The sequence below is a fragment of the Microcaecilia unicolor genome, chromosome 10 (assembly GCF_901765095.1).
Source record: "Microcaecilia unicolor chromosome 10, aMicUni1.1, whole genome shotgun sequence".
In the NCBI taxonomy this organism is placed as follows: domain Eukaryota; kingdom Metazoa; phylum Chordata; class Amphibia; order Gymnophiona; family Siphonopidae; genus Microcaecilia; species Microcaecilia unicolor.
In genome coordinates, this window is record NC_044040.1 from 166666911 (window position 1) to 166792755 (window position 125845).

Genomic DNA, 125845 nt, shown 5'->3' on the forward strand with positions numbered 1-125845 from the left:
ACATATCATGTAACCCTTTCCAAGCCTTAGTAGAATGAAATTTATGGCTCATTTGTGGTCCAGAGATGATCAAGCACCAAACTAAAATCTCCTCCAGAGTATAACCCTCTTTCCATCAGAAACTCAGAGATTTTAAGAAAAAAAATCCTGATTGTCTCAATTTGGTGCATAAATATTTAGAAGTATTAGTAGAAATTCATCAATTTTAAGAGTGGCCTTGATCTATCTTCCACATCTGCTACTTATTTTAACAGAATTAAGACACCATCATTATTGGCCACAGTCGGGGAAAATATTGGAGGGAGAGATCATCTCATCCTTATTTTAATACGCTAACACAGTTAGGTGCGTCTTCTGAAATAAAATTAAATCAGGGACAAACCTAGAGACATAAGTAAGAATGTTTTTCCTCTAGATAGGGTTATGAAATTCCTCAACATTAAGGGATAATCATTTTAAATAAGAAGCCATACGTATACCATGATCAAGAAATAGAAAAACAGAACTGGCATAAATCCACCTATATGAGCAAGAATCATTTATAAAATTTAAATTCAACATAAGAATATCATCATCAGGGTTTACAGTCGCACACCACAGTGCCAACCCATAACATGAACCAATCATAATTACCCATCCCCCAGGATGAAGCGCCTAGTGGATAGTAGCCAACTGAGAACCCAGGCAAATCCCATCAAAGAATAAAATATGAAAACAACTGTTCACCCATGAAACAATTCTATAGATTGTGTCTGAAAATGTAAAGGAGGGACAGTTATATCTGAAGGGATATTAAAGGTAAAAGAATAGAACATAAAGCTATCCCCTAATGCAATAACAGTATACAGGTGCTAGCAGAACTGCCATGATAAAGAAAACAGCACACAATTAAACATAGATATAGGACAACTCTAAGGATACTTGCAAAAAAAAAAAAAAAAAAAAAAATTTACATCGATACACACAGCACATCGTACTATAAGAAACGGTCATCAACCAGCAAGGCCGGTAATCTCACAAGATTTCATGTGGCTTCCATATGTTCAGGGCAGGATTGATCCAGAAAAGCCAAAGAGTTTTATTGTTAAAAAGTAACTCGAAGACTGGCTGGGTACATCATGCTGCCATCTACCACTGATCTGCTGCATGCGATCATGGAAGGCCAGCAGTTGAGATCTTTGTCGTGCTGTAGTTTTACTCAAATCCGTGAGAAATATTGTATGGCCTTCATTTCACTGGTGCTCTGACTTTTGCCTTCAGCATAATAAACAATTTGCACGTATCTCAACAACTTCAGAAGAAAAGCTTGGAGGAACTTTATCTGGGCCTTCCATTGAGATGGCAATCTATACACCCACTCTATTTCAAAAAATCTCTCAAACTTTAGATCCAACAACATAGGTATCAGTGATGCCAGAAATCCAATCCTATTCATGCATATTCATTACAGATATCATGAAAAACCTGACTAGATAGGTGTGTCCCAAAGGGCTAGGTTGAGAACCCCTGCTCTAGAGAGCAAAACTTTCAAGAATGAAATGCTATTAATACACACTATAGAAAAGGGAAGAGAACATATAGTTTTAAAGTAACCAATAAATTGAAAACCAAGCTGGAAAGATAACAAAACTTGAAAAAGATAAAGGCATTCATTTTTATCAAAAGCTGTATGTGTCCAATAAGAAAACAGCCTCAGCATCTGCTGTTGATTTAAGGTAATGAAGAATATTTATTAGATGAAGGCCATTACCTGCCCCCAACTGACCATGGATAAAACCTGTTTTGGTCAGGATGTATAAAACTTGGAAATTTTATTTTCCAGTCTCCTATATAAAATTCACATTTTTGTAGCCAAACGTAATGAAATAGGGTGAAAATGAGAGCACATGGTGAGAATCTTCGTTTGGGATAATGTTATTGCTTCATAAAACGATGGCGGGAGCTTATCTTTTAACGATCTTTAATTTCAAACTTCCAGGATGATTAGAGCTGTTAAAAATTTCAATGTCTTTCCTGAGGATTTACCAGATTTATGGATCTGAAAGTGCTTGGTAGCCCTCAAAGTAAAAGATTTATTAAATGCTGTTATGGATACAACATCCAAATGAGGACTGTCAATGGAGGACAACCATCTGGACTGTCCTTCTGCATTTGAAGGAAGATAGGAGGAATATATTCTATGGGCCCTATATTCAAAGCAATTTAGCTGACCATGTTAAATTGCTTGGTTGGGGCTAGCCACTAATATTCAGCGGCACTTAACTGGCTAAGCGACACTGTATCGCAGTTAGCGCCAAACAAAAAGCCAGCTAATGTTGGAGCACTCCGGGGATGGAGTCAGTACTTAGCCACTTAAGTGCTGATATTCAGTCCTTAAGCAGCCAGGTTTACCGCATAAATGGGACCACATAAGAGTGTCCTATTTTTATGCGGTAACCCATGGTCGCTTTAGTGATGAATATCGACTTAAGCAGCTGTTTTAGCTGGCTTAAAAATAACTGGGCATTCAAAGCTGAAGCCTGCAGTAGGTTACAGCTTTAATGCTAACTTCCATCGTAAGATTATCCTTCAATGTGTGTTCTGAACTTTTCCAGGAACAGAGTTTGTGCTGTAGGAGTCATGCTTTGTTCTGTATTATTTAAGTTGCTGAGGGTTATGCAAGACCTTTCTCTTCTTAGGATGCATTTCCTTCCATGGTATCCACAGGCCTTCTTGGTGAAAAGAAATCTTTCTGACCCAAAAGGCGTTGTAGGACCACCATACATTGAATTGAAGAGACGTAGTAGCACCAAATAGGAAAAACACCATCTGTATTTGATCTGGTTACAGTGTAACTAGAATTAAAAAGGCTGAAGTTTCTTTGCTTCTATAAAACAATTACAGAGAGGTCAGGGTTTATCTTAATAAAATTCCCTCTATACTTAAAAGCATGTTTTTTGCATATAAATACCAATAAATCTTCTTTGTCTTGGAAATTATAAGAGCATACTACAATTGGTTGAGTTTCTTTAATGGTCTGTGTTTTTGCGATCAGCAATGTGTGTTCCTAGCTTTAAGGATGAAAACTAGGTTCTTTCCCGGTAGCTATGTACATCCCAAACAACCTTATACACATCTTCTGAACTACAGAGCTCAGGAAGACCAAATATACATAAATTTGATCTCCACTGGCCATTTTCCCAAGTCTCCTTGATTAGTCTTTAATAGTTGAACTTTGCACTCTAGCAATTTCATTTTAGAATAGAAGTGAGCAGTGCTGTCAATTTGTTCACTCATGTCAATCTCCAGTTGCTCCACTTAGTCAAAGACTTCCACTCAAAGAAAACTGGATACTGCGTTAGTTCAAAGCATAAGAGTTTGCATATTTTTCACTAATGCTGTCAGGTCTCATTTGACAGTAGGTTTATCAGGTGACAAGGAAGGAACTGCAGAGTCCATAGCATATCTTTAGAAGTGTGAGCTCATTCCTTAGGTGTTCTACTGTACTTTGCAAGTGCAATGGCTTAAGGCAGCTTTATCCATCCTTCCAGAGGGATCCCAAATTTCCAATACAGATTGTCATTTTAACAAGCCAATATTAAGAGAAACGTAACCAGATCAGACATACGGCTCCTGCAGACTGTCCAAACCATACAGAATCTGTTGGTAGGTCTCATAGTTCCAACACACAAAGCCATCATACTCACAAGGTCACTGGGGGGGGGGGGGGAGTACTGATGGCTCTGTCCAAAAATGAAGATAAAACCAGGCAAATGTCCCAGACCAAGCCTGATAAATGTGGAGTGCACGGATTGTGGAGGAGCTCATTCAGACCTCTGAGATAAGGGCGAGGCAGAGCATGTAAGGGCAGAACAAGAGGTCTACATAGCTACACACTATGAGCTGTGTGGCATTGGGTGGGGAGGGGCTCATACAAGTTAGCGGCACCTGCAATAGAAAGTCGTGCTGAACTGGCTCCTAGAAATAAAGGCAAGTTAGCGATAAGTAAAATTCTGCTACAGGCTCACATAATGAGATATATGATAAAGGTCAGAAATGGAGCACAAGGATCAAGCAGCCATCTGTTTTCTACTGGATTCATGCGCATTTAGCCCAGAAAAGTAGGTTCCATTATTTCTGGCTGAATGCCTATTTAAAACTTAAAAACGGTCTCCAGAGCCCATTACACAAGTCAGAAACATATCTTTAAGCCCATTCACCTCCAATAGGAATCATGAAGCAAAATTTTCAAACACAGCCTTGAGCTACAAACTGTATGCTTTCATTAAATTATACTTTATTGGGTTGAGGGAATCATTCCTGCTGCATGGCAGAATCAGAAGAGTCCAAAGATCGTCTTTTTATTTATTTATTTTTTTTTTGGGGGGGGGGGGGAGAGGGGGGGTTGGGGGTGGTGGTGTTCAAAAACATGAGGGGTAATTTTACAACAGGTCACCTAGGTTGTGAGGTCAAGTAGGCACCTGCTTTATATAAAGCCACGTGGAAGGGCATTTTTGATAGGACATCTAAATCCGGCTTTGGACATTTTGCTGAAAATGTCCAACAATCAAGTAGTGAAAATGACCATTTTCAAACTAGAAAAACGTCTATCTTTTTTCTTTGAAAATGACCATTTCCTAGATGCTGTTGTGCTTAGTATGTCTATCTTTTTGGATCATTAAAAAACACACACACACACCACCATCCAAGTGCAAAACTAAAATACAGCTGCTTAAATATACTGCAGCTGTAGAGTTGGGATAAATGCATGTGGCTGAAACACAAAGATGGGCATTTTCTATCTATATATGTACTTTGTGACTCTGCCCACAATCTGCATAAGCTCATCCCCTGAACACACATACACTTGTGTCACATACAATTACGCAACTACTTGGATACCTTGGGTAACTCTATATGTGCATAAAAGGCCTTCTATAAAGGCATATGCACAGAAAAGTAAAAATAATCTTTATAAAAAATTACCCATAAAAGAATTCACACCTTCATAGCAATGGAATAAAACTGAGTTACTTTAACTGCCATTGAAATACCTAAAACCATATTGCTATTATTGCCACTTTAATTCCACAGTTATTGACATAATTCAAAAGTAGAACAATGTAAACAATTATTAGACCTTCAATCAAGTTATTACAAAGAGTTTGGGTACTAGTAGAAGAAATTCGAGATTTCGCATACTATTGGTAGATTATTTTTTTCTAAATATTTATCTGCTGTTAATTCCTTTGTTTAAATACAAACTGCATCCTACTCAAGTGCTACACAATTGAAATGTTTTAGCAACCCATCCTACTAGGTACCTCCCTCTATGGTGGCTTTAAGAATGCATGCCTTGGTCTACGGTCCTCTTTGTAGTATCTGCATCAGCAGCAGATAGAGAGGAAAGAAAAGTTTTTCATATAATTAAAAAAAACCTTTTTTTTCCGAACTGTGGTCTCGATTTAAGCGATTAACCCAATAAGGACAGTTGAAATAGAGCTGGGAGGGGGAGGAGGGGGGGGGGGGGGGAAATGTGGGAGGAAAATGAATACGTTTACATTGTTGTATTGTAATGATGCTTAATAAAATATTCAAACATTTAAAAAAAAAAAAAAAAACCCTTTTTAAAAAGCATTTTAGATGCAAAGCTAACTGCTTCCCTTGAGTACTATTATGCAGATTAATTCTTTGCTTACTGATTAATACCATAATTAGATTCTTGAACTTTTAATCCTGCATCTCTCTCCCCAACAGAACAGCAGAGCTTGCTGTTTCAGAAAGCCTAGCTCATAATTAGGAACACTGTACCCTCTAAGCTGAGAAGGAGTCCTCCAATTGCATTGCTGCCAATGGAGGGCAATGCTTCAATATTGTGTTTTCAAGGGCTAGGGACAGGCAGGATCCCTGGAGTCCTGAAAAGCTTGCCTGTCCCTCACTATTGAAAACACGATAGTGAAACAGCACCCCCTCCACACACACACACATACACACACACACTGGCAGGACCGTAGGTAGAGGACTTCTGCTCAGCTTAAAAGAAATAGTGGTTAGGAGGGCAAAATCTGACACAATACCTCACAAGGAGCTGCTCAGTTCAAAACTAATGGAGCCATTAACATCTTTTCTTCAGACAGGAAGAGCATACTTCATTCACATCTCCTCTCAACATGAATATGTAATTACTGCATTACTGCTGACCACAAAGGAACACTCTTTAGAAGATAATACCAACAAAACGGCACATTTGTATCCCAACCAAGCTTTGTTAGTCAAAATATATGTTCATTTTTCCCAAGTGAATGTCAGCTACACTGAGTAATCATCACTGCTAAAAGAACATGATGGCCTTGTTTTGCTAATTTTCAATTCTTGCACTGGGATGAAAGCATTTCCATTCAGGTATCACTTAAAACCAATACAGAACTGATAACAAAATAAAAAAAAACAGATATGACAATTTTGCTTCTTCGGTACCGTTTTGTTTTAAAAAATTGTGTCAACATGGGGTTCACTAGTGGTACTTAACGGAAAAAAAATGTACCCGATCAGTCCAACAGCTGCCTCCACCTTTCACTCTAGCTATAAAGAGGAAAATGAGAGGTCAAAAGATTTCAGATAAGGGACAGAGTCACAAGTGCATGTTCTGGTACAAAATAGCCACTGGGGTCCACCAAGTTAAGGTTCTATGCCAAAACGCTTTTTACTTTGGATACACTCTTGGTGACAGCAAACTAGGCAAAACGCTTTATGGGATGAAGCAGCATATTTGAAAATGCTTTCTTGCTGGGGGCCGACGACTACAAATGAGAACAACAAAAAAGCAGGGTTGCATAGACAGCACTGCAGAAATGCTGCATGGTGCTTATGTGTAACTAGTAAAAAAGCCCCGTTTCTGATGCAAATGAAACGGGGGCTAGCAATGTTTTCTTCTGTGTGCATGTGGGAGTGTGTGTGTCCCTGCCCTCTGGCCTCTCTCCCCTCCCCCCTCTGAGTCCTTCACTGTTACAGAGCCAGCGATTTGATTTCGTGCTCTGCTGTTTTCCTTCACTGACTGTGTTACAGAGAGGGCGGGGCAGACACTCATAGGGAAACCGGATATCTCGCCCCCTTCACACTTCCGGCTGGAGGCTTCATAGAACGTTGGTTTTGCCTTTTATATAGAGAGATGATATACCAATGTATTAGGCACTGCTTTCAGTATACAGAACAGCTATTTGTTACTTTACAAAAGGTTCACAGATTTACTGCTAAGCCAAACAAAGACAATAGCTTCAGACTTTTTCATTAACTGCTCCAGAAGTTATAAAGGTTTCTTAAAAAGAAACATGGTCTCTTGTAAACAAGGCATCAGCTACAGAAATTTTACTGAACTACACAGTAATACAGTCCATCAAGAACAAGTCTGTAAAGCTTAGTCTACTAATATAAACAAGTCCACGCTATGGAAGGGGAAATTAGGACTTACCTGCTATTTGCTTTCCTTTAATCCCTTTAAACTGACTGATACGTTATGCACTCCTATTAGCAGATGGAGACTGAGAACACACCAAATTTCAAGTAATCCTTAAGTGGGCTATGCAGTCCCTTGAAAGACAGTCTATGAATAGAAAAGCAGAAAACCCCTCGAATGAGAAAAAAAATAGAAAAGAAAAACCATCTCAAACAAATGGTCCACTCCAATTTCCATGTCCTTAGTCCAAGGCCCAGGACTCCTGAGCTGCTGCTGCCAATAACTGGTCTTGTTTTGGGCTGAGTTGGTATTTCTATCAGAGATGAGCAAATGCTACACTCTCTGGGTCTGTTTCAGGTTTGTTTGTTTTTTTAATAAATTGGTGTAAAATATATATATATTTTTAAACCTCTATTTACCAGCCTCCTCCAACAACGTGGAATGCAGAAAACAGGAGAAACAATATTCCCTACAACCATCTTCGCAGTCCTGAAGAAATAATCCCGAGAGCAAAACAAACAGCAGTCAGAGTACAGATTACCATGCAGTTAGGGCGGGCTCTCTGCTGGTCCAGAGGGACTAAAGGAAAGCAAATTAGCAGGTAAGTCCTAGTTTCCTCTTCCATAGTGTCCCTCTAGACCAGCACACATGGGACATACCAAGACAGTGAACACCAAGGGTGGGATCCCAGTAGACCAGACTCCAAAAACTCGTGCCCTAAAGCCCACATCTTGGACGAGCCTACACATCTAATCTGTAATGACGCACAAAGGACTGCAAGTGACTAAACGGCCACTTTACATGTATGAAGAGGTGAGACCAAGGCGTGCACGGCCCAAAACTGTTGCCTGCGCCCTAGTAGAATGAGCCTTCAAGAACAGCAGCACCACTTGACCCCAGTGTAAATGAGTTGATGCCACAGCTTCCTTAATTCACCTGGCAATCATCACTTTGGGGGCTGCCTCACCTTTCCTGGTGCCACAAGGACAAAGTCATTCTGACTGAAGAGACTCTTGCAGCACCCTCCAAACAATGAAGACGACATTGTTCCTCCAGCCTGGCATGCTTACATAGAACCAGACACACAGACTAACATGAAACGCCGATATGACCTTAGAGAAAAAGGAAGGAACCAAATAGAGCTCCACTTTATCCTTAAAGAACAGGAATGGTTCCCTATACAATCCTATGCACTGAAGTCAAAGCCACCAGAAAAACAATCTTCAACACAAAATCTTTGAAGGTAGAAGCAGACAAGGGATCGAAGGGTGCAGAAATGGACATCGACAGAACCAGATTAAGATCTGGGATCAGGAGGGGTAAGGGTAGGGGTAGAGCTGGATGAACAGCTTCACCCCCCCCCCCCCCCCAAGGAAGCGCACCACATCCGAATGAGTTGCCAGCAACTTCCCAGCAAGACACCCTCAAAAAACAGCCAAGGGCCACTACCTGCAATCTCAAAGACGACAAAGATTGGCCCTTAAGACTGCCCTGCAAAAAAATCCAAGATCTGAGGCAGCAAAACTCTGAAGGAACTAATGCGATGCTCCTGATACCAATCCTCAAACACACACCCGTTCATAGGCAAAGGAGGCAAACCACTTTTGGAATGCAAGAGGGTCGGGAAATGACCCGAGATGAATACCCTTTCTTCCTCAAGCACACCTGTTCAAGAGCCAAGCCATAATACAAAACTGAGCTGGATCCTCCAGGAAGACCAGCACCTGAGACAGAAGGTCCTCCATACTGGCAGATGGAGTGGCACCCCCATCAGGAGCCTCACGAGGTCTCCATATCATGGTCTCCGAGGCCTGTCCAGTGCTCCCAGAACGACCAGTTCTCTGTGTCTATCCACTGGCTGATCCTGCTTATCAGTGGCCACAGAGAAAAGATGTATAGGAGACATGACAGGGGCCAAGCCTGGACCAGGCCATCCAGATCCTCCGTGCGACTGTCTTCCTGCTGAAGAATTGAGGTACCTTGGCATTGCGAGAGGTCACCAAATATATTATCAGAGGACCCCACATGTGCCAATGAAAGCAAAGGCTTTCCCGGCTCAGGTGGTACCACTCCCCTGGATCCAGGAGATTTCTGCTGCGATAATCCACTTGAACGTTGCTGACACCCAATACATGAGCTGCAGACAGGTCCAATAGATGGCTTTCCACTCAGGCTACAAGAAGGGCTTCTTCCTGAGCCACCCTGCTGGCTGCTGTAGCATTGTTGGACAGTACTCGCACTGCCTTCCTGTGAATGTGGTCCTGAAAGGAGAGCAGCACCAGTCAAATCACCCTGGTTTCCAACACAATGATCAACTAGCTGGCCTCCTTGGTCAACCAACAGCCCTGTACCACTCAACCAGCGTAATGGGCTCCTCAGCCCAGGAGACTGGCGTCTGTTGTCAGCAACATCCATAAAGGGGAGGTCCAGACTCACTCTCCCTGACGACTCTGCACTAACCACCAGCTCAGACTGAATCTCACCAAGCCTTGCAGGGGCAGCCTGACCTCCAAACCCTGGGACTGAGGGAACCAGTGACAAAGAGGAGCCACTTGAAGAGGCTATACATGTGCACCCTGTCAAAGCGACACTGCCATGGATCCTAGAACTTGCAGATAGATATCTCTGAGCCCCTGACGCCGGGATGGTAGAAGAGAGCTCACCTGGTCTTGAAGCTTCTGAATTAGAGTTTCCGGCTGGAAAACCCTGTTCAGCCAGGTATCGAAGCACACCCCTAGATATTCCAAGCTCTGCAACAGCTCCAAATGACTTGTCCAGGTTGACCACCCAACTCAAATCCTGCAGAACTTGCACTACCCTGGATGTGACACTGACACTCTCTTGGAACAATTTCACCCAAATGAGCCAGTCATCCAGCTAAGGGCAGAACAAGATGCCTTCCTTTCGGAGAGTGGCTTCCACAACTATCCTCACTTTCAAGGCTGTGCGGGGGAGCTGTGGCAAGGCCAAAAGGGAGTGCACAGAAATGATGCTGCTGTCCCAAAACAGCGAATTGCAGAAAACACTGTTGAGCCTGACAAATGGGAACATACAGATAGACTTCCATGAGATCTAGGGAAGTGAGAGATCATTCTGGCTGGACTGCACAATGACTGATCGCAGGATCTCCATGTGGAGGGAGGGTACCCACAGGGCACGTTTTACCCCCTTCAAGGCCAGGATGGGATAGAAGGAGCCCTCCTTCTTGGGTACTACAAAGTAAATGGAATATTGTCCCGAGCCCAAATCGTTTGTCGAAACCATGCCCTCAGAGAAACAAGCCGCTGAAGGCTCCCGAACATCCTTCACTTTCTACCAGACTCGACAAGAGGATTCCAAAAACAAGTCTGACATGGGGCGAGCAAACTCCAAGGCATAGCCATTTCAAAACAATTTGGTCCCACCTCCGATAAAATCTTTTAATCTTGCTCCTACCAGCACCGGAGGTTGGACCCAGACACACTCATTGAGAAGTCTGACCATGGGCAGCAGCCGAGATACCAGAATCTCGGCCTCCTTGGTGACCCCCTCACCCCAAAAGGGCTGTACCCTCTGAAAGAAATGGCTGCGTTGCGTTGAGAACCGCCTCCTCTACCAGGCCAATAGCTGTGAGCCTTCCATAACCTGCTTTTCGACGAGGAACTTCTACCCCCCCCCCCAACCTTAGGCCTGTTTTCTAGAAGATGTGGAACCTTAGTCTCTTCCAAGCTTTTGACCAGCTTCTCCTGATCCTCTCCAAATAAGAGTGCCCTGAAAGGGAAATTTGTTAGGCTTAAACTTGAAGGCCATGTCTGTAGACCAGCCCCACAACCACAAGGAATGCCTTGCCGCCATGCTGACAGCCATGGAGTTAACCAAAGAATGAAGGCGATCATAAAGGGCATCCGACTAGGCGCTCCCATCTCGATCTTGGCAGCTTCCTGAGACCAGTCATCCGCCTCCCTGTCCAGGACATTCTCCACCCAATGAAAACATCCTGAGAAGGGTGGTCCTGGTGATCCTTCAGAATTGTGCCATCGTCCACTGGGACTGTATTCTTTGTTACTGCAGAGATGACTATATTAACGGGGGGGGGGGGGGGGGGGGGGGGCACACAAAGGCTCCCTTTCCTGATATGAGAATGGGATCAAGGCAGACCATGGACTGGACAAGATGGAAAGGGGCATCCGGCACACTCTACCGAGTCCGGGTAAAATATCTAGTATCCTGGGGTGCATAGGGAAGGACTTGGAGGACTTACAGATGCCCTTCAAAAGCGGATCCACTGTCCCAGGAGTGTCCTCAAATTTCAGCATCACAGAGACCTGGGAAGTGAGCTCCTGGAGCTCTTCCCTATGGAAAATCCAGACAACTGAAAGTCCTCACCTGGGGGCAGATCTTCCATCCATGCATTCTCTACCAGGCCTGGATCCTAATCTAGAGCAACATCCAAGGCCCAGTACTGATCCTCCTCTCAATGGTAAAAGCCAACATCTACCAGGATCCTCCTCCCAATCCACACAATGGCGTTTGGAGGGAAGAAAAGGACAAGGCCCCTGATTTGCCCCACAAGGCTACTGCCCCGCATCAGCGCCCTCTCTGCAAAGGCAAAACATCCTATACATGGACGCAAGAACTATACACTGCAGACAGACCCTCAGGCACTCAAGGCTGCTTGTCTACCTCACAGCAGAGAAGAGAAACCAAGGCACAAACTCAAGGTAATACACCAGGGGACCACAGAGAGGGGGAAGGATCTTGGCCACTCAAGTTTAACACCACCAGGGCTGAAGAGACCCCCACAGGCCTCAACCCCCAGTCCAGCATGAAGGAAACACATAATTTCTCTCTCTATGAGAAAGGTTCTTTAAATATATCAAAGACTCCAAAAAGGAATCCAAAATCCCAGAGTCCCTCCAGGGCTTACCACTGCTACCATCTGCTGAGAACAGACTGACTTTCATGGGACCGCACAGCCCACTTATAGGATTACTTGAAACAGTGTGTTCTCAGTCTCCACCTGCTGGTACGCTTACATAACTCATCTGTGCTGATCTAGAGGGATGCTATGGAATTAATATTAAGAGTGGTTTATATCAACCAAATACTCCTTGGGGAGGGCCGAGAGACATAAGCAGAACTGTTGTAGCAATGTACAGTATATTGCATGGGAAGGGAACTTTCTATGAATCATCTTTCTGCATTTCAAGAACTTATCTACACCTTCATATCTCAAACAGAATTTGCTTAAATCATCCTGACAACAAACCTATAAAAATGTTATTTACATTGCCTGGCTGCTGAGCAAGACTAAGGCTACTTTGTATGTACTGCGAAAATTCAATCTCTAGGAACAGTAAACCTCAAGTGGAAAAAAAATTATATACATAGTGCTATAGTTTATTTTCAGAACTTTTACCACTAAAAATCTTAACTTTGGTTGCCCTTGAACAGACTATTAAAAAAAAATAAAAGGTTATAAACACAACATTGTAAACGAGGTTACTGAAGGTCCCAAGTATTGCAATACCATGCTGCTGTTAAACTATGTGTTAGTCTAACAAATTTTAAGCTTGTATTTCAGTACTAAGGCTAAGCCGAACATGTTCTTCAAAATGGAATTGCTTGAAAAGGTTTAAAAAAAAAATCTGTCCTGAGAAGGGTATGATCAGATAGCTCAGACTTTCACCAGGAACTTCATTATCTCCCTTTGGAGTGCTGTACATAAGGTGCATTAATCACTTCTGGCAAACCCCCCCCCCCCCCCCCAAACAAACCAAAAACAAACAAAAAAAAAACATCAACGTGGTGAGAATCCAGTTGCAATACTACAGCCGATGACTGGTGTCATGTCCCATATCTGAAAGGAATGAGAGAAAAAAAAAATTAAGGATATACCATGTCAAAAAGTGTTAACATAGCACACACTGGAGGTCTAACTAACTAACTCCTAGTTTCACTGTCTTTTACTTCAAAACCTGCCAGAAATACAAGGTGCACAGGCATCTTAATGACTACTTGCCCCCATATATATGCTAAAGAGGGACCTTGAAAAAAAACAGACACCTCTCCATCGATATCTATCATGTCAATTCTGCAACTAAGTTGTGGCACTGCTTCAAGACAAAATTACTATATTCTATAAATTTTGCCCAGCAGCTCTCCCAGAGACGTTTTTCATGCTTTCACCGGTTTATATTTCCCCAAACCTCTCCATGTATCCCTCAATTAGTTTTCCTAGGACCTTGGGCAGTAGGGCATGTGAAGACATTTTGCATCTGCCCTGCTTGCCACCAAGCTGCTGCAGTTCTGGACATCAGCATTTGAAAACATTTCTGCCTGCAGTTCTATTCTCAATCCCTGTGAAAAGCACACATTTCCTAAATTGCCCATCACTATAGGCAGCACAGGAAGTGTTTACACTTGATCATGCAGCTATTGCCTGCTATAGGCCCACAATGGAGAGCTCTATGGCAACAAAAATGTGATTCATTAACATAGCACTCCCAATCTGCATAAGGCAGCGTTTTAAAAAATTGCATGTGCTCAGGTCACCTTTACCTATGGGTAAAGGGGGCAGCAGCTCCAGGTCCAGCTTAACATTTGACCCATCCACTCCAATCCCCCCCCCCCAGTTTAGCTGCTTCCTGAGGGGGAAATACATAACACCACTGAGCTGCCATCAGTTCATAGAGCTGATAGCTCTGGTCCTGCCCCTTCTGACATGACTATCTGTTTGAGGGCAGGACAGGCAGAGAGCCATCAACTGATGGTGGCTCCGCTCCCTTCCACTGTTTTTACCTCCCTCCGGGAAGCAGTTTAACTGGGAGGAGGATAAGCTGCACTAGATCAGTCTCCATGTTAAGCTGGGATTCTAAACAAACTGTCGAACTGTAACACTAGTGTATAAAGTCCTAGGATTCTCTGGATGTCAATAACCTACAGATGAGTGTTAGCCATAGCATTGCAAAGGGACAGGAATACTAAACCAAGGCAGCTGAGGGACCCTCTTGTTGTTGTTGTTTTTTTTTTTTTAAAGTATGCAATAACCCAAAACAGATTGTGCCTTAAAGCAGCACACACATACAGGGAACATTGTGAAACAAGGCTGGAGGAACTGTGCCTTTAACAACTTGGAAAGGCATCAAATCTTCACATGTACCCTCTTAAACTATAGCTTACTACTTGTAGAAATGTCTTGCCAGGGGCTCACAGACTTTTCTTTCAAGATAAAGATTAACAATTGACTCCAAATTCAGCTCTCTTGGTTGTAATTTTTTTATGAAGCTCAGAGTTCCTAATAATCTGCAAACTGCATGAAGGATTTTGACACAATCATATTCTACTGTTAAACAAAAATGCCAAAATGCTCTTCAAGCATTTTACTACCATTGCTAAGAACACACTGCCCAACAGCCATCATAGATGTTAAGATGCAACAGAGTGCAATATTTAATACACACAACACTTTATATTGTTTAATTTTAGGAAAACTTTCAAACAAGATAAACCCTTGATATATTGACTACTCTCTCAGAAGCGCCAGGATTTTCTTTTCCAGGATTTGAAGACTGGCTGGGTTAAAAACTGCAGGCATTATCCCAACCAGCTTATAAATTTTGAAATTACATACAGTACTGCCATCTGAGACTATGGGGGTGCGGGGTTGGAAGAAAAAGAGTAGCAGCAACAGCAGCAGCATTTCAAGCTGAATTTGTTCAGTTTGTGTCATAGACCACTAGATAGTGTTTTGTCTCCTATTCCTGCTACCCCAAAGAGACAGGCTTTCAGTAAGCTAGCCACCTTACCACCTTCAATACCATAGATTGCAAAACACAAGAGGCATCAATATCTTGAATGACCTACCCCCCGCCCCCCCAAAAGAAATCACTCCTATTATAATTGAAAAACCTGACTAAGAAGGCCCAGTAAAAAGGTCTACTTGTGAACACAAAGCATAGAATAGAAAAACAGAAAAGCCTACATAGAACTGAAGATCTTGACCATCACCCTCAAAGAAAGACAGATTCTATTGCAGTGAAAATACTGGTAAAAGTAACAAATGCATTTTCTTTCGTACTCTGCTAAATACAAAATTTAAAAAGATGTACCTTTAAAAAAAAAAAAAAAAAAAAAGCGAACATCCATGAGCAGCATGCCCCCCTCTCCTCTCCATCCCATATGCTCTATTTTCCCCTTTTCCCTACCCCCTCACCAATCTTTTTCCAGCCCTCCCTCCTTGCACCCACACTCAATTCACCCTTTTTACAGCCCCCTCCCACCCATGACTTCATCCATCCACCTCCCCTCCAGCCCCGAGTCAGGGTGTCCTCCCTGAACGTACCTCAATGCACCCTAACGGCATCTTCAGGGCAGGAAAGATCCACACTTTTTCCTGCCCGCAGCCGCTGATCCACTCGCTGCTGCGGCTTCTTTAAAATGGCTGCTGAGACTTCCATGGAAGTCTGGCAAGGTTGCTGCTTGAAGTCTCAGCAGCCACTTTGATGAAGTGGCGGCAGCGAGTAAATCAGTGGCAGTGGGCAGGAAAAAATGGGAGATCTGTCCTACCCCAAAGAGATCATTAGACCAAGGTTTCATTGAGGTACATTCGGGGAGGACATCTTGAGGCTTGGGGGGGGGGGGGGGGGGGGGGGGGGGCTTGCCTACACTTCTGGAGGACCTAGATCAATCCCTGCAGTAACTGCGGTATTCCCGCTATCCTCATTGCCGTAAAGCTCTCTACAGTGAGCTCAAATAAAAAAAAACAAAAAAAAAACTATGTTCTCTCTTCAAGGTACCCATTTGCTGTGTAGTAAGATGCTGCCCTCCCTGCAGCTGGAAGCACCAAATCACCAAGTTGGGGGGGGGGGGGGGGGGGGAGAAGGGGAACAGGAACAAAAAAAAAAAGAGCAAACCCTTGTACCTTCACAACACGATCACTGCCACAGGTCACCATCAGCCCTCTGGAAACATCCATGCACATGGAAGAGATATTGTGCTTTCCTTCATGAAAGGTTGCCAAGGAACTGCGGCTGCAGGGGAAATATTTAACAAAGCCCTTCCATCAAATCATTAAAATCCAGCTGCTGATATTAAAGCAATAAAGGAGCCAAACATTAGCCTCAGTCTAAGAACAAAAGCAGCTGTCAGGAAGATGATAAATTAAGTCTCACAACCACACTATCTATCCAAGTGACATTCTGTGGTCAGGAAGCTGTGATAAGGCCATGTGCTATTTCATTTTATGAGAATGACACAGGCTGGATTAGCTCCCTAGCACCAAATATAATATACTAGCAGAGACATGCAAAACATTTACAGACAAATTAAATCTACTTTAACAATGCTTTTGTAAATACCAAAATGTCTAATGATCCTTTCACTAAAATCTATTATTATTATTGACAGGTGTTACTGCAAGATGCTGTAAAAACTGGATGAACCTAGTTTTCAAAATCAAAACTGCAAAAGAAGATTCAAATTGGTGAGCTACTTCAGTTCCAGTTTAGATTCTGCCCTTCACAACCCCTTCCCTTAAAAAAAAAAAAAAAAAAAAAATCCTTCCAACCCCCACCTCTGGTGCCCAGCCCCTCTTTTACATGCACATTTAGTGGATCTCATCTCACTTTCTAGTGTCATTCCTTAGCTTCTCCTTTTTCACCCCCTAGGCTTCACAGCATATTCCACTCAGGGGCGTATCTGGAATCCGGCGGTAGGGGGGGCCAGAGCCAGAGAGGGGGGGCACATTTTTGCCTCCCCCCCCCCGCCGCCGCCGCCTCTCTCCACCCCCTCCCCGCCGTCAACCCTCCCCCGCTGCTTACTTTTGCTGGCGGGGTCCGACCCGCAATCTCCATATTTCGGCTTCCTCCGTGGCCATGTGCTTCCAGGAAGTAACGCTGCAGCGCTGATTCGTTGAATCTAGTTCGGCGTCTGACGAAGGTGAAGGTGAAGGTGTCCCCCTTCACCTGTAAGGGCTATGGTAGTGGTGTACAGTTGTGGGTAGTGGGTTTGAGGGGGGGGTTGGGGGGCTCAGCAGACAAGGTAAGGGAGCTATGTACCTGGGAGCAATTTCTGAAGTCCACTGCAGTGCCTCCTAGGGTGCCCGGTTGGTGTCCTGGCATGTCAGGGAGACCAGTGCACTATGAATGCTGGCTCCTCCCACGACCAAAGGGCTTGCATTTGGTCGTTTCTGAGATGGGCGTCCTTGGTTTCCATTATCGCCGAAAATCAGAAACGACCAAGTCTAGGGACGACCATCTCTAAGAACAACTTAAATTTCAGGATTTGGGGTTCCCGACCGTATTATCGAAACGAAAGATGGACGTGCATCTTGTTTCGATAATACGGGTTTCCCGCCCCTCCACCGGGACGTTTTGCGAGGATGTGGGAGCCCCTTTCGATTATGCCCCTCCAAGTGATCCAAGTTTGGCCATTGTCGTGGACAGGATGCTGGGCTCGATGGACCTTTGGTCTTTTCCCAGTGTGGCATTACTTATGTACCCCCTCTATCATAGGGGATGCCGTTCGCTATATAGATAAAATAGGACATTCCAAGAAGGAATATATAAGCATTCCATGTGATTGCACTTAAGGCAGGCACCCTCCTCCCATAATCTCAGGTGGTATCAGGCTACTACTCTCACCCTCTTGTACATTTCAACCTCTTCTTCCACCTCTGTCTCACTGCTTTTCTTCCTTCTAAGTCCACTCCATCCTTCTATTCACTCCTCTACCTCTTGGAGTAGCAGTCATTTATCTATGCCCTGATAAGTCCCTTTCTTCCCCTCTCTGACTGACTCTGGTCTTTCCTTCTTTCTTGAACCTTCATCCCTTTCCTTATTCTTGCTAACAAATGCAAAACACAGAGATAAATATTTTTCAAATAGCTGCAACTAACACTGTGCAAAACTACAAAATCTCTGACAACTATTGCTCAATTTCTTATTTATTGTAAATTATACATCAACAATAATAATCTGTTACACCCATAAACAACTCGCACATCATACATACCATTACCACTACTCATACTCCCCCAACACAACACATGCATTCAATCAACAATATCCACACAAATCTACATTTGCCCCCTTAATTCAAACTTTTAAGATACTGAATGGCGCAGATTGCAAAAACAGGGAGATCACATATCTCCAATCAGCAAGATTACATAATTCTTTCACCATGTTGACACATCAGAAAACTAAATAACTCTTAACAGTGTTCACACATATACGTAGACCAAGTCCTTGCCAATATGCTATACAAGCAGCAGAGGTGTATATTTCTCATACACACAATGGTTGGTTTAAATTATATGGGAAGACAGATTGTAATTCATCTCAGCGTGTCTATGGTGTGCGCTTCCTAGTGGGTTATGGTACTTGGGCCAAACCATACATAAAATTAAATTAAGGATTGTGTAGTATTTGAGCAACCTACAATTGCAACGGGTGGAGGCTCCCTTGGTGGCACATTGGTTGGAAGAATGGCATGAGGTACACAAGTTAATTGTCCTGCAATAGGTAGTGGCCCCCAGAGGTGGCAATATATCTTTAATGCTATTGCGCAAAGAACAGCGCATGATTTTCAAGTGGAATACTGTGGACCCTATGGGGCTTAACAGGGAAATTGATTGAATTAGCGTTTAGGGAGTGACATGTTTAAAGAGTGATTTCCAGAGGCACCCCATGCGCATGTGCGGGCGTTTGTCCGTTTTGGAACTCCGCCATCTTGTATGTGTATGACAGGCATCCCAGGTGATCCAGAGTGGCCGTTAAGGTTTAGTTGTACGGTTGTTTGTATTTTTAGTAATTTTTGTTTTGTGATGTATGAGAACACGAGTGGTAATAGGGTATTGTGATGCTTTACTGTTATGTTGTAGATGGTGACCCCTGATGGCGCTTTGATAGCGAAACACAGACTGTGTAGGGTATGATTGGCCAAACACATGCAGTTAACTTTATTATCTGGAAGGAATTATAGCGGAACATGAAACTAAAGTAATACTGAGACATGGTATCGAGCAATCACAGTGGAAGAATCACATTGATTTGAATATATTTGTTGTTGACAACAGTGGGAGACAAACGGAGACTTGGAACTGTTTAAAGTGATTTACACAACCGGAGTGGATTGTGTCATCATATTGGAATGCTAAATAACAGGAGCAACGGATAACATTCATCATCCCTGTCTCATCAGCTCATCTCTCTCTATCTCTGCACATATCCAACAGAATGCTAAAACCTTTCGTTCTCTCTCTATAATATCACCAAAATTCATCCCTTCTTTTCTGAGCATACTACCAAAACCCTTATCCACACTCATCACCTCTCACTTAGACTACTGCAACTTGCTTCTCGTAGGTCTCCCAATAAGCCACCTCTCTCCCTTTCAATCTGTTCAAAATTCTGCTGCATGGCTTATATTCCACCAGTCTGACTATGCTCGTATTAGCCTTCTCGAGTCACTTTATTGGCTCCCTATACATTTCCGCATACAGTTGAAACTCCTCTTATTGACTCAAGTGCATTCACTCTGCAGCTCCTCAGTACCTCTCCACTCTTAACTCTCGCTACACTCCTCCCCAGGAACTCCATTCATTGGGTAAATCTCTCTTTACCCTTCTCCTCCACCACCAACTCCAAACTCTGTTCCTTTTATCTTGCTGCACCGTATGCCCGGAATAGACTTCCTGAGTCAGTACGTCAAGCTCCATTTCTGGCCGTCTTCAAATCTAAGCTAAAAGCCCACCTTTTTGAGGCTGTTTTTAACTCCTAACCCCTATTCACTTGTTCAGTACCCATGTCTGTTTTATCAGTTCCGCCTTAAGTAGTTCCTTATTTGTCCTGTTTGTCTGTTCTGATTAGATTGTAAGCTTTATTGAGCAAATTGTCTCCATGTTCAAGACAACAGTCACTTATATGTCTTTATAAAACAGGCGACCAGAACTATCCTCAAATAGTGCAAAAATGCTTTTGCACCAACTTACAGCTGCTCCAAGGCAGTTGTAAAAATGTGTGCACATATATACACAGTGTAAAGAAAAAAAAATAGAGGACCACCAACATAATGTAAAACCAAATGTACTATTAAAAAATTATTACTATTACTGACATGTTACTGCAAGATGCTGTAAAAACTGGAGGATCTCCGTTTTCAAAATGACATAATTCAGGAAGTGACCATTAAGATCCATTTTAGCAAAATGGTATTTAGTGAAGATAAAGCTGCAATTAAATTTTAGCAACAAAATAAGGTATATGGCGCAAAGTGTTTGCTAAGGAAGTATCCTAAAGGTCATCCTAAATATTGGAACAATTGCAGAGTATTTTCAAATTATGTAAGGGGTCACGCTTTTTTTTCTCAGACACTGTGTACATTGCAACTCTGCTCAAACTAGAACCCCAGAACACCAATGTGCAAGGCTTGATGAGCAACTTCAGCTAAAGCAAACGCCACATGGATCTCACAACTAGACACTGTATATGCAAATGGGGTTTCCTTCTGTGCTGGCATTACACATTAATTGCACAGAGTGCACAGAAGTAAACCTAAATAGTAAATCTGTTTTTTTTTGTGTGAGACAAGAGAAGAAATTCAGGACTTCGCTCTTACAGATACTCACAATTCTTCTGTTCAACTCCATCCCAAAGAGTGCAATCACCCAACTGGGAGTAATCCCACAGGGTGAGTGGATGCCTCTATTATGCTACATGTCAGTGTTGAAGAATCCAGACAGGCAATCTTTGGAGGCCTGTGTGGCATAATCTAAGCCAGAGAAGAGAATGCATACATGGCTGTTTTGAACACCTCCTTGCTCTTGAAGCCACATGTTAAGAAATGCATTGATGTTTTCACATTTTTGCTCAATACAGCTTCATGCTTGGCTGCTCAGAGCATTTGCCTAAACTTGGGTAAGTCTCTCAGTTTCTGGCCCTGTCCTTTGGTCAAGCTGCGAAAGAGGTTGAAGCAATTGGTTTGACTAGTCACCAGCGATTTCAATTTCAGCGATGATAAGCTAGACTTTTGCTCACTAAAAATAGAATTAAAACACCTAATTTTCTGGCCTGAATCACTCTGCCACAGCCTGAATCATTGTTGTCTGGTATTTTCGAAAGACTGTCCAAATCAGAATTGGGACATCCTGCTCATAATGTCCAAAAAACCCCCCGTCCATCTCACAGTCTTTCTGAACAGGAGAAACGGGATTTCTGGTTTGAAAATACGTCAGGACGACATTCTTGCACTGAAAATGTCCAAAATAAACAGCCATTTTCCAAAATGAAACACCACCAAAAAAAAAACAAGCACAAAAACATCTGGCTGGCATCATTTTTATAAGAATGGCCATACAGATATTCCTGCAGAGCAGAGGAACAGACTAATGGTCAGTGCAGTGGATCTTAAACAGAACCCAGGTACAAATTTCACCTTAATTTGTGTAGCGCCTACCAGAAACAGATTAAAAAAAAAACAAAAAAAAAAAAACATACTGTACCTAAACGAACACCATTACAATAGCCAACACGTTTACAGGTGTCTTATAAATTCAGGTACAGTAGGTATGTTCCAGGAGGGCTCATACATTTGTACAGAAATAAGAGTTAAAGTTGGAGTTATACTAGGTTCCGAGTGTCCCGTTGCTAAAAGTCCACTGCACTGACCACTAGACTACTTACACTTGCTTGCTGCTCTATTAGGATGGCCATAATATCTGAAGCTGTCATAGAACCTGCAGCCTGGTAGCCACTGTCACTTTCTTCCCCCTATCTCTCCCCCCCCCCCCCCAACAAGAAGTCAGTAACCACAGGGAGATGAAGGAGGGGTTATATCTCCATCCCTCCAGTGGTCAGCTGCTCAACTCAAGGCACTTTTTTCCTACCCTGCAGGCAACTGAAAAACAGGTCTAGATAAAAATGTCCTTTTTTGCCTTGGACATTTCTTCCTGTTTCATTATTGCTAGAAGACATCCTAATTTTTGGGCCCTCCCTAGTATCACCCAAAACACCTCCAAAATGTCCCCTTGCTATCTGGACGAACTGCAGTATAAGTCGTCCAAATTTTGCCTTTCAAAAGTCAATCTGGACGTTTTCAGCAAATGTACTCTTTTTGGCTATTTTGAGACGTCTATCTGCTTTAAAAATGAGTGCCATAGTAAACCTCATGAGGTCAAGCTATGAAGACCTTCTGTTTACATTTGAGACAGAACTTGAAACCACTAACCTGCTTCTTAGAGATGGTGAGAAAATTCGACAAGGTAAAAATCAAAGATATTTTCTTATAAAATTAGACAATCAAAAGAGACGAAAACCACTTTGCCAATTGGCAAAGAAAGTGCCAAAAACCTAACTGGAGAAAGGTTTCTTTTGGCTAAAGACAGAAGCAAGAAAGAAAATTCAGTGATTCTCTGGCTCCAACCTACAAAAAAAAAAGGAACCATGAGGAAACTGCATTACTATGCAACAAGTAACTTATTATTAAGCGATGAAAACTGTGCTTGCCTTTCCAGAAAGTTTTGGAAGAATCCACACATGGTTATTTCCCCCCTGTGCACAACTATGGTGAAGAATTTATCTTCGGATGCAATCGCAAACCAGAAGCGGAGGTAGGTTGACTGCGCGGGGGGAGCGAAAATGGCGCGAGAGCAGACTTCTGCCAGCACACATTTTCTATGCAACACGTCGAGAAAAAAATAGGCGCCGGCAGAACTCCATTTGGGGGAGCGGCCGCTCCCCTGGCGCCCCACCTAGCCACGCCACTGTAACAGCCAAAGACCAGTAAATACACCAAGTTTATTTCACTGTTACTTGCAACAAAATGAGATTATTCATCAGAGGTAAAATGCTCAGAATGCTGTTAAAGCAGGACTCAGGGCAGATCCTAGTTTGCAGCTACATACCAGTTTCCCCTCTAGTCACAGGAACCTGAATAAAGGCAGGTGTCCTCAGAGGCAATGAATACTCACTCTTCATCTTTGATGGAATCGTAGCATGAGTCACAGACACGGACCTGGAACTCAAAGCCCATGACTGGGTAGCTGGAACGCTTTGAACTGCACTTGCCACATACTGCTTTACCACACTTTCTGCAGTGATGCTATAAGAAAATAGGAGAAAAACATGTTTCAAACAGAAGTCAAAGACTTGCATACACTAAGCATTTTTATACACAGAACCAAATGGCCAGTGCTTTTTTTCTAGCCCCCACCCCTCTAAAAAAGCCAGTACCGATATGTAGGACTGCCCTAGAGAGATGGGTAGCAACTAAAGGATCCACAATACCCCGCCCCCCCCCCCCCCCCCCCCATAGCCATGCCAATTGCAACTGGCCACAGGGATTATAAAAAAAGGAAGCATGGCAAATCAGTCCTTAGAACATCTCTCTTGTGGGGGAATGGAGCACCCCCTGGACCCTAAAACTATATGCTCAAAAATACCTCAGCATGGTCACAAAGCAAGATAGGGATAGAGCCTTACCAACTACAAACTAAAAATGACCACATCTTAGAAAATACTACTACTACTTATAATTTCTATAGCGCTACTAGACGTACGCAGCGCTGTACACTTGAACATGAAGAGACAGTCCCTGCTTGACAGAGCTTACAATCTAATTAGAAACATGCAAATACTGAACTGGAAAATGTCAAGAAGAGGACTCTGCCTGTATTAAATGCAAAGATATCACAGATGCTGCACATTCAAATTCCCAAAGCTAGCATATTCAGATTACTAGACAAGAACTTAAAAAAAAATCTTTTCTACCTTTATTTTCTGCACACCTTGGTCTCCCTAGCCCATGTCTGCTACATTTTGCAGCAGCTGTGTTATATACTGACTGCAGCATGTGCCTTGTCATTCTCCTGTGGGCTTGCAGAGATTAGCTGAAGACACTGCTTCTCCTACAGAGTGGGAGGGTGGACAGCGGCACTTGCTATGTGTGCAAACTAATATTTGGGGGACAAGTCAATTTTAATAGGCAACAGAAAAGGTGGTGCTCCTCTGAAAGGTGGAGTACCTGCTGAAAAAACAAAAAAGCCCTGAATGTGACCTGTAAGATTAAGTGGAGAATTTGAGGAAAGGTAACAGGAGATAGTTAAACACTACATATTAACACTTATGCTAGAAAAAACCTTCATTTCTGATGCTGCCAATATTTTTCCCTTTATGTTGGGAAATGTTATGGACCTCAAGTTTGTCACATGACCACATTTCTAGTGGAAGATTTTAAGAGAAGAAGAAATCTGCAAATCTGGTTACTAACTCTTGGAATTTGCAGAATGCTGATAACATTGACTGACTCATTGCTTTTGGCAGGGTCGCTCTGTTTAAGAGGCAGGAGTTCAGAGGATCCCTTGCATCTCTTCTAGGAGCATCTCAGGGTAAAATGCTTCTGAAAGGATACAGTGCTAAATATATTAACACTGCACTAGAGAATGACAGTCCCCTTGGGTTCTGTCTCTACTTCTGCCCCATCCCCGCAGGCCCTGTCCCCGTCCCCGTGGGTTCTGTCTCTACCTCCGCCCCATCCCCGCAGGCCCTGTCCCCGTCCCCTCCCCATGGGGGCTCTGTCCTCATCTGCAGAAGACTCAAACAATTATGATTTTAATTTAAATCTTTTTATTAACGTATAAAAAGGAGCAATATGCTGTGAAACTTTTGTGTATAAATTATAGATAGAAAACACCACCCACTACCCTTCCAACCCCAACAATAGCTGATTTCTACTACCCCAAGGAATCCTAATCCACTCTGTTAAAATGTCCAGGGGTACAAAATACAACCCATTCTGTATGCCCTAGAGGGGAGAAATATGCACTATGTAGAACTGTTATGATTTTTTAATCTGTGGATGAATAAGAAGTCATCAACAATCTCAGGTTTCAGTCTAGCTTTCCTGTCTTCCACAGTCCTTCCTGCAATAGAAAAAATTGTATTCTTAGAAGATGTGCTGGTAGCAGGATGTACAGGATCCTCCATGCAAATTTTGCTAGCTGTGGCCAGCATGCTTGCTTGTTTTTCCAAAAAAATCAAAATATTGTTGTCTGCATCACTCAAACATAAACAACAGTCCAATTCATTAACAGGTTTCAAAGTAGAAAATGACACAGGGACAATCTCTGTCCTCGTGGGCTCTGTCCCCATCCCCATAGTTACTGCAGATCCCTGTCCCAGTGTCATTCTCTACTCTGCACACAGTGTCATTGTAGATGAAGACAGAGAAGAACAAATTGGCTCACCCAATATGCCTAACCTTGCTAACTATACTGCTAAGGATATATACCAGCTGTCAGCCATACACGACTTGTTGCCTGCTGTGTTTTGCTCCTTATCCAAGCCAGTTTTGTCATATCTGCTCTTTGGCTCTCTGCCAATTTGGACACATTAGCATATAAGTATTGGATTGGACTGTACACCACTGCGATCTTAGCAGGCTAAGCAGTTTAAATAAACACTAAATATTTCATACTTAAACTGAAAACACAAGTCCACCCAATCCACATAGATTCTCCCCAACCTATCAATCCTGAAATATTTTCTCGTGTCAGTGCTTGGCACATGGCAAGTGTAATTATTTCTTCTCTAGTGGCAATCCTACTCACTGCAAAGTCTATCAAAAAGGTTTATATTCCTGCATGGGGCTCTGTGGCGGAGACAAGGAGCAGGGCAGCATTAAAAACAAGAGTCCCAGAACTATAGGGAAAGTAATCTCAAATGGAGAGCATTTAATTTTTATAGTATATGCTGCTATTCTTTAATGCTAGTCACCACCAGACAGCTTTCAACTCTGTCTGAATTGAGTCAGCCAAGTTGAAATGCCTTAACACACTTGTCACTCTGCCAGTAAACCCAAATCAATTTCCTACAGGATTCTTGCTAAGCAAATTTATGTCATCAGCTTACTGTATGTTATTTAACATGCTAGCACATCTTCAAAATCCTTTGAGGAAATGGAATGCTTTAACCTAGTGTATAAACTTAGTGCTCTATAAATGGAAGAGGCTATCCTATATAATAAAAAGCACCTCCAACGTTCTGAAGCCAGCAGCCTTGCAGTGAAGCCTGAAGCCTGAGGTGTTCGTAGGCATCATAATAGCTCCGCCCACATTCTCAGCTGATTCCAAGCTGATTCCTGCCTGGGAAACAGCTGTCACTGCGCCGCTCCCTGCCACTTCAGAGCAAGTGGCAGGGAGTGGCGCAACAACCTCCCCCCCGCCCGGCGCATCAACAAAGCCGTCGCGTACCTCTGCTGAGCTGACGGATCCGAAGTTCTGTTCTCGGCTGCGGGGCGTGGCTTCATGATTGAGCATCAGTGGAAGTTTCTGTGCGTGCGTCCGATGTCAGACGCATGCACATAGACTTCAACAGATGCTCAATCATGAAGCCACGCCCTGCAGCTGAGAAAGAACAGAACTTGATCCGTCAGCTCAGTAGAGGTACGCGACGGCTTCAGGGAAGGTATTTCGGAGGAAAGGGTAGTGTATAAAGGGTCGCGGGTAGGGGGGTGCAGGGGACATTAAAGCGGAGGGGGGGTTTGAATGTGAGGGAGGGGGTAGTCTGGAACACGGGGGGAGGGGCTTGACGGCCCTTGAACTGGGAGGGAAGGACATATGTGTGGGTGGGTGTGTGGATGTGCTTCGGGTGGGGCCCTTGAACTGGGAGGGAGGGGGGTCTGCAACTCGGGAGGGAGGAAGTTCTGCAACTCAGCAAGGAAGGAAGGAAGGAAGGGAGGGAGAGGGGTATGGAACTCGGGAGGGAAGGAAGGGAGGATGGGTGGGAATTTACCTTGCTAGCGGCCGTTTCATAGTGTTTCAAAACGGGCCTTTTTTACTAGTATTAATATGATTGTACATATGCTGTGTGACACGAGCTATTTGGAATTACTAATTCTCAACCTTACATTTATCCTGCAAGTCAGACAGTACAGAGTTCCCCAAATCTACCCCAAAGAAATTCATGGTATATTTTCAAAATCCAAACAAAAATACAACTCTGTCTTGTTGGTAGAAATTGAGAACGCCAGAATTTCATTTTTGAGAATTACTGACACTACTGGTGAGAAAGTGTAAACCCACTTTCAGACACTGAAAAACTCGAATGCTACTATAAACAGATTTATAAAATGCCAGCAAACATTTAATTACATGAAATGCAATTAAAATCTGGAACACTGCTTGCACTGACAAAATGAAGATGTTCAAGAATATCAGCTTTGAATTTGTTGAAAATGTCAAAGGCACTTTTTGCATTGACTACACAGATATCTAAAACTTTTAGCAGTTTGGGCAAAAGATCTTTATATCATTAAGTAATGTTTACGGTAAATATCCTTTATGATGCGGTAAGGGTGCTGCTGGAGTTGTGAACACTAGAGAAAGAGAAAGCAAACGGATCAATATGGCCAAATCTAAGATGCCCAAAGAAACAGAAGAGGCTGTCCAGGAAAGAAGGAAGCAACCAAGGGTTCACAAAACAAGTTTTGTTGTTGTTTTTTTCTTTAATTGAGTGACCCCCTAGTTGGCACTAACCTTCATCAGGGGTCATCACAATCTTCAATGTCAACTCAAGGAAACAAGTCCATGCACAATCTCCTAAAATGAGGATCACTCATTTTAGAAGGAGATAGTAAGAGACAAGTGAACACAAGTCCATGCACAATTTTTTTTCTTTTTGTACTATTAATAGATTGTAAGCTGCTCCAACGGTTCTCCAGAGGACGGATTAGTAAATTTTGAATAAACTTGGAAACTCATTTTTACCAGTAGATATTGATAGGGTTCAATGTCTTTTGAAAGAGTATTCATCATTCCAGTGCCACTTGGACATATTGTTCTAACACCTATAACAAAGGATCGGTCAGACAATTTATCCGTTGTATCAAGTTACCGTCCTGTCACCTCCATACCTCTATTTGTCAAGATTATAGAGGAAATAGTGACTGCTCAATTAACTACTTATTTAGTTGACCATCAGGTTTTACATTTCTCCCAATCTGGATTTAAAACTAACTATAGCATGGAAACTGTTCATTGTTCTCTGGTAGCTATAACTAGGCAAGTTTTATTGACTCAGTTTGACCTAGCTCCAGCCTTTGATGTTGTAGATCACCAGGTTTTGTTATAACTACATGATGAAATTGGTATAGGAAATAGTTTTGAATTGGTTAAAAGGTTTTTATGCCTCACGCAAATATACAATGAAGATGAACGGGTCTTTTTCTACGTCCTGGACAAACAGTTGAGGTGTCCATCAGGGACCCCCCTTTGTCACCCGTTTAAGTGATGCTGTTTTCTCTTGTTTTCTCAACAGAACGGGACAGAGCATTTTATTTATGTCGATGATGTGACACTTCTGCTCCCCATTCCCAGTCCTAAGTTTGATATCAGGACAAGAGCAGAATGTTTTATCAACATCGTTGAGAAATGGGTATCTAGTCATAGGTTAAAACAATGTTGAAAATAAAAATTTTTTATTGCTTTTTCTCCATTCCAATTTCTATGGTATCAGAGTTTGAATATTCATATGACTAATTTCCCTTTGGTTGTGGAAATGAAGGTTTGGGGAATAATTTTAGATAACACCTTTTCTTTTGATAAACAAATTCTCTCTTGCTAAGAAAATCTTTTTATGTTTATGATGCTTACTTCGTATTCAAAATTGTTTTGAAATTCCTCAATTCGAACTCTTGAAACAAGCTTTAATCTTAAATCAACTGGATTATTGTAATTCTCTGTATGTGGGCTGCAATTCTTTTTTATTGAAAAAAAAATTGTAACACTGCAGAATTCTGCTATCAGAATAGTTTATTCAGAGGGTAAATATGAACGTGACCCTCCGCCCCTTTTTGGTCAGAGCTCACTGGTTACCTGTTTACACTAGGATTACATTTAAAAATCTATACATTGTTATATAAAAAGATATTTCATGACTTGGTTCCGCAGTATACCCCGAATTCTATATAGCGTGCCTAGAGATCAGCGCCGAATAACAATGAGTGTAACTTAACAAGTTTAACAAGCTAATGAGCATGGATAACAGCACTTGAGCAATAATGAGCACTAATTGGTACTGATTAGAATTGAGGCACACAAGATGCTAAGCGTATTCTGTAACAATGTGTGCTGAACTTGTAATGCATGCAGGCAGAAAGGGGTGTGGTTATAGGTGGGGAAATGGGCATTTCATAAGCATTCTGAAATGTGCGCACCTAGTTCTAGAATATGGTCTAGTGTACCTAAATCTACATGCTGAGATTTACGCCACTTCATTGGTGTAAATAGATGAGTGTAGATTTAGGCGTTGAAATATTACTTAAGCATATTTTATAATCGGTGCCTATTGAGCCTGCAAAGAGCTGGGAAAATGTGGGATACAAATGCAATAAATAAATAAATCTATGCACAGATTACAGAATACGCTTAGTATGCACTAATTTCAGTGCCGATTTTTTAGGCGCCATATATAGAATCTCCCCCCATATGTATTCTTTCATTAATCGCCCTTCCATAGGAGTGTTGTCAAAAGCTGTGATGCTTTGGTGCTGCATTTTCCATCTTCTAAGGGAGTGCATTATTTATCTATTATTAAAACATCTTTTTTTGCCCTTGGAATGAGCTACCGTAGTCTCTTAGATATATGTCTGATTACCAGAATTATAGGAAATTTATTGAAGACTTGGCTCTTCCAGAAATATCTGAATTAGTTTTAACTGATGTTTTTAATGTCATTTTATTAGGGTCTGTTTTTTTGTATTTTCTTAAAATTTGTATTTACCAGTTTGTCCGGTTTGTGTTGTAATCTGGAACAAGCTGGCCAGGTTTTCATGGAATATAAGCATTTTTGTTATGTTAAACAGTTAATTGTATACATCTGACATATGAGCCAAAACTATATTAGTTGCAAACTTCCATAATTTTTAAATATGCTGCCAAAAAGACTGAAGTCACCACTTGTGTACCATCCCTGACAATCCCTTGACATGGAGCACCAATAGTAGTTACAGTTTTGTCTGAGAATGTGATGTCGGCGAGCCTTATGGTTGCCTAACTAGAGTTCTGTCCTTACCTGCCACTATTAGCATTCTGCAGTTGTGAAAAAAGGCTTACAAAACAACTTTGACTTCCCAGTGCCTACTAAGATCTTGCCACTGTGGCCCAACAAAAGCATTGGAATCTCACAACCCTCTACAGCTCCGAGGTCTGGGCATAGGTCCAGGCCACGTACAGGATCACTGACAAGCACAGCATCTGACAGTGATGCGGCTCTCTCAATTGATGAAAAGGTCAAGGAAGCCAGGTCCTTTTAGGCCGAGCTGGACTCTAGGACTTAACAGCTGTCATCTACGAAAGAGTTATCTCCTCACGAAAACAGAAGACATCCATGGTGATATGCGCAAGTTGGGGAGCTGGGTCATGGAGGCACAGGCAAAGTTAGAGCAGCATGCAGAGACTATCATTGCACTGCAGACACAAATAGAGAGTGTGCAGCTAATATAGATCTTTCACATACAAGAGACATAAAAAACAAAGGGCAGAAGAAAAACTTGAGAATTTGAGGTGATGTAGAATGAAGGAAATCTTCTGAAAGTTGCCACGACCATTTGTAAATTGTCATTAGCTACTGCTGGAGGATGGCACCACCTGAGCCCTTACAGTTTGAGCTCATATACAGAGTGCTTTGAAAGTCACCTCCTAATTTGTTTCAGGATATACTTGTTTCTTGAAGTATTTTGACAGAGTTGGTGTTGGAAGCTGACCAACAATAGCTTCATTATAAAGGCTCACAAATACAGTTCCTTCCAAGATCTGGTCATTTACATTAAGTGAAAGGAGATAAGAGTGAGGCCATCATGGATGTACTTAGTCAACAAAAGGTTAAGTATCAATGGCCATTTAATCTCTGATTTGCTGTCAAAGGTAAAGCATTCTCAGCTAGCACCATCTGTGCAGCCTGGAACATTTTTATCCACCAACTTCAGTACTTGATGTTAAAATTACAGTTTATGACTCATTTGATAAATCCTTACTAGGTAGTTTTGTTATGCACATTGTCTGAAGCCTGTCTGCACAAAGAGTTCTTAGTCTAACTAATTTTGTTCACTGGGCCCTAACTGCCTTCTGGCTATTGATGCTGAGAGAAGACTTTTGACCAAGTCCACTGGAATTTAACGTAAGCGGTCTTGAAGAAGTGTGCACTGATGAGTGGTTTTGTATGTAGATTTGTGAACCTATATTCATTTCCTAGAGCTTGTGTATGAATTGCTGACCCACACTCATGTTTCAGCTGGAACACAGCACAAGGAAAGGCTGCCCACTCTCTCCTCTATTTGCCTTTGTCTCGGAACAGCTGGACCAGTCAGTTTGTAACAATCCCAATATATGTAGAGATATATCGAATACAATACTTTACTAGTCGCCCAAATACGAATACTGAAAAATATTTGGTGAACACAAATGCCAAATACGAATAACGGGCATCTCAGACACCTGGTGGGAGGAGGACAATCAATGGGACACTTATCAAGGTACAACTTATATAGCAATGATAGAGTAAATCAAATTGGGGGGGGGGGGGGATTGCGCTATATATTAAAGAGGGAATCAAGTCAAATAAACATTCCACATGAAACAGATAGCAGCGTAGAATCCTTACGGATAGAAATTCCATGTGTGAAGGGAAGGAGTCACTGGTAGGGTTGTACTACCATCTTCCAGGACGGCATGACAAATTAAGAAATGTTTACAGAAATTAGGAAAGCCAGCAAATTGCGCAACAGTATAACAGTGGTGGAGCCATGGGTGGGCCTGGACCTACCCACTTTGGGCTCAGGCACACCCAGTAGCAGCACACCTATGATGTGGCTGACAGGGATCCCCAAGCCCCACCAGCTGAAAACTCCTAACTCCTCTCCCTCCAGTGTGCCTTTTAAATAGCAGATCTTTGCTGGCAGCGAACAGTGAGTGATACATAGTGCTTGAACCGGCCCCATAGCCTTCCCTCTGACATATTCCTGCCTATGCGACAACAGGAAGTTGGGTCAGACAAAAGGCTGTGGGGCTGGCATGAGCAGTGTATATCAGTCACTACTCGCTGCTGGAAAACATCTGCTATTTGAAAGATATGTGGGTGGCGGGCATTGAAGAGATCATATCACATGTGGCGATCAGGAAAGGGAGAGACAGTATCACCTGTGGGGCGGGGTGGGGCTGGGTCCTTCTGCCCGCCCATTCACCCAGGGCCCAGGCCCACACAAAATTGGGTGTCTGGCTATGCCCCTGCAGTATAATAATGGGTGATTTCAATTACCCCAATATTGAATGGATAAATGTTACATCAGGGAGTGTCAAGGAGGTAAAATTCCTTGATGTAATAAATGACTGCTTCTTGGAGTAAACGGGATAGGAGAAGGCAATGTTCTGTTGTGGATTAGGAATTGGTTATTGGACAGAAAACAGAGGGTCGGGTTAAATGGCCATTTCTCTCAATGGAGGAGGGTGAATAGTGGAGTGCTGCAGGGATCTGTACGGTGAACTGCTGCTATTTAACATTTATAAATGATCTGGAAATTGGAACAACAAGTGAGGTGATTAAATCTGCAGATGACACAAAACTATTCTAGGTTGTTAAAACAGGCAGACTGTGAAAAATTGCAGGAAGACCTTATGAAACTGGAACGCTGGGCATCCAAATGGCAGACGAAATTTAATGTAGACTGATGCACAATGGAAGAATAATTCCAATCATAGTTACCTGATGCTAGGGTCCACCTTGGGGGTTAGCACCCAAGAAAAAGAAGATCTAGGTATCCTTGTAGATAATACGCCAAAATGCCCAGTATGCACAGTGGTCAAAAAAGCAAACAAGATGCTAAGAATTATTAGGAAGGGGTGGTAATAAGGACCCAAGAATATTATAATGCCTCTGTACCGCTCCATGGTGCGTTCAATTCTGGTCGCCGTTATCTCATAAAAAAAGATATAGTGCGATTAGAAAAGGTTCAAAGAAGAATGACCAAAATGATAAAGGGGATGGAACTCCTCTCAGCTGAGGAAAGGCTAAAACAGGTTAGGGCTCTTCAGCTTGGAAAAGACGACAGAGGGGGTATGATCAAGGTTTAAAAAATCCTGAGTGATGTAGAACGGACAATGATCGAGGTCTACAAAATACCGAGTGGTGTAGTACAAGTAAAAGTGAATCGATTTTTCACTCTTTCAAAAAGACACTCAATGAAATCACATGGAAATACTTAAGAAATAGGAGGAAATATGTTTTCATTCAAAGAATAGTTAAGCTTTGGAACTTGTTGCAAGAGGATGGGGAAACAGCAGAGGGCGGGCCCTTTTACAAAGGCATGCAAGGGCCTACGAGCGTCCAGCACACACCAAATCAGAATTACTACCTGGCTACCTCGTGCCCTAGGCGGTAATTCTGAATTTGGCATGCACTAAAAACACGCAGTACGGCATTGGATGCGCACTGCATGCCTATCGTCCAGGTAGTGTGAGGCCCAAAAATGAAAACACGCTGGTTTTTATTTTGCTGAATATCCATTTTCCAGCACATGGCAAAATTGGCCCAGCACGTAACCAAAAGACGAACTTACACTGCCGCTTAGTAAAAGGGCCCCTTAGTGTATCTGGGTTTAAAAAAAAAGGTTTGGACAAGTTCCTGGAGGAAAAGTCAATAGTCTGCTATTGAGGGAGACACGGGGGAAGCTGCTGCTTGCCCTGGGATTGGTAGCATGGAATGTTGCTACTATTTGGGTTTCTGGCAGGTACTTGTGACCTGGATTGGCCACTGTAGGAAGCAGGATACTGGGCTACACAGATCATTGGTCTGACCCAGTGTGGCTATTCTTATGTTCTTATAAAAAATAATAAAAGAAGCAATGTGAAATCAGAGACCAAATGTTTATTTCAGTAGGATTTAGCCCAGTATAGCCCTAGATGTTTCGTATTCAAATTTATATCACTATCGAGCTGAATACAAATAATGCATTTGGGGCTGAATCAAATACGAATATTCGGTACAGCCCTAATATATAGGGAATTACAGTTCAGAGGCATGAGCATAAAGTTTGCCTTTTTTGCTTATGACACTTGCTTAACACTTTCCAGCTCACTTACTACTTTCCCTGATTCATTTCAGACCTTACGGCATATGCATCAGTCTCAAACTTTAAAATTAATATGAGTAAAACAAAGGTCTTAAATATTATTCATGAGAGGGTTTGCTTCAGGTAGCGTTTCCTTTTTCCTTCAGTGCCTGAAAAAAATTAAGTACCTTAGCTATCTACCACTGCTTAAGAATATAGCCCGAGACCTAGAGAGTTAGTCCAAATTTATGTGGTTTGACATAATTGCTACCTTAAAAATGACCACATCACCAAGATTGGAAAACAAAAACTTTGCCTATCCCCATCCCTAGGATAGTCAGTTCCCCACAGAATAGGGGTCCGGCGCCGCAGGCCCACCCGCCCTCCGTCGTCGATTGTCTGCCAGCGGGCCGGGCCCCCTGCATTGAAATCACAGCGCCTCTCACCTGTGTGAAAGCGCTGCAACAAGCAGCAGATCGCCTCCCTTCGGGCCTCCTTCCCTCCCTGTGTCCCGCCCTTGTCTGACGTAACTTCCGCGAGGGCGGGACACAGGGAGGGAAGGAGGCCCGAAGGGAAGTGATGTGATGCCCTGCTGTGCATTTCACACGGTGAGAGGCGCTGTGATTTCAATGCAGTGGGCCCATCCCGGTGGCGGACGGAGTGGGGGAGCGGCGGCCCTGATAATGAGCAACAAAAAGTGGGTCCTACCCACCTCTCAAGATTTGCACTGGTTACCTAAGTGACGTGGAGGGGCATTTTCAATATTATTTATTTGGATTTTGCTCACACCTTTTTCAGTAGTAGCTCAAGGTGAGTTACATTCAGGTACACTGGATATTTCTCTGTCCCTGGAGGGCTCACAATCTAAGTTTGTAACTGAGGCAATGGAGGGTTAAGTGACTTGCCCAAGATCACAAGGAGCAGCAGTGGGATTTGAACTGGCCACCTCTGGATTTTGAGACCAGTGCTCTAACCACTAGGCCACTCCTCCACATATGACTTCCAAATCTGATTTTGGATGTTTTGCAAAAAACGTCTAAAAATCTAGTGACAAATATGGTCATTTTTGAACCAGAAACATCTTTCTGGTTTGAAGATTGCCTTATTTTTTACCTTTTTGTGCTCGGTGAGTCTTTAAAGGTCATTTTCAAACAAAAAGATGTTGAAGGGAAAAATGCACAAACAGAAGCCATTGGGATGTCTAGGGGCCAGCAGTCTTACTAGACTGGCCGCTCATACATCCCAGCAGAGCAGTGGGACAGCCTAGGGAGCACTGCAGTGAAATTCACATAAATTTTCTCAGGTACACATCACATCATAACCCCCTTATACTGTATGATGAACCTCCAAAATAGCAAAAAATGTACTGTATCCAACTGTATACTACTACAATAGCCCTTATGACTGCAGGTGTCACCTATATGTGGGTTCAGTAGGTATTTTTTGGTTTTGGGGGTGCTCACATTTTCCACAAGTAGTGAGATATGGGCCTGGGTCCCCCTTCTCTACAGTCCACTGCACTGACCACTAGGCTACTCCAGGGACCTGCTTGCTAGTCTAAAAAATTTCCATACTTAAGTTGTATAGGGTGTCTTGGCAGCAAGGGTTAGGATAACATTCAGAGTAGCAGTGGGGTCATTCAACATCTGACACAAGGCAGCAATCAAGCCACTGATATTTCAGACACTTTAGAGGGACAGAATCCAAAGAATTTGGCAGATATAGAGATCTCTGAAGTAGACAGACTATAAATACAGCCATGTTGGATCAATGTGATTTGCCTTTGGACATCAGAATAAATCCTTACAATTATGATGGACTTTAGAGTTTTATTCCTCTTTTTGATCATCACTGCTCCTTCATTTACATTTGTTCTGTGGAGCTGTCCAAGAACACATGCATACTGGAGGACCATTCATTTTATGATAAGAAGAGTGGTTGCATTTGTGTATCCCTGTCTGCTCTTCCATCAGAATTCTTAGGATATTGCCTTAATGCTGCTAAGATTAATCTGGCCTCATTTTGGAAAACCAATGAGCCACTTCCAATTAAATGTTGATGACTGCCTTTGATGTGGGAAATATAGAATATGGAAAAGCTTTGGGCCAAACTGAACAAAACAGATAAGCAAGTTTGATAAGGTTTGGAACCCATTTATTTGAATCTTTGGGTCTTACGCCCCCCCCCCCCCCCCCCCCCCCCCACCTCTTTGACTTGAGTCATCAGTGAAGAAATTCAAGACTGCATTAAAGGCATGGATCTTCAATAAGGTCTTTCCTTAACATACTGGGTGGGTACTTCACTGTTCTGATTTTCTTCCTTTCCCTTTAAGCCAGGCCAATCTCTGTGTTAAGATCATTCTGACATATTAGGATTTCTGTTGTGCTATTCATACCGTTCATTTAATTTTCTGTTTTGTCTGTCTATTATCGTTATCCGATATCATATGTATAGTGGTATTCACTTGATGACTGATACTGTGCCATTAATAGTATAACAAGTGCCAAACAGAAACAGAAGTATATAGGGGTGACATACAAGGAATGCAGTCAAATTTATGAGCCCTTTTTAGTATGGTGAACACTTGGAGTGTGTTTGTTACACTATTCTGGGCTTATTTGAAATTTGAATTAAAAGAACAATTAAGAAGTGACAACTCTTGAAGGAGGAAGTGACGTCACGCTCCGTTATGGAGGTCTAATAGCGGAGCTCCCGACACCCAGCCTGGAAAAACGAAGCTTTTAGCTATATTTAGCGATTTTGAAATAGCCCTGGAGGCGGATTAGAGCGGCGAAAGGCGAGTGATACCAAAGATGTCGAACACTAAAACTAAACCAGCTGATTTAGCCGCTTTTGCTTACCATCAGCGGGAGGCCAAAGAAACAGCACAGGCCGCGAGCACAAACGCTAACGAAAGCGCCATGCGGTCTCGAGCATCATCGCCTCAGCAAAAAAGCGGGGACGATGGAGATAATGAATTGCTGCCCGATAAATGGGAGCAGCTTAAAACCTGGTTCCAAGATATTAAAACGGAAATGAAAGAGATACGCAAGGATTTTGCCCAGCTTGGAGCAGAACTCCGAGGAGAAATTACGGAATTAGGGAACAGAGTTAATGAAGTAGAAATTGGCCTGGAAGAGCATGCAGACTCCCTAAATACCATCGAGACCACTGTGCAGGAACAGCGCACGAACTTACGCTTTTTAACAGATAAAGTGGAAGATTTAGAAAATCGGAGCCGAAGGTCCAATATTAGGATACGAGGGCTCCCTGAACTACCAGAGCATAATGATTGCGAACAAGTTGTAAAGGACATAGCAGCCCAACTCCTGTCTACATCGGAGCATGTGGTCACCGCTGAGGAAATAAAAATTGAAAGGGCGCATCGAGCGCTAGGCCCACAACGGGCTAATGTACCTAAAGACATAGTTGCCTGCTTCGCTGAATATAAAGTTAAAGATCAACTTATGCATAAAGCACGGGCAAATAGCCCGATCACATGGAATACCTATCCGCTGGAAATATTTCAAGACATTTCGGCAACTACACTCAAGCGCAGACGAGAACTACAGCCACTTACAGCGCAACTGCGAACAGAAGGGATAAAATATAAATGGCAACATCCATTTGCCCTGCTATTTTATAAAGCGGGTAAACAGTGCAGAATAACATCGCTGGAGGAAGCCCAAGAACATCTGGGCCAAGGAGCAATGGCGGAACCTACGCACTCAAACTGCCCAAAGGCTATCCCACAGAATAGCGCTAAAGCGCGATGGCAGCGTGTCTCGCAAGGACGAGGAAGGCTGAGAAGGCAGCAATCAGGTCAAACAGGGCCCAACCAACGCTGATGGATTACAAATAGAGGAATTAACAATGAGTCAAAATAGACATCAATGAAGAGGGCTATAATGGCGTGTGATTGAACAATGCACAGCAATACCAGGCTGGTAATGTTTTGGGATCGAACTCACTTACCTCCTAGGCATGTCATACCCAAGGGGAAGGATATGTCATACATGGGCTTTGGGGAGGAGGGGAGGGGGGAGGCAGGTAGGGGATTGGGAAAGGGAAGTCAGTGGTAATTTTATAACTAAAAGTTGTTATATGTATGGTTGATAAAGAATTGAAAATTGTTACTTTAAATGTAAGAGGGCTTAATTCACCTACAAAGCGAAAGTTAATGTTTAAAGATATGGTACGCTTGCTGGCTGATATAGTCCTTTTGCAAGAAACTCACTTGAAAAAAGTGCATGAGAAACTGGTGAAACATGGACGATACTCTGTTATTAAGTTCTCCTCTTGTGCTGCTATGCCTAAAAAGCGAGGGGTTCTGATAGCGCTGGCAACGTCTCGTCCATGGCAGATTTTGAAAACTGTAAGTGATAAAGAAGGGAGATATCTATTGATGGTGGTTTCTGTATATAATACCACGTATACTATACTTAATGTGTACGCCCCTAATCAGGGGCAGGGCCCTTTCTGGGAGCAGATAGAAGGGGTTCTGAAGCAACACCAGCAGGGCCACTTATTAGTGGGTGGAGACTTTAATGTCACCATGCACCCCCATATAGATAACTCTACAGGGTCTGCAGTGTATGCCAAAACAGATAGGAAATTATTGAAACAGTTAATGGCCCGGTGGGGACTGATAGACATTTGGCGAGAGAAAAATGGTAATGAGAGGGACTACACATATTACTCCCCCAACTATAAAACATATTCTAGAATAGATGGTTGGCTGGGAGATGTAAATATAGCAAGAAAGACACAAGATGCTAGCATAGAACCTCGCACATGGTCTGATCATGCCCCGGTAATACTGACACTTATCCTAGGAACTCACCTTGTAGGCATACGATATTGGCGACTAGACGATACCTTACTATATGATGAGAGAAATATACTAGAGATAGAACAATATATCATGGAATATCTTAAATTTAATGATACAGGCGAGGTCAGAGTGAGTACCTTGTGGGAAGGTCTCAAGGCAGTGATCAGAGGGCGTCTAATAGCACTACGAGCCCATATATCGAAAACTCGCATGGACCAGGAAAACAATGTTAGGAACGAACTCAGGCAAGCAGAACAGAAACACAAAGCACAACCAGACGATACTAATGAGGCAGAAAAGTTACACCAGTTGAGATTAGCACTTAACGAACTCCAAATGGAAAGCCTAGCGGCGCAACTACAACAGACCCAGCAAGAACATTTTGAGTTTGGGGAGAAAGCGGGTAGGCTTTTGGCCAATAAGCTTAAAAAACAAGTTCAGCGGAATCATATAGGGGGGATACGAGATACGAATGGGGAACACATCACACAATTAGATCAAATACAGAGAACCTTTCTAGAATACTATACCTCACTATATGAGAAAGAGTCCACATTGGAGCCAGCAATCGTGGAACGATACTTGAAAGAGAGTGGTATTCCCCAATTACAGGGAGTGGAGAGCGAAACACTATCGGCCCCCATAACATCGGAGGAAATTAAATGGGCAATTAAAGATAGTGCACATGGGAAAGCACCAGGCCCAGATGGGTATACTATAAAATTTTATAAAGCATTTGCAAAACACCTGATCCCAATATTAGAGAGGGTATTTAATGAGCTGGAAGAGGTTCAAGAGATACCACAAACATGGAGACTAGCAGCAATAACACTGCTCTTAAAACCAGGCAAAGACCCCCAACAATGTAGCTCCTACCGCCCGATATCCTTGCTCAACGTGGATTATAAACTCTTTACGAAAATATTAGCACATAGGCTACAGAAACAGCTCCCAAACTTGATTCACGAAGATCAGGCGGGATTTATTATAGGGCGACAAACGTTTGACAACATTCGAAGCCTCATCCATACTATCCAATACACCCAAGATGAAAAAGTACCAGCAGTATTACTATCCATTGACGCAGAAAAAGCGTTCGATCGTGTTGATTGGGCATACCTCTTTGCGGTGCTTCGACAGGTGGGATTAAAGGGGCGGTATCTAACATGGCTGCAACTTTTATATAAAGACCCGAAAGCAATATTAAAAGTTAATGGATCATATACTGCGGCCTTCCCGCTTCGGCGGGGAACTAGGCAGGGGTGTGCCCTCTCCCCGCTTCTGTTTGCTTTAACGGTAGAGCCGCTCGCTTGTATATTGAGAAATGATGAGGAAGTAAAGGGCATAGTACGAGGGCGAAAAGAGCAAAAGCTTCTACTTTTTGCAGATGATATACTACTCACTCTTGCGCAGCCTGCAATATCAGTACAAAAAGCAATAGATCACGTGTCATATTATGGAGCAGTGTCGGGATTTAAACCCAATTTAACTAAATCTACCTTATTAAACATAACAGTACCGAATGAAGAGATACCGGCTCTGCGAGAAGCATTTCCATTTGCCTGGGCGCAAAAATCCATTAAATACTTAGGAATACAGATCACACCCAAGATAGAAGATCTATTTCAGGCTAATTTTCCAGTAAAGATAGCTGAACTTTTTCAGGAATTAGATAGATGGGAGGGCCTCAATATATCTTGGAAAGGGCGTATACATGCTATCAAGATGATGTTGCTCCCCAAATTATTATACTTATTTCTGGCACTGCCCATACCGATACCTGCCTCCTTCTTCACGCAATTAAATAAGAAAATGTTTCGATATATATGGAGGAAAAGGCCACCACGGGTTAATAGAGCCACGATGTATCAAACACTAGACCGAGGTGGTATGGGAACACCCAATTTTTATCTATATCACCAAGCAGCACAATTAAGAATACTAGCTGACTGGGCTCCAGGGACAATAAAGAAATGGATGCATTGGGAGAGAGCATGGATAGGTAGGTACACGATAGAGGACATATTGTGGATATCAGGGAGAGATCTGACATCTATATTGCAGGAATTACCTATGAGTCTAAAACACCCGCTCCAAACGTGGTTACAAATTAGAAAGCATATGTTCCCGGAAAGGAAATATTACCGAAAAACAGCAATACGATGGGCGGAGGGTTTCCCACTTGGGAGATCAGAAAAGGTGTTTGATAACTGGGCAAAAGCAGGCTTATACACACTGGGACAGGTATGGGCGGAGGGCAATATGATTAGTTTCCAGGAACTTCAAGAAGAGTATGGTCTATCGGAAAAAGATCTTGTTTATTACTGTTGTCTGCGTAATTTTATTAAAAGACGAGCACAAGATGAATTAGATCTAGAAGAGACAACTCTTGAATTAGCAATGCGTAAGGGAGGGGGCAGAGGTAGTATCTCCCGGATATATCTTGCACTATTGGGCAGGACAGACCCTCAAATTTTTTATCATAAGAAATGGGAAAACGTTTTGCAATGTACACACCCTAGAACAATTTGGATGAGCAATTACAAATATCTGCTCAAGGCATCCCCAGCACAATCTATCAATGAAAATGGCCATAAGTTATTGTACTGGTGGTATTATACCCCAGATAGATTGCAAAAGATATATCCGGGGACCTCGGGAAAATGTTGGCGGGGATGTGGCCTTCAGGGCACGTTTTACCATATTTGGTGGACATGTCCGAAGGTGGAATTGTTTTGGGAGGCAGTAGTGAAGTTGGTAAATACAGTATTGCCTCAACCATACCCAAAGAAAGCAGAACATTGCCTCCTCCATTTCCGGCCTAGCTCAATACCCAGTGGACAACATAGATTGGCTACTCAATACTTTGTAGCGGCCAAGATAGCCTTAGCCCGAGCCTGGAAACAAACTGAAACACCAACACTACAACTGATAGCTCGCAGAGTGGACTTTCTGTATCAGATGTCGAAATTGACTGCTAAGAGGAAAGGCACTATGAAAGTATTCACGAACATTTGGTCAATATATGAACAATCTCAAGAATCAGAAGCAACACCACTGACGGAGAAAGGGAGGGGGGGAGGGGGACCATGAACAAAAATTGGTTACTGATATTGGATGTTATTTGGTTATGATTGTAATTTGCTAAATTGCCAATAAAATATTGGAAAAAAAAAAAAAAAAAAAAAAAAGAAGTGACAACTCTTACAGAGGAGCTACTGTTTTTGTTACTGGATGTTATATGCTAGCGATGTTTTTGAGTTTTATTGGATAATTTGGCATATGTACTACAATTCACCTCATGTATTGCTCTTGTTTCTTCAATAAAGTGTGTCACTAAAAATTTTAAAAAAGCTTCACCTGTCTAAGTCCAAGTGTCTTTGTGTCCCACATCTGCTTTATATTCCAGAAGAAAGGCTGCTCACATGTCTGGCAGGAGTCACTTTCTAACCACTGAGGAGCCTGGAAAAGAGAAAAGTTCATCAGCATGTCTCATCCATCAGCAGAACTCAGCTCCCAGAACCTGTGATGACCACATTGCACTTCAGTCTTTAAGAATATACATAAATAACTACATTTTAATTAAATGTTCCCATAAATTTTGGCCCTAATGTATTGCGTAGGAAATTTTTCAAAGCAATTTATACAGGTGACAAAGACTTTACCCATGAAGTTCACTTCCTGAAAACAGTTCACCCTCAAAGCAATTACTGGTTGCTTGTTTAGGTTGAGAGAGGAAAGTATATAAACTGCATTTTTAACTTTTTATAAAACACTTCTCCACCAAACTTCTACTTATAGCAAAAACTGAGTCAGGAAATACCCACTGTCCCATGTAAAGTATTCGCTTTCCCTTTCAATACTGGTGCAAAGATCACAGCATAAAATTGTAAACTTGCAGAAAATGTCAGCAGTTTGAAAACTGTATCCTATGTAAGTAACAGCACCACAGTATGCACAATTAAAACTACATAAATTTAAAAAACAATCACACAATATACCATTTAATCTAAAGGCTCTTTTATATTAGTCTAATATCCTTACTACCTTAGCAAGTTTTAAACTATGAAACAATTCAATACTACTAAGATGCAGACCAGCAGCGAGAGAGAGGTGCTATCCAGTCTGATTGTCTGATTACCTCCCAGTCGGTAAGAGGTTATATGATACAGAGAGTTCCTAGATCTCAGAGAATGAGTCCATTCTCTTGAGGCTAGAGTAGAAGACATGGAGATGAGGGAAACAGGGACATTGTAGATAAGTCCCACCTCCAGTCTGTCAGCCCCTGTGCTACCTTTGAGGAGGTGGTCTCCTAAAAGGAGAACATTACCCTGGTGATACACTATCCTCTCGCACTGAAATATGTCTCCAAGAACTTCTGCCCAGGCGGAATGGGTTAGGACAGCTGTTGTAGTTGGCGATTCGATCATTAGGCATGTAGATAGCAGGGTGCCTGGTGGACATATCGCCCAGTCACTTGTCTGCCTGGTGCAAAGTTGGCAGACCTCACGCATCACCTAGACAGGATTGTAGATAGTGCTGGGGAGGAGTCGACTGTCTTGGTACATGTGGGTACAAATGGCACAGAAAAATCTGAGGGGAACGTTCTGGAAGCCAACTTTAGGCTCTTAGATAGAAAGCTGAAGTCCAGATCTCCAGGGTTGCATGTTCAAAAATGTTCCCTGTTTCACACGCAGGACCCAAGAGGCAGGCAGAGCTCCTGTCTCAATGCGTGGTTGAGACAATGGTGCAGGGATGAGGGATTTAGATTTGTTAAGAACTAGGCATCATTCTGGGAAAGGGGAGTCTGTTCTGAAAGGATATACTTCACCTTAACCGGGATGGAACAAGGCTGCTGGCGCTAACTTTTAAAAAGGAGATAGAGCAACTTTTAAACTAAAATGGGGGGGGGGGGGGGGGGGGGGGGGGGGGGTTGGGAAGCCAAAAGTCAGACAGGAGCGCATGCTCTGGTGTAGAGTATCCTTGAAAGATACTACTGAAATAGCACCTGTAGGGAAGGTTTCAACAATGGTGAAAGAAAGCCAGATGTGTTTAAGGAGAAAGCAGGATTTGAAGTGCCTGTATACAAATGCTAGCAGCCTAAAAAATAAGATGGGACAGTTAAGAGTATATAGCACTAAATGAGGTAGATATAATAGGCATCTCAGAGACAGTGGAAAGAGAATAATCAATGGGACACTGTGTTAACAGGGAACAAATTATAATCGCAATGACAGAGGGGATCAAATTTGAAATATGTTAAACAGAGAATTGAGTCAAACAAAATAAACATTCTACATGAAACAATATCAGAATGGAATGACTATGGATAGAAATTCCATGTATGAAGGGAAGGAGTATTTTTGTAGGGCTGTACTACTGTCTGCCAGGACAGAACGGACAGATGAAGAAATTAGGAAAGCTGGCAAATTGGGCAACAGTATAATAATAGATTATTTCAATTACCCCATTACTGGATAAAGTGTTACATTAGGGAGTGCCAGGAAGATAAGATTCTAGATGTAATAAAAGACTGCTTCTTGGAGCAACTCATCCAGGAACAGACAAAAGGAGGAGCCATTTTAGATCTAGTGCCTGGTGGAGTGCAAGACATAGTATGAGAGGTAACGATGTTATTTCCGCTGGGAAACAGTGATCATAACATGATCAAGTTTGAGCTACTAACCGGAATGAAGCCACAAATGAAATCTACTGTAGCAGCATTTAATTTTCGAAAGGGCGACTATGATAAAATGAGGAAAATGGTTAAAAAAGAAGCAAAAAGGATCGGCTGCAAAGGTTAGGACATTAAATCAGGTATGAACAATCTTGGAAGCCCAGAGCAGATGCATTCCAAGTATTTACAAAGGTGGAAGGAAGAGAAAACAACAACCAGCATCGTTAAAGGGTGAAGTGAAAGAAGCTATTAAAGCCAAAAAAGAACATTTTTCCATTCTTTGAAGTAAGGACCTAAATAAAGAAAATAAGAAGAAACATAAGCACTGGCAAGATAGATGCAAAGCATTGATAAAGAAAGATAAAGAAGAATATGAAGAGAAACTTATTGCAGAGGCAAAAGCTCACAGTAACAACTTTTTCAGGTATATCAGAAGCAGAAAGCCTGCAAGCGAATCTGTGGGACCGTCAGATCATGAAGGAGGAAAGGGGCACTCAGGGAGGACAAGACCATAGGGGGGAAACTGAATTAATTCTTTGTTTCAGTCTTTACGGAAGAAAATGGAGATCTACCTGTATCATTTCAAGGGTGATGATGCAGAGGAACTGAAAAACGTTCTGAGCCAAATCGGCAAATTAAAGAGCAGTAAGTCACCTAAACTGGACTGCATGCAATCAAGGGCTAAACTGGACTGCATGCAAATCAAGGGTACTGAAAGAATTGCTGATCTGCAGCTAGTAATCTGTAACCTAAGTACATAAGTAATGCCACACTGGGAAAAGACCAAGGGTCCATCGAGCCCAGCATCCTGTCCACGACAGCAAGCAATCTAGGCCAAGGGCACCTGGCAATCTTCCCAAACGTACAAACATTCTATACACGTTATTCCCGGAATTGTGGATTTTTCTGAAGTCCATTTAGTAGCAGTTTATGGACTTGTCCTTTAGAAAACCGTCTAACCCCCTTTTAAACTCTGCCAAGCTAACCACTTTCACCACGTTCTCCGGCAACGAATTCCAGAGTTTAATTATGCGTTGGGTGAAGAAAACGTTTCTCCAATTTGTTTTAAATTTACTACACTGTAGTTTCATCGCATGCCCCCTAGTTCTAGTATTTTTGGAAAGCGTGAACAGACGCTTCACATCCACCTGTTCCACTCCACTCATTATTTTATATACCTCTATCATGTCTCCCCTCAGCCGTCTCTTCTCCAAGCTGACAAGCCCTAGCCTCCTTAGTCTTTCTTCATAGGGAAGTCGTCCCATCCCCGCTATCATTTTAGTCGCCCTTCGCTGCACCTTTTCCAATTCCACTATATCTTTCTTGAGATGCGGCGACCAGAATTGAACACAATACTCAAGGTGCGGTCGCACCATGGAGCGATATAACGGCATTATAACATCCTCACACCTGTTTTCCATACCTTTCCTAATAATACCCAAAATTCTACTCACTTTCTGAGCCGCAGCAGCACACTGAGCAGAAGGTTTCAGTGTATTATCGACGACGACACCCATAGCACCTGAAGATTGGAGGGTGGCCAATGTTTTTTAAAAAGGGTTCCAGGGGTGATCCTGGAAATTACAGACCAGTAAGCCTGATGTCAGTGCCAGGTAAAAAGATAGAGACTATTGACAAAAGTTCCTCATGAGATACTCCCAAGAAAACTAAAGAGTCATGGGATAGGAGGCAATGTTCTGCTGTGGATTGGTTATTGGACATAAAACAGAGGGTAGGATTAAATGGCCATTTCTCTCAGTGGAGGGTTGCAGGGATCTGTACTGGGACTGGTGCTATTTAACATTTAGAAATAATCTGGAAACTGGAACGAGATGATTAAATTTGCAGATGACTCAAAACTATTCAAGGTTGTTAAAAAAAACCCCTCATATGAACTATGAAAAACTGCAGGAAGACTTTGCATCTAAATGGCAGATGACATTTAAATGTGGACAAATGCAAAGTGATGCACATTGGGAAGAATAATCCGAGTCATAGTTACCTAATGCTAGGGTCCACCTTGGGGGGGGGGGGGGGGGGGGGGGGGGTCAGCACCCAAGAAAAAGATCTTGGTGTCGTTGTAGACAGTACATCAAAAATCTTCTGCCCAGTGTGTGGTGGTGGCCATCAAAGCAAACAGGAAGCTAGGAATTATTAAAGGGATGGTAAATAAGACTAAGAATACTATAATGCCTCTGTATCGCTTCATGGTGCGACTTCACCTTGAGTATTGCGTTCAGTTCTCATTGCTGTATCTCAAAAAAGAAATAGTGGAATTAGAAAAGAGTGACCAAAATAATAAAGGGGATGGAACTCCTATCATATGAGTTAAGGCTAAAGAGGTTAGGGCTCTTCAGCTTGGAAAAGAAATAGCTGAGGGGAGATATGATTAAGGTCTACAAAATTCTAAATAGTGTAGAACTGAACTGATTTTTTTACTTTTTCAAAATGTACAAAGACTAGGGGACCTCAATGAAGTTACATGAAAATACTTTAATAAAATAAGAAGAAACATTTGTTCACTTAATGAATAATTAAGCTCTGGAGCTCTTTGCCGGAGGATGTAGTAACAGTGGTTACCGTATCTGGGTTTAAAAAAGGTTTGGACAAGTTCCTGGCGGAAACGTCCATAGTCTGCTATTGAGAGAAACATGGGGATGCCACTGTTTGCCCTGGGACTGGTAGCATGGAATGTTGCTACTATTTGGCTTGTACCAGGTACTTGTGACCTGGATTGGCCACAGGATACTGGGCTAAATGAACCATTGGTCTGACCCAGTATGGCTATTCTTATGTTCTGGGAAGATCCACCAGGAGGTGGAAAACTCAAGTACCCCACGGTAAAAACAACAATGTGCAAAAAGTGGGAGTACGACCAAGGAAACCAGACGCTGGAAGACGTTCTTGAATAAAAACTTTATTAGAGATTTGAAGACTCGACACGTCGTGTTTCGGCCGTCAAGCCTGCATCAGGAGTCTATAAAAAGTACATTTATATATGATGTGTGATAAAAGGACAACAAAAAAAATGAAATAAAACACATATAATACATATAATAAAACTGATTATAAAAATACTGTATATGAATTTATGAAATAATAATGCAATACAAAAACATGTCATATATAAATAATTCAAAATCTATATATACACGCATAAATTTAAACAATAAATATAAAATGATAAAAGTTACACATACATGTAAAAAATAAATAAGAAAATTATGTATGCTTACATGTGCTGTATTAAGATAACATACATTTAGAGAATATAATAATATTAATCAAAAGTTTAAAATCAACTAAATGAATTAAAAAAATTATTATGGAGAAAGAACTGTGAGGAAATCATAGAGAACCTTGTTAATTTTCATAATACATAACCGCATTACTTATAGAAAAAATAGCAAATTTGAATGAGTGGGAAAGATCACAAAAATATAATTTAGAGAAGTACTTACTCAAAAAATGATATTGTATTTATTGACAAGACTAACCTGCTGTGCAGAGTGCTGTAGAGTAATGACGGTGAAAATGCTCTGGAAATCTTACAGCAGTCTGTCAAATGATATGTAGAAAACCAAATAAAAAGCTTACTCATTGAAAAAAAGGAGAAAAATAGTATATGATGTATTGAGGAGCACTAACCTCTTACACGGAGAGTTGCTATAGAATGATAAGGTTAATTCTTCAAAAATGGCGTGGTAGTCTGATTGTAAATAAACAAATGAAAGAGTGATGTCACAGAAGAAAAAACAGAAGTAACAATGTAAAGTTTGGACAACAAGGAAAAACATCACAAAACATGGGTAGAGGTATGCTCCGATAAGAACTATGATTATACATTCAAATAAATATATATGAAAAAAGCACGCATGAGAGCAGGTAAAGAGTAGAAAAGCAGAATGTTATGTGTAGTATTTACACAGGAAAATACAATAAAATACGCAAATGGGCATAAATAACAGAAACGGAGATATAAGAGGAAGTTAATATAAATAGTGCTACTAACCTTGAAAAAGACTGTTCTGAAAAAATTCGTCATAAGCGCTGCTCGCACTGTTAGTAGTATAAATGAAAAAATGTATTTCTGAGGAGCAGGGCTTTAAACAGAAAAGGGCGCCAAAAAAATTTCACGTACAAACGCTAAACCGGAAGTGATGTCTCGGAAAGAATATTAAATTACTAGTGCACTGTGCGTTCCGCAAATAATGCAGGTAAAAAAATTGATTTCGAAAAAGATGTGTTTGAAAGCGTAAAAGGCGCTAAAAAAAAGGTAAAAATCACAGATTAGAGAAAATCGCTAAACCGGAAGTGACGTTCCGGGGTATAATGAAAACTTTACAATAATAGTAATAGAATGAAACATTTCTTTGATACATTATTACTAAAATAATGAAGAAAATAAAAAACATAAAAGAGAACATAAAATTGAAGATAAACATCCACTTGAAAAGAATAAATATAAAAGAGGAGATGACGATGTGCCAATTCTGGGAAACAAAACAGACATTATGTAAAATAAAAAATGACGGTTGGTGCTATCTAGGGAAACAGAAACTGAACAAGAGATATAATGACAAAATCTGTGGATGAAAGGAATTAAAAAGTGAAAATAAATACAAAGGCAAAATTTATTAGTGCTTGGGTATTATGTCAGTTGTGTATGATAAAGATGGAATTGTAATATAATGAACAGAAAGAAATATGTCTACATAAAAATGCAATTAGACAATTATGGTGCAGGGATACATAAATGCAAAACAAAGGATATAACAAATGACATAAATGTTAATATAATAAAATAAACAAGAGTATAATTTGAGAAAAAGAAGAGAGATGATGAAAAAATGGTTAGTACTGAATTGTGAAAAAATGTATATCAATAGAAATAATAACGGTTTATTGCAATTGTATGATTTATAAATTGGATTATATTTACATTATAAAAGGTAATGGTATCACATATACTTAAAAATTATATATATGAGTATTATATACACTAAAAAAAAAGGGGGGGGGGGAAGAAAAATTATATAAAAAGACAATTGATAGAAGGTGTTATGATGGGTAATTATGCTGATTCTCTTCAAGTGTATTTAAAAAAAGGTATTCATAAAAAAGACCGATAATCGATCTCATTGTTTAGTCCATCAGGTGTTAAGGTATTAAGGTCAAAAATCAATTTCTGTTCCTCCTGCAACAATTGTTTATCCAAATCTCCTCCTCTCCATTTCTTCACAAAAGTTTTTAAAGACAAAGTATTTTAAATCTGAGATGGAATGATTCGCTAAGTACCAATGTTCAACCAGGGGAGCGGATTCAATCTTCGTTTAATGCAGCTTCTGTGTTCGATAATACGGGTTTTCACTGCTCTGAGGGTTTTGCCCACGTATATCATTGGACATGGACAAACAATAATATAGATGACAGATGAAGTAGTACAATCTGACGTATGATTAAGTTTGTATGATTTCCTGGTTTTTGGATGGATGAAGTTGATAGTTTCGATGCAATGAATGCATACACTGCAATGTCCACATTTTTGATGTCCAAGTGGTGCTGTAAATGTAGTGATATCTGGTAATGTAGAGGGCACAAAATGCTCCTTTAAGTTTTTATTCCTGGAGTAAGCAACAACCAATTGTTTATTCTGAAAACATTCTAGACCTTCTAGGATGTGCCAGTGTTTCCTAATAGAGCGTGAAATGTGTTTAGCTAAAAAAGAATATTTCAATGTGCAGACAATATCTGGTGTTTTCTTTCTTGTAGATGGTTGTAATAATTCTGAGCGATCTTTTTCAATAGCTTTGTTGAATCCATAATTGATATGTTGTGGTGGATAGCCTCTTGCTGAGAATCTATCTTTCAAAATTCTTGCTTGGTAATGAAAATCATCAAAGTCTGAACAGAGGCGTCGAAGACGAAGAAATTGACTCAAAGGCAAGTTGCTTTTCAAGCTAGGATTATGATAACTTGAATAATGCAAAAACATGTTGCGATCTGTAGGTTTTCTATATATATTTGTTTTGAAGAAATAATCAGTTTTTGTAATTGAAATGTCAAGAAAATGGATATTATTATTGTCATATTCTAAAGTAAATCTAAGATTGGGATCTTGACTATTCAACCATTGATGGAATGTGAGGAGGGTTTCCTCATTACCTTGCCAAAGAATAAAAACGTCATCTATGTAGCGCCGGTAAATTTTGATATACTTTGCAAATGGATGATTAGTGAGGAATTTTTCTTCAAAGTTACCGACATATAAATTGGCTAGATCAGGTGCCATACTGGAACCCATCGCGGTACCTTTAATCTGCTGATAATGTGTGTCTTTAAAACGAAAATAATTTTTGGTAAGTGCTATCGTTGCGCAAGTCAAAATCAGATGATTAGGTATTCTTCGATGAGTGGTCCTTTTTTGTAAAGTTTCTTCAATTATGTTTAATGCTTCAAGTTGAGGAATGTTCGTGTATAGTGACTCGATGTCCATGGTTACCAAAATCGTATCTATTATAGGGCCATCATATTGTTCAAGAATGTTAATCATGTGAGTTGTATCTTGCACATAGGATGGAATGGTAGGAACATAAGGTCGTAAAAAGAAATCGACAAAAATAGATAAAGGTTCTAGAATAGAGCCATTGCCAGAGATAATGGGTCTACCAGGTGGATTTTCGGTGGATTTATGTATCTTCGGAAGTATATAAATGGTTGGAGTAACAGGATATTTGACCTGTAAAAATTGTTTTTCTTTTTCAGTAAGGAAGCCCATTTTTGATGAAATACTAATTAGTTCGTCTATATCTTTCTTACTTCCTCCTGTGGGATCTTCTTGTAGGGGAATGTAAAAGTTAGGATCATCTAGTTGTCGTTGGACTTCTTCTATGTATTTGTCCCGATCCATGATTACTGTTCCTCCGCCTTTATCTGCTGGTTTAATTACTATGGAAGTATTGGTTGAAAGATCTTTGATAGCTGTACGTTCTAACTTTGTGATGTTATAATACCGAGGTTTAGTATTCTTCTCAACCTTCTTAAGATCTCTATTTACACATTGATGGAATGCCTCAATGAGTGGATGTGGTGGACCAGGAGGTATCCAAGTAGAAGGTTTTTTAACCACAGATATCTCTTGTCTTATATCTGAAGTATTAGAAAATGCTTGTATAATTTGTAACTTACGGTTGAATTTAAAGAGATCTACTCGTGTCTGGAAAGCATTGTATCCACTAGTGGGCACAAAAGATAAACCTTTCTGAAGGACACTAACTTCTGTTTCTGTTGGAGTATATTGCGAAAGGTTAAAAATGGGTATTGTTACCTCTATTGATGATGTGGATGTCGAAAGTGGCCTCTGTATGGTTGATTCTGTGAGTATGTGTTCTGTATTCTTCCTCTTCCTCTGCTTCTTCCTCTTTGTATATGTCGATCCTGTGGATGGAATGAATGCCGCTGCGGTTGTAATCTCATATCTTTCTTCCAAAGTTCTTCTAAAAAAGAATTTGTCTGGATTTCTTGGCTGGCTAAAAGAGATGTATCACGCTCAGTTGAGTGTCTAGATGTTCTTGTGGGTGGCTGTTGCATTATAGGGCTACTAATTGGGGAAGTATATTCGTCCCCAGAGTCACTTCTCACTCTTTTTCGTCTTTGTTCTGTGTTGGTATTTTCTAAATGGTTGTTTGTATGGAGAGACTTGGGTTTAATTTGGTTAAATTGTCTTGTTGGTCTTTTATTCTGAAAATATTGTCTTGATTTTGAAAAGGGATATATAGATCCCCTTTTGTAATCTGCCTCATCTCTTCTGAACTTGCTATTTTTTACTTCCTTCGTTTCTTTTTTGAATTTGTCAATTTTGATATTAACATCTTTTGATATTGCATCATAATTTGGATCTGAGTTATGTAATGCGGTTATTTTGGGTTCTAAGGTTTCCTTTAGTATTTTACTTTTTGCTTGTGCTGTTTCAGCTATTAAAATCATTAAATCAAGACTGCATTTATTGAGAATAGCGCACCACTTATCTAAAAATAATTGATTGTCTAAAAACATAGTTGGAGCCTTATTTATCCTAAGGCCTCTTGGTATGCGTCTAGACCTGCAATAACTAAGCATTGTACAGAAATGCAAGTCATTTCTGACAATGTTCTTTCTAATATCTATGATATTTAACCACTGTTCCATTAGTGATGTTGAAGGTTGGTTGTAGTCTTCTTCGTCGTCTAGATGTTGTAATAATTGATTGAGATGTTCATCACTATAGGTAAGAACGTCATCCCAGTTCTGGAAAGCCATGGTCGAGTTCAGGGGTAAATATGAGGGAAGATCCACCAGGAGGTGGAAAACTCAAGTACCCCACGGTAAAAACAACAATGTGCAAAAAGTGGGAGTACGACCAAGGAAACCAGACGCTGGAAGACGTTCTTGAATAAAAACTTTATTAGAGATTTGAAGACTCGACACGTCGTGTTTCGGCCGTCAAGCCTGCATCAGGAGTCTATAAAAAGTACATTTATATATGATATGTGTGATAAAAGGACAACAAAAAAAATGAAATAAAACACATATAATACATATAATAAAACTGATTATAAAAATACTGTATATGAATTTATGAAATAATAATGCAATACAAAAACATGTCATATATAAATAATTCAAAATGTATATATACGCATAAATTTAAACAATAAATATAAAATGATAAAAGTTACACATACATGTAAAAAATAAATAAGAAAATTATGTATGCTTACATGTGCTGTATTAAGATAACATACATTTAGAGAATATAATATTAATCAAAAGTTTAAAATCAACTAAATGAATTAAAAAAATTATTATGGAGAAAGAACTGTGAGGAAATCATAGAGAACCTTGTTAATTTTCATAATACATAACCGCATTACTTATAGAAAAAATAGCAAATTTGAATGAGTGGGAAAGATCACAAAAATATAATTTAGAGAAGTACTTACTCAAAAAATGATATTGTATTTATTGACAAGACTAACCTGCTGTGCAGAGTGCTGTAGAGTAATGACGGTGAAAATGCTCTAGAAATCTTACAGCAGTCTGTCAAATGATATGTAGAAAACCAAATAAAAAGCTTACTCATTGAAAAAAAGGAGAAAAATAGTATATGATGTATTGAGGAGCACTAACCTCTTACACGGAGAGTTGCTATAGAATGATAAGGTTAATTCTTCAAAAAATGGCGTGGTAGTCTGATTGTAAATAAACAAATGAAAGAGTGATGTCACAGAAGAAAAAACAGAAGTAACAATGTAAAGTTTGGACAACAAGGAAAAACATCACAAAACATGGGTAGAGGTATGCTCCGATAAGAACTATGATTATACATTCAAATAAATATATATGAAAAAAGCACGCATGAGAGCAGGTAAAGCGTAGAAAAGCAGAATGTTATGTGTAGTATTTACACAGGAAAATACAATAAAATACGCAAATGGGCATAAATAACAGAAACGGAGATATAAGAGGAAGTTAATATAAATAGTGCTACTAACCTTGAAAAAGACTGTTCTGAAAAAATTCGTCATAAGCGCTGCTCGCACTGTTAGTAGTATAAATGAAAAAATGTATTTCTGAGGAGCAGGGCTTTAAACAGAAAGGGCGCCAAAAAAATTTCACGTACAAACGCTAAACCGGAAGTGATGTCTCGGAAAGAATATTAAATTACTAGTGCACTGTGCGTTCCGCAAATAATGCAGGTAAAAAAATTGATTTCGAAAAAGATGTGTTTGAAAGCGTAAAAGGCGCTAAAAAAAAGGTAAAAATCACAGATTAGAGAAAATCGCTAAACCGGAAGTGACGTTCCGGGGTATAATGAAAACTTTACAATAATCGTAATAGAATGAAACATTTCTTTGATACATTATTACTAAAATAATGAAGAAAATAAAAAACATAAAAGAGAACATAAAATTGAAGATAAACATCCACTTGAAAAGAATAAATATAAAAGAGGAGATGACGATGTGCCAATTCTGGGAAACAAAACAGACATTATGTAAAATAAAAAATGACGGTTGGTGCTATCTAGGGAAACAGAAACTGAACAAGAGATATAATGACAAAATCTGTGGATGAAAGGAATTAAAAAAATATTCTTTTTTAGCTAAACACATTTCACGCTCTATTAGGAAACACTGGCACATCCTAGAAGGTCTAGAATGTTTTCAGAATAAACAATTGGTTGTTGCTTACTCCAGGAATAAAAACTTAAAGGAGCATTTTGTGCCCTCTACATTACCAGATATCACTACATTTACAGCACCACTTGGACATCAAAAATGTGGACATTGCAGTGTATGCATTCATTGCATCGAAACTATCAACTTCATCCATCCAAAAACCAGGAAATCATACAAACTTAATCATACGTCAGATTGTACTACTTCATCTGTCATCTATATTATTGTTTGTCCATGTCCAATGATATACGTGGGCAAAACCCTCAGAGCAGTGAAAACCCGTATTATCGAACACAGAAGCTGCATTAAACGAAAGATTGAATCCGCTCCCCTGGTTGAACATTGGTACTTAGCGAATCATTCCATCTCAGATTTAAAATACTTTGTCTTTAAAACTTTTGTGAAGAAATGGAGAGGAGGAGATTTGGATAAACAATTGTTGCAGGAGGAACAGAAATTGATTTTTGACCTTAATACCTTAACACCTGATGGACTAAACAATGAGATCGATTATCGGTCTTTTTTATGAATACCTTTTTTTAAATACACTTGAAGAGAATCAGCATAATTACCCATCATAACACCTTCTATCAATTGTCTTTTTATATAATTTTTCTTCCCCCCCCCCTTTTTTTTAGTGTATATAATACTCATATATATAATTTTTAAGTATATGTGATACCATTACCTTTTTATAATGTAAATATAATCCAATTTATAAATCATACAATTGCAATAAACCGTTATTATTTCTATTGATATACATTTTTTCACAATTCAGTACTAACCATTTTTTCATCATCTCTCTTCTTTTTCTCAAATTATACTCTTGTTTATTTTATTATATTAACATTTATGTCATTTGTTATATCCTTTGTTTTGCATTTATGTATCCCTGCACCATAATTGTCTAATTGCATTTTTATGTAGACATATTTCTTTCTGTTCATTATATTACAATTCCATCTTTATCATACACAACTGACATAATACCCAAGCACTAATAAATTTTGCCTTTGTATTTATTTTCACTTTTTAATTCCTTTCATCCACAGATTTTGTCATTATATCTCTTGTTCAGTTTCTGTTTCCCTAGATAGCACCAACCGTCATTTTTTATTTTACATAATGTCTGTTTTGTTTCCAAGAATTGGCACATCGTCATCTCCTCTTTTATATTTATTCTTTTCAAGTGGATGTTTATCTTCAATTTTATGTTCTCTTTTATGTTTTTTATTTTCTTCATTATTTTAGTAATAATGTATCAAAGAAATGTTTCATTCTATTACGATTATTGTAAAGTTTTCATTATACCCCGGAACGTCACTTCCGGTTTAGCGATTTTCTCTAATCTGTGATTTTTACCTTTTTTTTAGCGCCTTTTACGCTTTCAAACACATCTTTTTCGAAATCAATTTTTTTACCTGCATTATTTGCGGAACGCACAGTGCACTAGTAATTTAATATTCTTTCCGAGACATCACTTCCGGTTTAGCGTTTGTACGTGAAATTTTTTTGGCGCCCTTTTCTGTTTAAAGCCCTGCTCCTCAGAAATACAATTTTTCATTTATACTACTAACAGTGCGAGCAGCGCTTATGACGAATTTTTTCAGAACAGTCTTTTTCAAGGTTAGTAGCACTATTTATATTAACTTCCTCTTATATCTCCGTTTCTGTTATTTATGCCCATTTACGTATTTTATTGTATTTTCCTGTGTAAATACTACACATAACATTCTGCTTTTCTACTCTTTACCTGCTCTCATGCGTGCTTTTTTCATATATATTTATTTGAATGTATAATCATAGTTCTTATCGGAGCATACCTCTACCCATGTTTTGTGATGTTTTTCCTTGTTGTCCAAACTTTACATTGTTACTTCTGTTTTTTCTTCTGTGACATCACTCTTTCATTTGTTTATTTACAATCAGACTACCACGCCATTTTTTTGAAGAATTAACCTTATCATTCTATAGCAACTCTCCGTGTAAGAGGTTAGTGCTACTCAATACATCATATACTATTTTTCTCCTTTTTTTCAATGAGTAAGCTTTTTATTTGGTTTTCTACATATCATTTGACAGACTGCTGTAAGATTTCCAGAGCATTTTCACCGTCATTACTCTACAGCACTCTGCACAGCAGGTTAGTCTTGTCAATAAATACAATATCATTTTTTGAGTAAGTACTTCTCTAAATTATATTTTTGTGATCTTTCCCACTCATTCAAATTTGCTATTTTTTCTATAAGTAATGCGGTTATGTATTATGAAAATTAACAAGGTTCTCTATGATTTCCTCACAGTTCTTTCTCCATAATAATTTTTTTAATTCATTTAGTTGATTTTAAACTTTTGATTAATATTATTATATTCTCTAAATGTATGTTATCTTAATACAGCACATGTAAGCATACATAATTTTCTTATTTATTTTTTACATGTATGTGTAACTTTTATCATTTTATATTTATTGTTTAAATTTATGCGTATATATACATTTTGAATTATATATGACATGTTTTTGTATTGCATTATTATTTCATAAATTCATATACAGTATTTTTATAATCAGTTTTATAATATGTATTATGTGTGTTTTATTTCATTTTTTTTGTTGTCCTTTTATCACACATATCATATATAAATGTACTTTTTATAGACTCCTGATGCAGGCTTGACGGCCGAAACACGACGTGTCGAGTCTTCAAATCTCTAATAAAGTTTTTATTCAAGAACGTCTTCCAGCGTCTGGTTTCCTTGGTCGTATTCTTATGTTCTTACATTTTTAAACTTGCTATCTTCCCTGTAGCCCCAATCTCAAAGTAAGTTATCAGGCTCTAATATTGTTGAAGGACTCCAGAAATGTAGCATTCTCATATCACTTCTGGGTCAGAAGGAGACAACCTATGATAGACTGACCACCAGAGACTGAATGAATGTATAATTTCTTCTTTCACTTCTATCTGGATGCCAGGACTACCACTTTACACCACCTACCAAATCTCTGTACTAGTCCAGTGATTTTCCACAATTTGTTTTTTTAAATAAACAGAGCCCACTTTGGGGGAGTGGGGGGGGGGGGGGGGGGGGAAGAAATCAAACACACTTTAGAGACAGTCAGAAATCAGGATCATCATAAGATAAGTACAGCTAGAGGGGTCCTTTTTATTAATAACTTCAGAATTCACAATCCAAAGGTAAAAAGGACAATAAAACAAAATGTCATAACATCCATATGTACCACCTCCTCCCTCTCGCTTCCCTTCCCCTCACATCTATGCGCACCATCTCTCACGCTGGCCTACCCTCCGAGAGTCTGGCATTTCTCTCCCTCTCTTCTGCCTGGTCCATCCGCCCTCCACCCCCCCCCCCCCGGTATCTGTCCCAGCTTACCACCAACCCAATCCTCTCACAAACTTTCTTGGCAGCGATTCAGTCACAGTACCTCCAGGTCTTCCTTCTGCAGCAACTTCCTGTTGCCACATGGTTGGGAGGGGAATGCAGAGAGAAGGTCCCCAGAGCTGACCAGAGATAGCCTGACTGAATCACTGCCAGGAAAAACAAACAAGTTGTAAGAGTGTCAGGAAGGGAAGCAGGCAGGCCAGAAATATTGGACCTGTGAAGGGGAGGGGGGGGGGGGGCAGAGAGCGTGATCCCAAACTAGACCAGAGAGAGATCTAACACAAGGATCAAGCAGTTATGGTCATATTCTTCAATACAAGGCCTGCAGCCAAAATAATAAATAAATAACCTAACAGCAAGGGCAGCCCCAGAGGTCCCCAATGGCCATCATTGTCCCCCAGGCTTACACTACATAAGTACATAAGCATAAGTACATAAGCACCGCTATACTGGGAAAACACCAAGGGTCCATCAAGCCCAGCATCCTGTCTCCGACAGTGGCCAATCCAGGCTTCAAGAACCCGGCACCCCCCCCCCCCCCCCCCCCAAAAAAAAAAAAAAAAAAAAAAAAAGAATAATGTTCAATGGACTTTTCCCTCAGGAATATGTCCAAACCCCCTTTAAATTCTGTAAGGCCAGAAGCTGTCACTACATTCTCCGGCAACGAGTTCCAGAGTCTAACTGCACGCTGAGTAAAGAAAAACCTTCTCCTATTTGTTTTAAATCTACCATATTCTAGCTTCATCTTGTGTCCCCTGGTTTTGTTGTTGTTTGAAAGTGTAAACAAACGCTTCACATCTGTCTGCTCTACTCCGCTCATTATCTTGTAGACTTCTATCATATCACCCCTCAGCCGCCTTTCCTCCAAGCTGAAGAGCCCTAACTTTCTCAGCCTTTCCTCATAGGGAAGTCGTTCCATTCCCTTTATCATTTTCGTTGCCCTTCTCTGCACCTCTTCTAATTCTTTTATATCTTTTTTGAGATGCGGCGACCAGAATTGGACACAATACTCGAGGTGCGGTCGCACCATGGCGCGATACAACGGCATTATAACATCCTCGTGTTTGTTTTCCATCCCTGAAGAACACTGCTTCACCCTGTTGCATGCTTCATGATGACTGATACTAGAAAGCCGCTATGACTGTTAAGGTAGCATTCTTGAATCACAGTACTTCTTCCACTTATTGTAAAGAAAGGCTCTAGACAGGGAAGCTCGTGCTCTCTTACATTTTTAGAGCAACACCAAGGAGTCACTGTGTACAGCTTTATATGGTCTACTATTTGATAGAAGCCTTATTGTAACTGTATCCTCAGGTGCTACTAGTTCAGTCATTCTTGTGCATAGCTACATTAGGCGGAGTGGAGTGGAACTAGTTAATGGAAAAGGACATCCAAAGATGCAGCTGCCAGAGACTTACTAATGGGGGAATAGGAAGGAACCAACTCCATCCTACTGCCTGCCGGAGACTGATAACAAGAAGGACTGAGCCTGCATTGTCACTATGGCAGAGGAGCATGAATAGCTGACTGTCATCTCTATAGGAGAAATAAAGGGAGGGTGCAGAAGATGAGGAGGGAGGTGAACGGAAAAAAGGAAAACCACTGTAAAAGTACCTCTCTGCAATTCTTCTAGCATGTACATTTCCCTGTTTCAGGCAGAGACTAACTGTTCTTCCCTTACCCCCACACTAAAAGCACTATTATGCCAGCAGTGACCACCAACAGATGATGCAGCAATGGCAAAGCCACACTCCTGCTGCTCTTCCCAAGTCTTGTTCTGCAACAGTACAAACGACTGACTGCAAACAAACGCATGCTCTCCTCTAGCATTCTGTGCTGTTGCAAGTCTACAGTATTGGTTTCCAACATTTTTTTTTTTTAAGATAATGAATACCTGGTACTATATTCTTTAGATCATAGCACATTGCCATAAGTCCCTAATCCCCTACCACCACCACTCCTCAAGCACAAGTGCAGTCCCTTCCTTCTCCCTCCCAGCCATCAACTTCCTCATCCGCTCCTTCACGTAATCACCTAACCTTTCCCTATTGCCCCCACCCCATTGGCATCAATATGGGTTCACCCATTTAAACAGACACACACAAAACCACACCCCTTTGCGAGTCTGAGGCATTAAGTCAATGTTCATTGTAATACCATGGGTCAGTAACATTTCCAGTCTACTCAAAATGTGGCTTTCTGACTCTTTCCTCTCCAATACACACAATCTCTATCTTCTCTTGCAATTTGTGCTTCCTCCAGAACAGCTGGTCTGTTCTTCTGGCACTGTGTGGATCTTGGTGAGTTTGAGCCACCTAGAGTACAAATCTATAAAGGGTGCCAAAAATTTGAGCGCTAATCTAGCATTCTACAGTGGCAAAATATGTGCCCAACATTTAAGTGCACCCACTTACACCATGTCAATAGCAGGCGCAAATGTGGCATCCTGATCACACAACTGACTGTATTCTGTAAGTTGTATGCATTGCTTTGTAACATGCCCATGGCCCACCCATACCCCTCCCATGTGAAATGCCCCCTTTGCACTTACATGCTAGAACACTTAGGCGCAAAGTTACAGAATAGCAACCAAGTGCACTTGCATGCATACCTGCTGTTTCAAAACCTGTTCTGGAGTATAACTGGCTTTGTAGCTCAGACGTTAATGGGCTGAACTGCCGCCTAACGTTTGGTGCACTACACAGAATGAGGGGAATAAACTCCAGTGCTATCCTTATGAAATTATGAGAATGATGCAGCAGTGAGCATCATGGTTCAAACTTTATGAAAGTCCAGTATAAAAGTACAGAGAGGGTCAAAAGTACAAAACAAAGTCCAAAGTACAGAAAAAAAAAGCACCAAATCAATATTCCAATAAATAGAACTATGTCCCGCTTCTGAAGGCTCCTGGTGTTTTTGCTGTATTTTGGACTTTGTTTCAAACTTTATGAAAGCCACATGGTGCCCAAAACAAAAACACAGCACCTACTTCAGAAGCAGTGCTGGCATTAAGCTTCCAAAGATTTTTTTTTTTTTTTGGGGGGGGGGGGGGGGGACCACTAATAAATTGATGAAAGACCTGTGTTACAGATGATTAGGGGAGGGGCAGTTTGAGACTGGCTGGCACAGAGAGTTAATGTGCACTGGGGGAGCAGACTTATAGGAGATACTTCAGACTAGACAAAGGATTGGCCAGAAATTCACCCCACCCCTTCATTCATAGTGCTGACTGCTTTGTAGTAAGAAGGCTCTTGCTCTCACACTGATGTTTCCCCTCCAAGGTTACACTGTTTGAAAAATGATGCTCACTGCATTAAGTACATCAGCCTCTGTGGCTGAAGGTATTACCATCTTTACTGCATGCAGCGATAACTTAAGTAAGGTCCTGTAGCCTATTTGCAGGCTTACCTCTTCTCTGTTGGTATCCATATTCCAGACTGTAATCCCTCCGTCAGCTGAGCAGGAGACAAGTTGACGTGTCAGCTGTATGTAACATACAGCCTGCACCTTGTCGCTGCAAAGAGAGCTCATGCTTATTTGTCAATGCATTAGACAATACACAATACAGCAGGGCCTAAGCTATACTATGTACCAACTTTTCACTTCTCAGTAATCCCTTGATGCTGCAGAGTTATGAATAAACAAAATCTTATGGTCTGGCTTGCTAAACGTAGACCAGAATAGCTCACCGTAATATACCTAAGCAAGCAGTAAGCATATTAACATGAAGAATTAGAGGTTTGCTAAAATTAGGCTGGCATTTAAAAAAGGGGTCTGTCAAATTACGCCTATACTTCTCTGTAGTTTTTCACGATTATGAAGGCAGCAGTCAAGTTATCACACCTCTGCTTCCAAGTCCTGCACAGATCCACACCATTTGAAGTACAATCCAGCTATCAAGATTTTTTTTAAACAAGTAATATGTTTAGTATGTGAGAAATAAGGGAAAGGGGAAGGGATTTGATTTTATCACCTTTCTGTACTTACAATCAAAACAGTTTACATATTATATGCAGGCACTTATTTTGTACCTGGGCAATGAAGGGTTAAGTGACTTCCCCAGAGTCACAAGAAGGTGCAGTGGGAATTGAACCCAGGTCCCCTGGTTCTCAGGCCACTGCACTAACCATTAGGCTACTCCCCTACCCAAATAAAGGCATAGAAATGGAAGAGAGTCTAACAGATATGTTTATAGCATGGCAAACTTGAAACTAAATGATTCCTTACTTTGAACTACCACAGATACCATTCATCCAGCAGAGAAAGAAAGAAAAGATTTTTATTTTAAACAATCTACCCAGCATGACACAAGAGAGAAGCTACAGAAAGCTCTCCAGAACTCAAGCTGAAGTGATCCTTTAGTTACTGTCTGTCAATATGTAAATATATTCAGGCAATCCATCATCTCCTGAAAGGAGAATGGTTTTGAGATAGACATTCACGCTTCCACCAACCCTTGGATTCAAACCATAAAAGGGAAAAAAAGCAAATATTCATGTTGCTCAGTTACCCAAGGCAAAAGAAAAATACCTCAATGCACAGGGACTCAATATTTACATTTATGAGAATATATTCTATAGTAAATTTGAGCAAGAGAAACAAGTCATCTTCCAGCTCCTTTAATAATCAAACAAAAGAGATAATAAAGTACTGCTGGTCTTGCATTGTCATACTTGGCAAGGTAGAGTAGACATTAAAATACAAGACTGTCAACCTTAGCAATCTTATATTCCCATACTTGCATCCTATTTCCAGCATTTCAATACTTATAGGCAGCTCAAGTCATTTCCCTATGTTCAGGGATTCTGGGTTTTTATTAATAATCTCTCTCGACTGGGATTTTTATTATTTGGGGTGTAAACGTTAACATTTATCTGATACACAGCTGATCCAGACTTAGTACATTTTTGGCAGAAAACAGAAAGTGGTGTTGCGTTGCAGGCAGGCAGGCAGGCATTAGGTTTGTTCCCTGCTTTATTCCCCCAAGTATTTGCCACTTACTGGTGCCCCTGAAGCAATAATGTTCGTCCTTTCCTTCCACCAATGTCCCACATGATAATGCTGTTATCAGATGAACCAGAAAAAAGTAGTCTTTGAACAGGATCCCACCAAAGACATGCGATACTACCTGGTAAGAAAAACAAAAACACAAAAACCACATTGAACCTGACACAATGTAAAAATTGAACTGGAAGGTAAATTTGTTATGACAAAATAAAGTTTGAGTGTACTTTATGATGGTATACTTATCATACAAAAAGGCTCATTTTCAAAGAACTTCTGGAACTTTGTAAGTCTTAAGTGCTTTGAAAATACACCTCAACGTGCGGCAACACAGGCTTGCTACATTCAGCATGAAATGTTTAACACCAAAACTCTAGATGCTAACAGCACCCTTATGCTTGCTAAATTAGCCTACTCTGTAAAGGGATATATCAGGTAAACTTTTTCCTCTATATTAGAAGTTATTCCACTCAACATATCCTCAGAAATATCAAATGAACTACTTTTTCCCCTTTCCCATTCCTAAATATCTGTCTCAAGATACCACACAGGTGAAAAATCTTTAAATATAGGAAAAAAAAATTCAACCACTGTGTAAATCAGCAGTCCGAGGATCAATCAACTAAACTCCTTACTAGGAAACTATAAACAAACTAACCAAACCAAGCACACTGCTGTTAGGATTGAAACTTGGGCCTTAAATCTGCAGAATACATCAATTATATGGCACACTGCAGATCTACAGAATAGTAGCTTGTGACAAAACTTATTAAAATGAGAAGGCACGGCCTATGAGAAGTCAGTCAAACAATGGGCTCATCCTGAACACCCCCAATTAACCAGCAGATGAGCTACTTTGCCAGCTATAGGTACTAAGCAATGGCAGGCCCGGGGTCGAGCCTAGCTGCAAACAGGACTTTTGGATAGGGGCTGGCCAAGAGGATCCAACAGCTTGTTTACATTTTAAATAAAATGTGAAGTGGGAAGTCAAGAAGCTCTGATTAGGTCAACGCATCCTTGGGGCGGGGAGTACTAAATTCTTTTAATTTCCAGGTCTCCAAGGATCAGGCTTCTTCTGCTCCTTGGGGGTGGCTTACTCTCCCACACAAACCTCACTGGTTAAAGAATACTCCTTGTTTGCAGACTAATATACAGGTTATTATCATGTACCATGTTGCAGTGATAAGGCGGTTATCTGAATTAAAAATGTTGTTTTAAAGGGGCTTTAAGTTCAGGGCTTTATTTTTCACCAGGAGGTAACCCATTAGGCCCTTCTTCAGTGGGTTTCAACCTGGAACAGTGGCATGCAGGTCCATGTCAACCCATCAAGCCTCAGCTGAGTGAGCATGGTAAGACACTTAAGGGCACTTTCTGTCCAGCTGTTTTATGGCAGACAGTAGCTTATATTTGTTCATCTTTCCAGTATTATTCCGTTGTAATACTGTACAATACACAAAACTGCAGCCAGTTTAATGCCAACTGACGTTACATAGTGTTTTCACTTGATGCAATTTTGTTTTAAATGGGCAGGCAAAATACTGATGTAACAAGGGGTATATTGTGGGGGTAAAGAATAAGGGCGCAGTTGTAAAGTGCACAAATTGCTATAAAGCATAAGAAACAACTAAGGAACTACATTTAAGTTTAACTGGATATTTTCCCTTACAAAATTTAAACTTCCACTTAGCTTTTCCATTTAGCTCTTGTTAATCCTGCCCAGCCTATTCCTATCTGATTTGCACACACTGTAGCTTGGGATTTTAAACTGTGTTTGAATGATTACTTGTGTCTGAGTTATTGTTTCATTTCCTATTGCAATTGGCGTTCCATTTCCTTGTCTTGATTTTATGTTAATATTTTATATTATTAACCATTTTGACCTATTGTTAAGTAAAGGTGGTATATCAAGTTTTAAATAAACATTTGACATTTATACTCCACATTATCCCGAACACACAAGTTTAATGTAGCTTACAATAAATAAAAACAGGCAAGGTTTACAATACCATAAACAAAATATTAACAGCAAAGTAGCACAAATATGATACACATAAAAAGTAAGTAAAAAACCATTGATGGCCCGTTACAACCTAACACACTCCATCAATGGGTAGAAACCTCTCAGAGGAAAATTTTCAGTCTTTTGTGAAATGCCAACATCAGGCTAACCCCCGATTGCCATTGGCAGTGAATTTCACCACTTAGCACCTTGGTATCTAAAGTCTGCAGAGTGAACAGACATATAGCTTACTCTCTTGCAATCTGGAAGATGAAATCTAAGGTAGCCCCTAGAACCAGTTGTAAGGTAGTCCCTTGGTGGCAAGGGTGGGCTTTTAAGCCCTGTTAATATGGGACTTACCTTCAAGTCACTGAACAAATCTTGTCTTGTTTGTTAGTCAAAGAAACCAAATACTGAGCTTGTTTAGGGACGGGGCGGGGGGGGGAGATACAAAGAACTTCATGTTTAAATTTATTTTTTGTTACATTTGTACCCCGCGCTTTTCTCACTCATAGCAGGTTCAATGCGGCTTACATATTATATACAGGTACTTATTTGTACCTGGGGCAAAGTGACTTGCCCAGAGTCACAAGGAGCTCCCTGTGCCTGCAGTGGGAATTGAACCCAGTTCCTTAGGACCAAAGTCCACCACACTAACTACTAGGCCACTCCTCCACAGGTTCATTCTATGCACTATTAACATTTTCATTTTTGTGGCAAATGTATCAAGTCATCATTACTTCACTTTTCTGAGAAATAAAGCTCATTACTAATAAAAAAAAAAAAAAAACTAGAAGCAGATATTTGTTCTAATAAGAGAAAATTGTAGCTTGTAAGAGCTCATATTAAAGGGAGAAGAATAAAGCAGAGTAGAGCAGATAACTAGCATTTTGACATGTTTTCTAAAGAGTAACCAAATACAAAATTTGCAAACCTTGTTAAGTCACTCCATCCATCAAACTAATTGTCACTGTTGCTGCAGTGACAATTAGTTTGGTTGAATGCACAAATGGGAGCAGCCTACCTTCATGTCCTTTGAGAGTTGTGATTAGTGAGCTACTGCTTTGTTCAAGCTTCAACAGGGTGATCTGCCCAGAGTAATCCCCAACAAAAGCATGCTGAGTATCATAATCGTATCTGAGCAAAGTCAGTCAAGGTGTTATCATAAGTAATCTTTCTTTGATAGTACTTTCCTGAAAATACCCTTCCAGTAATTTAAGTCATTCTGGCAAATAAGCAATTACCAGGGAGTCAATAATCAAAGTGATTTAACTGGCCTGCAGCTATTTCTGGTGGTTAAATCACTTGTAAGGGGCTAACAGCACTTAACCGATTACTGCCGCTGAATATCACCACTGCTAAAACAAAGCTGGCTATTTTGTGGGTGGTCCGGGGCCGGAGTCGGCACTTATGTGGTTAAGCGCTGATAATCAGAACTTAACTACCTAAGTTAAGCAGCCAAATCAGACTGCATAAAACAATCTTTATGCGGTGTTGCTTATGTGGCCAAGTACTGAATATCACACTTGGGGGTCATTTTACTAAGCCGTGCTAAGAAGTGGCCAGTGCTGCAAATAGCGCGTGGGTTTCCTGTGCGCTCTGGCCACTCTTTAGCACGACTAAAATGGTCTTTTATTTTTTTAAATGGCCACATGCTAATTTCCCCATTAGCACATGGCCATTACCGCCGAGAGCCCTTATCACCACCTATTTAAGAGGCAGTAAAGGCTCCAGCTCTATCGTGTGGTAACGTGTCCATGCTACCTGATTAGCGCAGGCATGTTTCTCTGGATGGAAAATAAAAAATATTTTCCAGCGCAGGATTACCGTGCACTAAATAGAAAACTAGTGCAGGATGCCTCAGCGCGTCCTTCAGTAGTGCACGATAGGCCTACCGTGGCTTAGTAAAAGGGCTCCTAGATTGCAAAAGAAATAGCAAGCCAGCCACATAAACCCAAATATTCAATGCCAGTGCACAGACATGGCCCATCATTAAATATACAGGAATAATGCATGCAGTGGATAACTCATTGATGCCGGCTGATATCTATCCTCATAAAAATTTTTTTTTTCATGTCTATACATATGCCCTATATAAAATCTAAGTGGTAAAATTGATACTGTTGGAATCTACGCTATACGGTCTTGTAGACTTTATATTACATTAAAATTACAAACTACTGACTATGCACTGATGTAAGGATACTGCAAGCAAGAAGCCCAGGATGTGAAGTAATATCTTCCCAACATGCTGCCGCTCTGGGTACACATCCAGCTGATACTTTTGTCATGTCCTGTGCTGATCATCCATTCTGCTTCAGTGGAGAAGATAATTGCACTCACGCGGTTCTGATGAGCTGGAAAAAAATATATATATATATATTTTTTTTTTTTTTTAATATACCTGCTTGCTTTAGCTTCAATATTATAGTTAGTCCAAGAAAGCTAAGCTGCTTACCTGTAATGGATCTTCTTGGTAAACAGTAGAATCGTTGGTCACAACAAGTAATGGATGTTGTCAACCGATAGCACAGTCTTCTGACCAGATGCTGAAAAGTTTAAAGGTTACTTTTCTATTCATGCACGGTAGTTCCCACCCAACAAAGCCTCCTCAATCATATATCCGGATTTTTATTTTAGTTTTGAACAGACACCCAAGTGCAAAATATAGACTGGCCAATACTCAGCCAGTGGAAGTCAGCATTTTTGTAAATACTCACTGTCACTGGTTAAATTATAAGCCTCAGATATTCAGCTGGGCCTGTGCAGGCACCTACACTGAATATCTAGGACTGTTACAGCAGTGGCCACTGGACCTTAGGCGCGTTCCAGCTATTCAGAAAGATATCTGCATAAGACACTTCCCCTTCCTGATCCTTGAAGAAAGGTGGTGGAGGGAATGGTCCCTGTTGGTCTAGCAGGGCAAAAAGGCAGACGCAATTGGGCATTGTTCCTGCCCGCTTGCCCCACTAGACCACCAAGGACCTTCCAGGTATGCTGGCAAAGGGGGAAGGGGGGATCGGAAATGAGAGGCAATTGCCACAACCTAGATGTTAACTGGTCACCAGCTAATGTCTGGTTACCTCCACAGCTAAAAAGTTAGGACAGCCTTTTTGTTTAACTGGTTGGCGGTCTGAATATGGTTGCTAACTGGTCAAGAGCTGACTCCTCCCATAGACTGCCCCAGCACAAACCAGACGGTGCAGAAGCAGAATGTGGCAATATTCCAATGGCACTGGCCAGTTAAAAAGTGCTCCTCAATTATCAGTACATAGCTCTGGACAATGTGATTTAAACAAACAGAAGACTCTCCTGGCCGTTTAAAGTGATTTAAAATAAGGCTGAGCATTTCACTGGTGTCAGCTAAACGCGCTGTGATTGGCTGAGAGAGACCTAGAGGGGCATAATCGAAAGGGACATCCAAATAGTTTTGATTTGGATGTCCTAGCACGTCCTGATCCCCGATTCTCTCCGGCGTGGTCATTTTGGGCACGTAAGAAACACACGTCCAAGAGGACGCCCATCACAAAATCTGAAGGGAAAAACGTCCAAGTGCTCGTCAGAGCCGTCCTTTTTTTTTTTTTTTTGAGTGAAGGACGTGTATGAAGCCGTCTTTGGCATGCGCAGAGCAGCCAGCATAACGATTGGCTGCTCTGCGCATGTTCAGCTGTCCGACTGGCTTTCCCTCCTTAGGAAGGAAATTGCGTACAAATGAGCTAACAGAAAGCAGCTCATTTGAATGCGATTTCCTTCAAGCCAGTGGGGAAGCAAGGGCAGGGCGGTCCGCCCCGGGTGCACGCTGCTGGAGGATGCCGAGAGCAGCTGCGCGCATGTCAGCTCTGAGCAGGGAGCTAGTGGAGCAGACAGGCGTGTGGCTGCTCTCTGTACCCTCCAGCAGCCAAGAATGCACTTGGGGGGGGGGGGGGGGGGAGGCTTGATGCGCTGGGGGGGGGGGGTCATGCAGCGGCGATCTGCCCCGGGTGGCAGCCGACCTAGGAACGCCACTGCTTCATGCATGCCTGTTTTTTACCGATTCGCTAAGGGATCAGTAAAGAAAGGGCTCTTTCCGTGGAGCTAGTGCATCTAGCTCTCAGATCCCTTGCCTGTATGTTACCATGAGACATATTTTCAAATCACAGACTTACAAAGTTAGAAAGTAACCAATGGAACTTTGCAAGTCTACGTAATTTGAAAATGAGCCACCATGTGTCCAACACAAGCAAAGCAGCCAGTTCTGTGGGTGATATGGGTGCTTTAGCACCCTCAATATTGAGCAAATTCTTTGACTGTGTCCAGGGAAGGCTAATTTCCATTAGGTTTAGCATCCCCAATCATTTTGAAAAGTTGGCTCCTATGAATACAAGTGCACATATTTTTGTGTTATAACCTCTGATAAACGTACTATCCCCTCCCCCCCAGTACAGACTTCCTTTTGATGAAAAGTCATGCTTGTTTACAGTATGATCAGTCACAAGACATTGCAATGTTTGCTGAACGGTTTCTACAACAATTTGGAAGCCATTTGCATCCCTCTGAATGATTTACTTCAACATATGCAAAACAAGTAATTTTTTTTAGAACTAGTATCTAATTTTAGAAGAGGTTCTTGTAAGCAGCTAGGTGGATAATTATGAAGTATTAAGGCAGAGGGTATTCTTGCTAAAAAGTGGCAGAAACAAAAAAACAAGAGAGAAGTTATATGGTTACATCTAGCTTTCAAGAAAAGGGAGGCAAGGTTAACATCAAATTACAGCAAGGCTTAGGCGGCTCATGTCATAAGGACTGGGTTGAGAACTCCTGGATTACAATAATGGCACAAATGTGCATATATAGAGTAGCCGCCTGATGGTTTGAGCAGCAGGCTGAAAACTAGGGAAGCCCCGTTCAAATCCAACTGCAGCTCCTTGTGACCTTGACCAAGTCACTTAGCCCTCCATTGCCTCAGGTAAAAGCAAGATTTTGAGCCCTCCAGGAACAGCAAAATACCTATTGTACCTGAATGTGATATGCCTTGACCTATAACTGAAAAAGGCATAAGCCAAATCCCAAAATTCCACCCGAGGACTATTCTGTAAATACGCACATATCTTAAACACTGCACATTTGATAGATGGGCACAAACAGGTGGATTCTGGAAAGAACACACATCTCCAACACTTAGGTACAACCACACCAGCTCTATGGCTGGTATAAGTGCTTAAGCCTTAGTGTACAACATGTGCATACACCCTAGTATGCTAAGATTTTTTTAAAAATTATTTTACTCAATAGGTGCACTGTCATAGACTTACCTACAAAAGCAAAAGCAAAACGTGACAAGAGACCCAAAACAAGCACTGTGGTGCAAATCTTTGTTGGGTAACACAGACTCAACATGAATCGTGTTTCGGCTGTAAAGCCTGCATCAGGAGTCTGTATCAAACATCTATCTAAATAGCAGTTACAGTAGTAAACTTGCTAAGGACTGTGTCAATTTTTGCACCAAGGCTATTCACAGAAAAAAAAAACTTTTCAAATTGGAAATTCCAAACAAACATCTGCAGTTTAATTGTGCTTTGGTGCCCAGGTTTGAACAAGGTGGTTTTATTGTAAGAGAACAATTACATGCTTCTCTTTTGCGCAGAGCAGCCAGCACAGGAGCCTCAGAGAGGAATTACCTTCCACATACCTGGATATGTCTTGACAAAGTTCATTTTATTGAAGTCTTCTGCAATACGAAACTCCTAAAAAAAGGAAAAAGAAAAAAAGGTTTGCTGTAAAGAGCAATATTGTTCACAAACAAAAAAAAAGAGGCGAGGATCCAAGAAGAAACCTAGGTCAACACTATTAAAAGTCCAAAGTAATTTTAATGGTCTAATTCAGCACATAATGGAAACATGGCCACATCAACTTATCAGGGATATAATTATAAATGAAAAACAAAAAAAAAAAAAAGAAAAAAAATATAAACACAAAAATAGAAAAACACCAATATACAACACAGAAATCATTTCATAAGGTCAGATGAACAAAATGATTCAAAGTTATGAAACCAAAATGCCACATCAATAAAAGCACATGTAAAACAAAGTGCAAAAGTAAATATGAAAATTATACATGATAAAAGCAAAATGTTTCTCACCAGTCTAAATCCACATTATGGGCTAGATTCAGTAAGTGGTACTGAAAAAAAAAATTGGTGATCAATGCTATTCTATAACGGGCATTCAAATATGAGCACCCATTATAGAACAGCACTGAGTGCCGATTTCTTAACACCTACTGAAACCAGGTGCAATTCCCAGCACCCGATTTGGGCATACATCCCTGGAATTCTATAACCCTGTACACAAATTTTAAGAACACCTCTGACCCACCCATGCACCTCCCATGGGTTGCACGCTATGGAATTTGGGTGCACATTGTTATAGAATAGTACATAGCAAGATATGTGCGCACAAATTGAAATTGGTAACAATTAGCACCCAATTATTGGCACTCATTGGTTTGTTAGCCAATTGAGTTAGGCACACATCTTGGACCACCACCCAATTTTGGGCACCATATAGAGAATACGGGGGACAATGTCTAAAATATATAGACAAATATTCCCCTGGACGCTATATATGGCGCCCAAATTTGGGCATGCTGCCAAGATATATGTGCAAACTAGCCAACGAGCTCTTAACTGGTGTCAACCAGTTGTTGTTAACTGGCACTCAATAAAATTTGTGTGCGTATCTGACTGCGTGCTATTCTATAAGGCAGGCTGTCTAATTCCTATAGCACTTATCCCAAAAGGGGGCTTAGGATCCAAAAATTTATGCTATTCTATATAAGGGCATGCACCCAACAGCGCTTAGTGATATTTTTTTTTTTGGCACCCATTTTTCAGTGTTATTTATAGAATTCCCTGCATTCTACATCAGATTTATGAAAGTAGAACAATCACAAAACAGTTTAAAATGCCAAAATCAAGGGTAATAAGTATATACCAATAGTCAGCTTAATGTGGCACTGGACTAGTATATATAACCCTGTGTACTCAGCTGTTCCTAATGGTCCCCAGCATATTACATAATACTGACAAAAGACAAGGTGATCAATAAGCTGCAGCTGAAATTCACAGCTCTGCCAAAACAAAACTGGCCGCTAGGTTCCAGCATGGCCTTCAGAACAGAACAGCCCACACTTTTCCTCCCCCAGTAGTCTATAGGAGCCAACATAAGTTACAGCATTACTCTACCAAAAACAAACAAAAAAAAATCAGAATCAAGATATGGATTCAATCTAAGCAAATTCACAACTTTAAAAAAAAAAAAAAAAAAAAAAAGGTCTCCTTAATCACTTATTTTATAAATCTATCAGAGAAAATATTCAAGTAGTTTCTTGACATGCAAACAATGTTTTGTGTCTTACTTTAGAAAAAACAAGTTGGCCACTTATTTGTACAAGCTTGATGCTATTGCTATTGAAGCTCATCTTTAAGAAGTTGATTATAAGCAAATTATAAGAAGAGTAAAATGGCCGCTGCATAGACAGATTGGAAACTGTTGCTCTTTCACCGCGTACTTGACAATTACCTTTAAATTGGCTGTTTAGCACTCTGCACTGAATACCTGCTTAACTTAGAGTCAAGTTGTTGTTTAGGCACTTAACTGCCGATTAGATCTGCTTGTCGCTGATTTCAATCGGTCACTTAACCATTGGTCACCTGCGGCCTGATCTGCTAGAGGCAAAGGCGGCGGTCTGGGGATACTACCTGATAGCATCGTCGGCTTGTCCGAGTCACGAGTGCTGCTATGAGTGGCGTGAAGTTAGAGCAGGGCACTTGCTCACCCGCTGGGTCTGAAATCTTCCGGGAACCCTATAACGAACCGTTCCTGGTGAACAGCTGATTTTGTGTACTTTAGAAGAGTAAGTCAGCCCGTCGAAGCCTCTGAGCTTCGCCTACATTCATAGCCGCTCAGCTGTGATTATCAACCAACTTTGGTCAACATTCGACAGGTTTTCCTGCTCCCTCTCCTCTCCCATCTTGCTGCAGTGCCTAACAGAGTCACCATTTCGGCCGTCTTGAACACCAGTCACCCCAGCATCTGCATCGCATCATTGCCTGAAGCCTAACCCTGATTCCACTTGTCAGTGCTACTCGACATCTGCTTCACAGTTGTACCCGCCTAGGGGCTGCACTGCTGCTATTGGACAGATGCTGCTTTGCAATCTGCTTGTGTGGCTGGGGCGAAGATTTGGGAGGGGTTAGCTGCTCGTCCTCTGTGTCACTCCCACTCTGCTCTGTCAAATTAAAAGCCCTGCCTGGACGGGGAGAGAACTGCAGGCATCTCAGCTGTGTGGAACTACAGCAAGGAGCTTTCGGTGGCTGAAGGCTGTTTACAGACTCACTTCTCCCGTTGCAATAGCTGCCGTTTAAGAGCCGAAGAATCTGTGGCTTGTGCTCTGTTTCCTGATATTGAGCTGACTATTGTTTGAGTGCACTTGTGGTTCTGGTGCCGCTTTCTCCGATACCGGGATCTGCCTCCCAGTTGCAACCTACTATGATTTCCTCAACTCTGCTTCTTATTTTATATCTCGTTTCACTGACCACTCATTTTTCTGAATCCACCTTTATTCCACCAATCATTTGTAATAGAAGATTGTCCACGTATTCCTCGCATCGCCGTGTTGGTTCCCGCATTGGCTCCAATGTACCCATACAGTGCTCCCCTAGGAATTCATCTAATTTCAACTCTCCAAGGATTCGATGTCTGAAAGTCATTACCACCTCAATGCTCACTGCTGCTCAATATCAACCAGTACGTGTGGGCTATATTAACACCAGATCTGTTGTTAATAAGGCTGCTCTTATAACTGACTGGATTACAAAAGGATAACCTGGACCTTCTCTTTGTCTCTGAAACTTGGATCCACAGCCCTACAGATCCTATTGTGTTAGACCTGTGCCCCGCAGGCTACAAGATTACGCATTGGACCAGATCGGATAAGAGAGGTGGTGGTATAGCGTTAATCTATCGCACTCTATTTTCTGTTGAAACCTTAGCCGACACTATCTCGCCATGTCTCAAAATTTTGCCTATAAAGATACACCATAGTACTCTTCAAGATTACCTGACTTGTGTTTTGTTCTATAGACCACCCTCCAACTGGAACAACAGTCAATCCTGCCTTATGGATGTCATCTCTGATACCTGCACCAACTCCTCTAATGTTCTACTACTTGGTGACTTAAACCTCCACCTGGAAGTTACAACTTCAAGTAATGCCAGCCAATGTTTGGATTTTCTTACCCTTTGGGATTTTACCTGGCCCAGTCTGCATACAACGCATATCAAGGGTCACACCTTGGACCTTCTCTCCTTCAAGTTCCTTAATGACAACTGTTTCTCTTTGTCAGATATCAAGTGGTCTGAGGTGCCCTGGTCTGATCACTATAAATTGACTCTCACATTGCACTGGATGAAATCGGGTGTATCTAAACACAAGAGAACCCTCTTCCTACTACTCAAGAGGGGTTGTTGACCCTAAATCATTTTGGCAATTGTTGTACACTTCTGATTGGTCAGGTCACCCAGAATTCGTGGATTTTCTTTCGGCATGGGACTCCAGATGTTGTTCAGTGCTAGATGTCTTAGCTCCTTTGCAGTTTAAAACCTCCTTTAAGCGTACTTCGACTCCGTGGTTTACTCAGGACTTAAACATTAAAAACTCAAACTAGGAGGTACGAAAGAGCATGGTCCAAGTCGAAAAATGAAATAATGCTTAATGCTTGGAAAGTTCAACAGCGTAAATATAAACGTGCCATTAAACAAGCTAAAAGACTTTATTATAGGAAACAAATCACTTCGTCTAGTAAAGACCCTAAGAAGCTTTACCAACTCAAACTCGCTTCTTGACACTACTGCAATTACATCGCAACAAGTTGACCTTCTAGCTGCTGATCAGCTTGCAAAATATTTCTATGAGAAAATTTTGGACCTGCGTGTATCACTGGGCCACTCTTCCACAGACACAGGCAACTTTCTTCTTGACCTTGATTACTCTTCTGTTTATTGCCCTGCAGATCGCTTTTGGTTCAACTTCACACCCTTGACTCCGGAGATAGTACTGCAAGCACTCACTAGGTTTTCAAAAACTTTCTGTAAGCTTGATATTTGCCCTAATTACCTCCTGACCTCTCCCCCTTCCTGTTTTATTACTGATCTCACAGACCACCTTAATTTTATGCTTCGGGAAGGTCGTTTCCCAAAGGAGCATGGTAGTATTCTGCTTACCCCAATTTCAAAGGACCCAAAGCAAAAGGCTAATATTATTACTAACTATCATCCAGTGGCTTCAATCCCGCTACTAGCAAAACTTATGGAAAGTATGGTCACTACTAACTAACATCTTACTTGAACCAATTTAATATTCTTCATGAATCTCAATCAGGTTTCCGCACTCAGCATAGCACTGAAACAGTTCTGATTACTCTGTTGTCCAATTTTAAAAACACCATCTCTGTAGGCAAAAATATTCTTTTACTACAATTTGATTTGTCCAGTGTGTTTGACATGGTTGACCATGCGATAAATTTGGTATTGGCGGCAATGTGCTAAATTGGTTCAAGGGTTTCCTTTCCTCTAGGTCTTACCAAGTCAACGTGAACTCCACTATCTCACCACCTTGGACACCTGTCTGTGGAGTACCGCAAGGATCTCCTTTATCTCCGTCGCTCTTCAACATTTTGATGATTCCTCTTGCTTCTGCATTATCCAAGCATGGCCTTACACCTTTTATCTACGCAGATGATGTAACCATCTCCATTCATTTCAAGTCTACCCAGTCTGAAATTACTGGCACAATCCAGGCCAGTTTTTCCATTATGGAATCCTGGGCTAATGCGTTTAAATTTAAACTCAATAAGGATAAAACTCATTGCATTGTTTTTTCTTCCAAACATAACAAGTCTCTCCCTACAGCTCTGGTTACTCCTGACACTACTCTCCCAATCTCGAACAGCTTGAAAATTCTTGGGGTCACGCTGGACAGCCAACTGTCGCTTGATTGTCATGTTAAGCAAATTACGAAGAAAATGTTCTTCTCTTTGTGGAAGCTTAAACGCATTAAACAGCTCCTGCCTAAGGATATTTTTCGAACCCTGATTCACTCTTTGGTCTTAAGTCACATCGACTACTGCAGTGGCATTTTTGCTGGTTGTACACACTATATTCTGAAGAAGCTCCAGACGGTTCAAAACACCGCAGCCAGACTGTTTTTTGGTAAGTCTCGCTTTGACAGTGTGCAGCCTCTTCGTGTGAAACTTCACTGACTTCCCATTAAGGACCGTATTGATTTCAAGATCTGTGCCTTAACTCACAAGATTTACGGTGAAGAACCTGTACATGTGTGATTTGATCGATTTGCCATTGAGAAATTCCTTGGAGACATCTCAAATTTATCTTAATCTGCACTATCCTTCATGCAGGCATCTCAAATAGAAGACAATCTACACCTCTTCATTCTCATTCATCAGTCCGCGAACTTGGAATGCTTTACTGAGACTTTTGAAAGAGTCAACAGATCATCAAACTTTTAAAAAACTGTTAAAAACTTATTTGTTTAACAAAGCCTATCCCGAAGTCAACAATGCTGTTTAACTCCCTTATTCTTTTTAGTTTATCAACTCTTTTCCCTTCTGTCAGCTTCTCTTGCCAATTTTTGCTATTGTATAATGTAATTTTATTAGCTACATTGAGCCCGCATAAGCTGGGAAAATGTGGGATACAAGTGGACCAATAAATAAGTAAATAAATTTTCCTTTAGAGGCAAACACATAATATATGCATAAAAATACATTAATTCCCAAATCTCAAAACACATCACAAAACCACTGCAATACTTGGTTGCTAGGCTGTATAGAGAGAGGTGTGACCAGCAGAAGAAAAGAGGTTTTAATGCCCCTGTATAAGTCGTTGGTGAGGCCCCACCTGGAGTATTGTGTTCAGTTTTGGAGGCCGTATCTTGCTAAGGATGTAAAAAGTATTGAAGCAGTGCAAAGGAAAGCTACAAGAATGGTATGGGATTTGCATTACAAGACGTATGAGGAAAGACTTGCTGACCTGAACATGTATAACCTGGAGGAAAGGAGAAACAGGGGTAATATGATACAGACGTTCAAATATTTGAAAGGTATTAATCCGCAAACAAACCTTTTCTGGAGATGGGAAGGCGGTAGAACTAGAGGACATGAAATGAAAGGGGGGCAGACTCAAAAAAAATGTCAGGAAGTATTTTTTCACGGAGAGAGTGGTGGATACTTGGAGAACTCTTTTTATTAGAAAAAACTAAAAACAGAATACAAACATAAAACCTCACCCCGTCCCCCATTCCCCACAAACATCATCCAACAGAAATATCCCCCTTTACACTCATACAAACAGCAAAGTCCCCAACTAATACAGAACACAAACCTACTCCAAACAATAACTTTTCTCTAGGATTTCATGGAGGTTTTAGCCTAACCTGCTTCCACCACCGCAAGGCTGTCCCCTTACCCCTCTCCACCCCCTCCCACTTCGCCACATCCTGCACGGCTCTCACCACATCCCAACTAACACGTTCTACTGACCGGAACTCTTGGTGCAGAGAAACCCTACATCGCGCCATCCAGAGGCAGTAGCGCAGAACCAGTGAAATAATGAAACGAGTTATCGGATCCAAGCCCCTTATTTTATGCATGGGACCATATACCCAATCCGCATAACTATAATTACTGAACCCAGGGATCTTCAACAGCGAGGAGACCCGATTCCCAACCTGCACCGTGAATGGGCACCTCTGTAAGAAGTGTTCCATTGTCTCCTCTGCCCCAGCACATTCCCCTCTCGGGCATCCCCTGTCCTGCACGCTGCGATACTTCAAGTTGCCTCGCACGTACAACTTACCGTGCAGGGACAGCCACGCCATGTCCCGATACTTAACCGGGATCCTGTCTGATGTTATAAGCCGTAAACCCTGCCTCAGCACTACCTCAGGAGCATCCCGCAACACCAAGGGTGCAGTGAAAACCTGCGACCTTACCCTTTCCATCCATACCTCCCTTCTTCCTTCCTGGATCTCACCCACCGTCAGCCCCCATACCCGCACTAGCTTTACCAGAGATTTGTAATACACCACCCCCTCCGGGACACCCTTCCTCAAAGCTACAACTCTTCCTCCTTGCTGCCATATTGTCCAATACCGTGACCACCACCCAAGGACACTCCGCGCCCACCCTGGGGGCTCCTGCCCTACCGCCCTACCCAAGTTAAACTGCAAAAATAACGAACTGAAAAACAAAACCGGGTTTATCATACCTACCCCTCCCTCCCTCCTTGGTAAATATGTAATATTGCGCTTAACAGGGTTCATTCTGTTTCCCCACAATAGCTGAAAAAAAATACTATAGAGTAACGTGTAACGGCTTTCGGGCAACAAACAAATATAACTGACAAACAACAACAAAGGAACCAAATGAACTTTAATTAGCCGAACCCGCTCTCCCATAGACATTTTCCACCCCTTCCACCTGTCTACCTTTACTTTGGCTAACTGCAAACACCTATCCCAATTCTCCAACCCATAATCCCCTAATCCAAAGTGAATGCCCAAGACCCTCAGCCTCTCCCCTGGTGACGGAAACCTACCTCCTAACCCAAACTTCCCACCCTGATCCCCTACCCACAAACTATTGGACTTCTGAAAGTTGATCCGTGATGCCGTCGCCTGTGAATACTCATCGATCATCTCCTGCAATTTCCCCCCTTCCTGCTGGTCTGCTACCCAGACCGTCACATCATCCGCGTACGCCATGACCCTCAGCTGATGACCTTCCCCCACCTCCACCCCTTTCAAACCTCCCCCACCTCCCTGCTCCACCCTTCGCACAAATGGGTCAATGGCGTACGCATACAGCAACGGACTAAGTGGACACCCCTGCCTCACCCCTGCACCTACCCCAAACCTCTTCCCCCTCCACCCGTTTACCAACGGAAAGCATTCCGCCTGGTTATACACTAACTTCAGCTGTTCTACCCATCCCTTTGGAAACCCATAATGCTCCAACACCCGCCACAAAAACCCCCATTGAACCCTATCAAATGCCTTATCCTGATCTAAAGCTATCATTAATCTACCCGTGGGTCCTGCCCTACTATGCTCAAACCCCTCCCTAACCCACGCCGCTGCCTCTAACACCCCCCCTCCCCTTAACCCCACATGCTTGTGAGGCTGCTAACAATGTCCCCGACATCTGCCTCATCCTCTGGAACAACATCCTCGCAAAAATTTTCCGGTCCGTATTAAGTAATGCAATAGGCCGCCAATTGCCTAGCTCTGACGCATCTTTCCCCTTGCTGAGCAACACAATGGCCGCCTCCTTCAGTGATTTTGGGAGGGATCCCTCCACTCGGGCCGCCTCCCACACCTTCAACAATATCGGACCCAACTGCACCTTAAAGACCTTATAAAACTCGGCCGGCAGCCCATCCGGCCCTGGCGAAGACTTTTTGTGGAGTGCCTCAATCGCCTCCTCCACTTCCCGCAAGGTCCATGGTTGCGACAAGGTCTGGAGCTGGGGCCCCCAATTCCCTATCCCAGGCGTACCCTGCACATACCGGTCCATCAAATCTTCATCTACCCCCTGGGTGGAAAAGAATGCCGAAAAATGATCCTCTACAACCCGTAGGATCCCCTCCTTGGAGTCCTGAAGAGTCCCATGGGCATCCCGCACACTCTCCAACACCTTGTGCTCCCTCCTTTCCCTACAACAAACAAAGGGGTCCGGACTAAATAATTTACCAAAATCACGTTCATAGACCAAAGAGGAATAGCGGTTATACTGCACCTTTTCCAAAAGGACTTGTAATTCCTGAATTTCCCCCGCACTCCCCCCCTGAGAAATCAATTTATCCCTCTTCATCTTAACCGCCATGCCCAACTTCGTCCTTTCCCTCCCTTCCCACCTTGCCTGCCGCACAAAAAACTCCCGTGTGCGCTTCTTCACCACCTCCCACCACCCTCCCAGTGATGAAAAGGCTCCCTGCACCGTGACCTGGTCTTCCAAAAATCTCAGAAAATCCTCCCTCACCCTCCCACTGCCTAACCATCTCAAATTTAGCCTCCATAACCCCCTCCCTGGCCTCTGAGCTGCTGCCCCCCCCACCTCTATGATAACCATACGGTGGTCTGAAAAGTCTACTGCCTCTACTTTAGGTCCCTGAAAACAAACCCCTTTCCTCACCAAAAAACGATCTATTCTACTTTTACATTGCCCTCTGAAAAACGTAAACCCATCCTGCTCCCCCAAAAACTCCATATGTACATCAACCAACCCCGCCTCATGCATTATCCCTGCCAATCGCACCCCATCGTATCTCACCTGCACCGACTTCCCCCCACTGTCCTTTCTCCGCAAAATTGTATTAAAGTCTCCTCCCCAAATTACCTGCCGTGATGTGCACAAATAGGGTCTGATTTTCCCGAACAAAAGCACCCTCTCCCTCTTGCTCTGGGGCCCATACACGTTTACCACCCGAAGTGCCCTACCCGCCCAAACCACATCCACTACCAACCCTCTCCCCACCCCCAATTCCACCACCCGTTGGATACAAACCTCATGCCTCTTAAACAAAATCCCAACCCCCCCATATCTGTCCCCCGCCAACCCCCACACAGAAGGACCCCACCTCCAGGCCCGTTGCGCACGCCTGACCTCCTCGAGGGATCGCAACCGGGTCTCCTGTATCAGGAAACAATCTGCTCTGACCCGTGCAAACCAATCATACGCCATACCCTGTGCCTTTGCCGACCTAATACTAGCCACATTAAGTGTGGCAAATGTGAGTAGAAGCCCTGCCATCTTCTTCTGACCCAGTCACCGACCCAGTCACCCCCTCCTCCTTCCCCTGCTCCCCGACCTCCTGAAGAACTCCTCTCTCGCCCCGAATCAAAATCTCTGCTGTTCGGTCACCTTCAGCCTCAATCCGCTCCCTCTCCTCCCCTCCATCTCCCCCCCCTACAGTCTCCCTTCCTCCCTCCCCTTTCAACCTCCCTTTCTTCCTCTTGGTTTCCACCGGCCCTACTTCTTCATCCCTACTCACCCTTTCACTCCCCCTCCCCTCCCCCTCCCCTAATCCCCCCTCTACCTCCTCCTCTAATTCCATCCTATCCCCCCACTGAAGCTCCTGGGCCTGCACCCCCTTCCCGACCCTCTCTACCTTCCTCTTACTCCCCTTCCCCCCTTCCTCACCTCTGTCCTCTCCCCCCTCTTTCCCCTCCTCCATCCCCCCTCCCCACCCTCCTGAGCCTGACTTCCCTTCTTCCTACCCCCGTCACCCCTCCCCTGGACCCCTTCAAATTTCCGTTTACCATCTACCATCCCCCCTACCTCTTCCCCTTCCTCCATCCTTTCTACCTCCTCGCCCCCCACCTCCTCATCCTCTTCCAGCACCTGAAACCTATTTCCCCCTCTCTTCCCTTTCGGGACCTCCCTACCTGCCTCCCCGTTCCCCCTCTTCCCCTTCTTCCGAGGAGCCAGCACCCAATCCCCCTCTCCCTGCCCCTCTCCTGGCACTCCCCCCTCCCTATCTAGCATCTCCTGCCCTCCTTCTTCCTCCTCTTCCCCTGACACCCCCCCACCTCCCTTCCTTCGCATGCCTTCATCCCTCTCTTCCCCCTCATTATGGGACGCCCTAGGGCAGTCCCTAAATGCATGCCCTAATGTACCACACAAATTACACCTAATCAGTGTACAGTCCTCTGTGGGGTGCTGCGTATCCCCACATTTCCCGCATTTTACAACTGGACACAACATACTAAAATGTCTGAATGAGCCACATTTAAAACACTGACGTGGCTGTCCCTTGTAAAAACAGAGGACGCGATCACGGCCAATGAACGCCGACGAAGGGATGTGCTGCACTACCTGGCCTATCTGTTTCAACCGTACCCGTGCTCCCCACCCTCCTGCCCACACCCTGCTTGGATCCGGCAATTTCGTCAGCGGGGATCTTAACTCCGCGTACCGCTGCAGCCAATACGCCAAATCTGCCCCTGAAAGAGACTCATTCCTCACGAGTAGGGTCACCTGCACCAAGTCCGGCGTGCTGATCGGGATGGCCCTGAAATCTTTCCATTCCCCTTTCCCCCGCAACCCCTCATATCTTCCCCAAAACATCTCCAGCCCCCTCTGTGTCATGAAGCTAATATCATACTCAGGAATATTGTAGGGATGTATACATGCATAAAAATCTTCGGGTATAAACCCCATCCCCATTACCTGCTGCAAGACCCGGTCCCTTGATGGCATTGCCCCTTCCCCCAACCATTTTAACTGTACTACATTACGTCGCTTAGGAAGCTGCCCATTCCCCTTCCCCTTACCCCCAAAAGCCCTACCCGCACCCCCACTAGGTCCACCCTCCTCTGTCTTCCCCCTCCCCTGGACTACTGCAGCAAAGGACCGGGCCCCCGCCCCCCACCCACCCCCCTGTCCCCTTCCCTGAACTAACCCCAGCCCGCCCTATACAAGCATCTTCCCCCTGTTTCCCATCATCCTTCATTCCACCCTCCCCCTCCCCCTCCCCAATCGCCAACTTATTATGAAACCCTTCAATGTCTTGTTGCTTCTTCGTAGCAACAATGTCCAACACCAATTCCCCAGACCCCGCCCTCCCCCTATATGCACAGTCACTTATACCAGTCCCCTCCTGTCCCAACAGATCTGCTGGCTGCTGCAGGGATTGCACCGACTGACGCTCCTCAACTGGCAGCTCCCCAACATCCCGCGCTGCCCCAACACTCTCTGCCACAGGCGCCATTCTGAACCCGCTATCCATCAGGCTGCCACGTCCCGCTTCTGCGTCCTGGTTGGGCAAAGGCTCCCGACACTCTGGCCCGCGGGGGCGTGGCCTCACCGGGCCCGGAAGCCCCGCCTCCTGTCCCGCTAAACCCAGCGAATCCTTCTTGTCCAGCAGCGATCTGCCCTCTGCCGTTCGCTGCTCAGAAGCCTGCTGGCTGCCTGAAAGTCCTCCTGCAACTGTTCTCCCTCCCGATGCCTTTTGCAAGGGAACGCCAGCTTTTCCCCGCATCTCTACAGTCTCCGGCTTGCCCTGGATCTCCCCATCCTGCGCTGATTCAGGCTGCCGCTGTGGACCTCCACCCTTCTTATCCTCCGTCTGGCAGGTATGTTCTTGCATCTGCCGCTGCTCCTGCGGATCTTTTGCCAGCGGCTCCCCAGGGAGACCGCCAGCCACACTAGTCATGTCCACCAGTACTTCTGCACCGAAACCCCCCCTTGAGTCCTCCGTCTCCAACACCTGGCATTTTTGCATGGTATTATGTTTGTTTTCTGCAATCTCCCCTCCAGGCTGCTCCAGACGTGACCCCTCCATATTGGATCCTCCTCCAGCCTTCCTTCCCACTGGAGCTTCACCTTTGGTAAGTGCACTGGACTGACTTGCTAGTTGCTTCATGAATTGCAAAGTAGATTGTGTACTGGTCTCTGGTAATTCTCCCTGGGCAGACGGCTCCTGCCGCCCAAACCCTGCATCCACATGCTTCTCCACTCTGTTTTCTCTATGCCCCTTCAAAGCTTGCTCTGACCCAGTCTTTATAGGGCCCTTGGAACATGAGCCTGCCATCCTTTCTAAATTAACATACAGTTCTTTCAAAGGATTTTCTGGGCCCTTTTTCAATCTGTTCAATAAAAGTTCTTTAGACTGCAACATCTTTGTTAATCTGCCTTCCTCTTTCTCATACATCTTCCTGTGCTGTCCTGGGGCAAACTTACACAACGTTTTTGCCATCTTCAAACGTTTCCCCAGTTCCCCCACTTCCCTCTCCACCAGCTTAATATGCTTCACCATGTTCACCACCCTGCTGGCTGGATCATCCGGATCATAACTAATATCAAGCAAATCCTCCTCCTCCTCTTCTGAGGAGTCACCATCCTCGCTGCCTTCCTCTTCGGACTCTGACAGCATTTCTTGACTAACTTCCATAGCCTTCTCGCTCTTTGTTTCTGCAGACCTCTCTTCCCGGGCCTTCACCAGCTCTCCCCCCCCCCTCACCTTCTAGACGTTGCCAAGGCATGGGGGGGGTACCGGACTGGCTACCTCCCTTGGATGTCCGCTCCCGTCTGTCCAGAGGACTTCTTTCCCTCTTCTCCAGCGCTCGACCAGACCGGGAACTGCTCCTACAGGCCTTCTGGTCCCTCTGGGCCTCAGCCGGCCCGATGGCCTGGGCCTTGCCTGAGGCCCTCTCCCCAGGGCCCTTCCTCATCCTTGGGGAAGGAGCTAGGCCGCACTCCCTTCCCCCTGGAAACCTGCAGAGCTTCTAGCAGCACTTCCTCCTCCTGCCAAATCTGAACAGCAACTGACTTGGAATGCCCTCCCGTGGGAGGTGGCGGAGATGAAAACGGTAACAGAATTCAAACATGCGTGGGATAAACATAAAGGAATCCTGTTCAGAAGGAATGGGCAGAGCTGGTGGTGGGAGGCGGGGCTAGTGCTGGGCAGACTTCTACGGTCTGTGCACTGAAAATGGCAGATACAAATCAAGGTAAGGTATGCACAAAAAGTAGCACATATGAGTTTATCTTGTTGGGCAGACTAGATGGACTGTGCATATCTTTTTCTGCTGTCATCTACTATGTTACTATCAGGCTATCAGGCGATCTTCTGACATAAATCGGGAGATGGCCGGCGATCTCTCAAAAGCAGCGAAATCTGTATAATCGAAAGCGGCTTGACATCGCCGCTTTCCCGTTGCCGCACCAGCGAATGTTCAAGGGGGCGTGCCAGTGGCGTAGCTAAGGCGGGACATGGGCGGGCATGGGTGTGGCTACTAGATGGCCAGCTTTCACGGATAATGGAAAAAAAAAGTGGCGTTAATCAGTATTTCGCCGGGTTTACTTGGTCCTTTTACTTTCACGACCAAGCCTCAAAAAGGTGCCCCAACTCACCAGATGACCACCGGAGGGAATGGGGGATGACCTCCCCGTAGTCCCCTAGTGGTCACCAACCCCCTCCCCCACACTAAAAAAAATAAAAATAAAAACCTTTTTTTACCAGCCTGTATGCCAGCCTCAAATGTCATACCCAGCTCCCTGACAGCAGTATGCAAGTCCTTGGAGCAGTTTTTAATGGGTGCAGTGCACTTCAGGCAGGCAGACCCAGGTCCATCCCACCCCTACCTGTTACACTTGTGGTGCTAAGTGTTGAGCCCTCTAACCCCCCCCCCCCAAAAAAAAAAACCCCACATGTAGGTGTCCCCCTTCATCCATAAGGGCTATGGTAATGGTGTAGAGTTGTGGGGAGTGGGTTTTGGGGGGGGATTTGGGGGCTCAGCACCCAAGGTAAAGGGAGCTATGCACCTGGGAGCTATTTGTATATTTTTTAAACATTTTTAGAAGTGCCCCCTAGGGTGCTCAGTTGGTGTCCTGGCATGTCAGGGGGACCAGTGCACTACAAATGCTGGCTCCTCCCATGACCAAATGCCTTGGATTTCGCCGGGTTTGAGATGGCTGGCATTTTTTTTCCATTATCGCTGAAAAACAAAACCGGCGAACTCTGGCATTTGGCCAGGCTAAACCGAATTATCGAAAAAAAATATGGCCGGCCATCTTTTTCGAAAATATGGTTCCAGCCAGCTGTTGTGCCGCCACCAAAATAGATCGCCGGCGATGTTCGATTATGCCCCTCTATGTTAACCATTGCCAAGAGGGCAGAGCCTTGTACAGCCCCTCTAGATACCGTGACCACCACCCATTTCTCCATCCCATAATCACTTGCTGAGTTCTGTTAAACAAAAAACTAAGCCAAGCAAGGCCTATGGAGTCAACTCTGTTACTTGGGAAACACTGATGCAAAATCCAATGGTCTACCGAGTCAAATGCCATTGTAACAGCCACTGTGACAGGCATAGTAGACTCCAGCTGACACAAGTTAATATCCACTGAGATGTTATTGGCAATTTAATGCTCTGTCCAAGTCTAAATTCAAACTGAAAATCTAACAAATCACTGGTGATTAATTCCTGGAACTGAACTGAGCTGTCTCTTCAAATCAATTATTTTTGTCAATAAAGTTGACGTATCCTATTGAGTACTGTGCACCAGTCTGGCAAAGAATCATGTCAAAACTGCAGCCTGGCAATTTAGCACCTATGGCCAAGTGAAGACGTGCTTCCTCACCCTATAATGTAATATACTTTTGATGCCCCCTTGTTTTAAAAGGCTAAAGATATATCATTACATCTACGCTTACCTCAGCAGAGAGAATGGCAGAGTGTGACTGGGGTGTTTTGCTGAGGTGCGTGTGAGAAAGGGCGACACCTACATTGAGTTTATTTTTTATCATTTTACTTAATTACATTCACATTTATCACGTAAATGTAAGGAAAAACAGAAATTAATACAAGGAAAAAGAAAAAAAACATTTTCTCTCAACAATATATATATATATATATATATATATATATATATATATATATATATATATATATATATATATATATATATATAATTGTCCACAATTGGGGGATCCAAGATCAGGAAAACAATCTAAAAAAAAATAAGAAAAACACCAAGTGGTTAATCTTACAAATTCATATTTTCTGAGGGAGGAAGGTTAATCGGTAATTGCAGCCGGTACAGTGGTAACTAAAGGAAGTTGCTGCACAGGGTTCTTCATCTGTTCTTTTAACTCCACAAACTCTTGCAATTTCTTGGGTTCAACAAATAAGTAATAAGGAAATAAAACACTTACAAGGGAATCGCTCTAGGAAGGTCCCACCTAGGGCAATGATTCTTGGCTTAAAAGCCAAGAGTTCACACCTCCTAGTCTGTGATTCCCTTGATATATCAGGAAATATATTTATCTTTGAACCCAAAAAGCTATCAGCCATGTATCGGAAATACAATTTCAAAACATTGTTCCTATCTAAATCAAAGGCAAAAGTCACTAGTAATATAACTCTCTATATAGGGTATTTTAGGAAGATTTATCATTCTCAAGTTATTTTTCCTTAATTGGTTCTCCAGAAGCTCCACTTTTTTTTACAAGAAACATGACTGACCGACATTGAGTTTAATACTCCCTTAAATCTGAAAATGAGGAGATTGGATCCCTACCTAGCACTAACTTTTCTTTTCTGATCAATTTGTTTAGGTTGATTTTCTTGATTAGTTGTTTCTTTCAATCTAGCAAGTGCCTGCCGTTTTCACCATTTTCCTGTTAAAATACAGCCTTCTTTTCAAGGGCATATTAAAATTCAGTTTCCCACCCTTTTCAAGGAGCATTTCCCTGGTGCGGTAGTGAATTCATGCGCAGATACACACTTCCCAGCCTGACCCAAATACTTTCTCTCTACCCTGTTCCCAGCAGTCTCTGAACACCCCTTGTACTGAAATTGTTATGGAAGAGGGTATTAGAGAATAAGAGAGAATAACTGTACAGCTGCTATCCCTGTTTCTTCCCACCAGTCTCTGAGCCCTCACCCTGTCCCAAGTAGTCTCTGTCACAGTCTCCCATCCCCTCAGTTTGCCACATAGTAGTCTCATCTCATGGACTCGGGAGGGGATGGTGAATTCATGCACGTGCACACACACATACACTTCCCAGACTGACCCCAATACTTTATCTCTACCCTGTTCCCACCAGTCTCCGAACCTCCCTTGTACTGAAATTGTTAGGGAAGAGGGTATTAGAGAATGAGAGGGGGACAACTGCACAGCTGCTGTCCCCGTTTCTCCCCACCACTCAGGGCCAGCCAAGGCAAGATACTGTCTGAGGCGGAGCTAACATGACATCCTCCTCCCCCTTCAAGGCGTTTACCTCAAGGTGACGTTTCAAACCCAGCAGTGATTCCCGTACGCTGCCCTACCACCACCGGCACCCGCTTCTTCCCTTTACTGTGGCTGCCTGAGCCTCTAAACAGAAAGTTACATCAGAGAGGCGGCCGTAGTAAAGGGAAGAGGCGGGTGCCAGTGGCGGCAGGGCAGCATATGGAAATCGCTGCTGCTGGGTTGGGAACATTAGCATGAGGTAAAACGCCGCTAAGGGGGAGATGCCGCCCCTCCGAGGTTCCACTCTTGATGAGGTGGCCTAATGGTTGGGCCACCCCTGCCATCAGTCTCTCTGAGCCCTCACCCTGTTCCAAACAGTTTGTCGCTTAGCAATAGCAAGAAAGAACTTGCCAACCTGCAGCCTATTCATTTAATGATATTGCTCCCCTTCCTGAGTGCCCCCCCCCACCATGAACCGAATCATTTCAAACTACACAATAACCTCGGCAACGGCAGGTAGAGTATGCATGCTGGGTTTGGTGGCCGTAGCTCTTTGGAGGGGGAGACCAGACAATGCATATCATTGATGGCATCCCACAATACTTCCAAAAAGTCACTATGGCAGGTCTCTCCAACCCCCAACTTCCAATTCAGGTGCAGCCTAGGTCCTGACTGCTCAGGTTACTCACTGTTTCCTGTCCTAGGACTCTGGTCACAGCCTGTAGCAGTTAATCACCTCCATAAGCCAGGGCCAAACTCCCAGCAAGCTGCCTCCCTTGTACTCTGGAGGTCCACCTCCACAAACTGGAGTACCCGGATAAGGACTGCTCTACTGAAAAGCTGCTCCCTGGTTGAAGTGGGGGGGGGGGGGGGGGGGCGTCTGCTCTACAGGACTCAATGACACTCCCATTTAAACTGCCACCCGATGCCAAAGCAGCAGGTCCGGGTGAAAACAAGTGAGCTTCGGACCAACATGCATTTTTCACTTGTCTTTATATTCTTCCTTCTTTCTCTCCCACAGTATTATTCTAACCTTCTTCCCCCCCCCCCCCCCCACCAAATACCCGGACTCTAGCTATCATTCTATTTCCTCCAGCCAGCTTCTAAACACTAGGCATCTGTTTACTTCCACCCCCTCCTCCAAGATATCAAGTACCACTGTATCAAAGTAGCAGGCATGCCTTGATGACACCTTCCCCTTCCACAACACCTGTGGCTCTTCAGTACTGATACAATCTTTCCAGTATGACATTTAAACCCTGGCTATAAAACCCTTCAAGCAGCAGCATCTATGGCCATGGCATATAGACCACAGAATTGCAAAAGCTTTGTATCATGTACACATTTTTCTAAGGAAGCGCTGACAGTAAAAGAAGCCTGAATAAGTGAACATTACTTTGCTGGGGAGCTTTGGTGACTTGAGCTTGGAATAGAAGAGAATGTGTGGGTTTATTGATAATCTGTTGTAACTTCTTTAAAAAAGGCAAAAATTAGTTATTAGCTTGTTTAAAGAGCCAAATATTATTTTGCCATAGTTTAACCTTAGTAGTTACAACCCTAGAACAGTGTCCAATGCAAGGCCCAGAGACCAGTGGTGGTCCTCCAACTCTTCCCCCTGATATTCTCTCCCCATCCTGTCCAGAGATTTTCTAGAATTAGGGCACCAATAAGTTCAACTCACTGAGAAGTCATGTTGTGCTAAAAGAAAAATGGAAAAGAGGTTAACAAGCCTCTGGGGAGAAGATATAGGAGGATTAAAAAAAAACTGGAGTGAGGGCAGCTTGAAAGGGCTGAGGGTAAAAGGTGACCAGTAGGAATAGGAACCAAGACTGGCTGGGGTTCAGATAGTGTACTGGACAGGAACTGAGAGAACACATGAAGGTGATGGGCTGGGGGCCAAGGATAAATATACAGACCAGGGGTAATATGAACTTAGGAAAAAGTGTGGGGGAGTAGTTACAATCACTCTAAATACATAACAGCCAGGCTGACCACAATCAGAGGTGGTGACCAGGACAGTGTGCAGTTAGCATAAATTAGGGAAGCTAAGAAATTTGGCAGCAGGTAATTGGTTATTTCAATGACCAGAAAATCCAAAAAACAAGCAACTCAAAACCAGGGAACCCTGGTCCCCACCAACCCAACTCTAATTAAAACCCCAAAATATGGTGGGAGGGTGGGGGAGAAAAAACAGATCAGAGTGAAACATGCTCAAACCCCTGGGAAATACTAAGACAGAGCTTCTTTCTATCATTGGTTATTTAAAAACTAAAAAGTGAAAATGCCAAGCTTCTAACTTAAAGTGGAGATCAGAAAGGAACAATTTGTGAGGAGAAATATCAGGGTCCCCAAACACTCCATTACATCTAAATAATAAAGCACCACAAACACTTCAACTGCTAAAAAACAAAACGCTTTCCAACTCAAGGCAGGGCCCAATTGCAACCCATTTCAACTACCCAAATATTGACTGGATACATGGCACGTCAGGAAAATGCTAGGAAAGTAAAGTTCCTATATGAAACAAAATGACTGCTTCGTTCAGCACCTGGTTCAGAAAATGGATGAGTGGGAGAGTTATTTTAGATTAGTCTTTAGTAGAATGCAGGGTATGGTGCAAGAGGTAATGTGTTGGAGCCACTTGACAATAGTGATTGTAACCTGATCAAATTTGAGTTCATAATAAGACACTAAGGAAAAATAGACTACATTAGCATTTAGCTTTCAAAGGGCAACTGTAACAAAATGAGGAAAATGGTAAAAAAGCAGCTCCGAAAGGTTAAGAGTTTCAATCAGATGTGGGCATTATTGAAAATATTATCTTAGAAGCCTAGCATATTAAAGGTGGAAGAAATGCCAAACGACAGCTGGCATGGTTAAAAATGTGAGGTGAAATGCAATCCTAGTGAAAAGAATATCTTTCAAGAACATGGGAAAAGGATCTGAATGAAGAAAACTGGAAGTAGCATAAGCACGCCATGGGGAGGGGGAAAAATAAACTCAATCAAAACTTTAAGGCACATTAAAAAGCAGAAATCCTGTGAGGGTCCCGTCAGGGATTCAGCTGGACCATTAGATCACTGCAGAGTGAAAGGTGAACTCAGGGGGCAAAAGGTCATCGCAGAGAAACTAAATGAATTTAGACTTTAATAAGGAATATTAAGGGAGCCACCCATACCAGACAATGCTATTTAAAAGCGTCTTCACAGCAGGAAGAGAAGGAGAAGGTGATGGGGACCAAGCTTGGACAGATGAAAGAGACATATTTGGGAGGTAAACTGGGATTGAGGAAGAGCAAGGAAGATTACAGCTGAAACATGAGGGGCATCAAGCCTAGTAATGAGGGCCTTTGTGCCCATGTGTGTGTGTGGTTTTTTTTTTTTTTTGGGGGGGGGGGGGGGGGCTGAAGCGTAAAAATGCTCAGTTAAAGTGGCACAAAGCAGATGAGGACCTTCATATGTTGCCTCCAAAATTCAATAAACTATTTGGTGCAAGGATGCTCTTGAAGAAGAGGATACTAGCTGCTATTAGGGTGCTTGCTGGTGTATGGACAGATGATCTCACAATAGATATAAATGAGGACAGTCTAAATAAAATACTGGACAGAGGGCTATAAACTTATAAATAATGCAGAATTGCAAGAAACCCAGTTGATTTCCTACAGAGTATATATTACCAAAGCGAGGTGTTATCAGAAGAGACATGCTACTTGGCTTCATTCTTTTTTGGAATGCTTACCCTTCAAGACCTTTGGTTCAGTGCTCTCTGGGTAACTGAATATGTTAGGAAAAGCTGTTCCCTGGGCCTACTCTTTGTTGGGAAATTTAAGAAGAGGGAGGGATTCTACAAGTTTTCACGAGCTGTAAGAAAATGTACTCTTTATGCTTGCTTTTGGTAAAGAAATTGATATTGAAGGGCAGGATAAAAGATGAGGCACCGCACCTATAAGCGTGGTTGAATTGGATGACTAGAATAGGTCACTCTGGGTTGCGTACTTATAGGCCAATGTCTAAGCCATGGGTGTTGGAAGTGTTTATGAGGTGGGGAGGGTGGAAGATGAAGTGTGATTGTGCCTTCTATTCTACACTGCGCCCTAATGCTATCCAGCTGGGAGTTGTTATAAGACTCATGGGGGGGGGGGGGGGGGGGGGAACGAGAGAGAGAGAGAGAGAAAGCTGGTGGGTAATAGGGTAAGTGGAAAAATACCAGTGATGTGTTTTTTTTTTTTGTCTATCTGAATAGAAGTCCCACCAGTGGGACTGTATATTGTCAATCGTTCTAGTAGAATGTATTATGGAATCATTATGTTTATGGTTGTGGTTCCCTTTGTATGTTACAACACTTTCATTTTTCTTGTTCCTTTTTTTTTCCAGCATGTTTCTAAGCTATGAAGGGGGTCTTTTACAAAGGCATGCTAGCATTTTTAGCATATGCTAAACACAAAGACACCTACAGGAATATAATGGGTGTCTTAACATTTAGCACATGCTAAAAAAAAAAAAAAAATGCTACAATGCTACCACACTTTTGTAAAAGGGGCCCCAAGTGAAGTTTGTGCACCTGCTTATTTGATAAAGTAAAAAAAAAAAAAATTACTCAAAGATGAAGAAATTTATAAACAATTTAAGATGTAATAAAGGAAAAAGTTATGTAAAAACAGAGATACTGTGATATTTTGAAAAATAAAGTAGGCAGAATTCTGAAGTACTGTGTGTAAAAATTTCCCCGAGTATCCTGTTTCAGGCAATCTATAATGACCGTACTCCTGTGTTTTCATCTTCAGGATCATCACACTAAAGGATGCATCCTCATGTCAGTTAGGAGTCATTCCTTTGGCAGATTCAAAGAGTCAACCCAAGTCTAAACACACATATGGATGCATAGTGCTACAACATAGCACACTACCACAAAAAGGATAAAAGATAACATATTTTCACAGTTTGGGCCCACTGGTCTTTGTAACACTCATCCTGTCCATTATTACATTAGGCCAACAAAAAAAAAAGGGTAGCAGAATCTACCAGAAGCTCAATGGAGCAAAAAAAACAAAAAACAAACCCACACACATTTAACAAGATGATATTCTTTTTACTCTTATTCACAGGTGCATTACTGCCATTTATGATTTTTCATAATACTGAATCTTTGCTTGGCAAATTAAATCCAAGTCAGCCTCAGATCTATGATAAATGCTTATTTAAAATTTTGAGCTCTCTCCCGCATCTTTCCTGATTTCGAGAAAAGCCAGGACAATTCTCCATGTTTAGTGGCATAACTAGGACAGATATTTTGTGGGGCCTGAAGTAACAAGCAGTATAGATGTTGACACTGCCTCCAGTTCTCATTTGACCATGCTTTACTTCACTTCTGCCTTTGATCCTTGGGGGGGAGGGGAAGAGCCAGTGAGGAAAGAATTCACACTGTCCCTCACCCCAACTTACTAAACAGATATTTAGCTAACCCTCCAGAACAGGCAAAATGCAGATTAGAATCTTTAAAAGCAACATAACCCCAACCAGAACAAAAAACTCATTCACTGAATTATGTAGGTATGCAGAGCAAATACTGTTTCATCTCCAAAATGCACTAATAGGAGAGTTATGTATTTAAAAAAAAATCAAAAAAACAAAAAGAACTTACCATAATAGCTCCATTATCCTGGCCTACAAAGATTAGCTTGCTGTCGTGATAAGCCAAAGTGGAACAGGGTGCTGCAAAGGACGAAAAAACAACCTACTGTAAATTAAAGCCTGCTATATATTTTTTAAGAGCCTAATATAATAATTCGCACCTCCAACGTTCTGAAGCTGACTCCGTGGCAGCGAAGCCGTGTAGTGTTTGTAGGGTTCGTAATTGCCCTGCCCTCGAGGGAATTCTGTATACTTGCCAGCCCCCTGCCCTCCAAGCACGACCTGTCCTCCGGCAGCCCCTCGCCTTCCTAAGTGCTGCCTGCATTTTAAAAATTCTTACCTTGGGGTGCGGCAGCGTCCATAGTGAAGGCGAGCGGCGCGTCACACTGCCTTCGAATGTGTCTCAGCTCTGCCTCTGGTCCCGCATAGGGCAGGACCAGAGGCAGAGCTGAGACACATTCGAAGGCCGCACCCCAAGGTAAAAATTTTTAAAATACAGCCAGCACTTAGGAAGGCGAGGAGCTGCCGGAGGACAGGTCGTGCTAGGCGAGGAGAGAGAGGGGGGGGCACGGGGGCGTCCTGGAACTCAGAGGGCACAGAGAGGTAGGGAGGGGGCCTGGAACTCAGGGGAGAGAGATGGAGGGGAGGCCAGGGGAGAATGCAGAGTTGATGCACATGTAGGGGGGGGGAGCAAGGGACAGAGGAGAATTGCTGCACCACGGTGGATGGAGGGAGCAGGGGAGAGATGCTGCACATGGATGGATGAAGGGGGCACGGCACAGAGGACGTTTGCTGCATATGGATGAATGCATGGGGGAGAGCACAATTGCTGCACACGGGACACACACTACACTCTCTCACTCACACAGACACACACACACATTCTGTCTCTCTCTCAATCACACACACACTCTCTCTCTGACACATACTCTCTCCTAACAGTTCCCTTAAAAACATAATTGCCATTAGAGGACAACCTTGCTAGCGCCCATTTCATTTCTTTCAGAAAAGGGCTTTTTGTACTAGTTTAAAAATAATGTCTGGAGGATTACCTTTCAGCCTAAACCATGATCTAAAGCAGTTTTCACTTTTTTTTCCATCTGACAGAAGTCTCTACAGGCCAAAGAATCCAAAAATCTGCTCCTCGTAGCAGACTTCATATTGTCATAGAAAGCATCCACCAGAAAAAAAGGTTTTAGAACACAGAATCTACAAAGGCTGTAAAAAAATGGATTGTTCAACCAGCTAATGAGCTGTCTTGTGCTAGGTCACAAAGAGGTCCTTTCACAAAGCCATGATAAGAAGTGGCCTGCAGTAGTGTGGGCGTGTCTTCTTGGCGATGATGGGCCATTTTTTACCATAGCTGGGGAAAAAGGCCAATGTTTTTAAAATGAGTCAGGAAATGGGCATGTGCAAAGATTAAAACTAGGACGCGCCTATTTATGGCCTGAGCCCTTACCGCCAGCCACTGACCTAGCGGTAAGGGCTCACAGGCTACCTGTGTTGTAACCATGCAGCATGCGCCAACGTGGCTGTGCTGCTAATTACCACCAGGAATGCCTTCTGTGGTAGAAAATAGAAAAATATTTTCTACCATGGGATTCGGTGAGCGCCAAACTCAGAATTAACACTAGGTGCACACGCTACCCCAGCTATAGTGCCGATTTGGCACATGCTACCCGCGTGTTAGTCCTCCCGCAGCTTTGTAAAAAGACCGCAAAGAAACTTCAAATAACTAAACAGTCCTTTAAAGGGAAAATCTGTTTACCCCTTCACCCCATCTTCATTTCAAGCCTGAGTCGTGAACTAAATTAACTGAATAAATCTTAAAGACAGATACAAAATGTACACCCATGGAATAATGTTCAATATGTATGTATATGCTGTTCTCCACCTTGGTCCAGGCAGGCTATAAAAATCAAAGCATAACCATAACAGAGATACTTAGAAATGAAAATGTATTACAAAAGGTAGAGATAGTCTCAAGCAGCTCCAATCTAAAATTCTTGGGTAGAGAGGAGTACTAGCCAGGACCAATCCAATTAAGAAAAAGAAAAAAAAAAAAACCCACAACCTACCACCACTTTTTTCCTTACGGCCAATTATTTCTACATTAGAAAAATATGAACCCTCATAAAGATGGGGAAAAATTAAGTTTAACAGCAAAACTTCTCTCCATTTCTCCCTTCTTTTTGTTTGTTCTAAAACAGCCCACACACCAAAGGCTCCAGTACAAAGGGGAATGACATACATTCCCAAAAGCACTGAAACATACAGTGATAATTGCATAATAGTGACAGAAGTCCACGTGTAGGATCACACAATGTACAGAGTTCTGTATTAACAGACAAATCCACTGGAGCAGTAGTAAAATATTCAAAATACCAAACATTAGAAGAACAAAAATCACAGAAGGAATATCTCTAGAAATCACTATTCTGAGGAATCAGACTGGTTGGAGGAACAGTGGAAAGGGGATGTCCAGCTTCTTGCAATGATACATCAGCACTATGTACCAACTGTTAACTGAACCTGCTTGCCTATGATCCCATCATGCCCTACACCTGGACTGGGGCTTATTCACCTATTCCTATTTTCAGTGAGCTTTCACTTGAGACTTAAATGTTTAGTTCTCTGTCGCCAAAATCAAAGCTGGTCTGTTATCCTGCAAAGACTGAAGTAAACACCTAGACCCATAGCTGACCTGACCTGTCTGTTCTTTGGGAACCCATGAATACAGCCTGCAAGAGACCCAACAGTGAGTGAATTAGAAGACAAACTTGAAAAAGCTGTGTGTACAAACGTTCATAGTCTATCCAAAATTTGTTGACCTACAAGCTATCATACTGGAAGAGGACAATGATATAGAAAAACATAGAAACATGATGTTAGATAAGGGCCAAATGGCCCATTAAGTCTGCCCTTCCTCAGTACCCACTAACTCCTCCTTTTCCTAAGGGAGCCATGTACCTGCCCCTTACTCTCCTAAATTTCGACACAATCTTCATCTCCACAACCTCCACTGGGAGGCCATTCCATGCATCCCCTTTCTGTGAAAGAGTATTTTCTTAGATCCCTCCGAAGCCTATTTCCTCTTAACTTTATCCTTTGCCCTCTCATTCTAGAGTTTTCTTTCATTTGAAAAAGGCTCATTTCCTGTACATTAACGCCACTGAGGAATTTAAACGCCTCTATCATATCTCCTCTCTCCTGCCTCTCTTCCAGCGTATACATGTTAAGGTACATGAGCCTATCACTATATATGTTTTATGACTGAGACCACTTACCACATTTGGTAGCCGCCCTGTGGACCGACTCTATCCTGTTTATATTTTTCCATAGAGGCAGTCTCCAGAATTAAATGCAGTACTCTAAATGGGACCTCAGCAGACTTATACAAGGGTATTATCACCTCTCTTTTCCTGCTGGTCATCCTGCAATAGTTCCTTAAATAGTTTACGGCGTTCTGAGGTGAATTTAGGCCTTTAACATTGTAGGTCAAAAACTGTAAATCAGTACTCATCACAGACAAGGATTATATACTAAAACAATAACCAGCCAGGTATATGAAAACCCATGATCGACAAAACAAAGCAATAAGAATCCATGCCTCCCCCTCCCCCACCCAAGACAAACCCCCCCCCCCCCCCCCCCCAGCCATAGAAACACCCCCATCCACCCGGAACTCACCCCACACCCCCTCCCCCACTCTTGAGCAACATCTCATCAGTCGAACCAAACACCAAACAGACAACCCCAGAAGAACTGAATGGGAAATTTGAAGAAGTAACCCACAGTGCCCAACACACCCCCAAAACCGTATCCCCCCCTCAAACCAATCCTACTCTTCCCAAGTTAACCCTTACACATCTCACCATGCCACCCAACCAAAACAACATACATACACCCCCAGAACACCCAGCAGACTGTAGATCACAAATCTAAAGAACCAGTAAACAAGCATTAAGCTAAATTCAAGAGAGACATCATATTCAAGCAGGTGATGAGTGTTTCTTGGCCTTCTGAGTGACCCTCTTCCACTTTTGAAGCCTCTCCTTGGTTGAATTCGCAATTTCCACCAGAGGTGCCACGGTTGACGATAATCCAGCTGAGTGCAATATCTTCCAGGCCTCAGATATATGGCGGACTCTGTAATTTCCCAGCCAGAGTAAAGCATAAGGCAAAGGGAAACGCCCAGCGATAAGCAATCTTCTCCTTGGTCAGCAGCTCCAGGGCAGGTTTCATAGCTCGTCACTGAGACAGAGTAAAAAGAGAGAGATCTTGATAAACTCAAACTCTTGCCCCGTTGTAGTCCACCGATGACAACTGGTGCGCCCGCTGCAGTACACAATCTCTAAATGCGAATGACGCAAATCGTACTATTATGTCTCTGGGTCGATTCTCTATAGGTTTCCCCAAGGCTCTGTGGGCTCTTTCAATTTCACCATGCTCTATTTCCAAATCGACCTCCAAAGATTTTGCACAAAGCAAGCACACAATGGCTGGGACATCCTCAGCATCCCTGTTCTCAGGGACACCCCGAAAACTGAGGTTGTTTCGACGCCCCCGATTTTCAAGATCGTCCACTTTGAATTGTAGTTCTTCGTTTTGTGCAAGCAGCTGAGATACACGAGAGATTCCACAGCAGCCGCATGCTCAGCCTGTTCCTCCATGCGGTCTTCCAGTTCTTCGACCTGACCACCAAGTTCCCGCAGGTTGATACTAATAACGTCCATGCGCGCCAAAATTTCCCCCTTAGAGGCTTTTATCTCGGCCCGAATTTCCTCCAGACACTTAGCCAGGTCTTTCACAGGACCTTTTTTTTAGCTGAAGTCCAGGGCTGCTCGTTATGAGATGATGCTGAGTCGGAATCCGATCAACAAGGGGGAGTCGGAGACACATGGCACGATGGGCCCTTACCAGACTGGCGACTTGATTGGTGTTTGCTCTCCTTGCACTGAGCCAGCTGAGACTTGCTCATTTTGGAGAGTCAGCCCACGAGCATACTGGCAAACCTAAGTGAGACCCGTTAGAGGCTGGATGGTGGCAGATTACACCTGGCAAGGTAGGATTGCAAGGGAGCTACAATCTCAGGCATCCATTCTACACCGTGACGTCACTTCCCTCAGACAAACTTATTTTAACAGTTTTTTTTCTCTTTTGATTCTACTATTTTATGATTATGTTGCATTTTACATATGTTTTTGTTACTCGTTTAGGTTATAATATGGGATACAAAACTGAAAATAAAACCTCTATATTAAAAGTTATTTCTGTAATCAAGCACTGCAAATATGCCTTGCCCACCTCAGGGGAAACAAGTATACTGTAATTTTTTTCTCCTAAAACATCATTTAACTGCATGGCGTGGGGGGACATCTTCATACACAGGCTAAGGTCAAGCGTGAGGAAGCAGATACACAGCTCACATGCCTTTTTGGAGTATAACCTTGGAAACAGTAAGTCAAACAAAGCAGGGTAAACAGGTCCAATGCAGCACTAAATTAACCCACTGAAACTAAAACTGGGTATTAAGCTCTATTTTTCTCTTAATTTCCATCTCAAATTGATTTTTCCTTCAAAAACAGATGGAAAAGTAAAATAGAACCCTTGTCTGCACAAAGTCTGTTTTCATCTGTTGATACAGTGGTGTTCAAAGTGGTCCTCTTTCTAGCCAGATGGCTTTTCAAGATATACTTAAAATATATAGGAGATAGTTGCATATACTGAAAGCGGTGCATGCGACTCTCAAACCACATTCATTAGGGACATCCTGAAAACCAGACTGGCTATAGGGGTATGAGGATTAGCTCGACCACCCTTGTATTGATAGGGTTCTCCTAATCCTGCTTTGAAAGCACACTAGTCAGTACAGTTTTTCAAGATAGCCACAATGAATATTCATGAGATGGATTCAGGTACCCTGGAGGTCCAAGTGTATATAAAACTTATGCATATTTATTCAATACTCTGAAAACGAGATAGCTAGGTGTGTTTCCAGGACAGTGTTGGAACACACTAGCCTAATGAATGCAAGTCCCTGAAGTGTTTGAAGGCACTCTTTCCCTTCCTTTGTAACAGGAAACTTAAATGATAAATCCCTCATGTGAAGCTGAGGTCAAAGCAATAGTGGAAATAGGAACAGATAACACAGATCCCAAATACAAATATCAAGGAGAAGGTCCACATATTTTCTGTTTCTACAAAATATAAGATCTTCTTCTAATCAAAATGATTTCATAAACATTTACATAAAAAATTAAGTTTCATTAAAGGTTGTACTTTCTGCTTATAACTGGAGCGAGGGAACTGTACGAAATACCTGGAAGCCCCATTTGCTATTCCAGTACATCAGATGGAGCACGGAAATAACACACTCCAGACATGAAAATGGTTTAGAACTACCTAGAGTCAGCAATTCTGGTGAACAGCCAACCAGGATTTTAAGAATTCACAGAATATAAATATTCCGAGTCATTCTGGGGTCCTATAAGACTCATTTAATCTGCTCATTTTGCTTCCTTCTGCATTTTTCCTTTGAGCCCACTTGTTCTGAACCTGCCAGTAGGGTCCAACATTCCTCCCAATCCCTCCAGGCACACTCAATGAGCATACAAGAGAAGTCTGCTAGCATCAAACTCTCTCATATACTCATATCAGAGAGATCCTGAAAACCAAACTGGCTACAGGAAGGCTGGTTCTCAGATCTTCCTTCCTGAGTTCTATCTTTGGCTTTCCCTTATTCAAAATTTACAATTAAGGATTCTCTACACTATTACTATTCTTGCCTTTACATAGCCCTTGGGAGTCCATTTCTAGCACCATATCTGAAAACATTAGGACTGTCCTGGTAAACAGACCCAAGGGGTAGATTCAAAATGGGTGCCAAATATTAGGTGTGAGAACTTATGCCATGTCAAAGGCTGGTGTAAATGACAGTATTCTATAATTTATGCACACAACTGCAAGGCACACCCATGCACACTCCCTTTGTAGTGCACACTATAACATTTAGGCACTATTCAATAAACTAAGAACAATTATACACTAAGACCACTTAGGGGAAAGAAAAGTGGCATTGAAAATTTTATTCGCACTATTCTATAGAGGTTACACGTCCTTAGAATGGCGCTTAAGGCATAAAACATGCGTTAGGATACACACATGGATCATTTTAGAACATGATCTGAATGTAAATCCTAATTAAGGCCCAATTACCACCAATAATTGGTTGTTAGTCAATTGTTGTACTGACTGGCTTGTTAAGCAATTAAGTTGCACATGCAAATTGGCTACATGCGCTGATTTGCACACACACAACCCTAGTCGCTATTTATAGAATTCAGAGGTTAAGGGCTATTATTGGTACCTAATTTAATTTAGGCATGTAACTGGTACGCCCAAATTTGCGTGCTAGTCAAATTTGGGCATGCAGCTTTATAGAATCTGGCCCAAGGTATCAGAAGCCAACACAGGGTTATCTGTGCTTGTAGTTTTCTCCAGGAACTTCCACAGCACAAACTAAGTCCACTTTTTATATACAAGGAGTGCTACCAGGGAGAGAGATTTTCTGGCAAACATTTAAAAATTAGAATAAAAATATTTGCCAAAATCTTCAGCATTGTAACATTAACAGCACAGCCGACACAAGGGCCAAGGGAAGGGAAAAAGAAACCAAAACATGGCACTTACATGACATGGTATGGTAGATGCTGGGCCAGTATTGCCCACTGTCTCTTTTCAGCCATACTCTGATTGTCCTGTATACGGAGGAGACAGAGGAAAAATGTTAAAATGACTCACTAATCAAAAAACCTAAAAAAGGGGAAGCAAACAAAAAAAAATACTAACAGTCAGAGAAAAACTAGTTTTGCTTTTCCACTCAGCTGAGGGAATATTATGCTGTCTGATACAATCTTAAACAAAAGAAGCCTCAAATCTCCAAGGTAGAGCCACACGATTCATAGTCCAAGAAGGACTCTAGTCTTATCACAGGTTTCAAAACACGGGGGGGGGGGGGGGGGGGGGGGGGGGGGGGGGGGGGGGGGGGGGGGGGATGGAGAGCAGCAATAAAAAATTTTAAAAAACTCCACTACACAGTGGTGAAAAACAAACTGCTCCCCCCAAAAAAAGTGCATAATATTTGTCAAAACATTAGTATAGAATCACTCAAACCGTGTAGTCCATAAATCTCTCAACAAGTTTACAAAACTACTATGCAATGCTAGAGAGTCGCCCATATGTTTCTATGGGCGATTTTAGCGTTTAGCACGCATTAAAAATGCTAGTGCGCCCTTAGCACTGCATAGTAAACAGGGCCCTAAACGACTAAAAGATTAGTTTATATCAAAAAAACAGGACACCCTGTTGTATGCACTCAAATTTTCATTTATGATTAAAAAAATCTTCCTTAAAAAAACAAACAAAAAAAAACTTATCTGAACCAAGAGCAGATGAGGTAATAAGAAATTGTTTTTATGATTAATGAATAATGGAAATTTGAGTGCAAAGAAAAATACAGAGAAATGGGACCGATGATTACTACATAAGGCTTTTTTTTTTTTTAAGTATGTGGAGTTTAAATTGAAACTGACCAGCCTTTGTGTTGATATATAGGGACTGTTACATACAACACTGGGTGTTTTTGATCACGATGTTTTTGGACGGTTATAGTTATAGATACATCAGTTTGACGTTATAGAAAATGCAGTAGATTCAAGAAAGAGTGCCATACTTTAGGAGCCGGGACGATGCTACTATTCTGTAACAAGTGTACTCAGATGTGGTCTCGAAGTTCTATGGTATATCAAGAATAAATATCAATCCACAAATAAATTCTCAATAATAGAAATTCACTTTGTTCAATGGACCATCAGAAAGCCAATTAAATGTAGCAGATCTACAACACTATGGTAGTATCATTGACATCAATATTCCTTATTGGTCCAATGTTAAAATCTTCACTATATTTTTTTCATTATGTTTTTGTTTTTATATTTAAAAAAAAATCTCATGAAATCTTCTTTAAAAACCAAATTCATTTGACACAAACATTTTTTTTGTACCTTGTCTGTAGACATATATGTTGTAAGCTGGTTTTCACTGCAAGTCACGGATAATTGCTAATTAATGCCAATTACCATCAATTTAAGCCAACTGGCTGTTATTTGGAGTTATGTTGCACACCTGATTGTATTATATAAATTGTATGCACTGCTTTGCGTGCTAAGTATAAAGTTAGACACCCAATTTTATAGAATTAAGGTTCTCTGGGGAGTTGATCCATTGAGCTGCTTTGCATTAACGACATATATACCAACGAAGCACCCAAAAGTGCATTAATATAAAACCAACACTAGTGTTCTGCTAGGACTTCAAATGCTAAAATGCAACTTTTACAAGCCCCATAGTTTTATTTATTTGGAGTGATATGGAAAGCGAATTATGCAGTAATTCCAGTATACAAATGAAATTCAGAAGAAAGAAAAAACCTCACATGCACAATGAATTATTGTGGGGGGGGGGGTGGGGGTAGGGTATAATGAAAAGACCTGCTTAGCTTTGTTTAGTAGCATAAATGCAGACATTCTCTCTTCCATAATCAAAAAGCCCTACAATCAGGAATGCATCTCCTTGTCTTCAAAGTGATGATCACTCTGGTCCTATCGCATCTGAGGCAAAGCCCAGCACTCTTGCATGTGGGATCAGATTTATACTTGGTTTTATATTAGCAGGAGTTTGTCTCTGGGATTGATGTAGAAAGCCATGCACAAATGACCAAGTGCACAGCTTCTACTGTAAATGTAATACTATGCCATGTAGAAAGCTAAGTATATGAAATTCTTTATGCAGGAAGAACTGCCAAGCTAGATCAGGAGGAGCCTGCCAGATACATGTGCACAGAATTCACAGTAAGCACATTTTCTGAATATGTCAAAACAAAAATAGAAACCTCGTAAAAGTTTCTTATGCATGAAATGTTTGTGAGGCTGATACATGTCGGCAGAACAGGCGTCATGTACCGATACCTTTGTTTTTGTTCTTTTTCCAAACATGCGCACAAGCTCTGTTAGCTCCCATCAATCCATTAAACTTATTTCTGGTTGCAGATGATTTAAAAAAAAAAAAATCATCCCGATACTAAATCCTCTTCGTTCGTCCTTTTACCCTGCCTGGACCTCACAAAATTTTCTCGCATTGTCTGTGCAGCAAAAGCCACTATTCCTCTCTCTGCATACTTAATAGCTTCATTACCATACATTTAATGCAAAATGCAGCCACATCTTTGGCATAAGTTTATATCCGTCCTCAAACCCTCTCTGCATTGCTTGCCCATTAATGTGCACACACAACCCTTGGTAACCCTACGGACAGGCTGGTGGTATCTTACAGCACTGGTTTCACAGAATGGTTTATTGGTTTATGAAAGATGCTTTTGATCTAAACTAAAAAGGTAGCTCTGTGAATCTCTCTCTCTCTCTACAAATGCTTTTACCCCTTTTGATTACTCCTTTCTCAGTCTGCAGGAAAGAAAAATTTCTCATCCTTCAACAAGTTTGTGTGATCCTGGGGAAGGTACACAGGCTGCTAAAAAGCAGACACATTTACCGTATCTGAGACAAAGTACCATCCCTGTCATCTCTAAGCATAGGTTGAAAAGCCAATACTTACACACACCTCCACAAAGGACAGCTCAGTACTGGCTTGACAGGTAGTACTAGCATCCATATAAAGCAGAGCTTCTCAAATTACGTGTTGGGACCCCAAATATGTGTCACGACCTAGCTAGGCTCTCTATAGGTAGATCATTATTCTGTACCTTTTGGGGGGGGGGGGGTACACAATTTTATTTGGGGCCTCAATCATAGTGTTACAGGCAGACATGGCGCACGGTGGGATCTACACTACCAATGGCTCCAGCAGTGGGCCAGCGGTAATGCCAGATTGGCACGCGCCAATACCGCAGTAGCTCTACCACACTGTTGTAAAAGGGTCCCATAAACTAAAAAAAAAAAAAGTTTTCAAAATGTTTTGGGGTTTTTTGGTGCAATGTCAAACAGTGCATACTCTTTCAAAAGGGTGAATATCATTTATGATGAGAAAAGAAATCCTGGAATTTCAGGGTTTTTCTTGTTTCAGACTAAAAACATGAAACATGGGAAACGTTATTGTCATTTCAAATTAATGCACAATCCTAATATCCTACATAAGAGACAATAACACTTGAAAGATTCAGATGTTAATTCTATATGGCAGACAAGTCCATTTAATAGATGGAACTGCGGTCCCAGAATATTTACACTAAGCTATTAATTCACCATTTGATATTAAAATAGCTTCCAACCGTTGTCTCTGGTTTGATTTTCTGGCCCAGTGAGTCATTCGCTGGTCTTGAATCTGGTTTTTTTTTTGTTTCCTTACCCTCGCTATTCATTTTATTATCAGTTTCGTTCTCTTTGCCATCAGAGTGGATTCATTGGTAATCTTCTCTTCTCCTCATCCTATTCTTTCCCCATTCCTCATCCCCTTCACTACCTTTGTGGATTCCACACCCCCGTTCCCAACCCCAGCCAGATCGTCTCTCACCCTGTTTCTTCAATCATGGGTTACTTAGAGAAAGCACTCTTTTCTAATCTCACCATCCTCATTCCACTTACCTTTCCCTTTCTCTCTCCCCCATCTCTTGTCCTCTCTCTCTCCTGCCTTCTATTCCAAATTTGATCTTCCCTCTCCTCAAGGGTTTTTTTTTTTCACATCCCTTCTTCACCCTTAGAAGACTATCTCTACATCTTCTCCCCATACCTCCCCTTCAGAAAACTCTCTCTGCATTATCTCCACCTCTACCTAGAATTGCTATCTCCATTCCACATCCCTTCTCCTGCTACCCCTACAAGGCTCTCTGCCTACACCCCTCCCCCCAAGCTTTTTCCACATTTCCCTCAATTTGGGGACAGGAAAAATGCAGTCAGCAGATCATATGTCACCATCCTTCCCCCAGGGCAAACACTGAGTAGCTTATCCACTTCTCTACGGCTATCTTGCTTGCTCCCTCCATCCATCAGCAAGAGGAACGAGTGAAGCTCAACACAAGAGATTCTCAACTTCCTGTTTTCAGCGCTACTCTTACAGTATTGCTTACGCTGCAGAAATAACCCCAAAAAGAGATGAGGTGGCTCACTTGTGTTAAGCGCCATTTGGTCCTCTAGCTGGCACAGAAGGGAGCAGGAGAGAAGTAAATAAGCCATTTTTGCACTGCATCTGCCCAGAGGAACAGAAAATAGAGAAGTGGTGAGCAATAAAAGAAGCTGCCCTTTGCAGTGGGTCATGTCAGCCTTACCTCCCAAGTTCTCTACCAGTTCCTAAACCCTCCCAACCACCAAATATTGCCCCCATCTTCGTGGGTGCAAAGAAGATGCAGGAGACAGACAAAAAGGTGGCGTGACTGCCTAGCTTTTAAAGGAGGAGAAGGCTGTGAACCATGAAAGTCAGGGTTGAAATCCTGTTTCTGCCATGGATGGTCTTTGTGATCTTAGTCAATTCACTTCACCTTCCGTTGCCTCAGGAACAACTGCCTCATTGCCTCCATAGCACCCCTGTTCTTACGCTTCCCATTTTAAACCAACAGCACAAGCAGCCGAGAAAGAAAGGAGGTGGTGTCCCCAACAGCACAAGCAGCCGAGAAAGAAAGGAGGTGGTGTCGCATGGACAAGGAATGCAACTGTTTCATTATCCTTATCGCCTGTGTTTTCATTCCAGCAGGTACTCACTTCCTGGTCCCCTCGCTACTGGTCAGCTTCACTTCTCAGGCCCACTGGAAGACTCTTGCGACTTTCTTTTTGAGATACAGTAGCAAGAACATTAGTATTGAGCTTTAGTGTCACCAGTTTGTAAATTAGTCATTTACAGGATTACAACTGCCTTATTTCCATTTCTACATTGTCCTTATCTTATTTAAATTCACCCACTAAGGTTGTCCATTTTGTCTCCCAGCTTTAGATCACTCCTTTCTCCAAGGCATTTTCCTTCCCTAATCCTACTACTAAATTTCTACAGATGCCTAGACATACTCCAGGAAGCTCTAAACCTAGTCGAGAAAGCAGGCTTCAGGAAATTTACTACAGTAAAGAAGGTTAAAATCAACAAGCCTAAGGGCCCCGTTTACTAAGGCATGACTCTAGTGTTAGTGTGTGCTAAAAACACTAGAGTGCCTACAGTGAGGCTTAGTAAACAGGGTTCTAAGATTGACTTTTAGACTCTGCAAGCACTATGAGGGGGGAAAAAAGGTTATTTTGCAGAAACATTTACATTTTAATAGTATTATTTCTTTAAAAAAAAAAAAAAATTACCATATTTTTCGGACTATAAGACACACCTAGGTTTTAGAGGAGGGAAATAGGAAAAAAAAAATTTTGCTTTTTCCCTCCTCTAAAATTTAGGTGCTCCGGTACGTCTTGTCCGAATCCCTCCCTCCAAGTTCGGGATCACCCTCAGGGTTACCTCCGAAGGTAGAGATTTGGCTGGCTGGCTGGCAGGCCGCCCGCCCGCCGAGTTCGGGATCGCCCTCCCCCCCCGGCCCTGTCATTACTTCTCCATACTCACGCGATCACCATATCATCATGCTGATCAATCCATAGACTGGTGGGATGTACCGAAGCAGTACTCACCCAGGGCGGGACACTGAAATCCCTGACCGCAACACTGAAGCTCCAAACCGGGCCTCCGCCCGAGCAGCCACAGTCAAGCGGTAATGCCTGGAGAAGGTATGGGCCGATGCCCAAGTTGCCGCCTTGCATATCTCTTCCAAGGAAACGGACCCGGCCTCTGCCATCGAGGCCGCCTGAGCTCTAGTGGAGTGAGCCTTCAGCTGAATAGGCGGCACCTTCCTCGCGGCCACATAAGCTGCTGCAATGGCTTCCTTGACCCATCTTGCCACCGTAGGCTTAGCAGCCTGCAGACCCTTACGAGGACCTGCAAACAGGACAAACAGATGATCCGATTTCCGGAAATCATTGGTCACTTCCAAGTATCTGATGATGACTCGTCTCACATCCAGATATTTGAGAGCAGAGTATTCCTCTGGGTAGTCCTCCCTACGAAAGGAAGGGAGACAGAGCTGCTGATTCACATGAAAGCGAGAAACAATCTTGGGCAGGAAGGAAGGCACTGTGCGAATAGTCACTCCTGCCTCAGTGAACTACAGAAAAGGCTCTCGACATGAGAGTGCCTGGAGCTCGGAAACTCTTCTGGCTGAAGTGATAGCCACCAAAAAGACTGCTTTCAACGTCAGGACTTTCAGAGGTGCCCTCGACAAGGGTTCAAAAGGCGGCTTCTGCAAGGCTCGTAGCACCAGGTTGAGATTCCACGCAGGCACCACTGAGTGCAGAGGAGGGCGCAGGTGATTAACTCCCTTGAGAAAACGTACCACATCTGGCTGCGAAGCCAGGGAAGCACCCTTCAGGCGGCCCCTGAAGCAAGCCAGAGCCGCTACCTGGACTTTAAGGGAACTGAGCGACAGGCCTTTCTCCAGACCTTCTTGCAGGAACGCCAGCACTGAAGAAATTGGAGCAGTGAAGGGAGAAATTGAGCCTGCTTCACACCACGCTGCAAAGGTACGCCAAACCCTGGCGTAAGCAGTAGAAGTAGAGCGCTTCCTCGCTCTCAGCATAGCGGCGATGACCTTGTCTGAGAAGCCCTTCTTCCTCAGACGCTGCCGCTCAATAGCCAGGCCGTAAGACCAAAGGGGGAGGGATCCTCCATCACCACGGGACCCTGATGCAACAGGCCCTGCTCCACTGGCAGCCGCAGAGGGTCGTCCACTGAGAGCCTGATCAAGTCCGCATACCAGGGACGTCTGGGCCAGTCCGGACCCACCAGGATTATCCGGCCCGGATGCTTTGCCACCCGGTCTAGTACCCTGCCCAACATGGGCCAGGGCGGGAACACATAGAGAAGCTCCTGTGTCGGCCACTGTTGGAGAAGAGCATCTACTCCCAGAGATCGAGGGTCCCGTCCTCTGCTAAAAAAGCGCGGCACTTGGCAATTGGCCGATGACGCCATCAGATCTAGGCTCGGCTGGCCCCAGCGCTTCGTGATGTCCAAGAACGCCTGAGCCGATAACTGCCACTCTCCGGGATCCAAGGTATGGCGACTGAGAAAGTCCGCCTTGACATTCATGACTCCGGCAATGTGGGCCGCTGACAGCTGTTCCAGGTTCGCTTCCGCCCACTGGCATAGATTCATGGCTTCCTTGGCTAGAGGGGCGCTCTTGGTACCTCCCTGACGGTTGACATAGGCCACAGCCGTGGCATTGTCCTACAGGACCCGTACTGGCTTCAACGCCAGTACCGGGAGGAACTCCAAAAGCGCCAACCGAATGGCTCTGAGTTCCAGGAGGTTGATAGACCACTTTGCCTCTGCAGGAGACCAGAGCCCCTGCGCTGTCCTTCCCAAGCAGTGGGCTCCCCAGCCCGTCAAAGAGGCGTCCGTCGTGACGACAATCCACTCCGGGGTCACAAGAGGCATCCCTGCAGACAACTTGTCTGCCATCAGCCACCAGCTCAGCGCCTTGCGCACTGCTGGGTCCAAGGGAAGGTGCACAGCATAATCCTCCAACACCGGAGTCCAGCGCTGCAGCAGAGAGTGTTGTAGTGGTCTCATATGAGCCCTGGCCCAGGGCACTACTTCCATCGTGGCCGTTATAGAGCCCAACAGCTGCACATAGTCCCAAGCCCGAAGCGGAGAGGCTACTAGGAACTGGTCCACCTGAGCCTGAAGTTTGACAATCCGATTGTCCGGCAGGAACACTCTGCCCACTTGGGTGTCGAATCGAACTCCCAGATACTCCAGGGGCTGAGTCGGGCGCAGCTGGCTTTTCTCCCAGTTGATGATCCACCCCAGGGAACTCAAAAGAGCAATCACCCGGTCCACAGCTTTGCCGCACTCTGCATAAGAGGGGGCTCGGATCAACCAGTCGTCCAGATAAGGATAGACTTGTACTCCTTCCTTTCGCAGGAAGGCCGCGATGACCACCATTACTTTGGAGAAGGTCCGCGGAGCAGTAGCCAACCCGAACGGGAGGGCTCTGAACTGGAAGTGTCGGCCCAGGACTGCAAAACGCAGAAAGCGTTGATGAGGAGGCCAGATGGGAATATGCAAGTACGCTTCCTTGATGTCCAAGGATGCCAGGAACTCCCCTGCCTTCACTGCCGCTATAACCGAGCGGAGAGTCTCCATGCGAAAGTGCCGAACTTTCAAGGCCCGATTGACCACTTTGAGGTCGAGGATAGGCCGTACAGAACCTCCTTTCTTTGGTACCACAAAGAAAATGGAGTAACGTCCCTTGCCAAGCTGATTTTCTGGCACCGGAACGACCGCACCCAGGCGGATGAGATTGTCCAAGGTCTGCTGCACTGCCACAGCTTTGACCGGAGACTTGCAGGGAGAGAGTACAAACCCGTCTCTTAAGGGTCGGCAGAACTCTAGCTTGTAGCCGTCTCTGATGACTTCCAGCACCCAAGCGTCTGAAGTTACTCTGGTCCACTCGCCCAAAAACGAGGACAGGCGTCCTCCAATCTGCACTGGGCCACGGACCAGGACCCCGTCATTGGGTACGAGACCCTGGGGGAGGACCAGAGGGCGCACCTCCGGGACGGCGGTCTCTGCGAAAGGAATGCTGCTTGGGGGAGAAGTTCCTCTTGAAGGAAGAGGGGGCAGAGGAGCCCGACTTGCCTGGGTGGTACCGACGGGCTTCCTGAAACCGTCCTCTGGAGATACCGGGGCGAGCACTGGCCCGAGCCCTGACCTCTGGTAACCTCTTGCCCTTAGACGTGCCGAGATCGGTCACAATTTTGTCCAGCTCGACCCCAAAGAGCAGCTTGCCTTTAAAAGGCAACTTAGCCAGGCGGGACTTAGAGGCGTGGTCAACAGACCAATGTTTCAGCCAAAGCCCAGCGCCGCGCAGAGACTGTCTGAGCCATACCTTTAGCCGAGGCTCTCAAGACATCATACAGTAAGTCTGCCAAATAAGCCAAGCCCGATTCCAGGGCCGGCCAATCAGCCCTCAAGGAAGGATCCGAGGGGGAAGCCCGCTGCACAATCGTCAGGCACGCCCTGGCCACATAGGAGCCACAAACTGAGGCCTGCAAACTTAAGGCAGCCGCCTCGAAGGACGACCTTAAGGCCGCCTCCAATCTTCTGTCTTGGGCGTCCTTTAGGGCCGTGCCACCTTCCACCGGCAACACCGTTTTCTTAGTCACCGCAGTGATTAAAGAATCCACGGTAGGCCAAAGAAAGGCCTCACGTTAACTTTCAGGCAAATGATAGAGGAGGGACATAGCCCTAGCCACTTTGAGGCTCGCTTCTGGGACATCCCATTGAGCCGAAATTAAGGTGTGCATGGCATCATGCACGTGGAAGGTTCTAGGCGGGCGCTTCGTCCCCAGCATAATGGCGGAGCCAACAGGGGCTGAGGGAGAGACGTCCTCTGGAGAGGAAATCTTCAAAATGCTCATGGCCTGCACTAACAGGTTGGGCAAATCCTCCGAGCGAAAGATCCGCGCTGCAGAGGGGTCATCTGCTCCATCCGAGCGGGAATCCGTCTCCTCCAAGGAATCCCCAAAGGACCGTTGGGAGAACTCAGATACGCTGCCCTCATCTACATCCAAGGAGACAAAGTCCTCTAAGGCCTGGGAATCCACCCGAGGGCGTTTACTTCCGGGGGCCTCAACCCCTTTATCGGACAAGGGAGAAGGGGCAGCGTTTTGCATAAGGAAGGCCTGATGCAGCAGCAAAATAAACTCGGGGAAGAAACCCCCCAGACTGTACACTTCAGCAGCCTGGGCCACAGCCCTAGACGCACCCTCAACCGGCGCTCGCAAGAGCGGGGGAGAAACATGCTGCGCATCCAAGATGGCGTCCGGCGCAACACTCCGCGAAGGAGCCACGCGGGAAGAACGGCGCTCAACTTTAGCCGCTTTTTTGCCGTCGCCCAAATCAAGGGCGGCCATGGTATTAACGTCTCCCAGCTCAAAGGCGGCCCAAGAAGAAGCCGTCTGAGCAGAGTAGCCGGCCAAGATGGCAGAGGCGAGCAGCGGGGGATGGGCGTTTATGGCGGGAAAAACCGCCGCACCGGAGGAAGACCTGGGACACTGACCGGCCTCCAAATTGACACCCAACAAGGGCGAATCAGACTTTAAGACCACCGCATCCCCGCTAGAAGCGCACACGCGGTCCGGGGAGCGATTCTTCGCGCCCTTGCCCTCCAACGCCATAGGCCACGTGGAGATCGATCGGGGAACCCCCTGCCCGCTATAAAAAGGTAAAAATTACCTGCTTCTCGCTCCGAGCTGTAACGAACTGGTGTCCCAGTGAGTAGCTGCAATAAACGTTGAAATAAACGTTGAAATAAACGCCCTTAAGGACGTCCAAAATTTTTTTTTTTTTAACGGAGCCAGCGGGAGGGGGGAGAAAAGGAGAGACCTGGCGCCACCAGGTTTGCACTTGCTCAAGAAGAGCCCTCAACCCCAGGTACTCAACAAAACCTAAAAATTAGGCTTGGAGACCTAGCCAGAGCTGCTGCTGTGTGTGACCACCACCTGCTGAGATAGAGAACATACTGAGGAGTTTCCGGCAGCACATGACCACATATAGGGAGGCAAAAGGATTGCTCTCTATCTCCACCTGCTGGTAGATGGACACAACCCACCAGTCTATGGATTGATCAGCATGATGATATGGAAGTGCGTCTTATAGTCCGAAAAATACGGTAAGTTACAACACTAAAGTTGTCTGCACTCCTATTGGTATATCAAAAGAAACAGAACAAAACTCCACACTCTGCAAAACAAGAAACAGTGGAGGCGACAAAGAAATCAGGTGCACTTGTGTCCTTTAATAAATTTCTTCAAAGAAATAGGACTTGACATGGGCTGTGTTTTGGCTACATGCCTGCCTCAGGAGTCTAATGATGTTCGCACAGTCTTGGCACCAATGTTCAGTCAGCAAAAATGCCAATGTTAATACTGTGCTTATTAAATTGCAGTTTTCCCTAAAAACAAGGGTTCAACATGTATAATTAGAGTAAACCTAAGTTACACATAATCTAAACATAATAGATAATTAAAGAGACCAGTAATATGATTTGTAACAACTATCAAAACATATTTTAACCAATTTACGGAATTTCAAATAATTTCTCTTAACTCTGAGGGCCAGATGCACAAAACTTTACGAGGCAATAACGAGCACGTAGTAAACCCTGACACGTACTAAATAGTTTTTCCCCGACGATGGTAGCAGCTAACGCAAACAGAATGCAGATGAGCAAATTGTGTAGAAACCTTATTGAAATGAGATGCACTAAGCTTTTCCGCTTGCCCTAATGCTGGAAAACGCCGGGAAAGCTAACGAGAGGTCTGTACGTGCTTCGAAAACTTATAAAATGTAAAAAAAAAAATCGGGAGGGGGCAAAAACGCTCATCAGGAGCATCCTTTATGGATGTTCTTCATTGTAGGTATTATAAAAAAAAAAAAAAATCGCAGGCATCCGCTCCCCCTATGGTATGCCGCTCCCCCCTGCATTGAAATCAGAACTTTTACGCAGCCCCAGCCCCCTTCCTCCCTTCTTTGAAATGACAGCTTCCCTGCCATCCTCTGCCCCCTGTGGCCCCGCCCCCGCCGCCCCCCCCCCCCTGAGGTCGCCACCACCGCTCCCCCTGCCCCCCTCCGTCTGCCACCAGGCCCTCACAGTACCTCTCACCTTCGTGTGAAGGCGCTGCACCGGCAACAACAGCTAATCGCCTGTTACTTACGTCAGACGAGGGCGGGCCAGGAGCAAAGGAGGAAAGTCTGAAGAGGCGATCAGCTGTTGTTGCCGGTGCAGCGCCTTCACATGGAGGTGAGAGGTTCTGCGAGGGCCCGGTGGCAGACGGAGGGGGGCGGGTGAGGAACAGAGGATGGCGGGAAAGCTGTCATTTCAAGGAAGGGAGGGAGGGGAGCCGGGGCTGCATAAAAGTTCTGATGTCAAAGCAGGGGGGAGCGGTGGCGACCTCGGGGGGGGCAAGGCAGTCAATAAAGGACGTCCATAAAGAACGTTTTTTTTAAACGTCTTTGGCATGTGCAGAGCAGCCAGCATAACGCTTGGCTGCTCTGCGCATTTTCTACCAGCTGATTATCCGACGGTTTTACGAAGGATTAGAGAATGCAAGTGAGCTGCAACGAGCAGCTCATTTGCATTCCCTTTCCTTCATGCATAGTCGTTCCCTACCAATTTGCTATGGAATTCGGTAGGGAAAGGCTCTAACGACGACTTTAGTGCATCCCTCCCCTGAGAGTTAATGGAAGAGAGTTCCATAGTGGGATAACAATAACTGCAGAGATTGTATTAAATACCCTTTGGAATTGTATCTTACCAAAGACTTAGAAATCATACTTATTAATAAATGCAAAGTGGAACCATAAATAATCTGATTCAAGTGTTTTAAATGAAACACATTCAACTACTGGAAGCCAGTGTAGACTCTCCGTGTAACCTGAAATACTAGTAAACCCATTTATTTTAAAAATTAGTCTCACATCAGGTTTTTGTATTAGTTGAAGCTTTTTTTTAAATTTTATTTTTTTTATTTAGAACAAAGCCCTCAGTAGCCAAGATTAGGCAGATCCCAGGAGAGCTAGACCCTCTTTCGGACAAGGATGAGAAAGTTTTTCCATAGCTACTCAGTCTGGCCCTCTGACTTACTACCACGGTGAGAAAAGAAAATCTGTACTGGAGCAGAGCCTTTTGCTGGGCTGCCTGTACCTGATATCTGTTTCGCCTCCAGTTTCTTGCTTTCCACTATTGGTATATACCATGGCATACCTGACTCAGTATGTACAACCCATCAGTGAATTCCTTAAAACTGAAAGGCATACAGGTATAAGGTGCATCTCACAGAAGACAAGACCCAAAATGCAAAGCATTGAGGTTTATGGGAGGAGGTCTCAAGTGGTTTACCTTTGTGATGCATACTCACAGCTGGAGGATGCTGCTTTCCCACATCTTGTTCGAATATGTCTGGGCTATTATAATTAATATCGTTAACTGTCTCTGAAGACCAAGGCTCAATTACATCTTCATGACTGCACATTCCCCTGACATGAGGTGAATTCACCTGTGGCATTTTGGTTCACTGAGTACCACCTCTTATAAATGCAGCGTATCTGGGAGATATTTCAGACATACAGTGTATTTTAGTACAATCTTGTCTTCTACCCCCACCACTAAATTCTGCAGTTAAGCCATGCTGCGTAAGTCATTAAACCCCAGCTTTTCAACAGCAGCTAGAGAAGAAGCTGCGTTAGTCTGTAGCTGCAAAAATGAAGATGCCAATTGCACTTAGGTAACCAGTGCACGTATTCCAAGACAAGCATCCACTGTTAGATGCTCTTAACATTTTTCCCAGTTTTTTTTTTTACTATCCAGAATAGCTTTAAGACACACAATTACAAACCAAGTTCTAGAGGAAGTTTACAGAATGATGCAATGAAAGACTTCATACTGTAACTGTTCAGTATTTGGTAACATAGGGTAGTGCTTCTCAACAAAATCCTCAGGGTACACCCAGCCAGTCAGGTTTTCAGGATGTCCATAAATATGCTGACTCATACATAATTATTATGAATATCCTGAAAATGTGACTGGCTGGGTGTACCCCAAGGATTGGGTTGAGAACCACTGACATAGGAACATGTTTACTAAAGAACTTTAGGTGTTTCCACCTAAAGCAGGTGTGAAGGAGTGGCCTAGTGGTTACAGCACCGGTCTTGAAATCCAGAGGTAGCCGGTTCAAATCCCACTGCTACTCCTTGTGCTCTTGGGCAAGTCACTTAACCCTCCATTGCCTGAGGTACAAACTTAGATTGTGAGCCCTCTTGGGAAAGAGAAATATTCAGTGTACCTGAATGTAACACCTTGAGCTACTACTGAAAAAGGTATGAGCAAAATCTAATTAAAAAAAAAATAGACAAAAGCAACACATCCCAAATACAAAGTCCTGCAGTAAATGTTGGAGGCATGTCCAGAATTCCCACTACAGTTTCCATGTTCCGTCATGTGCTTTACTTTCAGGCACTATAAGTGCAGGTGCACTTAACACCAGCTACTGAGGTGGCTTTAGGAAAACGTGTTTTAACTGCACATTTGAGTTAACCTACGTACCACGTGCTGACTGCAATGTGCATTCCACACTCAATCACCGATCAGTCCCCACCACATCCCATGCTTTTATTGCAGTTTAAATGCATGCTAGGCGTTAGTGCAGGCTTGCACTTACAGCTTGCGTGTGCTAAAACCCATGCTAAATGCTTACCACACCTTAGTAAGCACGCACCATAGGGTAGCAGCAACAGATCATCCTACCACCATTTACTATAGGGGTTTTTTGCTAAGCTGCTGCAAAACTTAGCGCCAGGTTTTCCCACGTGCTAAGGTCATTTTACTGCAGCAGTAAAAGTGGCCTATTTTCTGTACTATTGGTCATGAGCTAATGTTGCTCTAATTTTTTTAATAGTTGCAAGCTAATGGCATTCACACTTACTGCCATTCTGTAGGTGGCAAGGGCTGTAATATGGCTACACTTAAAGCCTCCCCCCCCCCCCCCCCCCCCCACATTTTTAAAAAACTTTTTAGCATGCAGTTAGTGCATGCACATTTGGCATTTACTGCAGGATGCCTGAGCACATCCTGAGGTACACCATTTTAAACTGCATTAGGTGCGTATTAGCACCTAATCCGGCTTAGTAAAAGAACCCCTATTTGATCTCCAGAAAGTCGGATTGTTGTCCTGAACTCAAAACTCACAGAGATGATGCTCCTCATACAGGATTATGTACAATAAAGAACAAATGATTTCACCTGTTAAAGCCTACCTCTTTAGTGTCTACCAAGTCACATGGCACACATAACAAACACTATAAAAGTTTGTCTACTGATGAACCTACAGAAGTAAAAACTAAGGGAATTTAATTGTATACTTAGTAAAATAGTAACATGATTTTTTAAAAATCTCAACTCTTATACTTCATATTTTCAGGATTCATTCCAAAGCAGGTATATTAAAATAAGTTATCATTTCCTAAGTTAAGACTACTATAAGTAGATAAAAGATAATGTTATAGCCTAGCCAGCTATCATGTAAAAACACTAGGGCTCTGTAGTGTCACTTTCCATGAAAGAAATGTTCTTCAAAGTGGAAGGAGTTGAACAATACCCCGGTTCGTGGCCACTGAATGGGCGCGGAGGCCTGTTTGGGCCGGCTGTAGTTAAGACACAGAACGGTGCGAACTGCCCCAGAGCCTCTGTGACTAGAGTCCAAGGGCTAAGCTGTCCTAGGTGCGAGATAACGGGGATAAGCGTTAGGCTGCCGGAAAAGCGCGTACTATCCGGGCCCGGAGCTGCTCTCACCTGTCTTCACTAGCTGTGATCACACCGTCCTCCTTAGGGATAAGAAGCGCAGCCGTCACCGCGTCCTGGTGCCCCTCAATCTTACTGAGCAGGACGGGCCGGCTGCTCTGAGGTCTCGAGTGGATCTCGGCCGCCATCTTAGCCTGGGATCGCCCAGCTGACGGCAGTCGACAGGGGAGGAGAGGGGCGGGGCTGTGGCGCTTTTACCCCGCCCACCGAATCTGTAATCTCCAGACAAGAGGAGGCCGCAGGCCGGGAAAACCGGAGCATCTTTGTCAGGGTAGGGATTGGGAAGGTAGAAGAAAGCCAGCGTCTCTGACGGATCACTCACTATACTATAGTGACATTGTAACTAGGACTGAAGTGCCCACTGCTATCCCAGGTTAACATCTTTGTGCGCCAGGTATAAGTATGAGCCATACATACTAGTTATCAGTGGCATAGGCCCGAGTGGGCACGGGCCAACCCACTTAGGGCTGAAGCCCACCTAGTAGCAGAGCACGTTTGATGTGGCTAGCTGGACTCACCGAGCTCCACAAGTTGAAGACCTCTTCTGGTCAGAACACCTCCCATGCATAGGAGCCAACTTTTCAAAATGATTGGGGGGGGGGGGGGTGCTTAATTTTTTTGTTTTTTTTTTACAGGTGGTGCATTTCTCCCCCGTTCCAGGCCCCCCTTCCTCTCCTCACAGTTCCACACCCCAATCCCTCCCTCCCTCCAACTTGAGTTCCAGCCCGATCTCTTCTCCCACTCCCACAACAGTCCTTCACCTGCCCCTTGCCTTCCTGCATGCCGTGCAGGGGCGCAGCCAGACACCCAATTTTGGGTGGGCCTGGGCTCAAGATGGGTGGGCAAAAGAACTCCGCCTTGTCCCACAAGTGGTATGGTCTCACCCTCTCTCACCTGCATGCCATATGGTCTCTCAAACATCCCCCCCCCCCCCCCACAAACCTTTTAAATAGTGGATTTTCATTGGCAGTAAGCAGCAACTAGTACACACTGCTCATGTTGGCCCCACAGCATGTATAGGTGAAGATCTGCTATTTACAAGGTATGCAGTTGTTGAGAGTTTTCAGCTGGTGGGGCTTGGGATACCTGCCAGCCACATCATAGGTGTGCTGCTACTGAGTGGGCCTGGGCCCACCCTTGGCTATGCCACTGATGCCGCCCATAACTTAAAAGTCATCTTAGCGGGGGCCCGGCGGCAGCAGTAGTGAAAGGCGAGCACAAGCAGGCTCAGCAAGTCAGCGCTTCAGCCTGCCTTCCCTTCTCATTGCTCTCAGCTCTGTCTCTGGTCCCGCCCTTGTGGAAACAGGAAATGAGGGCGGGACCAGAGGCAAAGCTTAGAGCAATGAGAAGGGAAGGCAGGCTGATGCACCGACTCGCCGAGCCTGCTCCTGCTCGCCTTTCACTACTGCTGCCGCCGGGACCCCGGTAAGATGACTTTTAAGTTATGGGTGGCCTGCAGGAAGGTGAGGAGTAGGCGAAGGACCGTTGGGGGAGTGGAAGAAGAGGTCGGGCAGCGGGCTGGCTCCTGTCCTGGGGAACTTCCGGTTCCAGCGGGGAAATATTGGGGGTGCTCGAGCACCCATAGAGTCGGCGCCAATGTTCTCATGCCAGCAGTTGGCAGCAATGTAGCACCACTCCTAGCATGCTAAGTTTTCAAAAACTGAGCTTGTGTGGGGTGCTGGTGGCAGCAGAGCGAGCTTAACCTATGGACCAGGTAAGGCTCTGGCCAGGGCACTGTTAAGGGTGCCAAAAAAACTCAGCCTCTGACCGCACCTGGTCTCACCCCCCTCCCCAACCCCCAGTCAGATCTCCCTCCCTCACCTCTATACCTGTGGGAAGGTGGACAGAGGAGGGGGGAGAGAGAGGGCACCAGAACAATGTGATGAGGAGGCATCACCAAAGCAAATTGACTCGGGGCACCACAATCAGAGACTGCCCTGGCTGGCAGTGTGCTGTTACGTTGCCACTAAATGCCTTCTGGCCCTGGCTGAGGTCTTCAGGTGGCCAGGGTTGGTGATCCCCATCAGCTAACATATTTATATTTTGAGTTGGGGGAGGGGCAGGGAGAGGCTGGAGAGAAAAGTATCCATCTACTTTGGGATGAGGCCCAATCAAATTGACAGTCTGATTAGTGACTAGTTACACTGTTGTTGAAAAATGAGTGTCTGTGCATCTGACACTAGCTTTCTAAGCAGTCAGCAGCTATGGTGGATGCCAAGTCATACTTTATTTTAAAAATCAATTATCTTAAACACTGCACGAGGCTAATCTTTATGCAGGCTTTTGAAAACAGTTTAATTATATTTAATGCTGGCAGAAGAGACAGTCTCCCCCCCCCCCCCCCCCCCCCCCCGAAACTTAATTTTAATCTTACCACACATAGGTTACCAGGGCAAGTTACCAGCAGTAGACTTGGTCTGGTGTTTGAATGTCAGGGCTAGGACACAGCACTCAGCACACCTCTCTCCTTCACTCACTCAACTTCTCCCAAAATCTGTGGCTGCAAGTGAAAATTACTGCAGCTAGAAAGATATAAATTAGTTTTGGTCCCCTTGTAGGATAGCTAGAAGAGTAGTTCCTAAACCTGGTCCTGGAGGCACCCTAGCCAGTCAGGTTTTTAGGATATCCACAATGAGTATTCATGAAAGAGATTTGCATGTACTGCCTCCAAAATCCTGTATCCTTACAGAAAAGTATGGTGGCCTGGAATTCTAGAACCAGAGAGGAAGAATTTTCCCTGGGCTGGGTATTTATACCAGCCCAGAGTTTCCCTCCAAGAGATGCCTACTTCCACCCTGTCAATCAGGAAGGAGAACACAGCCCTAGTTCCAGAAACTATAGAGTAAGAAATTAATCTATTGCTGTCCTCCTATAGGACAAAGTGAAAACTATGATAAAATAAAGACATGGATCAGAGGGGGGGAAAAAAACTCAAGAGAAACCAAGAAATAAGATGTTTCTATTGCAGATAGGAATACTGATTGGATCTTTGTACTATGATTTAATACCCCTGATGCAGGATTGTACTGAAACATGACATTTTATTAAAAACTAGTAAAAAAGCCCCGTTTCTGATGCAAATGAAACGGGGGCTAGCAATGTTTTCTTGTGTGTGCATGTGGGAGTGTGTGTGTCCCTGCCCTCTGGCCTCTCTCCCCTCCCCCCTCTGAGTCCTTCACTGTTACAGAGCCAGCGATTTGATTTCATGCTCTGCTGTTTTCCTTCACTGACTGTGTTACAGAGAGGGCAGGGCAGACACTCATAGGGAAACCGGATATCTCGCCCCCTTCACACTTCTGGCTGGAGGCTTCATAGAACGTTGGTGTTGCCTTTTATATATAGAGATGTCTATCACATTTTCTTTAAACCATAGCAGTTTATCCTTTGCTGTTTGTTCAGCTGTACCATTATTAAAAAGGGCCATTTTAGAAGCCCACAAAATATATCCCATGCCTCAAGAACGCTGAAAGGTGGCCAAATAATAGCCAGCATGGTTTAACAGCGAGGTACAAGAGGTGGTGAAAGCCAAAAGATCATCTTTCAAAACAAACAAAAAAAAACCCAAAACCCTCATCATACAAAGATGAACACAAGAACAAAAAATTAGATGCAGAGAAGTAATACCTCAAACCCAGAGAGACTTTGAAAACAAAATCTTGCTGTAGAGGCAAGAACTAGTACTAAAAACTTTTACAAGTATATAGAAGTTGAAAGCCCATGAGGGAATTGATTGGACTGCTAGCTGACCAAGGGTTAAAAGGAGTACAAGCCAATAGCAGAAAAACTGTATGATTTCCTTGCCTCAGTCTTTACCAAGGAGGATGCTGTTGATTCAGGGCAACTAAATCACATCACTTTAAATCTAGAAGATGTAATAGAACAAACTGACAAATTCAAAACCTAACATAACACTATGAGCAGATGGCATTCATTCCAGAGTCTTGACAGAACTCAAACAAAATTGCTAAACTGTTGCTAGTAATCTCTAATTTATCATTCAAAATGGCCAGAATACTTTAGGATTAGAGAGTGGCAAATATAGGGCCAATTTTTATAAAAGGGCTCCCAGTGTCATCCAGAAAAATATAGAGCTGTGAATCAGCCATTGGTACTGAGTAAAATGGCTGAAGCTATACTAAAAAAAGAAAAATAAAAATTACCAACCATATAGGCACAGCTTATTTGGAATGAGTCAGCATATGTTCAGTAAAGACAAGTCTTGCCTTACCAATTAATTAGAGTTTTTTTTAAAGATATAAGTAGATAAATGGGTAATGGTGAGCCAATTAATGTAGCATATTTTGATTTTTTTTAGAAGGCATCTGACAAAGTCCCTCATGAGAGGTTCCTTAGGAAATTAATCATGGAATAGGAGGCAAGGTCCAGTTATTAATTGCAAACTGGCTAAAATACAATCAGAGTGTAGAACTGAATGGTTAATTATCAACATGAAAAAGGTTCTCTAGTAGAGTATCCTAAAGGTCTGTATTGGAACGTGTGCATTTAGCATATTTATAAAGGATATGGAGATGAGTGACAAATGAAGCGATCAAATTTGTAAATGACACAAAATTATTCAAAGTCTTTAAAACAGCTGAAGATTATGAGGACTTGCAGAAGATCTTGAGACTAGGGGGGGCCCTTTTATCAAGCCACATAAGCAACTACGGGCGCCAAAATGAAGCTACCGCGTGGCTCTGGCGGTAATTTCATTTTTGGCACACGTCCAATATGCACATCTGAAGAATAATTTTTATTTTCAGACGCGCATATTGGACGTGCACCAAGTGGCATTTGACATACATAGGTCATTATCGCCTGGTTATCGCGTAAGCCTTTACCGCAAGGTCAATGGCTGGTGGTAAGTTCTCAGAACCAAAATGGACATGCAGGAATTTTTCATTTTGCCAAACATCTATTTTCAGCAAAAATTTTAAAAAGGCATTTTTTTTTTTACAGGTGCACTGAAAAATGATTCTGCGTGCGCCCAAAACACGCATCTACACTACCGCAGGCCATTTTTCAGCACACCCTTGTAAAAGGGCCCTTGGAGACTAAGCACCTAAACAGCAGATTTTATTTATTTTTATTTATTTATTTTTATTTGTACCGCGCGCTTTCCCACTCATGGCAGGCTCAATGCGGCTTACATGGGGCAATGGAGGGTTAAGTGACTTGCCCAGAGTCACAAGGAGCTGCCTGTGCCTGAACTGGGAATTGAACTCAGTTCCTCAGGACCAAAGTCCACCACCCTAACCACTAGGCCACTCCTCCATTTAATGTGTACAAGTGCATGGTGATACACAAGAAGGGCAATTCTATAAGCTGGCACCTAGTTTATAGAACACTATCATATGATTGGCACCAATAATTGGCAGTTAAGTACATAAGTGCTAGGCACTATTCTATAAACAGTGCACCTAGCTCATAACATAATGAGCAGTGCCAGACTGAAGATCCATCAAGCCCAATATCCTGTTTCCAACAGTGGCCAATCCAGGGCAAAAGCAGTGGTCCAAGCTGAGCAGGAGTCCTCCATCTACAATCCTACCAGTACAGGGTGCAGTTTCACTATCATCCTATATAATAATTCTCACCACCAATGTTCTAATGCGGGACTGCCTGTGTTCGTGGCTCCTGGAGTTGCTGAGCTAGGCTCCGTAGCCAGGATGACGTCACTCACAGCTGATCCTTCCCCTGCCTGGAAATCAGCTGGCAGGGAGCAGCACATCAAAAAACTACAAGCGAGGAAACACAGAACCCCTCCCCTCAGCGCATCACCCAAGCACATCAAACACCCCCTCCCCCCACCCGAAACACATCTCCCCCTGCAGCCACGCATGTCTAGCGACCCTCCTCTCCAGCCACCCATGTCCTGCAATCCTCCTCACCCCCTGCAGCCAACCATGTCCAGCGGCGACCCTCCTCTCCCCCTGCCCCCCACTGCAGCCACCCATGTCCAGCGACCCTGCTCTCTCACCTGCCCCTCCTTCATCCACCCAGGTTGTGTTTAACAAAATCTTTGTGGCAGGCAGGAAAGATACACGTTCCTGCCTGCCCGCTGCTGGCGCTGACGCTCCCCCGATGCCGGATCGCTGTTCAAAATGGCCGCCGATACTTACAAGGGCGGCCTCCAAGACTTCAGAAGTCTCGGCGGCCATTTTCAACAGCAATACCGCAGGGGAGCGTCAGCGCCGGGCAGGCAGAAACGTGGATCTTTCCTGCCTGCCACAAAGATTTCGTTAAACACAACCTGGGTAGATGGAGGGGCAGGTGAGAGAGGAGGGTCGCCGCTGGACGTGGGTGGCTGCAAGGGGGAGAGGGGAGGGTCACTGGCCAGGGGTGGCTGGAGGGAGGGGGTCCTAAGACCAGAAAGGTGGGGGTGGAAGGGGGGCCTCAGACCATAAAGGGAGGGGGTGCACCCTCACACTCACTGTCAGTATATCACATACACTGTTTCTGACACACTATCACACTCTACATCTCTCACACACACTCTCTCTCTCTCTCTCTCTCAAACATACATTCCAAGGAAAACCTTGCTAGCGCCCGTTTCATTTCTGACAGAAACGGGTCTTTTTTTTTTTTTTACTAGTTTTCAATATTGAGTGACAGGCAAGCTTTGCAGGACTCTAGGGAACCTCTCTGTCCATAGCCATTGAAAACACAATATTAAAGCTGCATTCCCCAATGGCAGCAATGCAGTTGGAGGACTCCTGCACAGCTTAAAGGGAACAGTGGTCACAAGTACCTGGCAAGAGCTTAACTGCTAAGCTACATATCCTAGAAATAAGCCATGGATTTTCTAGGTCCATCTTAATAGTTGGTGGAACCTGTCCAAACTTTGTTTTTTAAACCTTGCTAAGCTAACTGCTTAGTGCACAACTCAGGGGGGTATACACATGGGCATGTCACAAAGCAACACGTGCAACAATAATTTAAAAAATATTCTTTTCATCACTTTTGGCTCAGGAACCCTCTGCTGTGAGAAATGTACTCAACCAAGACCCTCCACAAAAGACGGTGGCCTTAAAAGTTGTCAGGAGCATAACTGCTTTATTAAAACTTACTCTTGTTTTTAACAGAACTTCAACACAGCACTATTTCTTTATTGACTCAGCAGTTTTACAGAGCTGGATTCAGTTAGCTGTTTAAAAATGCTGTTTTGCATATACAACATGCTTGGAATGGTCATATGTCTAAATTGCTGAAAATGAGAATGCATGCAAGATAAGGAATGTGTAGCAATTATTGCAACGATACTTGCCTGTGCTTTTTTTATAGTAAGAAGCAAGTGTAGGGCCAGTCTGTTCATCATCTGCTATCACTTACGAAGTTACTATAAATTAGTTATCAGCCCCATCAATTCATGCTTTGGCCACAGAAGGGTCCCATGAACATTTATTTTGGATGTTATACTATACAGGGCCCTGTTTACTAAGCTGCACTAGAGGCGCGTTAGTGCTTTTGGTGCGCGTTAACCATTAGCTTGCGCTGTGTAGGCGCCCACAATATTCCTATGGGTGGCTACACAGTTAGCGTACGCTAATTTTGTGCACATGCTAAAAATGCTAGTGCACCTTAGTAAACAGGGCCCCTAATGTGGTGTGGATGATGTTACATAGGATATCACATAGCACTTATGCACATAAATGCCAATTTATGACATCACTCACATGCAGCAGTGCACCTATTCTATAAATTAGTGTGTGCAATTGTCACCTTTAAATTTAGATGCTCTTTATGCCTGTGCAGGCCACAGGAATATTTTTGCCTGGCAATAGCATAATTTGTACTCATCAAAAATTTTGTCATTTTTGCTGAAATATGACTGCCTATCCACCAGATAGCTCTGCAATGTTCAAAATCATGTGCTAGCATATTAGCCAAAATCCTATTGCTGAAATGAAATTTCAAGTGAGCCACATCCCCCCCCCCCCCCCCCCTCCATCAGACAGGTCATGTATTGGACACCCCTGCCCTACTGCAACTGCAGGTTGAGCAAACAACATCTTTTTTTTTTGAAGTCTGATGCAACCATACCACCATTCTTTAGAAGCTGGCTTTTGTCATCTCCCTTTGTAACCCTCTACAATGCTAGGTAGATTAGCATTAAAAAAAATCTCCAGTCTAGACCAACACCAAGAACATCTTTCCATCCCCTTCCCCAATCATTAGGAGAAATGACCTAGTTAAAGCAACAGGCTTTAAAGCCCATGTCTCCCACTGATGATCCTTGCGATCAACCATTGCCACACATACAAATTCAGCATGTAAGCTCTCCTGGGAAGTGGAATACCTACTGTATCTTGCCTTGAG

General features: G+C 43.0%; 1 protein-coding gene across 1 annotated transcript; it reads right to left on the reverse strand.

Annotated features, from left to right (window-relative positions):
* Positions 1-12790: 12790 nt before the first annotated feature.
* On the reverse strand, positions 12791-117669 carry WDFY1 (WD repeat and FYVE domain containing 1). The gene is made up of 12 exons (XM_030216556.1): positions 117518-117669; positions 101770-101837; positions 94088-94158; positions 71318-71372; positions 67856-68006; positions 66674-66786; positions 63648-63774; positions 62055-62160; positions 42705-42806; positions 23382-23512; positions 16335-16443; positions 12791-13271 (listed from the first exon to the last, which is right to left on the reverse strand). The coding sequence occupies exons 1-12, from the start codon at positions 117652-117654 to the stop codon at positions 13212-13214; spliced, it is 1230 nt and encodes a 409-aa protein (XP_030072416.1). The 5' UTR covers positions 117655-117669; the 3' UTR covers positions 12791-13211.
* Positions 117670-125845: the final 8176 nt, after the last annotated feature.

What these genes read in the sequence shown, in the direction of transcription:
- WDFY1 (XM_030216556.1), bottom strand. Translation starts at nt 117,654, where the DNA reads ATGGCGGCCGAGATCCACTCGAGACCTCAGAGCAGCCGGCCCGTCCTG. An exon ending in AGACACTTGGACTTAGACAG is followed by an intron (nt 23,513 to 42,704) that starts GTGAAGCTTTTT and finishes ATTTTCTTATAG; the next exon opens with CATCACTGCAGAAAGTGTGG. An exon ending in GCAGTGATCGTGTTGTGAAG is followed by an intron (nt 13,272 to 16,334) that starts GTACAAGGGTTT and finishes CATTCCTTTCAG; the next exon opens with ATATGGGACATGACACCAGT.